The sequence below is a fragment of the Trachurus trachurus genome, assembly GCF_905171665.1.
Source record: "Trachurus trachurus genome assembly, chromosome: 19".
NCBI lineage: Eukaryota > Metazoa > Chordata > Actinopteri > Carangiformes > Carangidae > Trachurus > Trachurus trachurus.
This window is the reverse complement of record NC_139913.1, coordinates 3,559,719-3,682,500: the sequence shown is the minus strand read 5'-3', so window position 1 is coordinate 3,682,500 and position 122,782 is coordinate 3,559,719. Positions and strand designations below refer to the sequence as shown.

Sequence of the window (122,782 nt, the reverse complement as noted above, 5' to 3'; positions counted from 1 at the left end):
GAGCTGCTCAGAGCTACGCTACGGAGGCTAATAGGATTTCTTGGTTTTTCCCTCATCAAACTCATCAAATACACAATCCAACAACTCCACAACGCTCTGGTGGACAAGTTGTGACCTGCACATTCACCACGCTATGAGATAATAACACAACGTTACCACACAGAGTTGTTTTAGAGGTAAATACAGAGACTGCTTGATGAAAAACTGTCCCTGAAGGCAACGTGCATCAGTGGTTTTGCATGAATTTACCTCTAAAACAACTCTGTCTGGTAACTTTGTGTTATTATCTCATAGCGTGGTGAATGTGCAGGTCACAACTTGTCCACCAGAGCGTTGTGGAGTTGTTGGATTGTGTATTTGATGAGTTTGATGATCTAAAAATAGCTTACACTGACAATTAAAGGTAACGAACCTACTGCTATGACTATAGGGATTATGGCAATGGGCCAATTTGCCAAAATGTTGAACTATCCCTTTAATCACCCTCTCACCTGCAGCACATGCAGACGTCACATGACACCAAACATATTTTACGTTTTACATCATCAACTTCTCCTTCTCATTCAGATGAAGTTTGACTTTTCTACGGTGGCCCTGAAGGCTCAATTCACTGCAGCTTAATGAAACAAAAAAAGAGTTTCAGGAAACATGATTCACATGTTATTTATTTATTGATCGTATGGATATGGTTAGCTTAGCATTAGCCTTCAGCTCGGTCCGTCACTTTACTGTGTCCCCTCAGAAACACTTCCTGTTGTGTTTTTGTCAAAGTGATGAAGTTGTTTTCTTTCTTTTCCTTCATATAGTTTTCTATCCTCTATTTTTTACCTCCTTTTCCCTTGTTGTATTCCTCTTTCTTTCTTTTCTTCTCCTTCTAATTTCTGTTTATCTTTATCCTTTCTTTCCTTTCATTTTCATTGTTTGTTTTCTTTCTTTTTTCTCTTTTTCTTCTTTTCTATCCTTTCTTACTCTTATTTTATCTCTTTTTCTTCTTTTCTATCCTTTCTCACTCTTTTTTCCTTTCCAACATTTTTATTCCCTTTCTTTCCAATCCTCTGTCCTTCCATTTTCTTTTCTGTTTTTTTTCCTTTTGTCTTCTCTCTCCTTTGTTTCCCTTCCATCCCATTGTTTTATTGTTTTTCCTCTTTTTCCTCCCTTTTCTTTCCTTTCTTCCTTTCTTCCTCTCCTCTCCTCTCCTCCTTCTCCTCTCTTCTCCTCCTCTCATCATTGTCGATAATATTTCTCCATTTGAGAAAGACGAGCTTTGTCTCTTTTTCTCCCCCCTCTCCCTCTCTCCCTCTCTCTCCCTTCCTCCCTCCATCCTCCCCCCTCTCTCTCCATCTCCTCTCCACTTTGTGTCTGTGTAGAGAGGGATGCAGGCAGGACGGCTGTTACCAGGCAACAGGCTCTGTGCTCATTGGCTCAGTCTCCCCCATCTCTTTCTCTCCCTCCCTCCCTCCCTCTCTCTCTCTGCTGTATGGGGTTAACTGCTGTTATGTTCTGTTGGTTACTCACAGCTCGGTCTCGGGGGTTCGGCATCGAGCCATCTTTCTATTTTCGGGCTGAACTTTTGCGCGGAGCGGAGCCGCCTGGTGAGGTAACAAGTGGAATCGCTGCTGCTGCGCCGCTGTTGTTACCTCGGCGACGTTTGTAATGTAGCTGTAGCTGTCGTAGCCCGAAGCATCGATCATCTGCTAATGTGACAAATCCCTTTAAAAAACACTAAGAGAATAAGATCCAGCGCTTTGTGTGGGATTATTCAGAGGAGAATGGGATTATCACTGCTGCTGCTGCTGCTACGTGAGCTGTAAATATTGTCTGTCGTTCACACACAAACCCGATCCCCACTTATCTGGTCAGGTAGTGTTTAATACATAATAATAATAATAATAAAAAAAGTAGCCTAAGTGCTGCGTCATTGATAACAGAAGTTTAGAATATAATGAAACACGTGAAATGAAATAACAGCTAGGCCTATAAGGTAAAACGTTAGGAATAAAAAGTATATAAATGTAATAAATAGTCAATAAAAACAATATCAGACAATACAACTGCAATAAAATGAATAGAAACAGACAAGAATATGAAGTAAGATAGAAAGAAAAACGACACTGTTATATAATAAAACATTTAAAGTGAGTAAATCAATACAAATGGATGATACTGTGAAGTAAGATTAATCAAAAAAGCAAAATTACAGGTGGGAAAAAAACTAATAAAATAGATTAAAGACATTAAAATATGAACAGAAGCCTCATGCAGTCAAAATGAAAGATGTAAAACGGCAATAAAATGAATAAAAACCGACAAAGATATGAAACAAGTCGAGTGAAAATAATAAAATTACACAATAAAACATTTAAAAATTGTGATAAAACTCTAATGAAATCAATAAAACTCACACAGCCAAGAACACACAGGATGATAAAAAAGAAAATTAGATGATAAAATATGTAAAACTACAATAAAATGAATAAATACGACCCCTTTAAAACTTAATACACACACACACACACAGTCTGGTCACTTTGCTGCTGATCTGAGAGCAGCCGGTCTTAAAACATCAGTGACCTGGATTCACAGCGACTCGTCCTCCATCTTTAAGTTTCATAACCGAGGTTTAATTTGATTTAGACAACGATAACCTTCCTGCTCCGTCCTCCTCTCCTCTCCTCGGCTCTGACGGAGTTCATCCAGCGGTTTTAACTACGTTCACGACACAGACATGAGACAACGTATATGTAAGAAGACAACAGTACATCTGAATAGAAACAAAAACAGATCATTTATTCCACTTGTTACAAACTAAACCTGTGTTTTATTGTGATATTTTATGAATGAAATGTCCCTATATCAAGAGTGATGGTGGCATATATGTCATTTATATGAAAATATAACACACAGAGCACGTGCATCTTCTAAAATCTGTATGTATGAACATATTTTCAAGTCTTTATGATGATTTTTAAGATTAATTCAATGTATATATGTGCAAGTTTATTGAAAAAAACATCCATATAACGTTTGTTTAACATTCAGTGAGAGTGGCTTCTATAATATTATACATATTAACAGGCTTTAAGATGAATTTACAGTTTTCATGTTAATAATTTTTTACATTTTCATATAAAATAAAAGCACAAATCATCTGAATAGAAACAAAAACAGATCATTCATTCCTCTTGTTACAAACTAAACCTGTGTTTTATTGTGATATTTTATGAATGAAATATATACTATGTCCCTATATCAAGAGCGATGGTGGCAAATATGTCATTTACTGTATATAAAAAAAAATAACACACAGAGTACGTGCATCTTCTGTATGAACATATTTTCAAGTCTTTATGATGATTTTTAAAATTAATTTAATGTATATGTGTGCAAGTGTATTGAAAAATATGTTAAATATGTTTTTCCTATTAAAGCAGAAGTAAGTGATATATTTGTGTTAATATAAGTCTTAAATAGTTATATCTTCCGACAGCAATCACTTACATAGAGTGTTTGGTCTGAAACACGGGTCTGTCAGTCCCTCTGCTCTGCTCTGAGCCGAGGAGAAAACATTTATCGTATCCTACAGTTTTTATCCAATGAGGAGAGAGAACGGCATGCAGGGCTGTGTGTGCAGCCAAGGAACGCCGTGAATGTGGTGACGTAGCGACGAGGACTGTTATGGTGCGTTCAAGGAAACTCGTATTTTTCCGACCGTGAAGTGGTACCAGTTCGATCTGGTACGAGTTCACCGGTCGGAAGTTACGAGTGGCCGTTATAGTGACTTTCACCGGTAAAACAGGTCGGAAAAACACGAGTGGGTTGCCTGGAACGCTACAAAGTCCTAAGTTGTGACTTGAAGCTGTAATTTACGATTTCAAAAGCCTGCCTGGAACGCAGCATTAGCGAAAACGACCGGACCACTCACTTCTGCTTTAATTTCAAACATGTTTATCTTCACATTCAGGGAGAGTGGCCTCTATAATATTTTACATATATATTAACAGGCTTTAAGATGAATTTACAAGTTTCATGTATAATTTTTTTTTACATTTGCATATAAATTAAAAGCACAAATCATTATCATTGCATCCATATATGTACATGTATATTCCATGTGTGTGTGTGGTTGTCGTGGTGCAGCAGCAGCAGCAGTGAGTTGAGCCCTCTGGGCCTCCGTACTTTTAACCAACAACAAACACACAAACTTGTCACGTTGACGTGTCGTTTCTGGGTCGTCGTCGTCTCTCTCTGATGGAGGAGGAGGAGGAGGAGGAGGAGGAGGAGGAGGAGGAGGAGGAGGAGGAGGAGAAGGAGTAAAGAGGAGACGAGCTGCCTCCTCCTCCTCCTCCTCCTCCTCCTCCTCCTCCTCCTCTTCCCCCCATGGGTAAAGATGCCCCTGTTTTTCACCTCACTGAGCTGCAACAAAAAAAAAAAAAGATGGTGTCACTCTTTTGGCTGTGGTGCGTTTGTGATCAAGGCGAGAGGAGGAAAACACAGACTCGACTCGAGGCTTTAAGGAAGTCGCTCTCGTTCAACCAATCCTTTTCCCCCTTGCTTCTTTCCTTCCTTCCTTCCTTCCCTTCGTTCCTTACTTCTTCTTCCTTCCTCTTTTGATCCAGTTGACCTGGTCTGTTCCCTCCCTCCATCTTTCTTTCCTTCCCTTTTCCTCTTCCTTCTTTCCACAATCCTTTTTACCTCCCTTGCTCCCTTCCTTCCTTCCTTGCTTCCTTCTTTCTTTCCCTTCTCCCTTCCTTCCTTCCTCCCTCCCTTCCTTCCTTCCTTCCTTCTTTCCCTTTGTCCTTCCTTCCTTCCTTCCTTCCTTCCTTCCTTCCTTCCTTCTATCCCTTTATCCTTCCTTCTTTCCCTTTGTCCTTCCTACCTTCCTAACTTCCTTCCTTCCTTCCTTCCTTCCTTCCTTCCTTCCTTCCTTCTATCCCTAGTTCCTTCCTTCCTTCCTTCCTTCCTTCCTTCTATCCCTAGTTCCTTCCTTCCTTCCTTCCTTCCTTCCTTCCTTCCTTCTATCCCTAGTTCCTTCCTTCCTTCCTTCCTTCCTTCCTTCCTTCCTTCCTTCCTTCCTTCCTTCCTTCCTTCCTTCCTCCCTTCCTTCCTTCCTTCCTTCTATCCCTAGTTCCTTCCTTCCTTCCTTCCTTCCTTCCTTCCTTCCTTCTATCCCTAGTTCCTTCCTTCCTTCCTTCCTTCCTTCCTTCCTTCCTTCCTTCCTTCCTTCCTTCCTTCCTTCCTTCCTTCCTTCCTTCCTTCCTTCCTTCTATCCCTAGTTCCTTCCTTCCTTCCTTCCTTCCTTCCTTCCTTCCTTCCTTCCTTCCTTCTATCCCTAGTTCCTTCCTTCCTTCCTTCCTTCCTTCCTTCCTTCCTTCCTTCTATCCCTAGTTCCTTCCTTCCTTCCTTCCTTCCTTCCTTCCTTCCTTCCTTCCTTCTACCACTCAGCTCGCTCTCTCTCTGTTGGACGTGTTGTTGTGCAGCTGAAGCTCTGTGTGTTGTGTTGTGTTGTGTTGTGTTGTGTTGTGTTGTGTTGTGTTGTGTTGTGTTACTGTGTGAAATCTCTGGACCTCTTGTTCCTCATGTAGCCGCCACAGACCGGACCAGACCGGACCGGACAGGACTGATGATGATGATGATGAGGTGTTAATAATGACACATAGGTGTTGATCAGTTTATTTATTTATTTGTTTGTTTGTTTCTGTCGTCTCCATAGCGACGAGGAGGAGCTGAGGAAGTCGTTCTCGGAGTTGGGCGACAGCCTGTGCGAGTCCAACGCCTCCAAGTCCATGAAGCGGGTCGGCAGCAGCGGGAAGCCGCTGTCCGATGACGAGTCGCAGTCACAGTCGCATTCGCAGTCGCAGTCGCAGTCGCATCAGCTGACGGGATCGCTGCTCTACAAGAACGGATTCCTTGTTCGGAAAGTCCACGCGGACTCGGACGGAAAGAGAAGTACGACTCAGAAACTCAGAAACTCTGTCTGTGAACGCTCCATGTTTCTTCTTCCTCCTCTGTCTTTTATTTTGAAGGGTCAATCCATGAGAAGGTATAAAAACCATCTCACTGGAGGTTTTTTTTTCTTTTCCATCTCCTCTCTCTCTATCAGCTTCTCTCTGGAGCTCTAGAAACAACAGGTCAGTGTCAGCCAATCAGAAGAGAGGAGGAAGCTCTGATCCTCTCTTCTGATTGGCTGACTGTTTTCTGAGTAATCCAATCCAATACAAAACAGAGCAGATTTCAGAATAAAACACTCAGAGAAACAAGTTGTTGTTGTTGGATGGATCGTGGGTCCAGGTGGTGAGGGGGCGGGGCTTAGTTGTGACATCACAAAGTGACAGGAAGTCCTGACGGCTGGTTTTAAGGCTCAGTTTCTGAATACAGGCTGTGTGCATTTCTCTGTGGACTGAGGCTTTGATACTTTCACAGTATTAATATAGAACCTAGAGCTGCTTTATAATCACACTACACATGGACATCTACCTTTATACTGTATGGAGCTTTAACACAAACATCTACCTTTATACTGTATGGAGCTTTAACACAAACATCTACCTTTATACTGTATGGAGCTTTAATACAAACATCTACCTTTATACTGTATGGAGCTTTAACACAAACATCTACCTTTATACTGTATGGAGCTTTAACACAAACATCTACCTTTATACTGTATGGAGCTTTAATACAAACATCTACCTTTATACTGTATGGAGCTTTAATACAAACATCTACCTTTATACTGTATGGAGCTTTAACACAAACATCTACCTTTATACTGTATGGAGCTTTAATACAAACATCTACCTTTATACTGTATGGAGCTTTAATACAAACATCTACCTTTATACTGGATGGAGCTTTAACACAAACATCTACCTTTATACTGTATGGAGCTTTAATACAAACATCTACCTTTATACTGTATGGAGCTTTAATACAAACATCTACCTTTATACTGGATGGAGCTTTAACACAAACATCTACCTTTATACTGTATGGAGCTTTAAAGGGACAACGAGGAGTTTTGGAAAAGCGAAGCGTTTTCACACTACATTTATGAGCCTCCGCGCACACCGTAAAATGATTTTGACCGGCGCAAGACGGACTCATGTTTTCATTCATCAAGAATTAAAGTCAGAGGTTCAAAGAGGTTCACATACCGTCGTAGTTCCGACCATAAACGGCGATTCAGCTGCGTTATTCTCATGACTCGTTGCGAAACCGAAAGTAAAAAACGCTGGTCGGCTCAACCAGCATCTCCGCCACCACTAATAATAACAAAATAACAATAGAGACAGAACGATATATTTATCGAAAATGGGCCCATTAACAAGTGTGGGTAGCGGAGATTCATCCACATTAACGTGAGACTTTTTTATAACCGAATAGAAACTCCTCGTTGTCCCTTTAATACAAACATCTACCTTTATACTGTATGGAGCTTTAACACAAACATCTACCTTTATTTTGAAGGAGCTTTAATACAAACATCTACCTTTATACTGGATGGAGCTTTAACACAAACATCTACCTTTATTTTGAAGGAGCTTTAATACAAACATCTACCTTTATACTGGATGGAGCTTTAACACAAACATCTACCTTTATTTTGAAGGAGCTTTAATACAAACATCTACCTTTATACTGGATGGAGCTTTAACACAAACATCTACCTTTATTTTGAAGGAGCTTTAATACAAACATCTACCTTTATACTGGATGGAGCTTTAACACAAACATCTACCTTTATACTGTATGGAGCTTTAACACAAACATCTACCTTTATTTTGAAGGAGCTTTAATACAAACATCTACCTTTATACTGGATGGAGCTTTAACACAAACATCTACCTTTATACTGTATGGAGCTTTAACACAAACATCTACCTTTATACTGTATGGAGCTTTAACACAAACATCTACCTTTATACTGTATGGAGCTTTAACACAAACATCTACCTTTATACTGTATGGAGCTTTAACACAAACATCTACCTTTATACTGTATGGAGCTTTAACACAAACATCTACCTTTATACCGTATGGAGCTTTAACACAAACATCTACCTTTATACCGTATGGAGCTTTAACACAAACATCTACCTTTATACCGTATGGAGCTTTAACACAAACATCTACCTTTATACTGTATGGAGCTTTAACACAAACATCTACCTTTATACTGTATGGAGCTTTAACACAAACATCTACCTTTATTTTGAAGGAGCTTTAATACAAACATCTACCTTTATTTTGAAGGAGCTTTAATACAAACATCTACCTTTATACTGTATGGAGCTTTATTCAGCAGCAGGAATAAAGTTTGAAATTAAAGTTTAGTCCAGTTTTGAACACGTCTATCACTGCTTTTCTGCTCTGACAATAACGTTTAACTCTGTAACAAAACAAAAGAGACAAAAAAAAAGAAATCCCACAATCCTCGGCTCCACCGTGAAATTCCTTCAGATTTTTATTCATCTCCATCAAATCCTCCTCTTTGCCTTTTGACCAATCAGAGCGCAGTTTTTTTTCCAAAGTCTTTGTGTCACGTCCAGTTTCACACTCGTACTTCCACATTCACATCGACGTCTCTAAAGGAATCCGCTCTGATCCAATCAAACGTCTTCCTCGGTGCGAATACGTGACTTACGTAACCCCATAAACCAGCAGCTGGATTAGTCCGTGTGGACATAAAGAGACGAAACCGTCAGTTAAATACACATTCGTCAGGACAATGTTTTATATTTTCTGACATCGATGAAGGTCAAACTGTGGGTTTTAAACTTTTCACTGGTTCGTGTGGGTTTTTTTTGCTGCGAAGCTGCAGATTGAGACTGAAACGAGCTCCTGACTGAGCGACGGCACGTTAGTATTAATAGAAATAGAGCATCGAGTCGATAATGGAGCAGCGTCAGATGAAGAAACCGTGACAGGACTCAAATAAACCACCGGCCTTGAACACAGCGCAGGTTTAATCCACTAATTTAACCCTCCTGTTGTCCTCCATCCTTCCTTTCTCCCTTGCTTCTTTCCTTAGATTAGATTAGATTAGATTAGATTAGATTAGAAAACTTTATTGATCCCCAAGGGGAAACTGCTTTGCCACCCAATAAAAACACATACATCCACTTAACAAACATCCTTCCCTTCGTTCCCTTCGTTCCCTACTTCTTCTTCCTTCCTCTTTTGATCCAGTTGACCTGGTCTGTTCCCTCCCTCCATCTTTCTTTCCTTCCCTTTTCCCTTCCTTCTTTCCACAATCCTTTTTACCTTCCTTCCTTCCTTCCTTCCTTCCTTCCTTCCTTCCTTCCTTCCTTCCTTCCTTCCTTCCTTCCTTCCTTCCTTCCTTCCTTCCTTCCTTCATCCTTAATTCTTCCCTCTTTTTTGACCCAATCTGTTCCCTCCCTACATCTGTCTTTCCTTCCTTTTCCCCTTTCCTTCTTTCTTCCCATCATTCCCTTTGTCCTTCCTTCCTTCGTTCCTTCCTTCCTTCCTTCTATCCCTTTATCCTTCCTTCCTTCTATCCCTTTATCCTTCCTGCCTTCCTTCCTTCTTTCTTTCCCTTCTTCCTTCCTTCCTTCCTTCCTTCCTTCCTTCCTTCCTTCCTTCCTTCCTTCCTTCCTTCCTTCCTTCCTTCCTTCCTTCCTTCCTTCCTTCCTTCTATCCCTTTATCCTTCCTTCCTTCTGTCTTTCCCTTCTCCCTTCCTTCCTTCCTTCCTTGACCCAGGAGGACAACAGGAGGGTTAAGCTGAAATAACATTATATCTATATCACGTATACTCATATTTTAATGTGTTTTTATTGTTTTATTTTTTCGCAGCACCAAGAGGGAAAAGAGGGTGGAAGACGTTTTACGTGATCCTGAAAGGTGTAATCCTCTACCTGCAGAAAGTGAGTGCTTCACTTATCACTTTTATTTAATTTTTTTATTGTTTTTTTTATGGTTTTCATTTATCTTTATATTATATTTATTTTTCCCCCCTGGCTGTTGTACATCCTTACAGATGTTTCCTTTTATCACTTTTTATTTCACATCATTGTTTTATTTAACCGTCTCTTCCTGCTTTTACTTTCTTATTATTATTTCATTCTGTCTTATTTCATTCTTATTCCTCCTCTTTATTCATTCTCCTATGTTATTGTTGTAGTGGGTTCTTTTGTTATTCAGGTTGTTATGGGTTTATTTGTGGCTGTTGGCTTTGTTTTTAAAGGTGCTATATAAAGAAACAGGATTATTATTAATAGCAGTTTTATATTTTAGCTGTATAGTCCGTGAGCTGGATATTATTGAGAACAGGCGACTGTGTCTCTATATAAACACCGTGTGAATCTCCAACACGTTCTTCTTCCCGTCATGTGACCGGCCCACTCTCCCACTGTGAGCTTTTTATTTTAATCAGCTGAAAACAACACGTTCACACCGACTGTGGCTCCTCTGAAGACATTTTTATTATTTTTTTTATTTTGGTGCCTGCTTCCTGTTTACATGTCTGAGTTGTGAGTGTTGTTATGTAACGTCGTCGGGCGGCCGTGGGCTTGGCGGCGTCGTTGTTGTCGAGGGGAAACCTCTGCCAGCGTCACAGGACACTGAAGCTGCCACTTCCTGCTGGACGGACGGAGGGAGGGCGACACCATCTGCTCCGACGGCGCCGAAGAGACGCAACCAAACACAAAACACAGAAAGACAAAATATTAAGCTCAATGTTGGGTCAAACTCAGTTTAGACAGTTTTTATTTTTTTATTTTTTTGTGTCTTAACGCTCACTTATTCAGCTTAAGGCAAGGCAAGGCATCTTTATTTATATAGCGCATTTCATACCAAGGCAACTCAATGTGCTTTACATAAAGACAAAACATTTGAAAAAAAGAGAAGCATAAAACAGAATAAAAACAAACACTAAAACAGAGTTAAAAGCAAGAGCAAATAAAAGTAAAATAAAAGAAAATAGATAAAGTTAAAAGTTCTTAAAAAGAGCTCAGCTATAAGCACGTGAAAAGAGAAATGTTTTTAACGTAGGCTAATACAAAATAAAAGTTGCGACGCTTTTATTTTGAAGGTCAGATATTTCCCTAATGATGTATTTAACATTTCCATGGAAAGAAAGACTTAGAAGAAGATTTAATTGGTCTTGTACCCTGAATTATTTATATGTTTAGTTGATGTTGATGTATTAGCTTTAGCTTAGCTTAGCCAACGGATCACTTCCTGTTTTACCGAATCAACTGGTTCTGTCCTGGATATCTATGAAACCAGTGACACTTACTAACAATTACACATTAGTTCAACATTATTTAACACTAATGAGCTTCAGCTTATTAATCCAAAGTTAAACATTTATAAATGTTATATATTGCAGACTAATAAGTGTCGATATAGGAACATTGATGTATAAATCATTGATTACTGACTATTGCTAACTAAAGCTTAATAGTTTAGTTATTATAACATGTTACATAATAAATCTCTATCTAAAACATTCATATGTACATTATAGTTAACAAAGGAGGGTTTTTATGTTGTTTATATTTTAGAAAAACTCTAAACATGAAACAAAAAATCAAATAATTATGCATTTTCGGTCTTTAGTTTGTGCTATGTTTCTAGACATGAGCAGCATCACAATATTATGAATTAGTTTTTTTTTTTTTTTTTTTTAATGGAGACGACCTGGTTGTTGTTTTTTATTTTCTATTTTAACCACTAAACAGGAGTCAGGTGAAACCACTGACTCCTGTATCGCTGGTTCGATTCCCGGTTCCTGTCAAACCGTCAAACTCAAACCAGATGAATGACACATGAACAGTTAGTTTGACCTGCTGCGACATCAGCTGCCATCTCTGACCCCTAACGCCCTCTAACCAGCTTTAATCACCACGGTAACCCCCCCCCCCCTCTGCTCTGTGGTCACCATAGTAACCGTCTCTCTCCTCTCCTCTCCTCTCCTCTCCTCTCCGTCCCGTCAGGGCGAGTACCGGCCCGACAAGCAGCTGTCGGACGAGGACCTGAAGAACGCCGTGTCCATCCACCACGCGCTGGCCATGAAGGCCTCCGACTACAGCAAGAGACCCAACGTCTTCTACCTGAGGACGGCCGACTGGAGGGTCTACCTGTTCCAGGCCCCGTGAGTCACACACACACACACACACACACATATATATACACACATTATACACATATACACACTCCTCCACAGCAAACAGAAACGTGTGTCGTCATGGTCACAGCTGGTTGGTCGTTAGTCAGAAACGAATTAAGGTCAAAGTTAATGTGACATCATCACATCACATGGTCACATGGACCGGTCAGTGAGTGTGAAGCTGCAGGTGTGTGTGTGTGTGTGTCAGTCATATACACTACCACCATTAGTACTAATACTACCATCTATCTATCTATCTATCTATCTATCTATCTATCTACAGTATCTATCTATCTATCTATCTATCTATCTATCTATCTATCTATCTATCTATCTATCTATCTATCTATCTATCTATCTATCTATCTATCTATCTATCTATCTATCTACAGTATCTATCTATCTATCTATCTATCTATCTATCTATCTATCTATCTATCTATCTATCTATCTATCTATCTATCTATCTATCTATCTATCTATCTATCTATCTATCTATCTACAGTATCTATCTATCTATCTATCTATCTATCTATCTATCTATCTATCTATCTATCTATCTATCTATCTATCTATCTATCTATCTATCCATCTATCGTTCTATCTATCTATCTATCTATCTATCTATCTATCTATCTATCTATCTATCTATCTATCTATCTATCTATCTATCTATCTATCTATCTATCTATCTATCACTCTATCTATCTATCTATCTATCTATCTATCTATCTATCTATCTATCTATCTATCTATCTATCTATCTATCTATCCATCTATCGTTCTATCTATCTTTCTATCTATCTATCTATCTATCTATCTATCTATCTATCTATCACTCTATCTATCTATCTATCTATCTATCTATCTATCTATCTATCTATCTATCTATCTATCTATCTATCTATCTATCTATCTATCTATCACTCTATCTATCTATCTATCTATCTATCTATCTATCTATCTATCTATCTATCCATCTATCGTTCTATCTATCTTTCTATCTATCTATCTATCTATCTATCTATCTATCTATCTATCTATCTATCTATCTATCTATCTATCTATCTATCACTCTATCTATCTATCTATCTATCTATCTATCTATCTATCTATCTATCTATCTATCTATCTATCTATCTATCTATCTATCCATCTATCCATCCATCCATCCATCCATCCATCCATCCATCCATCCATCCATCCATCCATCCATCCATCCATCCATCCATCCATCCATCCATCCATCCATCCATCCATCCATAATGTTATATCTGTTAATGTTTATTTAACAGGGACGATTCATACAACATTGCCACAAAAAAATGACGTCTAGCTTCAGCTAAGTCTTTGTCCCTGGTCAGGCTTTAGGATAAAATATACTGAATAAATCAAATGATATAAATACAGTGGAGAATACAGTGAATAGGTAACATGAATAAATAAACAGCTGCAAATTTCAGATTAAAACACAAGTTAGATTTAGCATTAAACATTAGTAAAGTGCTGTATTGGCAGTGACTTGAGAGAAGTTAATGTTCAAAATATAACCTGTATATTAATGAATAAAATACACATGAAAAGTATTGACAAGGTATTGACAGTGAATCATGAACAGATTAAATCAAAACAGTTTAAAACTCACAGACGACGAGACTTTAGGTTTGAATCCAGATTCTCATCATCTAAGTTTCACTGTTTAAAATGTAAATGTGTGTTAGCGTGTGTGTGTTAGTGTGTGTGTGTGTGTGTGTGTGTGTGTGTGTGTGTGTTAGTGTGTATGTTGGTGTGTGTCTCTGATCACAGCTGAGTCCAGCCTCAGTTCTCAGCATGTGGATCATCCAGCTGTGCACATGTGGACACACGCTGAGAGCACACGGATCAATGACACACACATGTTGAACTGGACGTTACAGCACTACAGTGTGTGTGTCCGTGTTGTGTGTGTCCATGTGTGTGTGTGTGTGTGTGTGTGTGTGTGTGTGTGTGTGTGTGTGTGTGTGTGTGTGTGTGTGTGTGTGTGTGTGTGTGTAGCAGTAGCATCCAGGAAGTGGCACATGAGTGGCCACATGTTTGAGCCCCAGGAGGACGAGCTCTGTGCTCCAGTTGCAGCGAGCGTTTGTCCCAGATACTCAACCTCTCTCTCTCTCTCTCTCCCTCTCTCTCTCTCTCTCTCTCTCTCTCTCTCTCTCTCTCTCTCTCTCTCTCTCTCTCTCTCTCTCTCTCTCTCTCTCTCTCTCCCTCTCTCTCTCTCCTGTGGGAATCGAACCGCGGCTCTGATTCAATCTGATCCTCCTCCCCGGGCCTCTAATGGCTCCGTTAGTGTAAAACCGGCCTTTTTCCTCCTCGCGCATTAATTGGCTCCAGAATCGTTTCTTTGTTGTCAACAGCGCGGCTGCGTTTCCTGATAATTATTCCTTTGATGTTGTTGTGCGCTCGCTGATAAGTGTGTTTGTTCCCGCTCTGTGTGTGTGTCTCTGTGTGTGTGTGTGTGTGTGTGTGTGTGTGCGTGTTGCAGGAACGCCGAGCAGATGCAGTCCTGGATCACTCGGATCAACACGGTGGCGGCCATGTTCTCCGCTCCTCCGTTCCCGGCCGCCATCGGCTCGCAGAAGAAGTTCAGCCGCCCGCTGTTGCCGGGGACGATGTCCAAGCTGTCGGAGGTAATGTCACCTCAACAAGACGACGCAGTGTGGTGTAGATAAGTCACGACGGGTTTATTTGTGCAGACACACAGAGCAGCTGCAGACACAGAAACAGAGTCAGGAGGAAGAACAAGGATCTTCTAATCTAATAAACTTCATAACAGAATAAATCTAATTACACTGATGATGATGATTGACAGGATGCAGCTGCACATCTGGAACAAGGTCATTATAGGTTTAAAATGTTCATTAGTTTTTCAGTTTAATTTCAGTTTAGTTTTAGTGAGTTCAACAAGTGATGAAGCAGTTTTAGTTTAGTTTTTATTTAGTTTTAGTTTTAGTTTTTCAGGTTTTAGCAGAAAGCTTCTGTCAGGCCTCTGAAGGTGAACTTACACATTTGTGGGATTTTTCCCTTTTAGGGCGCTTTCACACCACTAGTTTGATTATTTGCTCCGCACCAGACAGTAAAATTGTTCCATTGTAGCTACAGACTGCGGAGTGGTTCCGCATTCACACATGCAAACGAACCAAAATTGGTCTGAATAACGTTTCGTCATCTTTCGGTAGAAATAAGCGCCAATTTGGACTTTCACAATGGAGACAACACTGTAGAACACTGTACAATTAGCGCGATACAGCTCATAGATGTACCGTTTATTACCCGAGTGCGATTGATGCTTTCACACCAACGAAAACAAACCGAACTAAGAGCTTTTGGTTCGAATGGACCGTTTAGTGAGCACCAACTGCTGTTGGTGTGAAAGCGCCCTTAGTTGCATCCCATAATGTTCCCATCAGTCCTTATTACGTTAACATTCACTCTTATCTACCTGTGGGTCGTACTCCAAGTCGTCCCATATTGAGTTGTGGCGTTTTCTTCCTGCAGCTTTAGACATCGACAAGAAAAGTTTTTATGTAGTTCTCTTTTCTTTTGGAAAAAATGACATTTTTTGTTATTTTTTCACTGCTAGTTTTAGTTTCAGTCTTAGTTTTAGTGAACTATAATAACCCTGATCTGAACTCAAGAGAAACAAGAGAAAGGAACAAAAAGAAGAAGAATGATCTGAAATGTAACGTGAGGTCAAAGTCATTACAGTTGCAACTTGGAGCTCATGAATAACTCATGTGGACCTTGTGCCTGCAGGAGGAGCAGGTCCGCTCCCATGAAGCTCGGTTCAGAAACATTTCCACCGAACTGGCCGAGCTGCGCTCCTACCCTCCTGACCGCAAGGTCAAAGGTCGCGAGCTGGAGGAATACCGCCAGCGAGACGAGTACCTGGAGTTCGAGGTGAGACTGACTGAATGCTTTATTTATTTTAAAGGGTCTGGTCTCTTCTCCTCCATGTGCATTAGCCGGTGAGAAATCAATATAGCGGTGGATTGAACAGAGTTGTTTTAGAGGTAAATACAGAGACTGCTTGATGAAAAACTGTCCCTGAAGGCAACGTGCATCAGCGGTTTTGCATGAATTTCCCTCTAAAACAACTCTGTGTGGTAACGTTGTGTTATTATCTCATAGCGTGGTGAATGTGCAGGTCACAACTTGTCCACCAGAGCGTTGTGGAGTTGTTGGATTGTGTATTTGATGAGTTTGATGAGGGAAACCAAGAAATCCCATGAGCCTCCGTAGCGTAGCTCTGAGCAGCTCACGGCTCTGCTCCGCCGTTCTAAAAATAGCTTGCACCGACAATTAAAGGTAACAAACCTACTGCTATGACTATAGAGATTATGGCAATGGGCCAATTTGCCAAAATGTTGAACTATCCCTTTAACAACCAATCAGATTGCCGGATTTCACCTTTCCGTTTTGTAATTTCTTATTTTGTTACTTTTCGTTGTCGGCCCATATGACCTTCAGTAATCCACTTAGTACTATATCACTTTGAATATCAAGTGTAAATCGACCCCAGGCTGCACTTTAGCTTCATTTCAGATTAAAGGTTGGGTCTGGAGTTTTGTGCCCAAAAATAAACATTAGACTTGTACAAATGAAATCTGTCTCATCACCTATGGGCTTCTAGTCCTGTGTGGTGGGGGCTGTGTCTGCAGCCCCCTCCCCCTGCCTGTATTTTGGTCTTTTGCTTTGTTTTGTTGTGCACGTGGACGTTTCTGGGTGGAGAGCGAGAGAGTCTGTGTTTTTCTCTCCAGTCAATGATGGAGCTCAGGTGAAGCTACGTGCAGCAGAGTAGGAGGCTCAGGGCTGCTAGCTGCACTAGCTGTCTCTGATGCTAACGAGTGCTAGCACGTCTCTCTCTGTCAGCAGCAGCATCAGGACCGCAAAGAAAAATAAATACAGTCTGAGTGAAGCGCTGGAGCCGCGGACCGATTCCCGACCGTCACCGACAACTAAAGCCTCGACTGGTAACAAGTAGGAGGACCGTTGTAGTGAGCTAGCTCAATGCTAACTTCGGCTAGTGGTAGCGGTTAGCATCCGCCGCTAACACCGTCTTCCCAGCTCACCACAGCGGCACAACAACCTAACACCGGAGGCTCCCGGTGTCGGTGACGGTCGAGTATCGGCCCACGGCTCCAGCGCTTCACTCGGACTGTATTTCCTTTCCTTTGTTGTCATGACAACTGCAGCTGTCTGAGGCAGGAGGCTACACAGCTTAGCCACCACTTTATTTTCCCATGATCCATTGCGTCACACCACAACGGAAGTCGGTTTTCAACCCCATAGTAGCATTCTAGCGAGCGGCTAACTGGTAGCGTTAGCCACCGGTGTAGGCACCAAATGTGGAGGCTCAGGGCTGCCAAAACCACCCTGACTAATCTGATGTTTGTTAAGTCTATAAAACGAATGACTGAACAAACACCACCGCTTCTGTGTGCACGCCTCTGCAACTAGTCATGGCCATCGTAGCCGTTAGCTTCGCTGCTGCTGACAGCTAACAGCAGCAGCAAGCTAACATCAGGACGTCAGCTGTTAAAACCCTTCCGTTGTCGGACACGACATGAAACTACTCCAGTTAGTTAGCTCAGTCATGTTGTAACTAGGATATCCGCTGGAAAAAAAAAAAATTTTCATGGGCCGTTTATTGAGTTATTTAAGACACTGCTAACGGCTAATGGTTAGCCCGGCTAACGTTAATCTAAAATGTAATGAATGGAGTGTCATGGCGACACCCAGCGTCGTTCTCCGGAAAGTGGTGGATAGCCGCAGAGGAGGGGCCCAGTTTCAATGTTTTGTTTACAAACTGCAACAAACAAAACTCCAGACCCTACCTTTAAAACCAGTTTTCATAGAGTCTTGAGTCTGCAGCTCTGATCTCTTTCTCTTCTTTTTGTTCTTTAGAAAACGCGCTACGGGACCTACGTCATGCTGCTGCGCGCCAAGATCCGCAGCGGCGAGGAGGACCTGTCGCTGTTCGAGTCCCAGCTGCTGGAGGACAACGGGCTGCAGCGCGCCCACTCCAGCCCCACGCTGCAGGACAGCAGCGTGGCCAGCGCCGCCAGCAGCAGCGCCCGCGACGCCGCCAACAGCAGCCGGGCCAGCGGCTGCAGCAGCAAGACGGCCGCGGCGAATGCGGCGGCGGCGGCGAACGCGGCGGCGAACGCGGCGGCGAACGCGGCAGCGAACGCGGCGGCGAATGCGGCGGCGTCACAACCGCCACGGCAGCAGGAAGGCCAGAGACACAGCTACCGCCAGGCCGTCAAGAAGTGAGGCGGCGGCGGTGGCGGCGGCCGGGAGCGGCGCGGCGCGGCGTTGCGTTTCGTTGCTCTGCCAGCAGCGTTGCGTTGCTCGTTGCGTTGCGTTGCAGCGTTGCGTTGCTCGTTGCCGTCTCGCCGTCTCCCTGCAACAGGTTTTTATTGAGATCCAGGAGCTCTGCTTGATGACGGGGGGCGGGGGAAACGGGGGAAACCGGCCCTCCCCTCCCTTCCCACCGCTACAACTGACGACCACGACGCCCCCCCACACACCCCAACACGCCGGCGCCGTGACAACACCACAACCGTCTTCTCATCCGGCGCTGATGCTGCTGATGCTGCTGATGCTGCTGTTGCATCCTGGGAGCAGCAGCGGTCTGGGTCTGGGTCTGCAGAGCCCGGGGCGCCGGCGGCAGACTGACTGACCGGACCGCGGCGGCGTTGAGACACGTTGAGAGAGACAAACTAAACTAACGCATCTAACGGAGCGTAGAGGAGGAGGAGAGGGGGGGACGGAGATGGAGGAGGGGCAGCGACATCCAGCATCCGTTTCCTTTTCTCTCCTTTTACTTTCTCTCTTTATTATTCTTCTCTTCTCTCTCCGTTCTGGGACCAAACTTGTTTACACATTTTAAATAATTATTATTATAAAAAACATCACATTTTAGACGACTGACGATCTCTGATCTGACTCTGCAGCTGTTTGATGTTGTCAGCAGCATCGTCGTCGTCGTTGTTGCCTCGGTAACAGTCGCTGGAGCGTTTTTTTTGTTTTGTTTTGTAACATTCCAGCTCCTCTGTTCTTCTCGCCACATCTTCTCCACGGTGCGTTCACATTCCACGACGGGAGCGGGACGTTTCGGCTCTAAGCTCCTACTGCGGTGTTGGATACAGAGACAGAGACAGCGATGAGATGAATGCACAACACGTGATGATGATGAAGAAGCGACATGATGATGATAAAGTGGCGACGTAACTGCATCTCATCAGATTGAGTCTTTTTATCTGTTTTTGTTCCGTTTCTCTCTTTCTCTTTCTCTCCAGTTGTTTTCTGCTTCTGTCCCGTGACGTTGATTCTCTTCTTTCTTCTTTCTTCTTGGCCGAACGTCGTCGTCGTCGTTTCTTCTCTCCAGTGATCCGCATGCCTGCATCCAGCAGCTTCTTTTAGGCCTCTTCTGTTCTGTTCTGTTCTGTTCTGTTCTGTTCTGTTCTGTTCTGTTCTGTTTTATTTTGTTTAGTTTGAAGGAGGCAGCAGTGAAGAGGCGTGTCCCTCCTCCTCCTCCTCCTCCTCCTCCTCCTCCTCCCCCTCTCCTCCTCCAACACGTGTCTGTATTTACAGCCTCGCTCATTTCTATATAAACCCAGTTTTAACACTCACCGGGCAGACCCTGAATGTTCATGTTTTTCAATATTTTTACAGTATTTTACAGTCGTTTGTTGTTGATGTTGAACCTACTCCTCCTGTGTATGACGTCAAGTGTATGAAGAAATATGATATTGACAATGTAAAAGGATAAAAAAAAAAAAGATAATGTAACCCATTCTGTTTGTAAAACATCCAGGATATGTTTTGTGTGTATATATATACATATATATATATATATAAAAATGCAACATCTGCTTATATTGTAGGATATATGACAGTATATTTACAATATATAGGCTACAAAGCACTGTAGGTAGGCTACACACACACACACACACACACACACATACACACACAGTCCCAAAAGAGCTACACGATAATCACATTTTTTGTTTTGGTTTATTTTTTATTTTTTTTATACGGTGGAAGATAATTCAGCACAATATGAGTATTATAGTGAAGCCTAATGTACCGATCAAAGATTAGTAAGTGGTCAAAGGTGTTTGTGAGCTGCAGATGAATCGGCCTGAAGCATGATGTTAATGAGTTTAATGGGATCAGTTGTTGTTGTGCATGAAAAAAGGTGAAAGTACGTTTTAAAAAAAGAAAAAGAAAGAGCATAAAGAAAGAAAAACAGGTGTGAGAACAAGAACATGCAGCGTTAGAGGATTTGGGATGGTTTTTTCGGTAGCCATATTTGATTACACCTCATAGCATTATAGTGATATATCGACCTATAGCCATTTTCTACTCAGGCTTATTATTAGTATTATTGTTATGATGATGATGATGATGATGGGATGGGACAAACCTTTGAGCAGCTGCAGCGTCAGCGTCCGACCAGCAGGGGGAGCTGTTCAGAGTTCACCTCAGCCATAAACCACACTGCTGCACCTGCAGTTAATATGCATGACATCACCACTCACCTGAGGACTGAGGGCTAAACCGCAGTGACAGGACCTGTTTGTATGTGTGTATGGATGTAAGAGAGTGTGTGTGCATGTGTGTGTGTGTGTGTCAGAGATGGATGGAAGGGACATTCAGGCGTAATCAGAGCTCAGTGTTTTGCCTCTGCTACAAAAAACAAGTATTTTGATGATCGATTTGACGTTTGAGTCGTTTTTAAAGCAAAAAGAAAGAAAGAAAAAAGCCAAATATTCCCCAGTTTTTTGCTTCTTGTTTATGAGGATTTACTTCTGTGATGTGAAGGTCTTTGCATTGTCGAGCTGCAACCTGTGATTATTTCACTTATTGATAATCTGTTACTTTATTAATTAGTTATTGTGTCATGAAATAGTGAGAAATTCTGTTTATTTATTGAAAAAAACAAGAAACAATGCTGCAAAATTGCTTTGTTTGTTTTCACCTTAAATGATCAATTACCATATTTGAATATTTGCCAATTCATGTTTCCTGTGGATAAAAAAAACAATCAATAATGAAAATAATCAATACTTGTGGCTCTGCTGCAGTTTTTTATTTATTTCCCTCCATCTCATCCTCTGCTTCTTCTCCTGTTTGAACTTTTCCTTCAGCTCCATTTTCTTTTCTCAGTCTGGTGGTTTGAACAAAAAAAAAGAAAAGAAAAAAGAAGTTATAATGTTCATATTTGTTGCTATGACGACTGTGATCCTGCAATTTGTGTCATTAGAGCCGTGGGTTGTTTTTTTTTGTAATTGATTGTGGTTTTATTTTTCTATTTCTTTAATGATGGCGGACAATGATTTAGAAAAAACTCCAGAAAACTTTTAATTTCTTTTTTTTTCTTTAAATTTCACAGAGAAACAGCAAAAAAACCAACAAAACAAACTTCAACATTTGGCAGCGTCAGTTTAGCACAAGTTTAGCACAAACACATTTTCTGCTGTTTCCACTCGTTTTGCCCAGATTCCTTTTTAAAACGTCTTATTGATTGATTATTGATTATTATCCCACCTATACTATTCTGACAGTCGATTAATCCTCACTGTCGTTTCTATATCGAAACCAATCGATTTAATGATGTCACGACAACTTCCGAGGTTAGAAAATTCTTCTATTTTTAAAAGAGTATGAAGCTTCAACCTGTGCTAAATCCGTCTTTTAAAATCTGTCTGTTCAAACTGAGCTGGTCGACTTTAATGTTTCCAGGCCTTAAAAATCGTATTTGTTCGACCAAATAAAGAAAATAAAAAAATATATGAGGCAAAAAAAAGAAAGAAAGATAGATAGAAAGAAAGAAGAGCTTAAACTTGTACCATTGTTGTGCCTCTGTAACTTTGGGCTATTGTGACTATTATAGGTTGTAAAATGAAGCGTTGCCTTTGAGAGGAGACCAGGGTCGTGATGCCGTGATGATGATGATGATGTGAAGTTATTTTATTTTATTTGGCGGCTGATCGGGAAAAAAAAATGTATTGGGGGGAAATGTGTTTAGTTATTTTATTTGATAAAATAGAGAGATGATGATGAAGACGACGGCTGCTGCTGCTGCACTGAAATACACTGCAAAAACTCAAAATGTTACCAAGAATATTTGTCTTATTTCTAGTCAAAATACCATTTCTAGTCAAAACAAATCTCATTCTACTTAAAATAAGACTCATCACATTAAAAAGTAGTTTGTTTTTAGACACTTTTTACTTATTTCAAGCAGATTTTCACTTGAAATAAGTAGAGAAATCTGATAGTGGAGCAAGTTTTTCTTTCTTATTACAAGCACAAAAAACTTGCTTTGACTGGGAGATTTTTTTTACTTATTTCAAGTGAAAATTTGTTTGAAACAAGTGGAAATGATCTAAAAACAAGTTAATTTTTAGGTGATGAATCTTATTTTAAGTGGAAAGAGATTAGTTTTGACTAGAAATGAGACATTTTGACAAGAAATAAGACAAATATTCTTGGAAAGATTTTGAGCTTTTGCAGCGTAAGAAAGAAATCCACTGCAACTATATATCGTGCAATAACTCCATCCTGCTGTGTCACACTCACTCACTCACTCACTCATTCACTCACTCACTCACTGTGGGTGGATGAAGTGGTGTAAAATATTAAAAGGAAGACGTTTCTTCAGAGCTTCCACCTTGGTGACGTCCCGTCCCCCCCTCCCTCCCCTGTGTTGTCACCACCACACTCACTTATTATACATCAAAGAGCAGCTGCAGGATCTCCATGGCACTGGTTAGCATGGAGACAGGCGGCCCAGTTTCCCCTGGCGACGGCTCTGTGATGATGCTCCAGTCCGAGTCAAATCCTCCCTACACCACCAACTACACCAACCACCAACACCACGATGATGATGATGATGATGATGATGATGCTGAACGTGCACCTCCATCATCACAGCCTCGTCTCTGAATGTGACGTGTAAATAAAGCATGATGAGATATTATGGCCTGCTCTCATTTATATTATGGTTAGAGTATTAAACGAAGGGTTAATATATAAGGTAGGTCAGTGTTTTTATTTTTTATTTTCATTTTTTTTTCCTGTCCTTGAGCTCATGGCCATGTTTTTTTATTTTATTTTATTTTTTAATCAATGTGAATGAAGGAAATGGCTGTATTTAATGCTGTCGTATGCTGTTTGCTGTGTTTTAGAGGCTCATACAGAATCTTTTTACATGTGAAGGTCTCATCTCAGTGTTTTTTAGACTGGTGCAGGTAAGGCGATGTTCATTTGATGCTATACATACAGTGAGCTACGTGTGTCACTGCCTTGTTATAACTCACCAAGGAACTGTTGTTTGTGAGCTTCTCACTTTGGGAGGCGTAGAAGATAAAAATAAAAGTGTTTTGAAAGGTTTGTGTCTGTGTGGATTGTAGCTGGCATTTAATCAGATACATGCTTCTACTTCATTACACTTCCAAAGAAAATACCATTAAAATGACTTTTAAAGTCTGTTATAAAGATTTAAATGTACAAATTAGATTATTCAAATGTCACTAATATGTTATTGTTTTGTAATAATGGTTCAGAGATTTCACTGACAAGAGTAATCTGGCTGCTTAATGAATATGTTTTATGAATATTTGGCTAACTTCCTGTCAGCAGATGGAGTTAGCAGTCCCTGCCCTCGTCCCTACGTCACCACATTCACACGTATCCCTTGGCTGCACACACAGAGAGGACCGCCCCTTTATGCCGTTCTCTCTCCTCATTGGATAAAGGTTGTAGGATACAAGGAAAGTTTTCTCCTCGGCTCAGAGCAGAGCAGGGTGACTGACAGACTTGTGTTTCAGAAACACACTATATAAGTGATTGCTGTTGGAAGATATAACGTATATTAACACAAACATTCCAATTACTTCTGCTTTAATTCAAGTTTATTGAGAAAAGTTCATTTTCATCAAATATGATAATTAAGGAAATGTGAATATTCAATTTAGAGTGTGGGCAGCTAAAGTTTCCAAGTTTCTGCTCCTCTTAAAATTTTAAGTCAGGGGGCCACTGTGCTCCAATAAAAAAAAGTTAGTCTGGAGCCCTGCTCCTATAGGCTATCTCAATATTGTGGAGCTATAATAATCAATATGTTATGTTTTAGAATCATAGTCATATCATAGTGTCAGAAAATAATGAAAAAATGTCTTATATATATATGACAGATATTTGCTGGATAATTATTTATCAAAATAGCTGCCAATTAATCTCTTAAATAGCATCTTCTAGATCAGGATACAGTATTATAGATCCATGGGATCAACCTACGAACTGTTTTCATTATTTTTGTTCATAGTGACGTCACAAAAGTCCATCAAATATATTTATATAAATAAAGATAATAGACAATAGATAGATATTGATAATATCTGGTTTAAATCACAGTAAATCACTAGTCAAACATTTAGTTTAATTTAGTTGTTTTGATAAACACTTGTAGCGTCCTTGAACACACCACCGCATCTTGTGACGCGTTGTGCTCCTGAACGCACCGCGGCGCGTTTCGAAGAAGCACAGCCGGGGTTTCTGGTGACGTCACGGAGGAAAGTACACACACATTTATACACAACACACACACACCGTCGCAGCAGGCTGCACTGACCTGAAAACAACACAACGACACACACACTCACACAGACACACACATTTCTCTACCGACAGCGGCTCATGACACCGTCGCACAGTCCGGTAAGTTTCCCCGGGACTCGGTCCACCAGCGGCGGCGGCCTGAGGCGGAAGCAGCGGCCGGGAAACAGCGCTCTGTCCCCGGCCGCCGCAGCCAGAGAGCTCCGCTGGCTGCGGGGCTGCGGCTATTTCCTGTAGCGTAGCAGCTCGGCAGTTAGCCAAAGCCCAAAAAGGAGCTAATATTTAGAAAACACTTTGCGATTTTGTGTTTGTGTCGCCGTAACGTGACACTTTTATTATGATTTAACGTGTTATTTGCCACATTTAACTTCATGTTTTTGCCCAATCGGTTGAGATTATTATGGTTTTGACAGCGTTGTTGTGCTAACATCGAAAGTAAACTGAGATTAGCCATTAGCAGCAGCTCCAGGATGTAGCCGCGTCCCCTGTGAGCTTGACAGGTTTATTTAGGTGGACGACATTTAAGGAAGCGCATCAGATTTATCAATATAAACACAATAAATCAAATATCTGATACATTTCTTTGTTTCTGTCATGTAAACGTTATTATTTCTACGTTATGTCCCAGTTTGCGTTCAACTAAATCTGCACATTAGTGATCTGTTTATGATTTGATCATTGTTATTTTTGGATTAATCGATTCTTGTGTCTGTTGCAATGTAAGTTACCCCAGACCAATACTATATCCAATGTCTTGTCTAAGATCCATAGATAATCAATAAATTGTCAAGAATGACGATGTAAAACATCAAAAACTGAGATTTGAGCAGCTAAAAACAGCAAATACATATTCTAAATGTAGCTTAAACCACAATATAAATCGATTATTCATAATAATAAAATAAACAGGTGATTCATTATCAGATTTGAGCAGCTAAAAACAGCAAATATATTCAGTTTATTGCAGTAAATGTAGCATAAATCACAATATAAACAGATTATTCATTATAATAAAAATAAAAGCAGGTCATTCATTATCAGATTTGAGAAGCTAAAAACAGCAAATATATTAAGATGCTGCAGTAAATGAAGCATAAATCACAAAATAAATCAAGTAGGCTAATAATAATAATAGTGATAATAAAAGCAGATCTTTCTTATGTAACTGAGTGTTTTCTGGTTGCAGGTCCAGTAGCAACGATGGAGAAACCTCCCTTCAGGCAGAACCAGAACTGTGGAGACTGGGAGCTGAAAGAGAGGCTGGGGATGGGCGGCTTCGCCCACGTTTACCTCTACCAGCACCATGTGAGTGTCCCTGCACACACACACACGCACACCTGACACCCAGGAAGTAACCAGCACAATGTCTGCATTACAACAACATACCTGCAGTGTTTTGTTTTTTTACCATGAGGAGAAACACACCTGTCTGGAGGATTTCTGCTGCGAAGAGGAATAATGAGGAATGTGATTAATTCACAATGTTGGTTTCAGGGAGCACACTAATGGGTTATTTGCCAAGTCGTGGCTGAGTTGGGGGAATTGGAGGCACTGTTGGTTAAACACAGAGCAAAAAGTTGAGTTTTACCTGCATAAGTTATTTGTATCAGTCACACAGGACGACAATCACAGAAGAAAATTTAATTTCAAACAGAGCAGATTGCAAAGACTACGTTAAAACAAAAGTGTATTTCTGTGGTGGGTGTTAAAATATGAGTTTCTTAACAGTCGAGGAAAAAAGCTGTACAGATGTTTTTCAATTTAAGAGGATGTATAAAAAAAGTAGGAAAAAAACATGTCATAAAAAAGACTAGTTATGGGTTTTGATTTGTATATTGTTTAGCTGTAAACCGATTCATTATTATGGCATTTAATCTGATGAAGCGTGTTTGTGTGTTAAGAAAGGAGCAGGTGTTATTAGTTCTCTTCACCCTGCTCTTTTCCAATCACAGGATTAGAATGAACACATAAAATGAAATTGAAATGATGAACTTAGATAATAGAGAAATGGTCAAACACATGTGCGTTAATCTGAGTCTGTGCAGCGACTCTTCTATCAGCTGATGTTGTGTTTGGTGGGCGGAGCGGAGCTGCAGGAAACGCTGCTGCTCTAATGGAGCGAGGATTAATTCCTGTCGCTATCAGCAAATTCTGGAGGGAACCGTCACAACACGACGGTGATCCAGAGCAAACCTCCAAAAGCCGGCATCAACCAGTTCAGAGGGTTAGACAGAGACTGGGGGGTTGAACCTTTACACATCCACATTTTCAATATTTTAAGTTCATCTAAATGGAAAAAGTATCAGAGGAAAGGCTAACTTCTTTTCATTTCTGTCAAAACCCCCCAAAACTACATACAAACTGCTGTTTTTACAGTTTTTTTTTATTTCTTTATTAAATAATCATGTGTTTATGTGCTGATGAACTGAATATTCGTTTTTATTTCAGTTCTGTACAGACATTACAGCTTCAGCAGATCTGAGATCTTTTTTACACCAGCTATAGAAACTGACATAAAGTGAGAGAGTATAAGAGACAAAAAAAGACAGAAAAAATCACATTTTAGGGGAGGGAGGAGCGGTCCCTGATTAAATCTATTATTACTTTATAATCAATCATAGGATAATGCTGTGGAGCATGAATCTTATTCTAAGGACAGTGTGTTGTTTGTCTTGACATATTCAAGAAAAGGTTTTATTGTAAGTACATCTTTGACCCAATTTGTAAATGTTTGAGGTTTGCTCCTGTGAAGAAAGCAATTATTTTTGATTGTGCTCTAGTTGGACCTAGTGAACAGGTGTAACCCCAAATAACCCACTGAAGGAGCATTGTGCGAAAAATCTGTCAATAAATCAATCAGTTTTTATTTGTAAAGCGCATTTCATGCACAAGGCAAACTCAATGTGCTTTACAATAGTTAAAACAATTATAATACAATGCAATAATAGTGCAAACAACAAAGAAGTGCAGAGCTTTTAAAATTTAAAACACGACAAAACAAAAGATGGACGACCATGATGAACTTTGTTTTGTAGGAAACGAATGAGAAGCTGGCGGTGAAGATGTGTCGTCTGGAGCTCACGGCCCGAAACAAGGACAGATGGAGCAGAGAAATCCAGATCATGAAAAAGTTTGTAACTTTATTTTGGAGTCGGTTTGATTTCACTCTGACTTTAATAATCAGTGATGTTGATGATTAAACACACAACTCTGGTTAAAACCTCTTTCTCTTTCTCTCTCAGATTAAACCACATAAACGTTGTGACGGCTCGGGACGTCCCGGAGGAGATGAAGCACATCGCCTTGAACGATCTTCCTCTGCTCGCCATGGAGTACTGCTCCAGAGGAGACCTGAGGAAGGTGAGCACACACACACACACACACACACACACACACGCGCGCGCACACACACACACACACACACACACACACACACACACACACACACACACACACACACACACACACACAGCTGAACGTCCTCGTGTTTGTTCTCGTCGGTCAACAGACCATAAACGTGTCACCATGTGGACCGAGTTTTTGATGACAAACACAGTAGTCCCGCTTTTTCTGACCAAATCTACATAAACACATCTTAAAGGGATAGTTCAACATTTTGGCAAATTGGCCCATTGCCATAACCCCTATAGTCATAGCAGTAGGTTCGTTACCTTTAATTGTCGGTGCAAGCTATTTTTTAGAAAGGCGGAGCAGAGCCGTGAGCTGCTCAGAGCTACGCTACGGAGGCTCATTATGGGATTTTTTGGTTTCCCTCATCAAACTCATCAAATACACAATCCAACAACTCCACAACGCTCTGGTGGACAAGTTGTGACCTGCACATTCACCACGCTATGAGATAATAACACAACGTTACCAGACAGAGTTGTTTTAGAGGGAAATACAGAGACTGATGATGAAAAACTGTCCCTGAAGGCAACGCACATCAGAGGTTTTGCATGAATTTCACTCTAAAACTTGTGTAGATCTGCAGCTGCAGGTGAGACTGAGTTGTGTTTGTTTTCCAGATGCTGAGTAAACCAGAGAACTGCTGCGGTCTGAAGGAGAGCGAGGTGCTGTCGCTACTCAACGACGTCGGTACGTCCACCGTGTCCTCTCCTCTGTGTGTGTGTGTCTGTGTGTCTGTGTGTTTGTGTGTGTGTGTGTGTGTGTGTGTGTGTGTGTGTGTGTGTGTGTGTGTGTGTGTGTGTGTGTGTGTGTGTGTGTGTGTGTGTGTGTGTGTGTGTGTGTGTGTGTGTGTGTGTGTGTGTGTGTGTGTGTGTGTGTGTGTGTGTGTGTGTGTGTGTGTGTGTGTGTGTGTGTGTGTGTGTGTTAACCTCCCTGTCTCCTGCTCCAGGCTCTGGGATCCAGTATCTGCACGAGAACAAGATCATCCACCGAGACCTGAAACCTGAAAACATCGTTCTGCAGAACATCAACGGGAAGGTGAAACATCTGTCGCTCCGCTTCCCTCCTTCTCTTCCTCCTTCTTCCTCCTCCTCTTCTTCTTCCTCCTCTTCCTCTTCCTCCTTCTGATCTTCTCCTCCCTCCTTTTTCTTCCTCCTCCTCCTCCTCCTCCTCCTCTTCCTCTTCCTCCCCCTCCTACTCCTCTTCTCCTTCCTCCCCCTCTTCCTTCCTCTTTCTCCTCCTTCTCCCTCTTCCTCCTCTTCTTCCTCCTTCTTCTCCACTTCCTCCTTCTTCTCCCTCCTCCTCCTCTTCCTCCCTCTTCCTCTTACTCCTCCTCCTCTTCCTCCCTCCTCCTCTCCCTCCTCCTCTTCCTCCTCTTCTTCTTACTCCTCTTCCTCCCTCTTCCTCCTCTTCTTCTTCCTCCTCCTCCTCTTCCTCCTTCTTCTCCTTCCTCCCTCCTCCTCTTCTTCTTCCACCTCTTCTCTTTCCTCCTCCTCTTCCTCCTCCTCCTTCTTCTCCCTCCCTCTTCCTCTTCTTCCTCTCCCTCCTCCTCTTCTCCTCCTCCTCCTCTTCTTCCTCCCTCCTCTTCCTCCTCCTCTTCCTCCTTCTTCTCCACTTCCTCCTTCTTCTTCCTCCTCCTCCTCTTCCTCCTTCTTCTCCACTTCCTCCTTCTTCTTCCTCCTCCTCCTCTTCCTCCTTCTTCTTCCTCCTCCTCCTCTTCCTTCCTCTTCTTCCTCCCTCTTCCTCCCTCCTCTCCCTCCTCCTCCTCTTTCTCCCTCTTCCTCCTCTTCTTCTTCATCCTCTTTCTCCCTCCTCCTCCTCCTCCTCCTCTTCCTCCTTCCTCCTCTTCTTCCTCCTTCTCCTTCCTCCTCCTCTTCTTCCTCCCTCCACCTCCTCTTCTTCTCCTTCCTCTTCCTCCTCCTCCTCTTCCTCTTCCTCTTCTCCTTCCTCCTCCTCTTCTTCCTTCTTCCTCCTCTTCCTCCTTCTCCCTCCTCTTCCTCCCTCTTCTTCCTTCTTCTCCCTCTTCTTCTCCTCCCTCCTCCTCGTCTTCCCTCCTCTTCCTCCTTCTTCTCCCTCCTCCTCCTCTTCCTCTTCTTCCTCCCCCCTCCTCCTCCTCCTCCTCTTCTCCTTCCTCTTCTTCTTCCTCCTCCTCCTCTTCCTCCTCCTTCTCCCTCCTTCTTCCCTCCACCTCCTCCTCCTCTTCCTCCTCTTCCTCCTCTTCTCCCTCCTTCTTCCCTCCACCTCTTCCTCCTCTTCCTCCTCTTCCTCCTCTTCTCCCTCCTTCTTCCCTCCACCTCCTCCTCCTTCTTCCTCCTCCTCCTCCTCCTCTTCAACTTCATCATCATCTTCACGTTTATGTCTTGTTTTCTTCATCTTCCTCTTCCTCTTCCTCTGCAGCTGGTCCATAAGATCATCGACCTGGGCTACGCCAAAGACCTGGACCAGGGGAGTCTCTGCACCTCCTTCGTCGGCACGCTGCAGTACCTGGTGAGATCTTCACCTCTAATTCACTTCATTCTGCTCTTGTTCCTCACATGCAGCCGGATTCACGTCATCGAGCTTCTTCTATACCAGGGGTTCTCAACTAGTCTCACTCTGGGCTCCACATCTTCCCATGGTCATTAAGTCGCGACCCACTTTTATAGAATTCAAACCAAATCTTTTTTTTTAAAACCTTTAAAAACTCATTTTGCTCTTAATTGAGCAAAGTGCATTTCAGAGCACATGAATGAAACTGAGGAGGACCATGACAACTGCATGTACGGAAGTGAATTAAAAAATATCAAACTGCACAAAATGGAGACCAACAAAATGATATATTTGACTTCTAATGCATCTCTGCATTCAGAGCATATTCACAAAAGTGAATAAGTATCAAATTGCACAAAATAAAGACCCACAAAACAAGGTATTTTCACTGCATTCAGGCCACATTAATAAGAAACTGATATCTTTGCATTCAGAGCAAATAACAAGAAACTGAGGAGGAGAATTACAACTGCATGTGTTCACGTGTCTCGTGCCTTTCAATATAAGTTATTTTTCAAAATAAAAGACATGTCCAACATCAGATGTGCATTAAATATTATTTACTTTTACTAAATCCTTTAATCTTCTGGCTGCCTTTGTAGAAACGTTAATGAAGCTTCTCCCAGCAGGAAATGATGTCATCGCTTGACAGGTCTGAATGTGAAGTGAATAATATTAATAAATGCAGCACAGTGTGTTGACTCCTCCTCCTCCTCCTCCTCCTCCTCCTCCTCCCTGCAGGCTCCCGAGCTCTTTGAGAACAAGCCGTACACGGTCACCGTCGACTACTGGAGCTTCGGCACCATGATCTTCGAATGCAGCTGCGGCTTTCGTCCGTTCCTGCACAACCTGCAGCCGGTGCAGTGGTGAGTTCCTCTGGTTTCACTATTTCTAGGTACAGTATGTGTGTTTGAGTTAAATGAATATTTATATAACACTTTATAATAATATAATAATAAAAGTACACACTATTCAGCATTAGTTAAGCATTAAATACTGAATTCATCATTTGCAACGCATGAATACTCATTAGTATGTCGTTTATAAACTTTTTTCTTGTAATTTTAACACTTTTTCTAGAATTTTTTGAGAAATTTTAACACATTTTTCTAGAAAATATTTAACTTTTTTTTTTCTGAAATTTCTCTACAATATTCAAAAAAATTCACGCCATTGGCCCTAATTTGAACGTGCATTGACTAAAAAAGTAACGTTCTTCAGTCTCAGAACAAATATTTGTCTATTTCTGGTGTTTGCTTCAAAATTTTGTCCAATGGGGGTAGGTGGTCTGATTGATTGATTGATTGATTGATTGATTGATTGATTGATTGATTGATTGATTGATTGATTGATTGATTGATTGATTGATTGATTGATTGATTGATTGATTGATTGATTGATTGACTGACAGCCGTGTGTTTGATCCACAGGGCCAGTAAGGTGAGGAACAAAGGTCCTAAAGACATCATGGCGGTGGAGGATCTGAACGGAGAAGTCCGCTTCTCCACACACCTCCCCTACCCCAACAACCTCAGCAGGTCTGAACCACGTGACTCCTGAAATTCACACTCACACACACTCTCACACACAGATGAGGATGAGGATGAGGATGAGAGACCTCTGTGATGTGTTAAAGTACGGTCGTGTTTTCCACAGGGTATCCGCGGGGTCTTGAAAAGTATTAAAAGGTGATAAATCAATTTTGGGAAAATTAAGACCCTTAAAAAGTCTTAAAAAGTCTTTTCATGACTTTATAAAGTCTTAAATTTTGAAGGTATTTTTTCTGAATTAGCTGTCCAAGAGTTTGAGTCCTAAAAATCATTGTGAAAGTGTGTGAATTTATTCATTTTATTAAAAACCAAAGATGAACCAGTACATGAAAAAGAAAATAAGATTGTTGTTTTGGTTTTTTGAGAGTGGAGCAATGTTTTTTTTTAAATTTTTTTTAATTATAAACTTTGCCTTTTATTTATTATCCTAGCCTATTTTGAATTCTGTTGTATCATAGTGGTCTATAGTCTTTATCATAAACTAGAACTGTTCAGTTAAAAGTGTCACTGATGTAAATGGTTACAGATTGAAGTGGCGGTGAGGTGTTGAAAAATATTGAGAAGGTCTTGAAAAAGTCTTAAAAAGGTATTAAAACTAACTTCAAGATTCCTGTATATACCCTGTTCCAGGACTCTGCTGGAGCCGATGGAGGCGCTGCTGCAGCTGATGCTGAAGTGGGACCCGGTCCAGAGAGGAGGCAAAGTGAACTCCGACTCCAAGAAGCCGCTGTGCTTCGAGGTGCTGGAGCAGATCCTCAGCATGAAGGTGAGACCGAGTCTGAGTCAACACCGCTCTGCTCTGCTGCCAGCACCAGTTTGACACCTACGGCAACCTGTTAGGGCCACTGCAGGGTAACGGGATGAGCTAATAGAGAGGAGAGGAGGGAGGTGACTGAGTTAAAAGCTCAGACATTCAAATTTAGAGTCACAATAAGACAAGAGACAAACTAAACAAATCTGTGTTTTTCTAAGAGCTCAAGCAACAAAATCATTTTTTAATTCTTGGCTAAATTAATTCAGGGTTCCCACACGTCCTGGAAAACCTGGAAGATGGTTGAGTCAGTCATGGAAAACACATAGAACATGAGAAAACAAGTCAAATGTCTTGGAAAATATCTAAAAAATCTAAATATGCTTTTGTTTATTCTTCAAAATGATGCTGTTTGTCATGGACATCATGTTGTTTCCTCTTGTTCCCAGTCTGCAGTAACTTAATAACTTATGATCATTAATTCACCACACACAGCAGGAATAAAGAAACATCAGCTACCAGAGCTCTGTTGGACTTTTTCAGACCGCACCGAGCATTTCCTTTCCAGAGGGATTATTTCAGAGATGAGTTAGAGTCATAGACTGCACAACTTTAAATCAGACTTCTGGAGCTGAGAAGAGAATAAACATAGAAAATAATGTACAAAATAAGGTACAACTGTCAAAAAGAATGGGACAGGGGATGTGTTAGTGCACAGTGTAACAACATGTCTGTCAGACTGTAGCAGCTGAAAATGTCCTGGAAAATGATTAGAAGAAAAGTGTGGGAACCGTGTGATCAGTATTTCCTTCTCCACTGCAGGTGTAAAGCAAAACAAGCCACATGTGTCCAACCTTGCAAAGTGTAGACTAGAAAAAAAAACACACACACATGTTCTACTTTTTTCTTTTGCAAATTTGAGTTTTCATGTCAGAAATCATCTCGTAAATTTGCAACTTTAAACCTTTAAACACATAAATCTTCTACCGTCCACCTCTCGTTGAGCTGTATTACCGTTTCTTCAGTGTCAGTCTGTTTGGAGAATAGTTTTCTTCTTCTTTCTGACTGAAAGCTCTGGGATCATCTCTTTCAAATATTTTTATTAGAGCACACTGTAATATTGTTACATAATACAATCATATACATCCAAGAGTATAATGTACAGTATATCCATATAGAAATGTGTGCAGTTAGGACATAATGCCCTCTTTTTGTTTTTTAGAACAGCAAATGAAAGAACAGATAAACATGTATACAGAGTACAGAAAAAAGCTCTGGGATCATCAAAGGTCAACGCTCTGTGTTTAGTGTTTTTGCTGTTTATCTTGACCTGAGCTCTGAAAAAGAAAGAAAAATGATTTTTATACATAAAACAATCAGTTTTCTGTGTGTGGTTGAAGGAAGAAATTCAGGTTTCCATGTTCTGACTGATCACAGTCTGTTCCAGATGTTCAGCCTAAAACCTTCCTCCTCCTCCTCCTCCTCCTCCTCCTCCTCCTCCTCCTCCTCCTCCTCCTCCTCCTCCCTCCTCCTCCTCTTCCAGGTGGTCCACATCCTGAACATGACCACGGCTCAGGTCCACTCCTTCCAGCTGACCCCGGACGAGAGTCTCCACAGTCTGCAGAAGCGGATCGAGGCGGAGACGCGGATCGAGGTGGTGAACCAGGAGCTGCTGCAGGAGACCGGCGTCTCGCTGGACCCCAGGAAGGCGGCGGCGCAGTGCGTCCTGGACGGAGTGGTACGTAGCTACAGGATGTTGGAGGACCGGGTCGGGGTTCAGTCCAGAACCAGGAGGAGATAGAAACCTGCAACTTACAGTGGTCGTCCAGTAGTTTAAGACTCAGACTGAACACTTTCTTACTTAAAGGGAAACTTCGTTTTTTTTCAACCTGGGCCCTGTTTTCCTATGTTTTTCTGTATATGTGAGTGATGGATAATACTTTTATTGAAGTCGCTGCAGTATTGAGCCGGGCAGGCAGCCTGCAGCCCAGCTAACGCTCTTCCACGGGGCAAGTGGCTCCCGTCAAAGTTCGCCCTATAAACGGGCATTTTTTTCACACCGACAGGCTCAGATAGTTACACTGAGTGTCCGACAACATACTAGAAAGGAGAAATTAACGTATAGTAATAGTCTCTACCTTTAGCTGGAGGTCGCTGTTTGTTGTGATCTGTGTCCAAATCTCACTACGCTAAATCTCGTTCTGGAATCTCGCGATAACTTGCGGCAAAACACCGGTGGGGAATACTGTTACCTGACTGAGGTGAAGAGAGACGACCAGAGAATTTCCAAATTGTGGCAACAAAATGTTGGGCTACTCTTTGCGCAGCTTTCACAAGTTAGGGCTAGCTGCTACAAATGGATGCTAACACTCCTGTCGATGCACTGCGCCGTGCCGACCACAGGGTCTGCAGTGACCACTTTGACCGGGATGACTACTTCTGCCAGTGAGAGGAGCTGACTGATGCGGTGGCAGCGTGATCTCCACCTCGCATTGAACAGGTGGCGCACACAAGCAAAAAAAAAGAAAAAAACAAAACAAGCCGGTAGATGTGTTGACGGGCGATAATAGCGAAAAAAAAGAAAAACTTCAGCAACCGTTGCCATTGTTAGTTCCTGCAACGACAGTATTCAATTTGAGACAACACTAAATAATAATGGTTATAAATTTTACTTGTAAGCACTTTTACAAACGCTCAAAGACACTTTTCACTTAAAAAATCATAAAATAGAGTGAAGTCAGAGTGGAATACAATTTAAAAACAGTAATAAACAATATAAAACACACACAATTATATATTAAAAGCTCATTTAAAAAGGTGAGTTTTGAGCATGGTCTTGATTTGAATGTTGGGAGGTGAGTGCAGATAAGGATGGGTTTGGGAGAGGGAGGGGGCAGCGATGGAAAAGGCTGTCGAACTTCACATTAGGGAAGTAAGTACATAGTGTAGATAGTAAATTACATGACAGTGAAGTCATGGAAGTATTTGAATTGAGTTAAAGTCCCGAGGAGCCTTTTGTTAAGTTGCCTCGTCGTCGCCTCGACAACGTCTCATCTTCTCGTCTCACACGGGAACTTTAACAAACACAGAGACGTTGCAGATAAAAGCTGCGTCTCCAGGTGTTGATGATTCACTCCACAATCACTCACTCACCGTGTGTGTGTGTGTGTCTCAGTGTGTCTCAGTGTGTGTGATGTGTGTTTCCTCCTCCTCTGTGCAGAGAGGCTGGGACAGCTACATCGTCTACCTGTTCGACAAGAGCATCACCAAGTACTCGGGTCCCTTCAGCGCCCGACAGCTGCCCGACAAAGTCAACACCATCGGTGAGTTGGTTTTATCAGCAGCAGGATGTGAACTCTGTTTAGAGCTGGAGCGTCGCCTGCAAACATACAAAACTAATGAATAGTGTTGTTTAATCTCACTCCTCCACATGTTGTCAGGGTCTTTCTTGCTGCTTTTCTTTTCTTTAACTTAATTTTTAGTCATTTTTTTTTCGCAACATGACGTGTACATTTCCTTTCTTTCAATTTTTTTCCCTTTTTGCAGCTGCAAATAATCTCAGTGTTTCCCATACATTCATTTATTCCTGGTGGCCCGCCACTCTCCGTGCAAACCTGTGGGAAACACTGAATCTTTACACTTAAATCAACAATTGTGTTAGAAAACAGTATAAACAATGATGCTTCTTATGTTAAATATTCAATTTTTAATGTTTCTTTAGCTCATTATACTGTATAGCTACACCTGCAGTATACCAGCTCACCAACCAAATCTGTTATATTATGTAACATGTGCAACACACATAAGTTTTACCAACTCAATATAAAACTTCAAGAAGGGAAATCGTTCGGGAAGTTGGTTCTCACAGCCCTGATAAATATGTAACTATAGATTTTAAAATATATGTATGATAAGATAAAATAATAAGAAATAGAAAATGATATTACACAAATTTAGAGAAGGAGAAGAAAATGAAATTAAAATAAATCCACTCTGGACATATTCCCTCAGAAGACGTGTTGTGAATGTGTCCAAGGCCACAGACTCACTGTATTAACAAAGCTATGACAGGTTTTTGAAGCCTGAATGTAAATGTGATTTGCTCCATCTGGTAAACATCCCATATTTCTTGAATCCATACATTATATGTCAGTGGATTTCTTCTTGTTTTTCCTTCTCAGTCCAAGAGGCCAAGACCCAGCTGCCCCTCGTGGCGCTGAAGAAGGTCTGGGGCGAAGCTGTGAGCTACATCTGTGGCCTGAAGGAGGATTACAGCCGGCTGTTCCAGGGACAGAGAGCGGCCATGTGAGTCACACGACCCAGAAATCATGAGGTTTGGTTTAGTTCAGCTGCAGAAGTTCAGGTGACTTAGGAGAGAACAGAAAGAATAATTAATTAAGACACTAGATGTCGCTGTTGGTTCATTTTATTATAAATTCTCAACTAAAAACCGAGCCTCAAACAGACTCCGGTCTCCTGTACTGGACCTGGACCCGAAGTTTAAACTTTGAAATGAATGCTGCTCTCACTTACAGTAAGAATAAAACAAATTGAGAGGATTTTCTATCATTGCTGAGCATAAGATTTGCTCTAAATGAAATATAAGCCGTGTCAGACTTTTATTTGAGAATTTATGGTATTTAAACGTTCAAGATGGTCTTTATTTCTCCTGAGGAGCTGAATAAATAGATTCAAGATGCTTTATTGTCATATTATCTGAATAAAGGTATGTAAAATGTATAAGATAGAAAGTAAAATCTGAGTAAAAACACTTCCAGCAACAATAAAGTGAGTTAAAACATTTAAAAACACAGAAACACACAGAATAAATACAGTAAATGCAACAATCACACACAGAAACGTTTCTAAACTCTTCCTGTACACATTTATTGCACATTTGATTGAACAATGTGATAAATAATGAACATAACTCCTCCCTCCTCCTGCAGGTTGAGCCTCCTGCGCTACAACACCAACCTGACCAGGTGTAAAAACAGCATGTTCGGCTTCTCGCAGCAGCTCAAGGCCAAACTCGACTTCTTCAAGAGCAGCATCCAGTACGACCTGGAGAAGTACAGCGACCAGATGCACTACGGCATCTGTCAGTCTTTATTCTTCTACATCTAATAATAATAATCAGAGAATGTTTTAATATCACTGAGACTGAGCTCAACCAGATGTTTTTGTGTTTATCTGTTGTTGTTTTTTGTTTTTTTTCTCTCCAAAGCCTCAGAGAAGATGCTGAAGGCCTGGCAGGAGAACGAGGAGCGGGCGGCTGCGTTCGCACAGGTAACAAAACAAAACATCAACACACACCTCAACATTTTGGCGAGCTGCATTGTCGGTGCAAGCTATTTTTAGAACGGCGGAGAGCCGTGAGCTGCTCAGAGCTACGCTACGGAGGCTCATGGGATTTCTTGGTTTCCCTCATCAAACTCATCAAATACACAATCCAACAACTCCACAACGCTCTGGTGGACAAGTTGTGACCTGCACATTCACCACGCTATGAGATAATAACACAACGTTACCAGACAGAGTTGTTTTAGAGGGAAATTCATGCAAAACCTCTGATGCGTGTTGCCTTCAGGGACAGTTTTTCTTCAAGCAGTCTCTGTATTTCCCTCTAAAACAACTCTGTGTGGTAACGTTGTGTTATTATCTCATAGCGTGGTGAATGTGCAGCTCACAACTTGTCCACCAGAGCGTTGTGGAGTTGTTGGATTGTTTATTTGATGATTTTGATGAGGGAAACCAAGAAATCCCATGAGCCTCCGTAGCGTAGCTCTGAGCAGCTCACGGCTCTGCTCCACCGTTCTAAAAATAGCTTGCACCGACAATTAAAGGTAACGAACCTACTGCTATGACTATAGGGATTATTATAGCAATGGGCCAATTTGCCAAAATGTTGAACTATCCCTTCAATCGGAGTTGGAGAACTCGTTTACATGCACTCAGTCGTCCAGTTATAGTCGGATTAAGGCAATAATTTAGTTTTCTCATGTGTCATGTCAACGTACTGATTGTTGTTGTCGTGGTTACCTGCTGCGTCCTGCAGGTGGCGGAGGTGAGTCACCTGGACGATGAGATCATGGCGCTGCACTCGGAGATCGTGGAGCTGCAGAGGAGCCCGTACGCCCGGCGCCAAGGAGACAAGATGGAGCAGCTGTGAGTCCATACAACAAGTTTATACAGTATATATAAACAAAAAGACTTAAAAACATCTGTACAACATCTGCTCTTGTGTTGTTTTCATGTCCAGATGTTTGTGTCCAGGACAGAGGACGATGTTGTCTGGTGGTTTAACTCCAAACACTAACGATCAAACTAAAACTAAGTCAGCTTCTTCTGTTGCGAAACAGAAACCAAACATAAACAGACACACAAACAAACCAGCTGAATGTTTGTGCGTTAAAGTAGATTTTTTACATTCTTGCCTGTGGTGCGTTCACTGCCCTCCGTTCGTTTTTTCTCCTTCATCGACACCGTCACAAATTCCCAACGTCTCCAACTTCAAAATGGTGTCTGATGTGAATGTTTTTTTTTTTTTGAACGACCCGACCTGAACGCAACATGACCCGACACCACACCACAGATCGTCGACGCTGGGATCCCCCCCCCCCCTCCACCTCGGCGCTGTGCTCATGAGGTTTTGATTAGAAGCATCTGTCAGTGGGAGGAAGAACATGTTGAATTCAGTTGAATTCAGAGACAGGGCGTTTTCTGCACATGAAGCTTATGGTCTCGTGTTTTCCTGAAACGCCTCGTTTGGGGGTTTCATTTACCATCCAGCCATCGTTTCTGTCACTGATAGGTGTGAGGTCACGGGGGGGAGGAGCCAATCCCACCTGACACCGGACAGTGGTGGTGGTGGTGTCTATCTACGATACGATGCATCTCAATGAAACATGGCCTTTTTCATTAATTAACATAGATAGTCAGATAAATATGGTACGACAGAGTATTAGAGCCACATTGAGAAAAAAAAACAACACAGACTTCGAGAATAAAGTAATAAATTATTAATAAAGTTGTAAATTTACGACTTTATTCTCGTAAATGTATGACTTTATTCTTGAAGTCTGTGTTTTTTTTTTTTTTTTCTCAATGTGGCCCTAATACTCCGTCGTAATATGGTAACTTTTTATTTACATAAAATTAAATAGAAAATATCATTTAAATGCATTTCTATAAAACAGCAGCTTCCCTGGAGTCTGAACACACAAAGAAAAAGAAAAGGCCTACAGGCGACTTAAAGGTGCACTTGTTAATTTCTCAAAAACAAAACATAAATCTTGGCGTTCTGCTTTAAAATAAATCACAGCGTCTCTCTGTCTGTGAACAACATCTTCAAACTTGAATGAATTATTTGAATTTAAAAATCGATTGTGACATAACTGCATTGATTCAGAATCGTCCCTTCAAGAATCTCGATGCGTCTTTGAAAAACGATTATTTATCGGCGCCGCTACTGAACCGGTCACCTGTCAATCACATCGAGACAAACGACCTCGCAGCTGCTACGTTAATGTCTGAGGATGTTTCTGTTTCAGAGTGGGGATTTATAAGTTTGACCTGGTTTATTAGAAGTCAGAGATTAATGTTTGAATCTGATTCTGTTTCAGAGAAGAGAAGGCGATCGAGCTCTACAAGCAGCTGAAGATGAAGTGTAAAAGTGAGTGATCTCCTAAACTGTATTTATTGTAGTTTTTCTCATTTATCCAAGTTATTCTAGATTCTGGTTCTGTTCTTGTTTCCTGTGGGTGTTGAGTTTCATCTATAGAGGATCAATAAACCTTCATCTTTCCCTCTCAGTCCCTGAACCCGACGTGAGCAGCGACAGCTCAGAGATGGTGAAGGCCATCATCCAGACGGTCCAGAACCAGGACAAGGTCCTCAAAGACCTGTACACACACCTCAGGTGAGGCGTTCAGGGTCATTTTATTTCATCATTCTATCTATCATATCTGTATCATATCATAGCTGCAGCTTAAAGGGATAGTTCAACATTTTGGCAAATTTGCTTATTACCATAATCCCTATAGTCATAGCAGTAGGTTCGTTACCTTTATTTGTCGATGCAAGCTATTTTTAGAACGGTGGAGCAGAGCCGTGAGCTGCTCAAAGCTACGTTACGGAGGCTCATGGGATTTCTTGGTTTCCCTCATCAAACTCATCAAATAACTCCACAACGCTCTGGTGGACAAGTTGTGACCTGCACATTCACCACGCTATGAGATAATAACACAACGTTACCACACAGAGTTGTTTTAGAGGGAAATACAGAGACTGCTTGATGAAAAACTGTCCCTGAAGGCAACGTGCATCAGCGGTTTTGCATGAATTTCCCTCTAAAACAACTCTGTGTGGTAACGTTGTGTTATTATCTCATAGTGTGGTGAATGTGCAGGTCACAACTTGTCCACCAGAGCGTTGTGGAGTTGTTGGATTGTGTATTTGATGAGTTTGATGAGGGAAACCAAGAAATCCCACGAGCCTCCGTAGTGTAGCTCTGAGCAGCTCACGGCTCTGCTCCGCCGTTCTAAAAACAGCTTGCACCAACAATAAAAGGTAACGAACCTACTGCTATGACTATAGGGATTATGGCAATGGGCCAATTTGCCAAAATGTTGAACTATCCCTTTAAAGACTCTGATCCGGTCTGATCCGTCTCGTTTCCCCCCGACAGTAAAATCCTGATCAGCAAACAGAAGATCATCGACTTGTTCCCTCGGATTGAGAAAACTCTGGAGAGCATCAAGGACGCAGACAACACAGTGATGCAGATGCAGATCAAGAGACAGAGAGAGTTCTGGCATCTGCTCAAGATCGCATGTGTGAGTTTTTATTTCTCATTTCTTAATTTGACCGTCCACAACCCAGATAAACTCACTTTATTATCATATCAGGAAACATTCAGTTATAAAACAGCTGTTCTCCTCCTCCCTGTCTCTCCCTCCTTCAGGCCCAGAACTCGTCTCGTAGCTCCATCGCAGCGAGTCCAGAGTCGTCCAACCTGCTGCAGGTGTCTCAGTGGTCTCAGTCGGCTCAGCCCGTCAGCTCCCCGCACCCCCTCACCTCCCTACCCGGGCCCAACGACAGGTAACTAACACACGTCTCACAGAACAAAACAGAACAGAACAGAGGCCCTGAAAGGACAGGGGTCGGTTTTATTTTCATTTTTCCAATTTTATTATTTCATTTTTCCAATTTTATATATTATTTACAATGGAGTATTAGGGCCACATTGAGAAAACATTCTTTTTTTTAACAGACTTCGAGAATAAAGTCATAGTTTTGCAAGAATAAAGTGACAAATTTATGTGGGAAAAAAGTTACAATACAATACAATACATATTTATTTATATAGCACATTTAAAAATACAAGCCAAGTTGTCCAAAGTGCTGTACAATAAAAACACACAAGCAACTTTACAGGAAAAAAGTGGCAATTTTATGAGAATGAAGTCATAAAATTTACAAGAAAAAAGTTATTATTGTAGCAGGAAGTGGATATGACTCATGGCTGTTCTACTTAAAACAGAAGTAGTTAGTAGTCTAAACGAAACAAGCGAGAGTGCAACACACAATCGATGCATTTTCTTGCGTTACATCTTTTCAAAGTCCTGATACTGACGACAACGTGTTGCTGATGCGTCAAAAAGATGAAGTATCTCCTTGTTTGTGAAACCTCCTGTACTGAAGAACAACCTCACAAAACGCCTCATTTAACAACTTCCCTCCTGTAAAACAACAGGTTAAAATATAATGACTTCATTCTCAAAGTTTGTGAAAGAAAATTGACTCTTTTTCTTGTATTTATTTATATTTTTTTTATCTCATACTCAGAGGGTAAAAATGTGAAAGAACAACCTCACTTCACATTCAGAGCTTCGATATCTGGGTCATAGATGAAAAAAACACCAGGAGCAAATTTCTCACTTTAATAAATGACTTGAACGTTTCATCAGCAGCTCGAGGCTTCACTGTCACGTGTCGTTTATATTAGTTGGTGTTAATCTTGTTTGTTGTATGTAACATGGAGCTGACGAGCGGCGTGAACGTCCTCTGACCTCGTCGTCACCGTGGCGAACGCTGTGAACGCTGCTCGGCAACCGACGCATCAAACAGTCACATGTGTCACAGTCTAGTAGGTCAGAGCAGCGTCGTCGTCCTCCTCTAGGCTCCATACGTCGTACAGCAGCGTCGTCATGTGATCAGCTGCTGCTCTCTAATGGGCCGTGTGTGTGTGTGTGTGTCTGTGTGTGTGTGTGTGTGTGTGTGTGTGTGTGTGTGTGTGTGTGTGTGTGTGTGCGTGTGTGTGTGTGTGTGTTACAGTGACGCGGCGCCTCGTCTGCTGCAGGAGAACCAGAAGTACCTCAGTCAGCTGACCAGCCTGATGCAGGAGGCGGCCGACGACCAGGCCAAGAGCATCGTGGTGAGTTCACTGACCCTCGGCCGTGTCTGTACAGTACAAGTTGACCAATTATCAGTTTAACTTAAAGGGATAGTTCAACATTTTTGGCAATCTGGCCCATTGCCATAATCCCTATAGTCATAGCAGTAGGTTTGTTACCTTTAATTGTCGGTGCAAGTTGTTTTTAGAACGGTGGAGCAGAGCCGTGAGCTGCTCAGAGCTACGCTACGGAGGCTCATTATGGGATTTCTTGGTTTCCCTCATCAAACTCATCAAATACACAATCCAACAACTCCACAACGCTCTGGTGGACAAGTTGTGAGCTGCACATTCACCACGCTATGAGATAATAACACAACGTTACCACACAGAGTTGTTTTAGAGGGAAATTCATGCAAAACCTCTGTTGCCTTCAGGGACAGTTTTTCGGCAAGCAGTCTCTGCATTTACCTCTAAAACAACTCTGTCTGGTAACATTAACGCATTTTGCAGTTGTGTATTTGATGAGTTTGATGAGGGAAACCAAAAAATCCCATGAGCCTCCGTAGTGTAGCTCTGAACAGCTCACAGCTCTGCTCCGCCATTCTCAAAACAGCTTGCACCGACAATTAAAGGTAACGAACCTACTGCTATGACTATAGGGATTATGGCAATGGGCCAATTTGCCAAAAATGTTGAACTATCCCTTTAATTATTTAGTTTTTTTTATTATTATTATTATAATAAATGAACTAATATCTAATATCTAAAAAGCAAAGAAAGGGACAAAAACACAAATTCACAGCAGGAATTCAGTGTTTTATTATTCAGATCATGAGACAGAAGAAACAAACACAGAGAAAATGTGAAGTGGAGCATCAGCAGTAAAATATTTTTTAACTAAATTTCTGTAAAACATTTGGAAATATGAGTTCCATGTTTTTTCCTTTTTGAGTTAAAAACGTTAAAAGTTTGTTTTCCCAGCGTCACATGACCCAGTGATTTATCACAGTCGTTAACAAACATGTGGATGTTTATCAGAGAGCTGATCAGACAACACATTAATGTTTATAGTGTTTAGAGTCAGAGTTATGTTTCTGCACTTAAGTTTTATCGACTTTTCTGTAAAGATAAGACACACAACTTGTGATTTGTGTCTCTACAAAACTCACTCATGTCTCTGAAGTGTTTATTCTCTCATTCTCACGTCTCGTTTATTTTAGTTATTTAATCTCGCTCTTTATTCTCATCACAACATTAGAGGAAGTTTGTTTAAAACACTCATGCATGATGTGTCACTTCCTGGTGATGACGACGTCATTGTACATTTTGTCGCCTTTCACTTTTCTTTTTAATCCTTTTTTTTGTTTTAACTTTCTGATTTGTCCCCCCCCCTCCTCCTCCTCCTTTTTTTTTTAAAGGACCAAGACTGGAGCTGGACAAAATACGAAACTTTAACGACGAAATTAAAAAAGCGAAATGCGTGAGAGCCGCCGCCACCACCGCGTCCTCCTTCTCCGTCCTCCTCCGTCCTCCTCCGTCCTCTCCATCCCTGCTTGTTCTCCGAGTTAACACTACAGGACTGAGAGCTGAAAGGAACCAGACCTTGTATAGTTGAACCTGGACTCACTCGGGTGGATCTTCTCTTTACAAAACAAGCTTCTCTTGACCTTTTTTCAAAAGAAGAAAGAAAAATTTAAAAAAGTAACAAAAAAAAAGCTGGGAGGCGCTCCCGTCCTCTCAGATGGAGGAAAGTCTGATGAATAGTGAATATTCTTGTCTTTTGTATGAGAAAACAAACACACCTTCTTCTCCTGCTGCACAATATTTATCATAACTCATGAAAAAAAAAGAAAAAAAAAGAAAAACCATGACGATGATGATGATTCTCGTTGTTTCTATCATCGTTCTGAGCAAAACTGAGCAAAAAACTGTAGCACCGGATGTTTTCTTTGTTTTTATTTTAACTTTTTTTGGTCAGAGGTGAATTCATTGATCACATGGGGAGGAATATATTTGGGCGGGAACAAGGGAACGGGGAAATCGACCTCGTGACACACGGACAAGACAGGAAGTGGTGGAGGGAGGAGGAGAGGGAGGAGAGGGAGGAGGGGAGGGTGAGGAGGAAATCACAATCAAGCAAGCAGCACTTTGATACTCCCATGTATCCGCTCTGTGAAGAGATGAAAACGTTCCCGCGGCCGAAAAAAAACTGTCGCAGGATCAACGGAAACTGTCGTCGTCTCGTAACCGATCGGATCTATTTTACTATCTACTAGCATTCTGCCATCGAGATTCTATGGACATGTTTGTATTGTTTTTTATTTTAGATAAAGTGCTACATATATATACATACATACATATATATGTATATATGTTGGGCAGAAGACGTGGCGGGCCATTCTGTTTATACTGTGTAACATACTGTACATCTGTCTTGTTTCCTCATGGGTTTGAGTCTCAACAATGTGCATAAAGGAGGATTCCTGTTTCTGTGTGTGAGGACGGTCGGAGCTGCGTTCAACAGCTGAAACCTTCAGTCGATCAATTGATTAGTGGTTGATTGTTTTTTGCCAGATACTAGAATCTAGATCATCAACTATCTGAGTATCTTACCCTAACAGTATAAGTTTGACACATCATCTCTTGTTTGTTAAAGCGATAGTTCAACATTTTGGCAAATTGGCCCATTGCCATAATCCCTATAGTCATAGCAGTAGGTTCGTTACCTTTAATTGTCGGTGCAAGCTGTTTTTAGAACGGCGGAGCAGAGCCGTGAGCTGCTCAGAGCTACGCTACGGATGCTCATTATGGGATTTCTTGGTTTTTCCTTCATCAAACTCATCAAATACACAATCCAACAACTCCACAACGCTCTGGTGGACAAGTTGTGACCTGCACATTCACCACGCTATGAGATAATAACACAACGTTACCACACAGAGTTGTTTTAGAGGGAAATTCATGCAAAACCGCTGGTGCGTGTTGCCTTCAGGGACAGTTTTTCATCAAGCAGTCTCTGTATTTCCCTCTAAAACAACTCTGTGTGGTAACGTTGTGTTATTATCTCATAGCGTGGTGAATGTGCAGGTCACAACTTGTCCACCAGAGCGTTGTGGAGTTGTTGGATTGTGTATTTGATGAGTTTGATGAGGGAAACCAAGAAATCCCATGAGCCTCCGTAGCGTAGCTCTGAGCAGCTCACGGCTCTGCTCCACCGTTCTAAAAACAGCTTGCACCGACAATTAAAGGTAACAAACCTACTGCTATGACTATAGAAGGGATTATGGCAATGGGCCAATTTGCCAAAATGTTAAACTTATTCCTTTAAAGCGTCTCCAGAGCCAAAGGCGACGTGTTCTGATAATAAACCACCTTAAAACCCAAATATATTGATCTAAAATTGATTTGAAACAGGAAAACAGCATTCAATGAGTCGTATTTGTTCAGTAATTATCCATCACCAAGTCGTTTCCCCGTCACTAATCAATCGATCGACTGATTTCTGGTAGTTGAACGCAGCCTCTGTCGTAGCGGAGCTGCAACGTCTTGGTTTGTGTGGTGACCAGGACGTTAAAGGACTGAATGTAGAGCAGCTGCAGCAGCGGAGACAGACCGGCCTGAACCAGGTGTATTTATGAAGCTGAAGTGCAATGGAGAAATGGAAAATATTGTTTTATATTTAAGTCACTCGATCTGTCGGTTTATTTTCTTTCCATCGGAGTATTTCTTTTTGTTTTGTTTTGTTTTATTTTGTTTTGTTTCCATCTGACGGTTTAACTTTGTCTCTGAATGTTTCATTTCTAGAAATGTTATTGTATAAAGATCAAATGTTTTGCCTGGTAATGAAATAAAAAGACTTTGGCATGACTCCGGTGTTGGTTCTGATGTTTGATGAAGATTTCCAAGAGTTAAAACGGCCGATATAACGACTGAATATTTGTGTTTTTAGCCTCTTATTGACCCTTTATCCTCCATCATCAGGTACTGTAGAATACATAGATTATGACCGATTCTGCTGCTTTTAGGGGCCTTGAATGCATCACTTCAGTTTCAGCTGCTCTTCACTGGTCGCCTGTTTTAAAAATAGAGATTTTAAGATTTTATCGTTGCATTTTTAATGTGCTGCCTGTTGTGGCTCCAGGCTTCTCTGGTTCTGCTCGTACCCGGGTCGAACCAATCTCTATTAAAAATCTGTTTTATTAAGAGACGAGTTGGAGAAACTGTTTAACTTTTTCATATTGGTTCTCTGTTGTTTATTGTTTCTGAACATGATGAGTCAATTTCTTTAGTTTTGTTTTATCTTTTTGTCTTTTATCTGTAGAAGTTTGTCTATTTGTGAGGAGGAGAGGAGTTTATCAGTGGTTTAGATCTTGTCAGCGGTCGTTAGTCATCGCTCCTCAGTCCGCGGCATCAAACAACCCACAAACCTCACGTCCTCTTGTTCTTCGAAGTCCTTCACCAGCGGTTTCCTAGAAAGTCCAACTCTGAGGTCTTTTTCATCAGCCACAAGACCGGAGGCAAAGAAACTGAACGATGAGACTCAGTTCAGTTGTCTGATCCCGGGACTTCCTGTCCTCAGGGCGGATCAGCATCAGGATCAGGATCAGCTCAGATCTCAGGGTGTTTGTGGAGAAACGCTCGACTTGCGCTTCGACTCCTTGAAGATTGTTTAGACGTTGAGACACGAGGACGTCCTGCTGAGATGAGATAGATGCCTGTGGTTGATTGGAACGTCCTCATCCTCCGCTGACGCTATCTGCTCGAGTCAGTGACCGTGTCTTTTATTTGGTTTCATCATTCCTGTCCTGTTACTCACTCACCTGATCCTACAGCGATGTGGACGCTTCCCTGTGGCTTTGGATTCATTCATTCATTCTTCTCTAACACTTTATTTGACGCCTATCTCTAAAACGCATTATTATCATACTTATAATGAGTTATAAAGCCGTTATAGCACCGTATAACTATAGTTACAATCAAATCAAATACGATTTATTTATCCTGCAAGGGAAATTTGTCTTGGGCAAGTGGCACAGGAAGAAATAGCTGCCTTGTACATACAATACATACATACACACCAGAATATACACAGTAGCCTATCAATGGCAAGCATACACAAAACACTCATAAATGATCATAATGCTTTATAACAATAATCATAACACACTATAAAACATTTTATCATGACTTATAAGGTCAGATATTATAATACGTTGTAATTGTGAGTAACTTGCTGACAATTCCCACATCGATAATACAGTTATAATGTCTTATAATTGGCTTATAAACGTGTATAACTATCATTATAAACACTCATAAATGTTCATATGTTCTATGATGTGTTATGCTTATTGTTATAGAGCCTTATGATAATTTATTAGTGTTTATAATGATAGTTATACATGTTTATAAGCCAATTGTATGCAGGATGTAACAGCATTGATTGTCCAAGACAATTTTCCCTCCGGGGACATTAAAGTTTATTTTGATTTGATTTTGATTTGATTGAATTATAACACATTATAACTATATTTATAATGCATTATCAATGTGAGCATTGTCAGCGAGTTACTAACAACTATAACATATTATAATACCTGACCTTATAAGTCATGATGAAATGCTTTATAGTGTGTTATGACTATTGTTATAAAGCATTATGATCATTTATGAGTGTTTATAACTATAGTTGTACAGTGCTATAACTGCATTACAACTCATTATAAGTATGGTTATAATGCGTTAACGCAAATAAAGTGTAACCCATTCTTCTAAAGAAGAAACCCAGACCTTCATCTCTTGGTCTGACGGTCGTTGAAGGTCGTTCAGTTGTCCCATCTGGTTATTTTCCTCCGGTTGCCGCTGACGATCAGTTACTTATTTATGTCACAAACCGAGTGCAGCTGCTTTCTGTCACCAACTTCCTGTACTTTCAGGTCTTTCCTCACGTCTTCATGACAAATCAAGTCAATGCAACTTCTGTGTCATCATGTCACAGTCACACCTGCATGTTGTCACCACCAGGTCACCTAAGTAAATTTCCTCCGGACCGGTGAAGGTTTTTCTTTCTTTCTTTGAGGCGACGTTGCAGCTGCAGCTGGAAAAAAGCAGAAGTTGGAAACAATGGAGATACTTTGACTCAACTATTCAACCACAAGTTGCTCATTTCTTCAAACAAGATGATTAATAGTGAATCACTGAGCTGCTGGTCAGATTATCTCCTTCCTTCTTCCTTCTCTGTTCTCATGACCTAGTTTTTATTTGAAGTGTGGGGGGGGTTAGGCTACTGGGTCAGTCGAGGACTCGTTTGTTTTACCACACGGCAGGAGATGATTTGTCAGACTCAGGATCGCTGAGAAGCTGCGGTTTCCTTTCCTTTGGCATGTCGACACATATAAAACTGCCAAACATGATAATTCTTCTGTTTCCAGACACAATCGCAGCCAGAAAAATCTTGGAACGTGACACAACATGAGTCGTAAATCTTTGCAGATCAGATAAGATCTGACCACACAAAGGAGGAAAAAGCCTCGGCTGTTTGGTTGGAAAGTCTTTCTCTGCTTTCTCTTGTGGATCAGTGTGAAACTGGAAGGTAAACCAGAGAAAATCAACACGTTGACTCAAGGTCTGAGCAGAGTTCCCTCTATTACCATTGCCAATAATACTATTTCATTTTTCTAATCTGTCATTATGAATCATCATATCCTGGCAGGTTGTTACCCATCTATGGTTTTTATGGCACCAAATTCAGCTAAAAGTGCAGCCTGAGGTTGATTTACATTTAGTATTTAAATTGGTATAGTACTGGGATACTGAATGTCACCTAAAGGTCGACTAAAAATAACAAAATAAACCAACAGACAATGCATTTACTGCAAACACATCATCTGCTCTTTAAAATGTTTGGTTTTACAACAGCAAAGTGCAATAACAATTTGAAATGTAACAACAATTAAAGTTTTTTGTAATTACGCAGAGTTTCTCCGAGGGTTGACAGAAGTTATGCACTACAATTTTAAAAATGACTTGCCCTTTGGGGCCCCCCCAATGGTCACGGGGCCCCAAGCAGGTGCTTAGTTCGCTTATGCCTCGGGCCAGCTCTGATTCTCAGAAACAAGAGTTAAAAGCTCCTTAAATTCATTTTGAAAAAATTATAGTAATTCATTGATGTGAAAAATAAGAAATTTACTCTTACTGTTATTTTTACTTAAAGTACATTTAAAAGCATGTACTTTTGGATACTTAAGTACCTTTAAAAGCAAGTACTTTTTTACTCTTACTGGAGTAACATGTCGACTGAGCTACTTTTACTTGTAACAGAGTAAATTTTGACCAGTAGTATTTGTACTTGGGTTATTTCGTCACCACATCTTTGGCGATGAGGCTTCGCTGTAGAACAAGGCCACAATCACTGTAAACTGTTGTTTTACGAGCTGCTCGGTGAGTGAGTCACTGTGAATCAGAGTCAAGGATCCTGGTGAGAAATGATACCCCCCCGCCGAACCCTCCCCCACCCCCTCTTTCTCTCTTTCTCTCTCTCTCTATCCCAGACGACATTCCTTAAATCTCAACGCCCCCGGCTGAGCTCTGACTTCCACCACTGGCTCAGATCTGACTCTGTTTTTTATCCATTTATAGATACTAGATTCACACATGTGACATGAATAAATGTATTTGTGGTTGTTGGGGTTTGTGTGTGTGAAAAGTTCACTGTCTGCTGAAATTCTACAGAAACGTTTAAGGGACAGTCACAGCTCATGATCGTCTCTCTTTCCTGTTTCAACATGACGACGTCCTCCTTGTGCACAAAACTCATAAAAGCAGCACACTACAAAAACTCAAAATCTTTCCAAGAACATTTGTCTTATTTCTTGTCAAAATGTCTCAATTTTAGTCAAAACTAATCTCTTTCCACTTAAAATAAGACTCATCACCTAAAAGTTAACTTGTTTTTAGACAGTTTTCACTTGTTTCAAACAAATTTTCACTTGAAATAAGTAGAAAAATCTGCCAGTCAAAGCAAGTTTTTTGTGCTTGTAATAAGATAGAAAAACTTGCTCCACTATCAGATTTTTCTATTTATTTAAAGTGGAAAATTTGCTTGAAAAAAGAAAAAAGTGTCTAAAAACAAGCTACTTTTTAAATGTGATGAGTCTTATTTTAAGTAGAATTAGATTTATTTTGACTAGAAATGACATTTTGACTAGAAATAAGACAAATATTCTTGGTAAGATTTTGAATTTTTGCAGTGCAGTGAAGGCAAAATCTGGCATGGCTTCACCAACCTACAAGGTGCATTGATAAAACTGAGGAACAAAAAGCTCCAGCAACACTTGTAGCTCAGAGAACGACGTTATAAGACCGATGTGTTTTGGCTTGTAGCCTTCGTCGACCCTGACGGAGGCTACAAGCAGAAACACGTTGGGTTAAAAAATGAAATTCAGTAGTTTTTTATTCCTCAAAGTGCATCTGGAGACCCGGAAGGCCGGTTCGTAGTCCAACGAAATCCTTATATGAGAGTCAATAGGGCCCGACACAAAAACGTCCATAAAACTACACAAAAACCATTTAATCTTCCTCCACACTGCTCGTCTGCTGCAATCCAAGTGTCCTGAAGGGAGATAGTCCAGATTTTACTGGAAACAACATCATTTAGGACATTTTTACAGCCTTAACAGTATTGTAACTGTATTGAATTTGCCTGGGGCGCAACATTCAATATGTTTAAGCTGTAAAAATGTCCTAAATGACGTTGTTTCCAGTAAACTCTGGACTATCTCCCTTCAGGACACTTGGATTGCAGTGGACGAGCAGTGTGGAGGAATATTAAATGGTTTTTGTGTAGTTTTATGGACCTGTTTGTGTCGGGCGCTATTACTCTCATATAAAGTTTTGGTTGGACTACGAACCGGCCTCCCGGGTCTCCAGATGCACTTTGAGGAATAAAAAACTACTAATTTTTTGGTGAACTATTCCTTTTAATAAAGTTATTCTCTTAGCTACAAGTGTTAACATAGCTTTTTGTTCATAAAACCCATTAAAAAAAACAACTTATTTCATTTTCCCCAAATTAATTTTAGCTCAGGGTTTGGTCTTTACCTGCAGGAGAAGAGGCTGATGGGAAATGTGGGAATCTGCAGTGAGTCAGATAAAAACTGTCTGCAGACTCGTCGCTACATGTTTTATATTCAGTGTATTTAAAGATGTTAATTATGGGAATCCTGAGCAGGATGTTTTACAACTCAGCAAGATGAAACTTCTTGTTGCTTCTTGCCAAACGTTGGTGTGAAAATGTAAAAGACTGATGCTTTCACTGCTTTCACAGAAATGTTTTTTATTTTTATTTGGGGCGTTTCATGGTATCTGAGGTCAACGTGTCCTCAACCACGACGATGATGCAAAGAGTTACACAACTGACACGGTTTCAACACAGTTACTAAGAAAAGCAGGTTTAGATGTTTCTATGTAAATGAGTTCGATTAAACCAGAAAACTTCACTAGAAAGAGTCACAGAGGACCGAAAAGGTTTAATGAACTTCTAATACAACATTTGAGTATTTTCCTTGTCAAGAGTTTTAGTGCTACATGCAAACAAGCAGCAACAGAGCGATGAGCCTTGGTAATTAAGATCTGAATATATTGATAATAATGTGAATTCAACAATGATAATCTTATACAATTTTTGGTAACACTTTAAATTAGGGAGCACATATTCACCATTAACTAGGTGCTTATTAATATGCATATAAGTAGCTTACTAGCTCCTTATTAGTAATTATTAAACACGTATTAACACCTTATTCTACCTCTATTACACCATGAATTAAGATTTTTCCTGATATTAACTCCTAATTATGGCTTATTCATTGTAAATTAATGCATTGTTTCTGAATAATGATGTGAATAACCAGTGGGTTTTTGGGGCCTTGAACAGGGGCAGTAGCACTCTGAATTAGTATAGCATTAATACATTCATTTACAATGAATAAGCCATAATTAGGAGTTAATATCAGGAAAAATCTTAATTCATGGTGTAATAGGGGTAGAATAAGGCTATGTATGTAGAATAAGGTGTTAATAGGTGCTTAATAATTACTAATAAGGAGCTAGTAAGCTACTTATATGCATATTAATAAGCACCTAGTTAATGCTGAATATGTTCCCTAATCTACAATGTTACCCAATTTTTTTAAGGTTACATATTTTAGACACCATTCATGTTGAAAATGCGCCAGTTAATTCAATAGTGAGCAGTAAATTCAGTCTGGACATGTTTTTAAAGGTGCATATTCATAAAATGATCATGATAATAATTATTAATGTTGTTATGATCAAAAACAGTCCAGTTTCCCGTCAAACAGCTGTTGGACTCTGTGATTTTGTTTCTCAGTTAATTCACTTTGTTCATTATTTCCCACGAGAACACTTGAGTCTGTGTTTGAGTGGAAACAAAACAAAACCCATTAACCTTTTGTTTCCCGGAGCAGGAAATCCACATGATGCAGCTTCAGCTTCTCACCGGAGGCCAATAAAATACAGATGAACCGATGGAGAACAAGAAGAGACGAAGCAGAAGAGTCCACAGAGTCACTTTTTAATCTTTATTTTCTTTATTTAATCTCTTTATGCATCAGATAAAAATGTTTGGTGGTGAAATCTTCAACGTGATCGTCTCGTCCTACTATAGTTCATCATAAAGTGCACTTGATTTGTTGCAACAAGAGGCAAATTTTTATACATTTTTACATTCAATAACATGAGACAGATTCAAAAGAACAAGTTTGTATTTTAAACCATTAGTTTAAATTAAACTAAAAGCTATAAACCCCACCACTGGTGCCCTTGAAACATTGTCAGTGCAGTAAAAAAAACAATTGCTCCTCGAGGCTCCTCTCACACCGTGTTTGTGTGTGTGTGTGTGTGTGTGTGTACCATTCATAGGTTTTCAAGTACAAAGACATAAAATACAAGGTGCTGACTGGCTTTGGTCTCAGTTCAGGGACTGTATGAAAATTATTGTTTTTTATCTTCGACACTGTGAGATCAACACTTTTGTCAAGTTTTCAGGAAATAATGTAAAAAAAAAAAAACTAAACAAAGAAAAACCCCCTTAACCCTCTTAAAAAAAAAACCTGGACTGTGACTGTTTGTCCTCGGTGAACAGTGAATTTACACAACAAAGCAGAAAACACGACTGACGCCACCGTGAAATAAAACAAAAACCATCCAGATGTTGTGTGTAAAGAGACGAGACAATAAATAAATACGTAAAGCACCTTGAAGCAAAAAAAAGGTAAAACCACAACACCCTCCCACTGATCTCTCAACAAAAAACCCAACAGTGTCAAATATACAATTCACATATACTGATATAATAAATACTAATATTCAATATAATAAGATACATAATTCACCTGCAATGATTATTTAATTAAAATTGAACCTCAGATATTGTTAATCATTATCTTTTGGTAAATATATCGATGGCAGGAATCCATCCATTATTTCAAATCAGTGGAGTTTATGAAAAAATAATAAGAAAAGCCACAAAACTGTTTCAGTCTATTTGTTTTTTTAAATATTTGTTTCCCGCTCTCTCGTGCTTTGCGTCTTTTTAAAATCTATTTACTTTGATATCGTCTCTCAATTCCCTATCTTGAATTGTGTTTTCATTGAATTTGTGTAGCCTATATAAAAAAAAAAAAAAAAAAAAAAAAAAAAAGTGCAGTAACGGCCCCCGGCCACCTGGGGGCAGCACCAACGGATTGCGTTTCACGTGTCCGAACTCAGAACAATCCTCCAGTGGTAATTTTCACACAGTCCCTTTTGTGAACGTTACATAAATATTCAAAAAGTACATTTTCTTATAAAAGTGCAAAGAGAAAACAAAAAAAGAAGGGAAAAAAAAGAAAAATGTCTTTTTTTCTACAACACCAGATGAAGACGATGAAGTAGAAGAAGAAGCCGTTGGTCCGGAGTCATCAAACATCGTCGGTGACTCGACGTCTTTGAAGAGTCGAGTTTTTCCGAACTCTTTGACTCGGACGTCTGATCCCAACGTGGATCATGTCGTACGACGAAAACGACTTCTCTGATTCGGTGAAACTTGAAGATTTAATTTCATGTGAATCTGTGGACGTGAGGCTTCGCCGAGGGAGGAAGAGGAGGAGGAAGAGCAGGACTGGGCTTCACTCTGGCTGCAGGAGAAGGACTGGGTTTGACCGGAGGCACCGGGGGAGGACAGGGTTTGAGCTGAAAAGGAAACACATTTAAAAACATGTGAAGTCAGAAAACTGTTCAGGTATTAAAGGGACAACGAGGAGTTTCTATTTGGTTATAAAAAAAAGTCTCACGTTAATGTGGATGAATCTACGTTACCACTTGTTAATGGTCCATTTTAGATAAATCTATGGTTTTGTCTCTATGGTTATTTTGTTATTATTAGTGGTGGTGGAAATGCTGGGCGAGCCGACCAGCGTTTCTTTACTTTCGGTTTCGTGGCGAGTCATGAGAATAACGCCGCCGAATCGCCGTTTATGGTGGGAACTACGACAGTATGTGATCGTCTTCCAACCTCTGACTTTAATTCTTGATGAATGAAAACATGAGTCTGTCTTGCGCCGGTCGAAGAATTTCACGGTGCGCGGAGGCTCATAAATGTAGTGGGAAAACGCTTCGCTTTTCCAAAACTCCTCGTTGTCCCTTTAAATATTTTATTCTGCTGGAATTTTTATTTGGTCCCAAAAAGAAAAAAGGAAAAAAAAAAGCGTCTACTGAAGAGCCCCATGACTGCAGCTTTAAGATAAGACTTTAATGATCCCTGCAGCGAAGTGGACTCTCACATGTTACAGAAGCACAAGAGGCCAGTTTACAGAGGAGGGAGGCGGATAAAGGAGTTTTTAAAGGGATAGTTCAACATTTTGGCAAATTGGCCCATTGCCATAATCCCTATAGTCATAACAGTAGGTTCGTTACCTTTAATTGTCGGTGCAAGCTATTTTTAGAACGGCAGAGCAGAGCCGTGAGCTGCTCAGAGCTACGCTACGGAGGCTAATGGGATTTCTTGGTTTCCCTCATCAAACTCATCATCAAATACACAATCCAACAACTCCACAACGCTCTGGTGGACAAGTTGTGAGCTGCACATTCACCACGCTATGAGATAATAACACAACGTTACCACACAGAGTTGTTTTAGAGGGAAATACATGCAAAATCGCTGATGCATGGTGCCTTCAGGGACAGTTTTTCATCAAGCAGTCTCTGTATTTCCCTCGAAAACGGCTCGGTTTCGTAACGTTCTGTTATTATCTCATAGCGTGGTGAATGTGCAGGTCACAACTTGTCCACCAGAGCGTTGTGGAGTTGTTGGATTGTGTATTTGTTGAGTTTGATGAAGGAAACCAAGAAATTCCTTTAGCCTCCGTAGCGGAGCTCTGAGCAGCTCACAGCTCTGCTCCGCCGTTCTAAAAATAGCTTGCACCGACAATTAAAGGTAACGAACCTACTGCTATGACTATAGGGATTATGGCAATGGGCCAATTTGCCAAAATGTTGAACTATCCCTTTAAAAATGCATTCAGAAATAGAGCAGAGGGTCCTTCAGGGGTCGGTTACAACCTCCCAAAGGTTCGGACCTTGAAGGCAGCACGAGCGAAGTGACTGAGCAGCGTCATGATGAAACCAACACCTCTTCAAGATATGAAAGAGATTTTTTTTTTCGACTGACGTGAAGGAAAATAAAAGAGAGAAGCTGCTGTGGTTGACTAACCGACCGGGGAGCGGTGACGTCGTCGTGACTCACCTGTGGTTTAGTCAGAGGTGGTAAAGGTTTCACTGGAGGTTGAGGTTTTGTCTGTAGTAGAAGGAGAGGAAGGAGAAACACGTTTTTCATTTTAAACACATCAACATGTTCACATACAGATGTGCATGAGTTACATTTCCCCCTGAATCCAATGTGTTAATACGCAGCTGAAAATAGTCCCCGACTAATAACCATCTCCACAGCCTCTAATATCTGTGTTGGTTGGATTTGATCTTTAAAGTTGATTTCTTTCTTTCTTTAAAACACACATTGTAAACCATTCAGTACAGTGATTAAGTTGGTCTTTTGTCTTTATTAGTACTTTTATTAAGTTAATTTCATCATCTGTTAAACAACAGTTCAGCATCTTTTAATATTCTCATATTTTCATTTACTTGTGTTAGAGAAGAATCTCACTGCTCTACATACAGTAGTTTGTGCAGTTAATGGTCAATCCCTGTGTGTTGTAGTGGAGAGCTATTGTTTGAATCAGAGGACTTTCTGTTAGATTAGAGTTGGAGACAGTTATCTGCTCTACTTTCTCTCTGAGGAACATGTCAAGGCCGTGGTCTCTCTCTGGCGTCTTAACTCTGACTTTCTGGCAGTTTGCAGACACAACTGTAGAGTTAGATGATAACGGTCACTGGATAACACTGTTGTGTGGGGAGAGAGAAACTATTGTTGCTCTCCCATCTCCTAGCTGGTGTAACTCTTTATCTTTAAGGAGAATTCTGGTCATTTTAAGTAAGTTACAGTGACGCTCTACAGCTCTAGGTCCCCGAGTGCGACCGTAGGAAAAAAATCTGAGAAAAATATATGCAGCCCGGACCTACGTAGCTCTCCTCCTGCTAGCTGCACTACACTGCAGTTAAAGCAGATATCAGTGGAATGTTTTTGTTAATATAAGTCCTAAATAGTCCTATTTTCCGTCAGCAATCACTTACATGAAGTATTTCAGCCTAAACACGAGTCTCTCCATCACTCTGCTCTGCTGTAACCCGAGGAGAAAATTTTCCTTGTGGGATACAAGTGTTATCCAATGAGGAGAGAGAACGGCATGAAGGGCTGTGTGTGCAGCCAAGGGATGCGCGTGAATGTGGTGATGTAGCACGAGGACCAATTGATGCCTGACAAGGGCGGGGGCTGCTAACTCATGGTGCGTTCAAAGAAACTCGTACTTTGTGTTTTTCCTTCCTGTGAAGTCATACCAGTTCGATCTGGTACGAGTTCACGGGTCGGAAGTTACGAGTGGCCGTTATAGGGAACTTTCACAGACAACAGGATGGTAAAAACACGAGCTACGGGTTACCTGGAACGCTACCAAGTCGTAGTTGTGACTTGAAGCTGTAACTTACGGTTTCAAAAGCCTGCCTTGAACGCAGCATTAGCCGAAACGGCCGTGAAGCTGATATCTGCTTTAAACAGGGAAGTAATGGGAACAGAACTTTAAAACCGTGCCTTTGGCCTCTATTATGCTCAAAATATCACTACACAAGCTTTGCAACATCCACACAACACTGACTGTGCATAAACACTGTTAATATGAGAGAGCAGTGTTAACGTGTGTTTTTGTCACGTAGCTCTGTTTCCTCTAGCTTCCTGGGTAGACCTTACTAGTCGACTGTCGAGCTCGAGACTGTTTCCATATCAACAAAGACAAAAATGCAAGGAAAACATGGATTTAGGAGGAAAAAAATGATTTTGGATTGGAAAAAAAAGCATTAATATGAATATTACTGCTTTTTTCCCCATCCAAAATCATTTTTTTGGTTGCACTCAGGGACCTAGAGCTGTAGAGCGTTACTTGACCGGAATTCTCCTTTAATGTTTATGCCCAATAGCCAATGGGATGTTAGTGCCTTTGCAGGCGTTGTCCACCTTTCTAGTATAAGAATCTGAGCTTTGCTGTTTGGTCCTCAGAATTGCGGTGGCATCACGCACACACAAATTCCTCCCTATCAACTCGTACTTTTCATATTAAATAAACATTGTTACTATAGTTTTTTTTATGTATATTGTCCTCTTGTTTCTTTCATTCCTGACTCTTTTATATCTTGAATTTGAACTCTTTTATTATAAATCTGCTTCCTTTATTCTCTTCTTTATGTTGTTAATCCTGTATGAGATGTGTTGTCTATATGAAGCTGCTTCTCCTCTGTGAGACGTTTTAAGGTGAATCTGATCCTCAGGCTGTTTTTAGCATCAGCTCAGGTTTTCTTATAAATAGATAATTAAATAAATAATTAAATAAATGAATAAATGAACTCACCGGCTCAGGTTGTGAGGTAGACGCTGATAAAGATGAAGATGTTGACACTTTGTTTGGAGGCTGTGAACAAGAAGCGATTGTGTCATCAGTTGAACTAATCGATGTCTGGAACGAATGTGTGTGTGTGTGTGTGAGTGTGTGTGTGTGTGTGTGTGTGTGTGTGTGTGTGTGACTGATGGACTGTGTGTGACTTCCTGTGTGTACCTGCGGGGCCGGCCGGCTGGGGGCCACCGTCACCATCAGAGGGGCCCGGGGCTGCGTCGCCGTCGAGGCCATGAAAGTGGGATTACTGATCTGAGGCCGGTCCTTCACGCCGGCCTCGTGGAACATCGGGTTCAACTTGCCCGGAGCAGAGTGAACTTTCCTGTTGAGGAAGAAGAAACGAGTTCAGACCAGAGTTCCTACAGCTTAAGCCCAGTTAAGTTTAAAGGGATAGTAGCATTTTTTTTAAAGTGGGGTTGTATGATCTACAAATAGCCCCTAAGGACTTTAATTGCAGTAGAAGACTCTCTGCACTCCTCCCGTTAGCAACGCCAGCCCATAATAGCCCTGCCCAGAGATTTACAACATACAGTGTTGTGAACAGACCCAAAGAAACGGCCTATTTTCACGGCCTAAAAGAGGTTTTACCTGAAAAAAAAAAATACACAGTTCCATTGTTCGCTATAATATAATGTTTTCCAGCCCTTCAAAGTGCAGGAAAAACACAGTTTTTATTTGGACCTAACCAACTGCTGATCGGCGGGTGCTAACCCTGGGCGGAGGGATACGTGAGTTGGTTAGGTCCAAATAAAAACTGTGTTTTTCCTGCACTTTGAAGGGCTGGAAAAAATTATATTATAGCGAACAATGGAACTGTGTATTTTTTTTCACGTAAAATCTCTTTTAGGCCGCGAAAATAGGCCGTTTCTTTGGGTCCATTCACAACACTGTATGTTGTAAATCTCTGGGCAGGGCTATTATGGGCTGGCGTTGCTAACGGGAGGAGTGCAGAGAGTCTTCTACTGCAATTAAAGTACTTAGGGGCTATTTGTAGATCATACAACCCCACTTTAAAAAAAATGCTACTATCCCTTTAAGACTTTTTAAGACGTTTTTAATAGACGTTTAATCTAGTTGTGGAGAGGAGATGATAAACTAAAAAGGACACGTTTGCTCGTCGGTACTGTGCTGTATGTTTCCATCCAAAGTGATTCAAATAACTGGGAAATGCGCATTAAAAGAAATTTGAGTTCTGTGTGTTTCCATTAAGAGTTTTCCGCAGCTGTCCTTTCAAAATAAATGCATAAAAAGTCCAGAAAAAAAAAGAAAACTGACTCGGGAGCTCGTGGCGGTGAGAAATTTAGCGTTGACGGCCGCGACTAACTTCTCTATGTCGGAATGTTACCAATTATTTTGAGATTTGAGACTAATTACAATCATAAAATCCTACTTACCTACTAAGTGTTAACATTTTTAAGACGTTTGAAAAATTGATTTAAGACATTTTAATGCCAATTAAGGCCTTGTTTTTAATTAGATTAATGAATTCAATGCCTTTTAAGACTTTTTAAGGACCCGTAAGAACCCTGTTAGACAGGAAGTGAAAACAGGAAAAAACAGACGATGATGGATGCTATGAAAGAGAAGAGAAGAGAAGAGAAGAGAGAGAGATATCCGACCGTTTGGAGCTGTAGTTGTCCATGTTGTCCCTCTTATAGCACTTCAGGGCGGTGATCACCACGGCAACGACCAGCAGGGCGGAGACGGCGGCACACACTCCGGCTATTATCCCGGTCTGACCTGCAGGCGCAGAGGAGGAGGAGACGCTGTTTAGATTCAGCTTCATGCGCCACAAGACACTTTTACACAGCGCGTCGGATTTATCAACAAGTTGTTTTTGCTTTACAGACACAAACAAAGTGACAGTAACTAGACCAGCTGACTGGCGAGGAGGATGTTAGGGTCCAATACCGATATTAGAGAGGAAAAACTTTAGATAACTGATCAATAACTCAATGTTTACGTTAAAGAGGATAGTTCCAACATTGTGGCAAATTCTCCTCTCACCATAACCCCTATAGTCATACAGTAGGTTCATCACAGTGTATGTTGTTTTTACACAATCCAACAACTCCAAAACGCTCTGGTGGACAAGTTGTGACCTGCACATTCACCACGCTATGAGATGATCATGTATAATTATGTAACACTACGACACATGAAACAAAATTTACTCTGAACTACTTGTACTTTTGAAATCCCTCCGCCCAGCAGCCGTGTCTGGAATGTAGTTCCGGCTGCATTTCCCTCTAAAACAACTCTGTCTCATAATATTACATGATTATCTCATAGCGTGGTGAATGTGCAGGTCACAACTTGTCCACCAGAGCGTTGTGGAGTTGTTGGATTGTGTATTTGATGAGTTTGATGAGGGACAGGGGACCTGTACCATTCACCTCCACTGTGTTCACTGAGCAGCTCACGTCTCTGCCCCGCCGATCTCAAAACAAAATGCACCGATAATTAAAGGTAATGAACCTACTGCTATGACTATAGGGATTATGGTGAGAGGAGGATTTGCCAAAATGTTGAACTATCCCTTTAACACACATTTTCAAATATGGTGCAATAACTTTTACACTTAAACATTAGCTTTTAGCTCTGAGCTAAATGCTAATCTGAAAACAAGTAAACTCCGGTTTTAATTTGCTTTAGTTAAAATACTAAATAATTAGCATTAAGTTCAGTTAGCGCTGAGTGCAAGTAGCTGATCAAATCAATGCTTTCCAGATTAGCATTTAGCTCAAAGCTAAAGAGAGGCTGGTGTTTTTAGTAGACGTGGCTAAAGTAGACGAGTTAAAGGAGTTATCTGCTAATCTGGAAAGTACAGTAGTAAACTCTTAATTTCATTAGCGAAATGTCAATGTTTTAGTAATTACATTACAACTCAGCTAAAGTAGCTAAAGCAAATGAAAACAGGAGTTTACTACTTTCCAGAGCAGCAGTTAGCTGGGAGCTAAATGTTTTATTTTATTTTCCATATCAACATTTAGCTGTGGGCTAAATGCTTATGTTTCAGTATACGTAGCTAAAGCTAATTAAAACAGGAGTTTATTATTTTCCAGTCGTCAGAGAAAACAGCTACAGGCCGACGAGCCGAGGATCAAGAGGCCGTTAGCGACAGCAGCGCTGACACTCTTCACCACAAACACAAACCTCCACTCAGTGTCTTTAAAGGAGGAAACGACTCTGAGACGCGGCGTCGCCTCGGGCAGCGACTTCTCAGAAACTCAAGTCACAACAAGGACTCTTGTTCTTTAATTAGAGATGCTGAGTTTGTGTAAAACTGAGGAGGTTAACAACAGTTACAAAACTGCAACAATCAATTAGCTGATTGACGGATAATCAATGTGTTTCTGGTCTCATGAAGGATTCAGATCAAAAGAGACACAACATTTCAGTTTCATTCTGTTCTGTCATTTGCTGCCTTTCTCCATTTTATATAATTACAAACTAAATATATTTAGGTCGGCCGTACGGTGGCACAGTGGTTTGCACACACACACACATTAGGTTAATTAGTGACTCTAAATTGCCTGAATGAAACTGTGTCACCAGGGATCGGCTCCACTCCCCAGATAAGAAGGATTGTCAATGGATTGATCACAGATAACTAAACTAAAACCCTCTTAGCTGACTGTGTTGACCGTTGGTGTGTCCCAAATCGCGCACTTCTGCACTTACACTTAATATTTTGAGTGCATAAGTGCGTTCACACTGAGCAGTGTGCGAAAATGTAGTGCGCTATGCGCACTCAATTGGCGCACTCAAACGGCCAGAAAATTGAGTGTGGATCGATGCATACTTTCCACACTTAACGGCCGCCATCTTGGTGACGTAGCGGAAACACGTCACTACTTTTCAAACGGCGGCGGTTGCTTTGAGCAGCGACGGAGCTGACACCGGCGTAAATGTCATTAAACTGTCTTTAAACACTCATAACAGCACAACAACAACACTAACACAATAAAACACAACTTAATAGCTCGTTTTGATCGGCAAAAAGCGCTGTCAAGTGTCGGCGATAGGGTTACAACGGCCGGTTGCTATGGTTGCAATCAGAATTTAAAAAATAGAAGAAGCAGCTGTCGAGTCATTTCCGGTCAGTGCGCAGCAGCAGTGTTTGATTTGAGACGGTACTAACCTGTCGAAATTTGAGTGCAGTGCACTGCTTTACAGTGTACTGTAAAGCAGTGCACTAAGAGAAGTGTGCGATTTGAGACACAGCACGTGTCTTAATTTATATTTCACATTATATATTTGGGTCTATAGCTACGTATAAAACAAACCAGTTGAACCTCTGCAGAAAGAAACAGTCTTTCAGCTTCAGTTTTCACCACTCCACTTAAAATTGCAGCTTCATTATTTCTTCATTCGTTCTGGTGCAGAAAATAAAAACAAGTTGCACAAGCTGTTGCACAACGTTCAGTGTTTAACTCTCTTCTTCCCCTTTGTTTGGGTTTAGAGGCGTTTCATTGTGAGTCACTCAGTGAAAAAAAACACACTTTTTTCTCTTGAAGTTAATTAACTTCTGGTGCAAAACGAGACGGTGAAGTGAAGGTTAAAAACCAAAAGGATTTTAAAGGTGGAGAAGTTTCAGGTTTATCATTAACAGATTAAACAGATCAGTCATAATGAATCATCTCTGTTTTTACTGGAACAGTGAATCAATCAGCAGCTTCGACCTGAAGACCAATTAAAAAAGAACTGGTTGGTGCCTGTCGGTCATTTTAGATCTTTAATCTGCAGCTTTTTGACTCGATGACTTCAGTTTATCTGGTGTTTTATCGACCCAGCGTCAGTGTGAATGGTCTCTGAGTTTAAATAAAGAAGAAGCAGAAGATCCAGATACTTGTGTGAAATGTTTGACTGAGAAAGGTACTTTGATTCATTGTGTATGCATGGGAATGTCCTAAACTGGTAACTTTTTTGGAAAATGGTTGTTCACACTAAGAAAAATCACAGGTATTCAGAGAGATGGCAATGTATGTTACATTAGAAAAGCTAACCTATGTAATCAGGGGTAAAGTACAAGGTACAAGACTTTCTCAAGCAACAATAGATTATATCTATCTGTAGGGCTATTGAGTGTGATCATTTTATTTTATTTATTTATTATTCTTATTATTTTACGTGGGTATGTATGTTTGTGTGCGTGTTTATCTTTATTTTCTGTTGTATGTACAGTATGTGTATGCAGCGATGTTTGCTTGCATTTCATTGTGCAACTTGTGTGGTATGTGTCAATGTGTTTTGTATATATTCTTATCGGAAATCAATAAAAAACATTGTTAAAAAAAAAGCAGAAGCAGAAGGGCGTCGGTACCTTGCGGTAGATCAGCGAACTGGATGTCACAGTAGGGCGGGGCCCAGCTGGCGTCACAGTGACACTCGTTCTTGTGGTTACAGACCTGCAGAAGAAGTGAAGTCAGACATGATCAGTCGCACTGATCGATCTGATTGATCTGATTGATCTGATCGATCTGATTGATCTGATTGATCGGCTCTTTGATCCAGATGCGACACAGCTGGTTCACTTCACTCACCCCCCTCTGGTTGCACTTCTTTGAACACTCCTCCCTTTTGCCGTAAACAGACACGTCCACACACCTGTGGTCGAAACACACCTGTGCACACACACATGCACACACACACATTAGGGTTGGGATTCTCATAAGTATTGCAATATTTTTTTTGACGATTAAACATTTTTTTTTTTAGAAATTTTATTTATATTCTGTCCTCAGTGTGTGACTACACAAATTGACAGATAGCGAACAAGCTCCAAGAGAAACTCAGAGGCGTGAATGAAGTTGAAGAGCCTTTACTGAGGTCTTGAAACATATTTTTTGTAAAACTGAAATGATACAGAAAAAATGACAATTACTGTATTGTTACAAAGCCAACATAATGCATTCACATGAATGATAATACAAATAGCTGTAGGCTAATCGTTAGCTTAGCATTAGCGTAGCGTTAGCTCAACATTAGCACAACGTTAGCACAATGTTAGCACAATGTTAGCACAATGTTAGCACAATGTAGCTACATGTGAATAAAACAAACGTTTTTATAATATTTCAATATTTACAGTACACTATTGAAATCTGTGTAAGGTCATAATTAACTAAGAATGGTGGACAATACTTACAAGCGATAATTTCCTAGACACAAGCAGCGGGAGGAAAAAGATACCAGCTGAAGCTGCAAGCAGACCGCGTGTAGTAGCTAGAGGCTATGCATTTTCCCGCTCAAACTCTGAACTGTCATGTGACCAAACTGGCCTATCACAATAAAGCTTAACTTAAATATGAGGTAGTGAGCTATTCTCAAAACACTGATGGGGAGGAAACAACACAAATACAGCAGACAAATTCACATAAACATGACACTCCCCGCCTGGTATTATACAAATGCCACTATCAAAATAATTCAGACATGTCTTAGCAGAGAAACTAAATTCACTCTGTGTCTTCTGCGCTCTTGAGAAGAATTGTCTCAGAGATGGGTCTCAAGAAGGTCTTAGCTGACCCAGATCTTGTGACCTTGAGTTCAATCTTCCTGACCTTTCCATCTTGGTCTGGGAATGTTTTCGTAACCAGAGCCATTGGCCACTCGTTCCTCTTCGCCTGGCTATCCTTAAGAAGAACCAAGTCACCTGTCTTCAGATTCGGACGCACGTCCTGCCACTTACTACGACTTTGAAGTGTAGGTAAGTATTCGCGTCTCCATCTGTTCCAAAAGGTATTGGCCAGATGTTGAACCTGTCTCCACTGCTGGCGGTGGAGATCTTTGCTGTCAAAGGTTCCCGGAGGAGGAGGGTAAGTAGAAACCTTCTGAGTCAGGAGTGAAGCAGGGGTCAAAAGAAAAGGTGAGTCTGGGTCTGAAGAAATAGGCACAAGAGGCCTGGCGTTAATGATCGCAGTGACCTCTGCCATCAAAGTTGACAACACCTCATGAGTGAGACGTGAAGGGCTGGTTTGCATGAGCATGGAGTTCAATATCCGTCTGGAGATGCCAATCATCCGCTCCCAAACTCCCCCCATATGGGAGGAGTGGGGAGGATTGAAAACCCAAGTGCAGCCTTCTTCACCCAAGTACTTCCTGACATTGGGTTCTTCAGGATCCGTGAGGAGTATGTGCAATTCCTTGCAGGCGCCTGTGAAATTGGTTCCACAGTCGGAACGGATTTGCTTAGCGGGTCCCCGCAGAGCAAAGAAGCGACGCAAGGCGTTAATGAAACTTGAAGTGTCCATCGCCTCTATCAACTCTATGTGCACAGCACGTGTGCTCATGCACGTGAAAAGGACAGCCCACCTTTTGCTATTAGCTTGACCTCCTCGGGTGCGTCTTGTGGTAATGACCCAAGGGCCAAACACATCAAGTCCCACGTAGGTGAAAGGTGGCTCTGTATTCAGGCGATCAGGAGGCAGATCTGCCATCTTCTGCTCAGCAGCTCTCCCTCGAAGTTTGTTACACCTGATGCATTTGTGAAGAATACCGTTGATACATTTCCTGGCCCCAACAATCCAGAACCCTGCTGAGCGGATGGATCCTTCGGTAAAAACACGACCTTGGTGTTTAACCTTTTCGTGGTAATGCCTCACAAGCAGCGTTGCAATGTGGCTGCGGCCTGGTATGACGAGAGGCAGCTTTTCTCCTGCGTCGAGTGCCGACTGGTTGAGCCTACCTCCTATTCTTAGAAGGCCATCTTCATCCACGTAGGGGTTCAGTTTTCTCAGAGGGCTGTCTTTCGAGATGTTCCTCCCGGCGGCCAGACAAGAGAACTCTTTGCTGTAGGTCTCTCTTTGTATGCACCTTATGATGAGAGTTTCTGCTTTGCGCAGCTCTTCTGCTGTGCGAGGCCCTTTGCATCGATGCCAGCCATTGCAATCCTCATGCTTGGCCATAACAGCACTCCCTTGGGACTGAGTGATGTGCGTCAGTAATGCTATGGCTCGCACCAAAGATGTCCAAGATGAGAACCGCTCAAACCGATGACATCCCAGGTAAGTGGAAGGAACAGAGAGCGTGGTAGCATGAGAACGCACCTCAGTGTCAAGATCTGGAGTGATGAGGTCGTATGGCTCTTCTTCTGAAGTGGACACTCCTTCCGGTAGAGTCAAGAAAGGGGGCCCAGTGAGCCAAGTTGTGTTAGGAAGCTCAGCTGCCGATACAGATCGAGTGGCGTGATCTGCCGGATTCTGTGTGGTGCACACGTAGTGCCACTGCTCAGGTTTGGTGGACTTCCTGATCCGCTGTACTCTGTTGGAAACATACACATAAAACCGTCTGGTCTGGTTATATATGTATCCTAAGACAACCTTGCTGTCTGTGTAGAATCGCAAGGAGTCTAGGCTGATGTCTAACTCACTTTCTGCTAACTCCGCGATTTCTACTGCCAATACAGCTGCACCCAGCTCCAGCCTTGGGACAGTGTGGGCAGCTGCAGGAGCGAGTTTCGCTTTCCCTAGGACAAAGCCTGTGTGACACTTTCCATCATTGTCGACCACCTTGAGGTAAGCCACAGCAGCGATAGCTTTCACCGAGGCGTCACAGAAGATGTGGAGTTCCTTCCTGCGGGCTGTGGTAAGGGTTGCAGGAGTGTAGGCTCTCGGGATCTTGAAGTCACTCAGACTTTGCAAGGAGCTTTCCCACAATCTCCACTCAGCTTCCTTTTCGTCTGGAAGAGGGCTGTCCCAGTCAAGGATCTCGCCGCTGGTAAGTTCACGCAGTATGAACTTCCCCTGAATGACAACCGGTGCAACGAGTCCAAGAGGGTCAAAGAGACTGTTCACAGTGGCTAGAACCCCTCTGCGTGTGAAAGGTTTCTCTGTAGGAGCCACTCTGAAAGTGAAAAGGTCATGTTTGAGATCCCAACTGAGCCCTAAGCTACGTTGGATGAAGTCTGCGCTGTCATCGAAATCCAGATTCTGGAGACCCTTCGCATGGTCTTCTGGAAGGAAGGCCTCCAAGACTTCAGGGTCGTTTGACGCGATCTTATGGAGCCGCAAGTTCGAGGCAGAAAGCATCTCTTGTGTCCTCGTAAGCAGGTCGATAGCCTCAGCTGCTGATGAAAGGGACTTCAGGCCGTCGTCGACATAGAAGTCGCGCTCAACAAAGTGTCTGGCGTCTGTGCCGTATTCACTTTCTCCATGTTGTGCCGCACGACGAAGACCATAGATGGCAACGGCCGGTGACGGGCTGTTGCCGAATACATGGACCCTCATTCTGTACTCGACGATTTCGTTGTCGGGGTTGTTGTGCTTAAACCAAAGGAACCGGAGAAAGTCTCGATGGTCTTCTCTGACGATAAAGCTGTGAAACATTTGCTCAATGTCCGCTATCACAGCCACCGGCTCTCTTCGAAAACGCAGCAAGACTCCGAGCAAGCTATTGTTCAAATCCGGGCCAGTAAGTAACACGTCGTTCAACGAGACGCCACTATACTGGGCACTGGAGTCAAAGACAACTCTGATTTGAGTTGGCTTACGAGGGTGGTATACACCAAAGATGGGCAGGTACCATCGCTCATCTCCCTCTGACCGTGGTGGAGCTAACTCTGCCTGGTCGTGATCAAAAATCTTCTGCATGAAGCTCAGAAAGTGAGCTTTCATCTGAGGCTTTCTTTCTAGGGTGCGTTGAAGAGAAGTAAGGCGACCAAGAGCCTGCTCTCGATTGTTTGGGAGCCGTTGCCGAGGGGATCGAAATGGAAGAGGTGCCACCCAACTATTCGTGTTGTCCATGACCATCTCTCTATCCATGAGCTCCAGGAATAGCCTGTCTTCAATGGAGGGACCCACCTTATCATCATCCTTGGTTCTTTCAAAGATTGAGCTGCCGAGGCTGCAGTCATCAAGGACTGGGTTGCTGAACTTTTCCTTCACTTTCAGGTGCTTAGGACATGGAGAAAGGATGGACGGGCGCCCATTTTCCAGTACGTTGGTCCGAAAGGAAGTGACAGCCTCTGGCTTGTGGGCTGAACCCAGGCAGACATTGCCAACGACGACCCAGCCAAGGTCTAGTCTCTGAGCGTACGGGGCTTTGGGAGGACCATTACGATGCTCTCTGACCTTATGAACCTGGAGGACGTCGCGTCCTAGGAGAAGCAGTATCTGAGCCTCTGAATCAAGATGTGGAATCTTATGGGCTATGGACTTCAGGTGAGCATGGTGCTGCGCAGCTGCAGGTGTCGGGATCTCCGACCGATCGTCTGGCATGTGATTACACTCAATGAGTGTGGGAAGCACCACTCTTGTCGTTCCGTCCAATGACTCCACCATAAACCCTGTAGCTCTTCTCCCCGATGTTTCAGTGGTACCTGCGCACGTGTGCAGTGTATATGGCGACTCTAACCCTTCAATTTGGAAGTGATCAAAGAATTCGGACCGAGCCAATGACTTGTTACTTTGATCGTCCAAAATAACGTAAACCTTAATGGCTTTGTCTTGGTGTGCATTGGGATAGACTCTCACTAAGCAGATCTTAGAACAAGATCTAGGTTCCTTACCTCTGTCACAAACATCTGTGCACCTGGATGTGACCGCTGACTGAGGTGCCTGTCCTTCACCCTCCCCGCCATGCTCTACGGAGGGGTCTCTTACGTCCCATGGAGCAGGTCCAGGGTGTAGTGCAGCGATGTGGCCGTCGCTCTCACATTCCTTGCACTTCAAGGCCACTTCACAGTTCTTAGCGAAGTGAGCAGTAGAAGAGCAACACCTAAAGCAGATGCCGTTCTCTTTAAGAAAAGCCTTGCGCTCTTCAAGCGGTTTGCTTCGAAACCCTCTGCACTTTCTTAAAGAATGGGGTTTTTTGTGGATGGGGCATTGCCTGTTGATGTCACTTGGCTTGCTGCTGAAACTGTCTGACTGAAACGTTGAGTGTTGCAATGCTACTTCCGTTTTGTGAGCGGACACTTGACTTTTGAAGTATCCTGATCTTCTTTCCATTCGTTCAGGCTTTGACGAATCTGTGGAGAATCTGTGAGGACTGTTCGATGAGACTACAGGGAGAGCTGAGAGTGTGAAGCTAGGGTCGTTTCTTCTGCGTGCTTCGTTACATACGAAGTCTGTGAAGAAGGCAAATGGAGGAAAGGATACATTGTGCTGCTCCTTGTACAAAGAACCGTGAGCCAACCACCTCTCTTGCAGACTGTATGGTAACTTTCCCACGATGGGGTTGACTCCCCTGGCGGTATCCAGGTATGAGAGACCAGGTAGGTAACCCTCAGACTTGGCGGACTCTAACTCCCTTAACAGGTCTCCCAGTTCCCTGAGCTTTAAAGCGTCCTTGGGACCGATTCTAGGGAAGTTCTCAATTCTCTCAAAAAGCGCTCTCTCGATTACTTCGGGGGAGCCGTAACACTCCTCCAAGCGATCCCAAGCCATCCTTAAACCTGTAGCGGGATTAGCCACATGCACAGAACGGATCCTTCTGACATGTTCTGAGGACTGGTTTCCTAACCACTTTGTTAAGAGATCAAGTTCTTCACTTGCGCTTAAGTTAAGTCCTTCTATGGCATTGTGGAACGAGGACTTCCACGCCCAATAACTTTCTGGGCGGTCACTGAACTTGATGAGACCGGAGTTCACAAGCTCGCGACGTACTAAGTACCTTGTAATATCACTCATACCAGTCCTATCGTCCGTATGCGGCTGTAATGAAACCCTGTTGAGAGGGAAAGCAGCTGGCTCTGCAAAGGGAGGGTTAGCAGGGGGTTGGTGATGAACTGCTGGCGTCGGCCTTTTGGGTTGCTGTGCCTTGTGGTTGTCGTTGTCCGTCGTGGTGCGTTGACGAACCACCGGCGTTGCCCTCTCAGGCTGCTTTGCTGCAGGAACGTCACCCCTAGGTAAGGCTTGAGAAGCGCCACTGTCCTCTCCAGGAGTGCACTCTTTTTCATCTGTTTGGACGTCAGGTTTGACAGGTGACATCAGGGTTGGAGTATATGGTTTAAGTTCTGGAGGCTCTGCATCACTAAGATGTAACTTGGAGTGCTGTTCGACATAGTCGCGGGTGCGCTGCATGGCAACCTGAACTGAATCGCGGCGACTCACGCTGCCCTCTTTGTCTCCCGTCTCTGCTGCTGCTTCGAGGACTTCAGCCTCTGCCAAGGCTACAGCTACCTCTTTCTCATGTTTTAAAGTTGCCAATTCAGCGATTATGCGTGCCTCTTTGACTTTCACATCTGCAGCTAGACGGGCTTCTTCCACCTTCGACTCAGCAGCTAGACGAGCCTCTGCTATTTTTAATTCAGCTTCTCGCTGGACGAAAGGAGCCATTGCACGTACAGCTTCGGCTTTAGCACGGGCTTTGGCTGCTTTCTTGCTAGCTGAGGAAAAATAAGATGAGGTGGAGGAGGCAGAACCCTGTGATTTTGCTTTGGCTGCAGCATCCTTTTCTGTAACATCATAATCTTTGTCGGGTGAGTGATCCTGTCTGGCTTCACTAGCATGTGACATCATGGATTGAGCTTCTCCAAGGATGTATGAGAAGAGGTGAATATGGAGACGTTTGGGAGTGAGGCGTTGAGCTTGCACAGTACCTTTCTTTCCTTGAAGCTGTAGTGCCTGCTGTGATGACGCTTTTTTACTATTCTGTCCTCAGTGTGTGACTACACAAATTGACAGATAGCGAACAAGCTCCAAGAGAAACTCAGAGGCGTGAATGAAGTTGAAGAGCCTTTACTGAGGTCTTGAAACATATTTTTTGTAAAACTGAAATGATACAGAAAAAATGACAATTACTGTATTGTTACAAAGCCAACATAATGCATTCACATGAATGATAATACAAATAGCTGTAGGCTAATCGTTAGCTTAGCATTAGCGTAGCGTTAGCTCAACATTAGCACAACGTTAGCACAATGTTAGCACAATGTTAGCACAATGTTAGCACAATGTAGCTACATGTGAATAAAACAAACGTTTTTATAATATTTCAATATTTACAGTACACTATTGAAATCTGTGTAAGGTCATAATTAACTAAGAATGGTGGACAATACTTACAAGCGATAATTTCCTAGACACAAGCAGCGGGAGGAAAAAGATACCAGCTGAAGCTGCAAGCAGACCGCGTATAGTAGCTAGAGGCTATGCATTTTCCCGCTCAAACTCTGAACTGTCATGTGACCAAACTGGCCTATCACAATAAAGCTTAACTTAAATATGAGGTAGTGAGCTATTCTCAAAACACTGATGGGGAGGAAACAACACAAATACAGCAGACAAATTCACATAAACATGACAATTTATTTATCTATTTTTTTAACATTGTGCAATGTACATTTGTTCCTTTTTTACATACATACAGAGAGTCCAGGTTTAAGTTGACTTTATAATGGAGTATGTTAATTTATAGGCTCCTACAGTGTTTGTGTGCAGATAAATGTAGCAGTTTACCTCAGTCTATATCTCATTTTGTCAGAAAGGTTTCAGAAGCCTGTTTTTTCTATACTCTATTATTTTTGCCTCTTTTTTGCAGTCCAGGCTTTTGAAAAGAGAGTAAACATATATATTGCTGCTGACTAAACATGTGATGTGTATTTTTGGGGGGAAATATGGTTCCTGGAATAGTCTGTTGACAATCATAATCATTCAACTGTTTCACTGGTGTTAAAAATGCAGATTAAAAATCAAGAAAATCTGCAATATCGTAGAATCGCAATTTAAATCGAATCGGCAAAGCGTATCGCCCCAGCCCTAACACACATATATACTATACCTGCATGAGTGAGCAGCAGTTCACACACACACACGCAGTGATGGTGAATAAATGTTTGTACCTTGTTGTCGCCACATTTGGTTCCTTTGGGCACCATGTCCATGTTCCGGCTCTTGTCGTCGTCCACGGCGAGTTTACACTCGATGCCGAACACCGGGTAGCTCCCTCCTTTACCTGTGATGGGATAGCCGCCTCCGCCACAAAATATAGATCCACACTTGGAGTTTCTACAAAGAAAAAGAAAGAAAGAAAGAAAGAAAGAAAGAAAGAAAGAAAGAAAGAAAGAAAGAAAGAAATTAAACAGCTGCTGCTTTAATGGCTTTTGAAGGTTTCTGGACAAAATCTGTAATTGTTTTTGGTTCATGTATAATAAAGTTACATTTGATTAAAGCAGCACATTTGTTCATTATTAAACATTGGAGAAGAATCCGACTGAATAAAAAAAAAATGTGATTAATCATAATTAACTTTGGGCTCTGATTAATTACAATTAAATATTTGAACAGCCCCTCCCCCTCCCTCTCTGATACGTACTGCTGTAAACACGGCGTGAAGCCGTTGCCGAACCTGCTCCTCCCACAGTTGGCTCCTTCCAGGCCACGTTCGTTCAGGTTGAAGCACATGTCCGGTCCCACCCGCGCCCCTGAGGAGACGACATCCAGCGTTTACAGAATAGATCTTCACACCTCTGACATATTGTCTCATCATTTTCATTCACTATTTAGTCGCTTGAACATTTTGAAATTCAGGAACTTAGTTGATTACATTACAATACAAACCATGTACAAAGCAAAAAATAAACTTCTTCCTCAATATATCCAGAATCTGTTTAAAATGAAGGATTCCAGTTATAACCTGAGAAGACCGCTATTACTTGAGAAACCAAAGACTCGAACTACTGTAAAAAAAATCACTGTCTGCAAAAATTCAAAATCTTACCAAGAATATTTGTCTTATTTCTAGTCAAAATGTCATTTCTAGTCTAAATAAATCTCATTCTACTTAAAATAAGACTCATCACATTTAAAAAAAAGTAGCTTGTTTTTATACACTTTTTTACTTTTTTCAAGCAAATTTTCCACTTGAAATAAGTAGAAAAATCTGAAGTTTTTCTTTCTTATTACAAGCACAAAAAACTTGCTTTCACTGGCAGATTTTTCTACTTATTTCAATTGAAAATTAGTTTGAAACAAGTGAAAATGATCTAAAAACAAGTTCATTTTTGGGTGATGAGTCTTATTTTAAGTGGAAAGAGATTAGTTTAGACTAGAAATGAGACATTTTGACAAGAAATAAGTTTTTTCAGTGTATATACCGAAATAAATAAATAAATTCAATTCAATTCAATTCAATTCAATTCACTAAATCAAAGTAGCTGTCATGTGTGTAAACCATCACGTTGCTACGGTTACCTGTTCCGAACAGCCTCCAGCAGTGCTGCTCGTGTGTGGGACACTGGCCGTCGTGACAGTACCCGTCCCCCTGGTCGCTGCACGGTTTCCCGTTCATCTCGAAGGCGTCTTCGGGACAGTCCCCCGACAGGCCGGTGCAGAACTCGGGCAGGTCGCAGTCGCTGACCGAGTTCCTGCAGATCCCAGCGCCTCGGAACTGAAGGTTAATGAAAGCACAAGACACATAAAGAATTGATTTTAAAATTTCACTTGTTGTTTTTAAATCTCTTAATGGTGCTGCCCCTCCCTATGTTTCTGACAGATACCTCAGATCTTCATGTAAATCTCTTCTCAATATACCACGTATACATTCAAAATCAGCTCAAGGTGTTTTTAGTTGTTATGGTACAACACTATGGAACTCTTTACCCATTCAACTCCGCTCATCTGCAACAACATCTTCTTTTAAGTGTAATCTTAAAGGGATAGTTCAACACTTTGGCAAATTGGCCCATTGCCATAAACCCTATAGTCATAGCAGTAGGTTTGTTACCTTTATTTGTCGGTGCAAGCTGTTTTTAGAACGGCGGAGCAGAGTCGTGAGCTGCTCAGAGCTACGCTACGGAGGCTCATGGGATTTCTTGGTTTCCCTCATCAAACTCATCAAATACACAATCCAACAACTCCACAACGCTCTGGTGGACAAGTTGTGACCTGCACATTCACCACACTATGAGATAATAATGGGACGTTACGAAACGGAGCCGTTTTCGAGGGAAATACAGGGTAAATACAGACTCTGCTTGCTGATAAAATGCATCAGCAGTTTTGCATGAATTTCCCTCTAAAACAACTCTGTCTGGTAACGTTGTGTTATTATCTCATAGCGTGGTGAATGTGCAGGTCACAACTTGTCCACCAGAGCGTTTTTGAGTTGTTGGATTGTGTATTTGATGAGTTTGATGAGGAAAACTAAGAAATCCCATGAGCCTCCGTAGCGTAGCTCTGAGAAGCCTGCCGCTCCGCTCCTCCGTTCTAAAAATAGCTTACACCGACAATTAAAGGTAACAAACCTACTGCTATGACTATAGCGATTATGGCAATGGGCCAATTTGCCAAAATGTTGAACTATCCCTTTAAAACATACTTGTTCTTGCAAGCTTTTAATTCGTTTATTTTTTGTTTGTTTGTCTGTCTTTAACACATTGGCTTCTGTTTTAATATGTACTCACATGTATTGCATCTTGCTTTTATTCTGAAGCACACTGAGTTTATGCTTGTCATATGAAATGTGCTATATAAATAAATTGACGTTGACATGACGCGGTGAGGAGAGGGAGATGTGGCGCTCGGTGGTGACCTGCACGCCAAACGTCTCATCTGAGGAAGGATGTAGCGAGTCGCTCGGCTCTCTGTTTCCTGTTATTACTGAGCTGCAGTCATTAAACCAGCCACAGTCATTAACCGGCAGCGAGGCGAGGCGAGTCCGAGCGACCTTCACCGTGGTCGGACTCGAACAGCAACACCCACCGGCCTCAGGAAATCTGGCTCCGATTGTTTTTTGTGAATTTTTTGTGACAACTTTATAAAGCTGCAGGTTTAAAGGTCAAACATCTGGACAGTCGTTGTTCAAAGTGTAGAAACGATTCACTGACGTACAGGAATTAAAACAAGACTGAATACTCATGAAATCGTCTGTTTATGCAGCGAGCTCGTTTTACATGACTGGAAATGTAAAAATGAGTTTGTTCAGTCCAGGAATAAATCAACTTTAATCAGTAAAACAAGAAGAAACTCTGGTTTTTAGGTCAAATGACTTCATATCAGTCAACTAAACCCATCCCTGAACCCACTGAACCCAGAACCTTCTTCTTTAAGAGCAAATGACTTTAGATAAGTGAGATATAATGAAGTCGTCTCGTCTTTAAATCGGCCAGAGCTGCTTATTCTTCTCCAAACAAACATCTGGAAACTGTTTGCACATAGAACTGGATAGATAGGATAGAAACATCTGTTCAATCTGTCAGTGAATATCTGAGTCCTGAGAAGCAGGTTGAGCTACATACAAGTGTATTTTTATATTTTAAAGGAACAGAACAACCGTTGAGTTCAGGGGCTGAACCTACCTGACAGTTTTCACAGCACCGTCCGTGAGCGCACTGGGATCCTTCAGTGAGGCGACAGGTCGCGGCGTCACAACAAGAGTTCCTGCATTCCTGGAAAAACATCAGATGTTAAAGGGATAGTTCAACATTTTGGCAAATTGGCCCATTGCCATGATCCCTATAGTCATAGCAGCAGGTTCGTTACCTTTAATTGTCGGTGCAAGCTATTTTTAGAACGGCGGAGCAGAGCCGTGAGCTGCTCAGAGCTACGCTACGGAGGCTCATGGGATTTCTTGGTTTCCCTCATCAAACTCATCAAATACACAATCCAACAACTCCACAACACTCTGGTGGACAAGTTGTGACCTGCACATTCACCACACTATGAGATAATAACACAACGTTACCAGACAGAGTTGTTTTAGAGGCAAATTCATGCAAAACCGCTGATGTACATTCCCGTCGGGGGCAGTTTTCTCTCTGTATTTCCCTCTAAAACAACTCTGTGTGGTAACGTTGTGTTATTATCTCATAGCGTGGTGAATGTGCAGGTCACAACTTGTCCACCAGAGCGTTGTGGAGTTGTTGGATTGTGTATTTGATGAGTTTGATGAGGGAAACCAAGAAATCCCATGAGCCTCCGTAGCGTAGCTCTGAGCAGCTCACGGCTCTGCTCCGCCGTAAAAATAGCTTGCACCAATTACAATTAAAGGTAACAAACCTACTGCTATGACTATAGGGATTATGGTGATAGAAGAATTTGCTAAAATGTTGAACTTTCCCTTTAAAACAAACAGCAGCGATGATGAAACATGAGTCGAGTGTGGAGTCCAGATTGAAATCTCTGCCAACACGCTGAGCGCACAGGAAAACTATGTTGACTCCTTGAGGCCGAGCGCTGCTGCTGCCCCCTCTCCTTTATTATCCGTGACCTCGGGCAGGAAACCAGGCGGCTCTGCTCTCTGAGGTTTATATTTAAACTCTCTATTTAAACGAGCTGCTGCTTCTTAAAAATGACTCATCTGCTGCAGAGTGAAGTGTTTTACCTCCACGGTGCCACAGTCACATTCCTCCCCGGGGTCGAGCATGGCGTTGCCACAGCGCGGCCCCACGGCGACGGTCTTGAGGGGGGTGGGTTTGCTCAGACAGCCGGGCCGAGCTCGCTCCAGGAAGTCGGACAGTTGCTCCACGCTGCAGCTGCTGAAGAGCTCGGGGAACGCCTGGTTTCCTGTCCTGAGGACGAGAGAGAGGGAGAGAAAGAGGGAGAGGGAGAGGGAGAGGAGTCAGTGATGAAACTCAAACACAGTTAAAGGGATAGTTCACCCAAAATTTAAATTGCACTCATTATCTACTCACCGTCATGTGGACTAAGGGCTGGGAGAAGTTTCAGAGTCCTCCGTGGCTTCTCTGAGTTACAGAAAAAAATTAAATAAGTCTATATTTTAAGCTTGTTTGTAGCGGAAGCTAAGTAAGAGGAGTTTCCGCTACAAACAAGCTTGAAATATAGACTTATTTAATTTTTTTCGGAACAATTTCGCATTTCGGGGCTTCAATACAAGACGGACATTACATACGAGCAGCATGGAGGCATTTGGATGTTTTTTGGTGTGTCTTTTTGTTACGAAGACAGTTGGTATCCATTTGCAACCGTTATATGGACATGCACTGCTACGCCGAGACCCCCTGTAACTCAGAGAAGCCACGGAGGACTCTGAAACTTCTCCCAGCCCTTAGTCCACATGAGGGGGAGGAGATAATGAGTGAAATTTCAATTTTGAGTGAACTATCCCGTTCCAACGTTGTCGTCGTCCACATCTGGAACAACCCCTGTCTGGTGTCAGTGTTTCCACCAGATGTTGCAGCAGCTGCAGCAGCATCAGTCTGATTCAGAGCTGAGGTTGACATCATCAACAGAACCACTTCTCTCCATCGTCATCACACAGGAAAATAAAGGCTGGAAAAACACTGTGGTTTAAAATAGTGGTTTTCTATGTGGGGGCCGGGGCTCAGCGGGGGGCCACCAGGGGGTCCTCAGCAGGAAAAACTCAATTTAAAGGGATAGTTCAGTTTTTGAAGGGAAATTGCCGTTTTTTTTTACAATCTGGACCTTATTTCTAGCATAACATACGATCAAGTTACGGTCAGAGGTCAACCTACAGACCCCGGGTGTTGATAACAGCTAACCCCGGACTCAGAGGGGAATAGCACTAGCCTATCAGAACTAAATATTGGTGAAATGAAGGAGTTTCTCTGCAGATAATGTGTTATTTAGAAGCTGCATTGCGCTGCCCCGTAGACTCGCATTATATGGATATACGTGGCTCTCAGCTAGATCTTATTTCGTCGGAAAGACTTGTAATGACACCAAAGTTATCTGGGTGAGTAAATGATCGTATTTTATGCTAGAAATAAGGTCCAGGTTGTAAAAAACAGCAATTCCCCTTTAATGGACTGGGTTTTATCTTATTTCATTCATTCAACAACAAGAGACACAGTTGCGTCTGCAGCAGTAAAAACCGACAGGAAGTGACTGGACTGAATGTGTCAGTGTTGAAGTGTCCACAAACTTTTATCCGCATTATGTTGCATTTTTTTGTGGAACTGAAATTTGATCCTTCCCATCATGCAACACAAGAACAACTAAACTACAATCCAAACATTCCTGCTCCTCAGCTCTGCAGATCTCACGCCGACACAGAGTCTGAGTCTGTCTGTTTAACACACTCAGTAACTCTGTTTTTCAGAGAAGCTGTACTGTACATGTATATATATGCACATGAAGTGTTTATAATTAGGGCCACGGGCAATCACACCGGGCACTGGTCCCAACAGCTATGAAATAGCTGCAGGGACCAGTGCCCGGGCGAAGCGAATTATTTTTCATCTTCCGGACGCTTTTTCGGTCCGCTACTCTTCGAGTTGCAGGACAAATTATATATCAAAACGTGCGTCCTGATCGGGATCGCTGTGCTATTACTTTTCTCAACAGTGTACGAATTTTAGCCCCGTGGGCCTTTCAAAATTTCCCGAGAGGAAATTTTCTAGTTATTATTTTAGTATCATCATCATCTTGTTCCTCACCTGAGTTTTTCCGCCATCACACAGTCGCTGCTGAACGACGGTCCGCACACGCAGCCGGCCGCGTCGTGGGAGAGGCCGAAGTTGTGGCCCATCTCGTGAGCGATGGTGGAGGCGAGGCCGATGGCGTTGTCATGGTGATCCTGGAGTGGAGGAGACATGAAGAAGGAGAAGAGGAAAAAGAAGAAGTTCATACAGACGCTCAGAGACCGGCTCCACCTGCGGATGTTGGAGGGGTCAGAGGTCGGCGTCTCACCTGGTTGACTCCGCCTGAGTTCTCGGTGCACATGGCGAATTTGTTGGCGAGTCCGACCGTGTCCGTGGCGAAGTCGATGCCGCTGGTGGAGAGAAGAGAAGAAACAGACGTCAGGATAAGAGAGAGAGAGAGAGAGAAGCGGCGTCTGCACCGGTTCAACAACAACACACACACACACACACACACAAGCGATGTCACAGATTTTTACTAAGTCAGACAACTGTGGGACAACGACAAGGAGCAGCAGCAGAAATGTGAACATTAACTTCTCTCAAGTCACTGCCAATACAGCATTTTACTAATGTTTAACGTATTTAATCTGTGCAATTTCTTAATCTAAATTTTGTAGCTGTGTTTATTTATTCATGATACCTATTCACTGTATTATTCACTGTATTTGTATTATTGCATTTATTGTAACGGTACTTAGTATCTTTTATCCTTCTTTAGCCTGACCAGGGACAAAGACTGCAAATTAGCTGAAGCTATAGACGTCTTGTATGCATCACATTTTTCATTCTCTGTGGCAATGTTGTATCGTCCCTGTTAAAGGGATATTAGCATTTTTTTAGCACCCTAAGTACTTTAATTGCAGTAGAAGACTCTCTGCACTCCTCCCGTTAGCAACGCCAGCCCATAATAGCCCTGCCCAGAGATTTACAACATACATTGTTGTGAATGGACCCAAAGAAACGGCCTATTTCCGTGGCCTAAAAGAGGTTTTACCTGAAAAAAAATACACAGTTCCATTGTTTGCTATATTATAATTCAGGTAAAACCTATTTTAGGCCGTGAAAATAGGCCGTTTCTTTGGGTCCATTCACAACACTGTATGTTGTAAATCTCTGGGCAGGGCTATTATGGGCTGGCGTTGCTAACGGGAGGAGTGCAGAGAGTCTTCTACTGCAATTAAAGTACTTAGGGGCTATTTGTAGATCATACAACCCCACTTAAAAAAAATTATACTATCCCTTTAAATAAACATTAAAATAAATAACAACAACTACAACACTCGTCCTCACGTCACAAACTGGGCGTTGTCGTGTCTGATGCTCTTCAGCAGGTCGGTCCGGCGCCACAGCAGGAAGCGGTCCAGCGTCGTCTCGGAGTCGACGTCGACGGCGATGATGTCCTTGTGCGTCCAGATCTCCAGGCCGACGAGCAGCACGCGGATGTTCAGAGGCCGGTACAGCTGCAGACAGAGGAGGAGGAGGAGGAGGAGGAGATGAAGGCTCAGCGCCATGGAAACACTCAACAACACGAGCTTCGACTGAGAACAAGACGAAAAAAAAAAGAAAAGAAAAAAAAAAGGAGTTGTACCTTGTCGACGTGATTTATGACTCCGAGGATACGGGACTTAGTTTCACTTCCGTATCGTTTATACTGGAGGAAGAAAAGAGACAAACACAGTCAGATTTATGGAGCAGAGCAAAAAGGACTAATGACACTATTTACAGTATGTTTATGTTTGTGTTCATATTTACCTCAGTGTTGTCGACCACCACGTACAGCTCCACAAACATCTGAGGACTCGACTCTGATTTCGTTTTCTGAAACAGAGAAACAACTTTTAAACTCATTAACTATTAAGAAAAAAAGGAAAAAATCCAGAGTGCTCAGAAGGTTCAAAACATATGACGAACGTGGGAACATTGGTCTAAAGAGGAAAATCCAAGGCACTCTTCTTTAATAATATAAAAAGCCTTTATTTATACAATGGCTATATCGAATAAAAACATTTGAGTGGTTACAGCCCATGCGTTTCATTAACTATTAATTTCTTAATTATAGTTCATGACTCATAAAAATAACATGAATACAAAATAACAGACTTTGATTATCACTTTCTAATAACGACACACTATGAAGCATTAGTTCAGCGTAATTAAACAATTCCTCATTCATCCTACTGATTAGTCTGTAATTTATACACATGTTTAACTCTTCTTATCTGATGAAACACATCATATGAGCTCATAATGATGAATAGTGCTTCACTAATGCGTCGCAGTGTGTAATTATGAAGTGTTTTCAGACTGATTAGACATAAAATAAACATGACAATAACAGTAAATACATATTTAAAATGCTCCATTGTGATATTTCAGTTTAAGGGAAAATTAAACGCTGCAGAAAACGAGGACATTAAACACATCAGTGTGTTTCCAACCTCATAGAAACATGACGTTGTTTTGGCTCGGGACGTCTTTGTTAGGAGGAAACAAACTTCAAGAAAACTGTTAAAGGGATAGTTCACCAAAAATTCAAATTTCACTCATTATCTACTCACCCTCATGTCGACTAAGAGCTGTGAGAATTTTCCTCCGTTCCTTCTCTGAGTTACGGGGGGGTAGCGCAGCAGTATTTGTCCATATAATAGTTGTCAATGGATACCAACTTTCTTTGTCCAAAAAGACACACCAAAAAACATCCAAATACCTCCATGCTGCTCGTCTGTAATGTCCCTCTTGTATTGAAGCCCCGACATGAGAAATTGTTCCGAAAAAAATTAAATAAGTCTATATTTTAAGCTTGTTTGTAGCGGAAGCTCCCAGTGTCTCGGTTCAGTGCTCTTCCTGTGTCAGTGCAAATCTTGCGTGATTTGCATTGACCGGCGGAACAATTTCTCATGTCGGGGCTTCAATACAAGAGGGACATTACAGACGAGCACTATGGAGGTATTTGGATGTTTTTTGGTGTGTCTTATTGGACGAAGAAAGTTGAAGAAATTTGAATTTTTGGTGAACTATCCCTTTAACAGTTTTCTTGAAGTTTGTTTCCTCCTAACAAAGACTTCCCGAGCCAAAAAAAATTGAATTTTGGGTGAACTATCCCTTTAATAAACTTGAAAACGGCGTCTTGGTGGTGATGTCACGTACCGACGCTCTGGTCTTGTAGAGTCCAGCGGCACGAGGTTTCCAGTCCTGGTCCTGGTCCTGGTCGTGGTCGTGGTCGTACAGCGTGGTGGTGGTGGCGTTGGAGGTGGAGCCGCAGCCGGGGCGACCTTTGACCTGCAGGTCCTCCTGTCTGTAAACCGCGTGGTCGCCGTCGTCCGTCTGTCCCAGAGGCTCGATCAGGTAAAGCTGCCGCCGCGTTCTCACGAAGCCCCTGCACCAATCAGGACACAGGAACGTTTATTAATGAAAATAACATAAAGAATGTTTATTAAAGGGATAGTTTAACATTTTTGCAAATTTGCCTATTGCCATAATCCCTATAGTCATAGCAGTAGGTTCATCACCTTTAATTATCGGTGCATGTTGTTTTGAGATCAGCGGGGCAGAGACGTGAGCTGCTCAGTGAACACAATGGAGGTGAACGGTACAGGTCCCTCATCAAATACACAATCCAACAACTCCACAACGCTCTGGTGGACAAGTTGTGACCTGCACATTCACCACGCTATGAGATAATAATGTAACATTAGGAGACAGAGTTGTTTTAGAGGTAAATTCATCCAAAACCGTTGATACGCGTTCCCGTCGGAGACAGTTTTTCATCAAGCAGTCTCTTCATTTACCTCTAAAACGCAATGTTACATTAATTATACATGATTATCTCATAGCGTGGTGAATGTGCAGGTCACAACTTGTCCACCAGAGCGTTGTGGAGTTGTTGGATTGTGTGTTTGATGAGGGACAGCGGACCTGTACCGTTCACCTCCATTGTGTTCACTGAGCAGCTCACGTCTCTGCCCCGCTGATCTCAAACTAACTTGCACCAATAATTAAAGGTGATGATGAACCTACTCGTATGACTATGGGGATAATGGCAATAGGTGAATTTGCCAAAATGTTGAACTATCCCTTTAATGAAATATGACTCAGAAAACAGACGGAAATTATCTAAATATTTTGAAAATAAGGTCTAAACATGTCAGTTTGGTATAAAGACGCTTACATCAGTGTTGAACGTTGTCAGTTTCACAAAAAACAGGAAAATGAAACTAGATAATAAAGGCAAATGAGACACAGATAAAGTCTGATAACAAGAAATCAAACAGGAAATTAAGAAAAACAGAAGCTGATTCAGAAACATCATCGTTACTAAACACCATGAAGCAACAGATGAAGAAATGTTTCAGAAATGTTTCATGTGTGTAAGAGAAAGAGAGAGATGAAATGTTTCGTTACCTAATCCCTGAACAGATCCCCACGCTGACCGAGGAGTCGTCGACGCCTTGGACTCGACCGTGGTAATAACAGAGCTCCTGAGAGGAAAACACAGTTCATTCTTCACACTCGTATTATCAATACACACTCAGCTGTCAGAGGTTTATAATGTCCCGGGGTCTTATAATAAAGATCAACACACGCTCACAAGATAATATTACACACACTAATGTTATTTCAATTTTTTTGGGGGGGACTTCTTGTTTTGAAAACTTGGCTTTAACTCAGGAAAACAGCTAAAAGTTAAAAGGTCCTAAAAGCAACAGTGTTGAACTATGAACATGTCAGTAAACACAAACACAATAAAACTGGAATAAAAACAACAATAAAAGCCACAAAAAACATGAAAATAAAATAAAAACCTTTACAATTAATTGAAATATTGAAATAACTGTGAACAGATCAGCTAAAACAGGAACATCTGGAAGTAAATGTGATGTCATTGATTAACAACATCAATATTAATGTTTATTTTCATGAACTTTTAATCTCCTAAATCAGTCAATTTGATTAATATCTTTGAATATTAAACCTCCTCCTCCTCTCTCACCTCATTGGGCGACGTCGTCACTCTTTTCCCGTCCTCTGAATAGTGAGTTTCGGTGTAGTCTCTCCCAAGCAGATCACTATAGAACACAATAATATAATAATAAGACAATATATTCAATTATATTTTACATTTAATCTGACGGAAAAAGAATAAAAAGCAGTTCGTACTTGTTCTTCTCCAGATGAATAGTGTGGTTCTTCCCTTCAATGGTCAGTTCATACTGCACCGTGTCGGGGTAAAGCTGCAGTCACAGGACAACATATCAATCAATATATCATATAGGCCTAATTAAACGTAAACACAGAAGCTGAATAGATGCACTAAAAGTTACTTTCCAGGTTGTTCTATGGATTTTGTTTGACATGTTAAATATTCGACAGGTGATTGACAGGTGAGGCTGCTCTCCACTCACCTGGTTTTCCTCCAGGCTCCTCCTCTGTCTTTGGTTCAGTCTTTGAGGTCTGACCACCTCATAACGCTCCACATGGGACAGCAAACTAGAGCTGAGCACGATACACACTGCACACACACACATACAGAGTTTATACTACACATCTACACAGAGCGTGGAGTCAGATGCATCTTCACAAAATCACATTTTTATCATATAAAACATAATTTTAACACATGTTTACCTTATATAACTACCAGTGAATTGAATCTAGAATTGAGTTCTTTATGTATTTTATATATAAATCCCTTTTTTTGTTGTCAATAATTCCCTATAAACTCGACCTTTTTGCATCACTAATTAATTAACCTCTGAACACGACACGGATGAGCAGCAGAACAGGCATTTTAACACAGTTCATAAAATATTTAATGAAGTTGAGGCTGATTGGTCAGAGACTCTGGAACAAAAGACCTCAAGTTTTACTCAGGTTTTATTCTACTGTAAAAAACAAACAAATAGGTTTAATCTGTTGTTTCCGTCTGCAGCAGGAAACTGACAATATTCATGACTTTTAAAACATTTTGAAGGTTTTAAGACTTTTAAACAGTTTTTTTTTAAATCCTGCGCTGCAAACATCGACACTCCTGATTAATTCATAAATTAATTAGTCATTTTACAGAACAAATGTCAAAAATAAAAAGTCTTTTAATGCAGTTTTTCTGAAAATAGAGTCGTTACAGTATAAATGGAGGCTGGCATGCAGTTTTCATATTTAACCTACTTTTGTTTGTTGTTGTTTTTACCGTTAAAGATATTTGCTCTGCTCAACAACTTCTCCATTATTAATATAAAACACAGCAATAATGTGATTAAAGTGAAGAACTTACTCCATGAGACCCACAGCGACAACATGTTTCTCCCCGGTCGCGATGCGCTCTGCTCGGCCACCGCCTTCACTCTGCCCCGCTCTCCGCCCGGTTCTAATCTCCGCCCGTGAGTCAAGCGGTGCCAGCTCTTCCGTTAAAGCCAAGCCCCGCCCCCCGCAGTGACGCTTATCACCGACTCACACATTTACCGGAACGAACCGTCACCAAGCAACGGGCTGAATAGAAGTCAACCAAAGTCGTAGCCATAGCGACAGACTTCCGGTGTGGTGACATGTTTCAAAGTAAAAGCACGGTCCCGCTGCATTCTACAATCTACAATCTGGGAGATGGAAATAGTTTCTCTAAAACAGGGATGTCAAACTCAATTTAGTTCAGGGGCCACAAACAGCACAATTTAATTTCAAGTGGGCGGGACCAGTAAAATAAAAGCATAATAACCTTTAAATATATTTTAAAAATTGAAATTTTCCTCTGTTTTAGTATGTTTACAGTTACTGAACTATCCTTTTACAAAACATATTATTATATTACATAAACCACCTGAAATTTCTTGATAAAAATATGTGCAATTTCAAATTTTCACACTTGACAAATTCATCCTTAGGGCCGGATTGGACCCTCTGCAGGGCCGGTTCTGGCCCACGGGCCGCATGTTTGACACCCTTGCTGTAAAACAAAACGTACAGCGTTTTAAAAAATAACAGAATGATTTATCGCCACAAACAAATAAAATTAGGATATGGACTTACGTTTAAAGATGTTTAACTTGTTTTCAAAGTGGCACCTGTTTCGTTTATTTCCCAATCTTGATTACACAAGAGGGGAAACAGTTTGACATTTGGGAAAATCAAAAATATTAAATGTTTTAATGAGGTAAAACATTGTTTAAAAAAAAATTACCACTCTTTTCCCTGTCTTTAATATCTGAGTGTAATGTCCCTTTTGTTTATTACTTTTTTATTACTTTTTAATCATGTTTATCACCTTTTTCGTTATCCTATAAGTGTTGTTTTATGTAAGCATTATTGATTTAGTTGATTCTTCTCACCATGTATTTCTAAACATCATTAGGGACACTGAGTGTGTAGACCAATATTGTGTTTTTCTACTTAAAAAAACCTAAAAACATTTACATTATATACAATGGACTCCTCCTGTAGAGAAACAGAAACTTTAACTTGTGTTTAGATTTATTTTCTGTAAAATACTGTAGAAAACACAAACACTTGTAATGACCACTTTAGGAAATGCTTCCATGCTTTTATTTTGAAATTCGAGTGAGTCTGGTTGAGTTCAGTTAACTTGACACAACTTTTTGCATCTGCAAACTATCAAATGAATGATCCAATAACTCATAATGTTCAGCTGAGAAGTGACCAAAGGGATTAAGTGCATCCTGATATAATAAAATACTCACAATAAAAATGGAAATGACGTAACCCATCTCAAAAAGATCGACATCTCTTCCAGTGAAATCAGAGGTCAGGAACCCAAACCCGTTCAGTAAAGTTTAGTTTTAATGAAGTGCGATACAAACATACATTTCCACTGTACAGGTACAATAAGTTACCCATAATAAGGAGTGTCAGAGCAGAATAAACAGTTCTTTAAATTTACACGTGTAGCTTTGAAATGACGCTGAAAAAACAGGGAGGCTTTTAACTCTACATTTCATACAGAACATCATATATAATATACACACTGACTGACGTTATCAGCTCTTGGACTGACAGCTGATGTTTTCTATGGTGATAATCTGGGCGGTCGGCGTAGCGTAGGGACTGATGGGCAGGACGTCTTTATTGCTGGGTGGTTTGTTAAAACAGGACGATGCTGCTACGCTGCTGCTTTCTGACTGCGCTCGATGGCCATCCGCTCCAGGCGCTCCGTGTAGAAGCCGTTGAAATCCAGCCTGAAATGTCAGAAAATAGTTTAATTTTCAAAGATGTCAACAACATTATCACCTTTAAAGGGATAGTTCAACATTTTGGCAAATTGGCCCATTGCCATATACAGTAATCCCTATAGTCATAGCAGTAGGTTTGTTACTTTTAATTGTCGGTGCAAGCTATTTTTAGAACGGCGGAGCAGAGCCGTGAGCTGCTCAGAGCTACGCTATACGGAGGCTCATGGGATTTCTTGGTTTCCCTCATCAAACTCATCAAATACACAATCCAACAACTCCACAACGCAAATACAGAGACTGCTTGATGAAAAACTGTCCCTGAAGGCAACGTGCATCAGCGGTTTTGCATGAATTTCCCTCTAAAACAACTCTGTCTGGTAACGTTGTGTTATTATCTCATAGCGTGGTGAATGTGCAGGTCACAACTTGTCCACCAGAGCGTTGTGGAGTTGTTGGATTGTGTGTATTGATGAGTTTGATGAGGGAAACCAAGAAATCCCATGATATGAGCCTCCGTAGTGTAGCTCTGAGCAGCTCACGGCTCTGCTCCGCCGTTCTAAAAACAGCTTGCACCGACAATTAAAGGTAACAAACCTACTGCTATATGACTATAGGGATTGCGGCAATGGGCCATTTTGCCAAAATGTTGAACTATCCCTTTAAAAGTGATTTTTTTTTGGCCACATTTTTACCACCTTATAAGATCAAAAACAGCTGCTTGTTTGACATCCAGCTCACACGATGTTAAACTCCCACTCTTTGCTTTTGAGTCTCCATTAACTTTTTAGCAGCAGCAGCAGCAGGAAACGAGTCTGATGAGAGCAGTTTGTTTTCAGGCCGAACTGATGTAATGAGCTAAAAGACGGATACTAAGCTCCAGAGAGTCAGTGCAGCTTTAAAGGATTATTACATCATGCACAGTGATTAATATGAATAATTTATAATATTACAAATAGCACATCATGGTGTGTTTGAATTAGAGGTGGACACTAGATAGAGGTTTTTTTTTTTACAGGGCTGATACAATCACAGTAGTTTGGAGCAGGAGGAAGCTGATTAATCAGGTGACTGAGTCAACGGTCCAGTCAGCTCAGTCACAGCAGCAACACATTTTCATCACAATAACCTCTCTTGTCCCTCGCCATATCCTGTTGTTGAAAACGACGACAACAACACAGAGAGCAGAGAACCTCCTCAGCTCGGCTTCGACGCAGGACGCAGTTTATTTTAGTGTTTAGTTTTCGCAGCAGCAGCTTTAATGTGGAGCTGCCTGTGTTTAAATATAAATGATCTCAGGTTCACTGCGGTGTTACCTTCACTGTCTCTGTGTGGAGATCTGGTGACGTAGCCTGGATATACAACCGGTGGAGGGTGAACGATCGACCTCTAGTTTAAAGGGATAGTTCACCCAAAATTCAAATTTCACTCATTATCTACTCACCCTCATGTGGACTAAGGGCTGGGAGAAGTTTCAGAGTCCTCCGTGCCTTCTCTGAGTTACAGCGGGGCTCAGCGCAGCACTGCATGTCCATATGACGGTAGCGAACGGAGCTCACTTTACTTCCTTACTGTCCAAAAAGACACACCAAAAAACATCCAAATACCTCCATAGTGCTCGTCTGTAATGTCCCTCTTGTATTGAAGCCCCAACATGAGAAATTGTTCCAAAAAAAATTAAATCCTCCCAGTGTCTCAGTCTCAAATCACGTGAGATTTGCACTGACACAGGCAGAGCAGTGAAATGAGACACTGGGAGCTTCCGCTACAAACAAGCTTAAAATATAGACTTATTAATTTTTTTTCGGAACAATTTCTCATGTTGGGGCTTCAATACAAGAGGGACATTACAGACGAGCAGCATGGAGGTATTTGGATGTTTTTTGGTGTGTCTTTTTGGACAAAGAAAAGTGGTATCCATTCGCAACCATTATATGGACATGCACTGCTACGCCGAGACCCCCTGTAACTCAGAGAAGCCACGGAGGACTCTGAAACTTCTCCCAGCCCTTAGTCCACATGAGGGGGAGGAGATAATGAGTGAAATTTGAATTTTGGCTGAACTATCCCTTTAAATGCATTGTTCAGTTTCACAGGTTTATGTGAAATGTTGTGGAGTCCAGATTCCAGTTTGAGTCTTTCTTATTTAGTTTTATTTTGATTTAAGTGCAGCATTTGACACCATTGTTCACCACATCCTTCTGAACAGTCTTCATAACTGGATGGGATCATCTGGTCCTGTTTTCAGCTGACTATCCTCATATCTATTGGACACTAGAGAATTGTTTTGTATCCATTGACCATTTCTCATCCGACAGATTCCCTCTGACCCGTGGCGTTCCACAAGGCTCAATTCTCGGTCCACTCCTATTCAATCTATAGCTGCTTATCCTTGGTCATATTTTAAAAAACACAAAATACAAAACTCCCCCGATGATCTGAGCCCCATAGCTTCATTAACTGGTTGCATCAAGGGACATCAACAATTGGATGAATCACGACTTCCTTTGACTTAACGATAAAACTTATTAAAAAATTATTATACTAGGCCCAAAACCAAAAAGAAATAATAAAAAAAAAAAATCACAGCTGACCTTGAATCCCTCTCTCTCAATAACACAGAATATGCCAGAAATCTTGATGCTGACCTTAACTTCCACCATCACAATAATATCACGAGATCTTCCTTTTTTCCATCTTAAAAATATCTAAAAAATCCGTAGTTCCCTGTCAAATAAATTCAGAAACTTATTCATGCATTTGTCACAGCCAGACTCGACTACTGCAGTCGCTTGTTTACTGGAATTTCCCAAAAATCATTTATAGGTCCAGTGTGTAATACGGGAGGAAAACCGTGATATCTAACGTTCAGTTTCTAGTTTGCAGCGCTCACTCGCTCCCGTCGGCAAAGTGACGGTGACCTCCAAGGACAAAAAAAAACGCCCCCAAAAAGTGGAATTCCCTCCCTCACAATATTAGAAGCAGCCAAACCATCAGTATTTAAAAAAAAACAGACTCAAGACATTTCTTTTCGCACTCTCTTACCCATAGACCAGTCTCCAGTCACCAACATACTTATCTCGGTTTATATCTGTGCAATATATTTGTATTTTTATATTTCTGTATACTGCTTTGCTTATTTGTGTATGAAACACATTGAGTTGTCTCTGACTGGAAATGTGCTATATAAATAAAGTGTCTTCTTCTTTTTCTTCTTCCTCTATTTACCAGAATGATGATTAAATATGTAGCTGACACATTAAATAACAGATGGAGCATAGTGCACTTTCTATGGATGTGAGTATGGGTTATTACTGTTGTTGTAACTTAATTTGTTTCATTGTTATTTTATTTTTGTTTATTTATTCATCTTTTCCTCATCTTTATTGTTTTTTTTTTAATTACCGTATTATTATTGTCGTTGTTATTGTTATCATTTTTATTATTATAATTATTACTAGGGTTAGGGTTAGGGCTAGGGTATTACTATTATCTTTTTTATCCACACTCTAGTCCATGGGGGGGATTTAATACCTAATGTTAATGGTATTGACTCTGAAATATTGTACTTTGTTTGAAAATTTTAAATAAATAAATTGTAAGAAAAAAAGACATGGAGCATATCTTAGTTTTCACGAGCTGCTTGATCTAAACTCTGACGACTAAAACTGTCAAGTAGATCGCGTTAAATCAATCATGTAAATTGTAAATAAGAACATGTTCTTAATTGATTTCGCCTGGTTAAATAAAGGTTAAATAAAATGTGATCAGCTGGAGACTCACAGATTTACCTTTAATTTGTGAAAACAGTGAAAATGACATAATCCATATCAGTTCATAATCAATAACACCTGGATCGGCCCTGACATTGACCCCTGACAGTGACTCGTCTCCGTGGAGCTTCGGTCGTACCTGTAGATGATGCTGATCATGCTGTGTTCACAGTCGTTGGTGCTGTAGATGCTCAGCTTGTCCAGCAGGTCCAGCAGCAACGTGCTGAAGTTACTGTCGAACTTAATGATGGTGGCTTCCAAGCCGGCGTCCGACTGCAGCGTGTCGGCGTGCTCGCCTAAAAACTGCAACCACAGAGAGAAGAGATGAGTTAAACAGCAGAAAAACTGCAGCTGGGGAGCAGTTTTCAACATTTTCTCTGGATTCAGTTTCATAACGTGTTTGTGAAACTCTACTCAGCGCTTTCTTGTTCAGATATCGGTTCATTCAAGGGGGCAGAAGGTCACAGCAGCGGCGGCGGCGGCGGGAGATTGTTGTGAAATACCTTTGTGGTTAACCTCTTCTTCTCCGCTTCCTCGGCGAGTTCGCCCTGAGTGGGAGGACCGTCCATGGTTCCCTGTTCCCGAGAAAGACGCTCCAGCCTCATGCTCTGAGTGAAACGCTGCAACAGGAAGCAAACCAACAAACCTTTTATTCTGAGGAAGAAACTGCTCTGGATCATTCCCATATTTATTCCTATATCTTAAATCTTATACTCCCATATTTGACATACTGTGTTGAGGTCTGGGGAAATGTATATAAAACAAACATAGACCCTATAACTAAACTTCAAAAAAGAGTAATTAGAATAATAAACAAAGTGAAAACAATCTGAAAACACATTTTCAGATATTGTGTTCTTAAACACAATGGAAATCATTTTTAAATCATTTAAATCAAGAGAAGGAAACTATAATTTAAGAGGGTTGTTGATTTTCGAAATGTGCAAAGTGAGAACTAATGTAGAATACAAATGTGTTTCAGTCTTGGGAGTTAAAATGTGGAATAAGCTCAGTGATGAGTTGAAGTTATGTCGTTCTTCGTTGCGTTTTATGAAAGCCTTAAAATGTAAAATAATTAATAACTATAAATTACAGTAATGATTCTTTTCGTCGTATTATTTTGTATTGTTGATATTCTTAGTAATCTAATTTTATGGAGTGTATAGGAGAGGTTAACATGAGCCTCTGGCCTTTTCGGTCACGGTATGATGATTTGTATGGTTGCAGTTATGTATAACATGTGCTGGCTAAACTGTTCATGCAAAACGGTTGATTGATTTTTGATGTTGGTGTTGTGTGACCATTCATTCATTCATTCATTCATTCATTCATTCATTTCCAGGAAGATCTCCGTCTCTAAGACAAACCTGCATGCAGCTGGTGAACATGACGCAGACGGACATGAGCTTGGAGAAGATCCGCAGGAGCTCGGGGTTGGTCAGCATGCAGTCCTTCAGGCAGTTGTCAAGGAAACTGGTGTGATGACAGAGCACGTCATCGATGTTCGACGCCTGGACACAGAGAGGGAGAGAGGGAGAGAGAGGAGCGTGAAGAGCGACTCACATGAGACACAAACATCCAGAGTTTGAGCACCAACTCACCGTCTTCAGGTTGTTCTCCATGACGTGCCACGTCGGCTCCATCACCTCGAACATCATGTAGTACTGGATGTTCTGCACAAAGTTGAGCATCCGCTGTCGAAGGGCGAAGGCGGCGGAGAACCTGCAGAGAGGAGGATGAAGCATGAGCGCAAGGAGGAGGAGGAGGAAGACGACTTGCTCCCGTTAAAGGAGAATTCCGGCCATTTTTGACCCCTAAATCGTTCGGCAATTCTTTCAACCACAACAAACACTCAAAAAACAATCAAATATCTATGGCAGGGGTTCTCAGCTAGTCTCACTCTGGGACCCACATTTTCCCATGGTCATAAGTTGCGACCCACTTTTATAGAATTCAAATCAAGATAAAAAAAAAAAAAAAAAAAAAGCCTTTTAAAAACTAATTTTGCTCTTTATTGAGCAAAGTGCATTTCAGAGCACATGAATGAAACTGAGGGGGACCATGACAACTGCATGTACGGAAGTGAACAAAGATATATCAAACTGCACAAAATGGAGACTAACAAAACGATGTATTTGACTTCTAATGCATCTCTGCATTCAGAGCATGTTCACAAAAGTGAATAAATATCAAATTGCACAAAATAAAGACCCACAAAACAAAACAAGATTCACTGCATTCAGGCCACGTTAATAAGAAACTGATATCTTTGCATTCAGAGCAAATAATAAGAAACTGAGGAGGATCATTACAACTGCATGTGTTCACGTGTCTCGTGTGCCTTTCAAAATAAGTTATATTTCAAAATAAAAGACATGTCCAACATCAGATGTGCATTAAATATTTACTTTTTTTTGCCCAGCTGTCCGCGACCCATCCAGAACAGGTCCGCAACCCAGTTTTGGGTCCCGACCCACCAGTTGAGAACCACTGATCTATGGTACATGACTCGAATCCTTATGACACACCACTGAACTCATAAACTGTACAGTATAAACCGGTATAAACAGTATAAACTTTGTGTTTTTTTCTGCGATCGGATAGTAATGTCTTTCCAGGATGTTTCAGAGTTGGGCTATCTGAGGTGAGTGGCTACATGCAAAAACACAAAGTTTATACTGTTTATACTGTACACTATATGAGTTCAGTGGTGTCTCTAAGGATTCCAGTCATGTACCAGAGATATTTGATTGTTTTCTGAGTGTTTGTTGTGGTTGAAAAAAATTGCCCCCATAGTTTAGCGTTGTGGCTATCCCTAGCGCCGGGTAGCCATGGTGTAACTCCGGTTTGCCTGCATCAATTTTAGTCGCGTTTTTTGCTCGACCCCCAACACTGGGTGACCATCAGGACAACGATTTAGGGGTCAGAAATGACCGGAATTCTCCTTTAAATGGTCGGTTCACACTCACCACTTGGCCGAGTGTAACGAGTACTCCTTGAAGTCCTTGTTGCTGATCCACACGTTGCACAGCAGCCGCTCCACATGTTTACAGAAGAACATGTGTCTGAACAACATCTGGTACCTCGTCAGGGCTTTCCTGCAAAACACAAGAAAACACCAACAAGGTCAGAGATCTAAAGGTCGTTGAGATCAGAACCAACAATGAACTTCATTCACGTTCCTTTGTTTCAAAAATATCTCCAATAGGGATGTCACCATTACTTGTTTTCACAATTAATCTTGGTATTAAACGCCACAATTACTTAAAGCAGAAGTGAGTGGTCCGGTCGTTTTGGCTAATGCTGCGTTCCAGGCAGGCTTTTGAAACCGTAAATTACAGCTTCAAGTCACGACTTACGACTTTGTAGCGTTCCAGGCAACCCACTCGTGTTTTTCCGACCTGTTTTACCTGTGAAAGTCACTATAACGGCCACTCGTAACTTCTGACCCGTGAACTCGTACCAGATCGAACTGGTACGACTTCACAGGACGGAAAAACACGAGTTACGGGTTGCCTTGAACGCACCATAACGTCTTGTCAGCCGATGGAGTTAGCAGCCCCCGCCCTCGTCATGGATCTATTGGTCCTCATCCCTACGTCACCACATTCAGGCGCATCCCTTGGCTGCACACACAGCCCTGCATGCCGTTCTCTCTCCTCATTGGATAAAACTTGTAGGATACGAGAAAAGTTTTCTCCTCAGCTCAGAGCAGAGCAGAGGGACTGAGAGTTTCAGTCCAAACACTCTATGTAAGTGATTGCTGTCGGAAGATATAACTATTTAAGACTTATATTAACACAAAAATACCGCTTACTTCTGCTTTAATTGTAAAGATTCCTAAATACCGTCACTTCCCAAAAAAGATTATGTCAGAATATCGGCAGATGTGGCGCCAAAATAAAGGTAAATGCACAGATACTGGTCCATTTAACTAAGGTAACATTGAATTGGTAGGAATTTAAATGTTAGCATGTCATTTGTATTTAAAAAACAACAACAAAACAAAACAAAAAACGATTAAAATAAACGTATTGATGACAATTTATGCAGTGTTTCCCACAGGATTTCAGGAGACCATGGCGCAACCGACGGGGGGGGGGGGGGGGGGGGGGGGGGGGGTGAGATGGGTCGTTGGTCCGACGGGGGGGCGATATAGCGCTGCAGCTGAGCAATTAGCGCGATATAGCGCATTTAGCGTGCGCCCGTGTCTGTGTATCTATGTGCAGGCAGAGATCAGAGATGGTGTTTTAAATAACCATGCTAGCGTTTCACCAGCTCTCATCTCCGCCAGTCAGCCTCTCAAACTGCCGCCTCGCTCGCGTGCGGGCGCACCGCACGTAGACACACGTGAGAAAAAAAAAAATTTGAAAAAAATATATATATATTTTTTTTTTTTTTTCCAAAAAAATGTTTTTTTCTGTGAGAGACTGTGGCGGGCCCTAAAGAGACTGTGGCGGCCCGCCACAGTCTCTTTAATTAATGGGAAACACTGATTTATGACCCGATTATTCCAAACGATTCCCCTGGGGGGTTGATAATTGGTCATATTAATAGATACTTGAAATATTTTGTGTAAACAATTAGTAATGTAATTATATTTTGACTATATTCGATTTTACACATTCATAGTGTTGTGAACTTAATTAATGCATAATAATTGTGATAATCGTAATACCGTGATTATTTCTCTGACAATAATTGTACCAAGAAAATTTATAATCGTGACATCCCTAATCTCCAACATCAAAAACTTCTTCACCGACTCCCTGTCAGACTGATTTTTAACGGCTCTGCCTAAAGTTACAGCTCTAAAGGAAGTCTGAGGAAGTCTGAGGTCAGAGGTCGGCTGGTGACCTCGGGGTCAACGCTGCTCATGATGATGAGTGACCTCCGACACTCTGGAGCTCTGTGACCAACTCTAACTTCCTTTAAATCTCTATATAGCATCTTTCATTCATAAAATTCAAAACATCACGATCTATCTCCTTGTTTAAACGTCATCTAAAGGAACAATTGCTAAACTCATATATATATATAATGTACATCCCGGGATCACAAACTGTATGTTAAGTGTATGTTGTGTTGTATGTAGTATGTTAAATGTATGTAAGTGTCATGTGCATGTAAATGTGTTTACAATGTGTGTCTAATCTATGTCTAATGTATGTAAATGGCTCCTACCACAAGCTTCAGTTAGCTTCCCTAGGAGACCAGTTCACACACCTTGTGACTATCAAGCCAACTATGATTTTTGTTGTGTGTGTGAATAAAGTGGGTGCATCGTGAAATCGAAAAAATGCAACTCAAAGTCATTTAAATCCAAGAGAACTGAACAGAAGTAGCAGATAAAAACAGTAGTATTAGTTAAAACATAACATAATAATCACAAGACAAGATTAAAAATGAATACAAGCTGCCTCTACAGAGGTAACATCTCAAGTTATTTCTGCATAAAAAGATAATTTATATTGTTTTATCCCTTATTATGCTTTTAAATCACTTTTATTTTCATTTTCTTTTTTGCAAAATGTTGATTTAAGATGTTTCTGTTGTTCAACATGTTTGGATTTTGCTGTTATGTGGTTTAATTTATTTCTATAATGAACTTTGTAAAGAAACCTGTTGATGATGAGCGACAGCGGCCACTTGACGATGTAGTCGAAGGAGAAGGCCTCCAGCCCGCTGAGGGCCGCGTCCGTCGAGTCGGCGTTGATGATCGCCTTCTCCTGTTTGGTTTCGATGGCCAACACCCGCAGCAGCTGAGTGATGACATCATGAGGCATCAGGTCGATCTGTGCAGAGAGAGGGGGGGGGGGGGGGCAGGAAGTCCAGGCATTAATGGATGTGACTAACAGAGCGTGACATAATCTGTGAGTGAAGGATGACGACGGCACTTCACTTCCCTCCACTTCACTCCACTTCACCGGAACATTACAGATTATTTCTTAAGAATTTCAAGGGGATTTACGAACATGAGACACGAACCAGGCTTCATGATGAAACTGGACACTGTAAATTTACTGTGAACTCATCATTTAGTGGATGAAAGTCACGTTTAATCCAGAACAAGAAGCTGAAGGTGAAGGAGCAACGACCTCGACCACAGAACAAACACTTTATTTCCTCCTCCACTCAAACATGTAGTCCTTCTCTTAAGTATTCAAATTTTAACGTTTTATTCATTTTAATATTCGGGTTTCATTGTAAGGCTGCTGCTAGTGCTTCCATAGCCTAAAATAAGAATGAACCTAAAATCATTTGCTGCAATTTCAAATGGGATTGAGAGAGATCTGTTGGTCAGAGTGACTCACTGCATTGTCTTTACCACAGAGTTAGGATTTCTGTTCTTTGAATGCTCTTGTTTACAAATGAGAGAATAAAAGGTATTAACTTGGATGCAGGCCTATTTCTTAATGCACAGGAAATGAAACAAACAAGAGTTTTCACACCTTTTAAACAAAACAAAAAAATAGGAAACCAAAATTTGCAGCCAGGAAACTGAAACACTGAGGTGAAAGATGTTTCCTCTGTCACAGTTTAACAAGTCCATTTATCTATCACTCATCTGCTGCCATGTCATTTTATACATACTATTGTTATAACTTTAGTATTTATCTTTTTTTCACATTTTCTGCAGATTTACTGTGGAGTTAGTTAATAATTATCTGATATGATCTCATCTCTTATTTAATCACAGGTTAATATTAATATAATGTTGATCACAGCAGCTTTAATTCATCTACTGTTCATCATAGAAACAGAACAGGATCAGAACAATAAGTTGCACCAACGCCTCATCGGGTTTTTCGAGTCAAATCCAGCTGCAGCATTGGTTCATATTTACAACAACAACCGGATCAATAATGAATAATAAATCTGATCTGCACTGACCTTGAGGTCGTCTTTGAAGGGGTCGGTGTTGGCCGTGCTCATCCTCAGCGCCAGCTCCAGCAGCGCCTCCAGTCTGGGAGGAACGATGTCGTCCACCGGCTTCTTCAGCTCCTCCTCCGTCAGGTCCATGAAGTGCACGAAGAAATCGCCCTTGTCCATCAGGAAGTAGTGTTTAATGGACCTGGTGGAAACAACACAACAGGGGCGATAATGAGCCTGAAATTAATCTGGTGTTTTTGTTTTTTGTTTTTTCATATCACATATCTATTGATTTTTGAACTTGGTACATCATTCGTCCAAAATAATTTGTTGGATAAGAAAAATGAAAGAAAATAACTTATACACATACATCCCTATAGCTAGAATATGTACGGCATGCCTGCATGTATAGTGGGATGTCACGATTACTTGTTTTCACAATTCATCGTGGTATTAAACGCCACAATTAATTTATCGTAAAGATTCCTAAATACCGTCACTTTCCAAAAAAGATTATGTCGGAAGAACCATATCGGCAGATGTGGCGCCAAAATAAAGGCAAATGCACAGATACTGGTCCATTTAACTTAACGTAACATTGAATTGGTAGGAATTTAAATGTTAGCATGTCATTTGTAATTTAAAAACAAAAACGACTAAAATAAGCGTAAACATTTGGCATATATGACAATTTATAACCTGAATGTTTCAAACACTTCCACTGGGGGATTAATAATTAGTCATATATTAATAGATACTTTACATATTTTGTTTAAACAATGAGTAATTATAAGTTATATTTTGATTATATTTGATTTTACACATTCATAGTGTTGATTCATAGAAATTAATTAATGCATAATAATCATTATAATTGTAGTACCATGATTATTTATCTGACAATAATCGTACCAAGAAAATTTATAATCGTGACATCCCTACCTGCATGTCATCTGGTAAAAATGTATATATATATAAATAATCAACTAAAACAAATAGGAGAAAAAAAGTCAGATATAAGCAGAAGAGAATATTCCTGTATGTTAATTTAAAACAGCAGAATATGGTGTTATTATCACGTGTAACCTTGGTTACCTGAGACGCGACACCAGCTCCTTCTCCTCCATCAGGAAGTCCAGCAGCACCTTGCTGGCGTAGTTGTAGGCTTTTTCTATCTGCTCCACGTAGGCTCGCTCCTTCAGCGTGTACAGCACCTCCTTCGCGTCGGGACACGTCACATCGCGGCCGCACTCCCGCACCACGTTCAGGTATTTACCTACATACAAGGTTGATCAGGGAGATTTAGATCTTCTAACAGACTCTTAAACAGGGTAAATACAGGAATCTGGAAGTTAATTCTAAAACCTTTTTAAGACTTTTTCAAGACCTTCTCAATATTTTTCAACACCTCACCGCCACTTCAAGCTGTAACCATTTACATCGGTGACACTTTTAACTGAACAGTTTTAGTTTGTGATAAAGACTATAGACCACTATGATACAACAGAATTCAAAATAGGCTGGGATAATAAATCAAAGGCAAAGTTTATCAAAAGAAAAAAAAAAAACATTGCTCAACTCTCAAAAAACATTCTTCTTTTCTTTTTTATGTACCGGTTCATCTTTGTTTTTTAATAAAATGAATACATTCATACACTTTTACAATGTTTTTAGGACTCAAACTCTTGGACAGCTAATTCAGAAAAAATACCTTCAAAATGTAAGACTTTATAAAATCGTGAGAAGACTTTTTAATACTTTTTGAGGGTCACGTAGGTCATCTATTTTGGTTTCAAAACGGCGAATTTCGCCGAAAGGTGAGTGATTTTCATGCCTGACACCTGTAACTGTGAAGCACATTGAGTCTGCCTTGTGCATGAAATGCGCTTTATATAAATAAAGTTGAATTGAATTGAATTGAATTGTTCACCTGTGCTTAATATTTTATCTGCCATCTTCTGCAGGAAGGAGGGAATACGATGCTGGACGATGGTGTATCTCTGGTCCCAGTACTTGTCGTTGTAATCCTCCTGGATCTTCTCTTTCTGCAGCTCGTGCTCCTCCACCATGAACTCACTGCCGGGACAGAACTACACGTATTAAACCAAACTTCAACACAGACGACGTACATGTTTCTAATTCTCTGAGACTCTGAGCTGCACCTGTACGGGTCCCTGATGATGCCTCTGTAGATCCACTTCTCCAGGATCTCGAAGTACGGGACGCTGGCGGCTTTAGTGAGGTAGAGACACAGCTCCTGGGCTTGGCTGTCGCCCGTGTAGTTGAAGGTTCGGTCGTGGAGCAGACTGAGCGTCGAGCCGCCCATACACTCGCCTTTGTCCACGGAGGACGCTGTCAAGACAGAAGAGAGAGGTCATTACATTACATTTCATTTTATCAAAGCAGAGACGTTTAATGAAGAGACGTTTAATGAACTGCATCTGTGTTTGAAACATGGAGCTGAAACTGACGGACGTTTTTATTATATATATTATTAAATAAAAGAATCTTATCTACAATAAAACATGTTGTTTTATTGTGTTTTATTAAAGATGATGCTCAGCTGCAGTAAAAATGAACAGCTGAGCTCGTCTCCACCTGGGTCACAGCGCCCTCTGGTGGAGAAACGTAACAACTGCTGTTCATGTGGAGGAAACACATCAACATACTGTATGTTTTCATAACTGCTCATCAGAGATCAGACATTATCAACCTGCATTTGTGTAGCTGTTTATATATACATTTAAGAACAAAACGGGTCAGAAATCTTTTATATTTCAATTTATCGCAATAAATAACAATAAAACAGACAAGAAAAGTTGAATCTGCTCATATTAAATATTTAGCTTCATGAGGAATAAGAAGATGTAACTTCTGTCTTCTTGTTTTACACAACTGAGTTAATATCTGATAAAACAATAGAAGAATAACAGAAGATCCATTTTTAGTGACAGTCAAATTATATCATATTAATGTTATTGATCACATAAAGCTGTAACTATGTTGCTGACTCCAATGTGGAGGAGGAGTTGGTGTCTAACAAACTTCAGTGGTAAGAAAATGGTTGTTAGTCTCGTACCGATGGAGGCCAGGATCTCCATGGTCCTCATGGTGGGCTGGATGTAGAACCAGAGCTTCTGCAGGGAGAGCAGGCCCTGGCGCTGCAGGTGCTCCAGCTGCGTGACCAGGATCAGGTATTCCTTCATCAGCGTCCTCATGGCCGCCGTCAGCGCGTGGTTCACCTGGCCGTACTCGAAGGACGACTTCTCCTCGATGAAACTGAGAAAACAGTCGACAGCCAATCAACACTTCTTCTGTGACAGTCAGATAGTGTATCAGTCGGTACACTGATCCTGATTCTGTCTTTTATTCAGACAGTCAACACTATAAACATTGTCAACAAGGTAGTATAATGTAACGTTTATATTTGTGCCTGTCCTACAAAGCAAATTGAGCAAATGAAGCTACTCTTCAGCATTTTTACAATATAGGAAAAAACAAACATTAAAAGAAGAAACTACACCGGGAAAAAAGACCACAACCAACAAAATTAAACGGTAATTAAAGGGACATTGTGTAGGAATTCCTCCCATCTAGCGTTGCGGTTGTATATCACAAGCAACTCAGTCGTATTTTTCATGCTGCATTCACGTAAAATTGGGCAGACGGCAGACGGACGACAGCCGCTGCACGTAACGGCATAAACAAGCCTCTATGTAAACAAGTGGTCCGTCAGCACGAGGCAAAACAATACACGTGACAATATGTTGTCATGGCGATGTGGTATTGTTTTACCGGCTTTCTCTGGACTTCTGTGACTAAAATGACATCTGGTTTGTTAGCGACGGCCGTCTGCCCGACTGCAGGTGAATGCAGCATCAGTGCAACTGAACGTAAAAACATGGAGACACCACATGGCAGCAGCACCGAGCTTACCCGCTCCATGTAGATATGAATGATATGAACGGCTCATTCAGAGCTGAAAGGAACACTTCACTTTGTTGATGGGGGGGATTACTGATTAATGAAAAACAGACTGAAGAACCAAATAATCGATTTTCGTGAACAGATAACAGGAGAAGTTACACAATGTCCCTTTAAATATAGGAGTAGAAAAGAAATCATTAAAAATAAAACATTTACAACTGACACTGACACACTCACCGTGTTATTGTGGAGTAATACGATGCGACCGGTAAAATCCTGTTGACCAGCTCTTTGATGGACATGTCCAGAGTGGCGTCGACGATGAAGGAGCGGTTCTGTCTCCCCAGCACCGGCTGAGCTGTGATGTCTCGCCCGTCGACCCCGATCAGGACGAACAGCAGATCCTCCACCAGAGCTTGTTCCTGCGTTGCCATGGGCATCGTACCTGACGACGGCCACAGGAGACGACACGGTCACTGACTGGAGCATCGAAGGAACTCTCTGAGATTAAACCTGAGGTGTCGACCAGACTTACTGACCCTGAAGTTTGAGAGTGTGCAAGTAAATGTTTCATCTACTTCAGGGTTCCCACTCTTCTCTTGAAATCATTTTCCCATTCATGCTTTGGAGAAGTGTTCTCGACTGTTGTAGCTTATTTTGTACATTTAACCAGTTTTTGTTTCTATGTTTATTCCCCTCTCTGTTTTATAATGATTCAATGTAGGAGCTGGTAATTTTTATGTTTGGTGTTCGTTTTGGATGTTTTGTTTGCATTAAGTATGTGACTTCTGTATGTGTTCTTTGTTTTCTGTGTATTAAGTATGTGTCGTTTGCGGGTTGGTTTGTATTGTCACTTGAAATTAAAAGAAAAGACCCCAGGAAGAATAGCTGCTGCCTTGCAAAAGCTAACCAAACCAATCTCATTCTCTCTCCCAGAAGTCTGATTTAAAGCTGTGCAGTCTTTGGCTCTTACTTATCAATGAAATAATATCTTACATGCTTAGAAATTAAGACAAATTTATCATAGAACAACGCAAAAACATGTTATTTTTGTTTTAAAACCACACCTAAAACAGCTCTCTGTCCCTATCTATCTGTCCTTCATCAGAGAAGACAACAGGGTCCAATACTGGAAACACTCATCAGCTCAATGTCGCTAGTTTTCTCGCTAGGAACTTCTTTGGGGAAGAAATCCTTGGTGGGGTCTGAAAAGTCAAACAGAGCTCTGGTAGCTGATGTCATGATGTGATAAAATAATAATTTTCCAGGACAACTCAAGCTTTTCCAGGACATTTGACTATTTTTCTCAATTTCCAATTGGTCAACCATTTTCCAGGTTTTCCAGGACACGTGGGAACCCTGAAATAAATTTGCTGTTTTTCTTTTAACACTGGTGAAACGAGGAAGAATCGACTCCCAGGCGTCAGGCTGATGATGTGTGTAAGGATCATGAAAGAAAAGGAAATGTGAATATTTGCTCTGCAAGTTGATTTACAGTGTGTGTGCGTCCCTAAATTTTCTGCTTGCGCTCCTAAAATGTTAAAGGAATAGTTCACCCAAAAATCAAATTTCACTCATTATCTAACTCCCCCTCATGTCGACTAAGGGCTGGGAGAAGTTTCAGAGTCCTCCGTGGCTTCTCTGAGTTACAGGGGGTCTCGGCGTAGCAGTGCATGTCCATATAACGGTTGCAAATGGATACCAACTGTCGTCAGTGCGATTACTGACGCCGGTGCAAATTGCGTGAGATTTGGACGGACCAGGAAGAGGAGCTTCCGCTGCAAACAAGCTTGAAATATAGACTTATTTAATTTTTTTCGGAACAATTTCACATTTCGGGGCTTCAATACAAGACGGACATTACATACGAGCAGCATGGAGGTATTTGGATGTTTTTTGGTGTGTCTTTTTGTTACGAAGACAGTTGGTATCCATTTGCAACCGTTATATGGACATGCACTGCTACGCCGAGACCCCCTGTAACTCAGAGAAGCCACGGAGGACTCTGAAACTTCTCCCAGCCCTTAGTCGACATGAGGGGGAGTTAGATAATGAGTGAAATTTGATTTTTGGGTGAACTATCCCTTTAAGTTGGGGGGGGGGGGGCAGGGGGGCACTGAGCTCCTGGTAAAGAAAGTTAGTCTGGAGCCTGGACTTACCGATGGCCACAGGTGGATCTCCCTGAGGACTGGGGCTGGTGATGAAGTCTCCGACGAGAGCGGGACGGTCGTACACCCAGTTAGGAAACACCGGGTTGGGCTGCGTCGGGTTCTTCTTGTTGTGTTTGTCCCTCAGCATCTTCCTCGTCACCTCGGCGGGCTACAGGAGAGAGATTACAAACTGATTCATTCTACAGTGATCGATGGGGAGAATCGAACCTGGACCCGGTGGATCTGATGTAAGCAGCTGCTCACCAGAGGAGCGTTGGAGCTGGCCGTCACGTTGCCGAGCTTCTTCCGCAGCTCGTCCAGCTCCTGCATGGACATCTTGGTGCTGGTCTGAGGCAGCGTGTAGCTGGTGGTCGTGGTGGACGTCGTGTTGGCCGACGACTCCGACCGCTCTTTGGCGTTCTGCTGCAGAAACTGCAGCGTCTGCAAGAGCATCACAACAAAGAGATTATTATTATTTCATATTTGTGAAACCAGTGAATAAATATGAAATAGACAAATGTGTCTAAATAATAAATAATTCTGAGCTCATTAGGGATTCGTTACCTCTTTGTCCTCACACAGTTTGGAGAGCAGATAGACCAGTGGGTCGAGGTTGCGCACATTTTTGGACTTGAGCTCTTCGTACTTCCTCAAAAAGTCCTCAGGGGTTTTAGAGAACTCGGCTAATTTGACCTGAAAACAATTATTATGAAGTGAAAATCAACAGTAAGAAACACAAGAGGTGTGAGAATGAGAAATCACATTCACAGTTACAGACTGTGACGACGGTCAGAGCCGATTTACAGTCTCTAGCTTTTCTGCTTGTTACACATCACTGGCTGACAGCGTTGTGGTCGAGATAAAAGATGTCACTGCAGCTGTGGACTTGAGAAAAAACCCTGAGTCCAGCTCGATCGAGACTGAGACCTTGAAAACGTGGTCTCTTGAGACTAAGACTGGTCTTGAGAACCACAACACTACTGGCTAATTTATATCTAAATGACATAACGCACATGTCACACACATTGCTGCCGTCTATGTGAGACTTTCTCAGGCTTCTTCTTTCCACAGGTAATTTTCAGGACAAAAAAATATCTGCAGGGCATTTTAACAATCTAAAATTCACATTTTATATGTCACAGAAATGTAATAATAAAAGAAGCTGAAAACAGTCTCACAAAGATAGATAGATAGATAGATAGATAGATAGATAGATAGATAGATAGATAGATAGATAGATAGATAGATAGATAGATGACATTTCAATGACATTTACGTTGCTATCGAATCATGGTACAACATATAATAACATGTAATAGCACAAGAGAAGACAAGAAAATACTAGTAGTGAAAACATAAAAAGATATTGCACATTTAGAGGGGAAGGATTGCAAGACCTGTTATTATTAAAGTGTATTTGTCCTTAAGATTACGGTTCAGCTCCTTAATGGCACAGGAATAAAAACTGTTCTGCTATCTTCCAAATATTGTCTTGATTTCTAACAACCACGCCTTGTTGTCCAGTGGTCCCTACAATTGTTCTCATCAGGAGAATCATCGGGACATTACAGTCAATTTTCTCATGTTACAGGACTTTTATATTCTCATATTCTGTATTAAAGTTTTATATATGTCCCACCTTGGCGCTGTGAGCAGAGACAGTGGTGGTGACGTAGGGAGTCCTGTGTTTCTGCAGCAGGTCTATGTAGCCCTCTGCTCCATCTCCTCCCCGGACGTGGAGCAGGCTCAGCAGCTCGTTCACATCGTGGTGGATCCTGAACTCACTCATGGCTCAGGCAGCTGGAATAACAACATATATTATTAATTATATATATATTATGCTCTATTTTAGTCAATGTGCTTTACATAAAAACAAAACATAGTATATAAAAACTAGACTAAAATAGAACATAAAATATGAGTTTGCAGCATGAAATATTGATTTGTATTAAAAACAATTAAGAGGATTTACAGTGCCAATCCAAGATTAGGATTTAAAGTTCTTTAAAAGAGCTCACATGAAAACATCAATGTTTTTAACCTGGGTTTCAAAATGCTAAATAGAGTTGGGTCTGATTTCAGTTCTGCTGGTAGACCAAATTTGTAGTGGGTATACTGAAATATTAATGCACTTTCAGTGGGTATACTGAGTATACCCGAGTATCACACAGACTACACCACTGAATATACAAGAAAAACAATAACAACATATATTAATTATATATATTATTAAGTAATAAAGTTTTCCATTAAGAGTCTGGAGCTCCTGATGCTTCCTGCAGTGACAGCAGCAGCATTAGAGCACAGCTAGCTAACCACCTAACAGCTAACATTAGCATTGATGGACTGGTTGTTACTGATAGAAATCATCAATATCCTACTCAATAAGTTGATTTAGAAGTTTGTTTTCATGTAAAAACCCTCTCTCAGTGCTGCAAGTGACGTTATGTCATGCTAGCAGCCAGGCTAACTAACTTAGCTCAACAGCCAGCAGCTCCGTTGACAGTGAACGGTCCAAGAAGAGGATGCTAACCTGCTAACAGCCAGCTAGCTCACTCTGAATGACCCGAACCGCCCGTTAAACAGCAACAATAACACAAGACATCAAATAAAAACCTTCATTACAGGTGAAACGGAGCTGTTGGCTCTGACTGTACCTGTCAGCAGCGTCCACAACAACAACACACCAGTGAAACTGTCGCAGCAGCAGCAACAACAACAACGCGCCCAACGCTGCTCAAACTCCACTTCTTCTGTTACTGAAGCCAAGTTAGCCAACACGGTGACGTAGCAACAGCGCCGCCACAGGTCAGATATGATACTACAGCCCCCACACATTAATGCCATTATTATTACATAATAATAATAATAATAATAATAATAATAATAATAATAATAATAATAATAATAATAATAATAATAATAATAATAATTTTTTAATGTATTTTAATGTTTATTTAACAGGGACGATACATACAACATTGCCACAAATAATGAAAAATACGATGCATACAAGACGTCTAGCTTCAGCTAATTTGCAGTCTTTGTCCCTGGTCAGGCTAAAGAAGGATAAAAGATACTGAATACAATAAGTGCAATAATACAAATACAGTGAATAATACAGTGAATAGTTATCATGAATAAACAGTGATGGGAATAACGGCGTTAAAATAAACGGCGTTACTAACGGCGTTATCTTTTTCAGTAACTAGTAATCTAACTAATTACTATTTCCACCGTTACAACGCCGTTACCGTTACCGACAATTAAATGAGGCGCGTTACAAACTACTCAGTGAAGCCGTTGTCCTCCGACTTGGCTCATCTCATCTCAGACACAGAAGCTGCTAAACTGTTGTTGTTTTTTCCTCCTCTCCTTTGGTGAGGGGAGGGGGGAGGAGGGAGGGACGAGACAACCGCATAAGTGATGATGATTGGTTGAGGCAGAGTAAGGTTTCATGCTAAGCCAATCAGAGGCAGTGTTCAGTTTGTACACAAACCACACACGCACGCAGTTTAGCCTCACACACACAAACTAGCAGAGGGAAGCTGCCGAGATCGGAGGGAAAGTGGAAACAGACACTACCTTAATCTCCCTGAGGTAAAAGACAAGAACATGTGAGGTGTAGCTACATTATGTCCCGGAGCGAAGTGTTTGTCCTGAGCTTCTGCTCACCTGACTCTGTGCAGCTTCTTCATTAAATCCAAACAGTCCGACACAGCGACGCACTGCTCCTTTAGACTCTAAAGTCTCTGTAGCTCATCAGCTGGAACTCTTCCAGAGCAGCTACAGCAGCGTTGTGACCTCAACCATGGTTGGTGAGAGCAGAAATGTTGTTGTTGTAGTGAAAATGGGCGGGCTCGTGAAGACGCGAATTTACACAAAGTCAAAACGAGCGATAAATCGCATTTCTCGCGTATCTCGCGTTTGGTCGCGCGTATAAACTCGAGCGAAAAAAAAGCGTTCCTCGTGTTTGGTGGGAAGCCCCTTGCGGGTCTTCCCACCAAACACGATGAAAAGGACGAAGACGCGAAGGTCCCGTCGCCATAAAACAATCGCGTGTAGCGTCGCAAAAAAAAAAAAGTCGCGTCTACCGCGTCTCGCGCCTAATCGCGTCTCGCGCCTAATCGCGTCTTTGCGTCACGGCCTTTTACACCGCGGACGTAACGAATAAACGGTGACGGTGTGAACGAACAACATAGAACAGGACCAGACGTGGCGTTGTTTCCTCTTTTCACCTACAGCTCCACTCTCCCTTACTTACACTAACTACTGTTATTGTTGAGGCCAGATAATTGTGGGATTTGTAGTTTTTGACCAATCGTGTGCTCTTTCTTTTTGTGATTTTTCCGGTTCACACATGTTTGTTTTTTTTAGGGGCAAATGCGAGTGAAATGCTCGCCCATGGTGGGCATAAGAAAATGTAAGACCTGTCTAAAATTATTTAAGACTTGAACACAATTTTTCAACAAATTTAAGACATTTTAAGACCTAAAATTTAGATTTTCACATTTTAGACTTTTTAAGACCCCGCGCGCATACCCTGTTATTTCATATAAAAGTTTAAGTGCATACATATTTTATGATGCTGTGTATTATATATTTAAGACCATCTTAGAATTTTCTAATAAATTTAATACTTTTTAAGGCCTTAATTTTAGATACATGAATTTAAGACTTTTTAAGGATCCGCAGATACCCTGTTGTGCGCTCGCAGCAGGACAGATAATCAGATGGATAATCGGTAAAGTTAATAATTTCACTTAATGTGGCCATGAATAAATTAATTTCGATGTTTCGCCTGTTATTTAACGCAAATCTTGAATAGGTCTCCGCTGTTTTCACATTTAAAAAGGTCTTTGTTGTCTTTGTACAGAGACAATATGAGATTTGCTTGTGGCCACAGCACTTAAAAAACCCACTGTAACCTATTTTCATAGGCACACCAGCCTCGCTTTCAATAAAACACACACTCGCATTCCATAATTGCGATCAGTGAAATATATGAAAACAATAAAATACAATTTAAAAATGAGAGAAAAAAATCCAAATTCTTCGACATATTTAAACTTAAAAAAAGAAAGAAAAAGTAACGCAATAGTTACTTTCCCTGGTAACTAGTTACTATTATAGTGAAGTAGTGGAGTTACTAACTCAGTTACTTTTTGGGAGAAGTAATTAGTAACTATAACTAATTACTTTTTAAAAGTAACGTTCCCAACACTGTGAATAAATAAACACAGCTACAAAATTTAGATTAAGAAACTGCACAAATTAAATACATTAAACATTAGTAAAATGCTGTATTGACAGTGACTTAATGGTCTTTCTCCAGATGTAATCAGATGTGGGTCCACATCTCCTACTCAATCCTTCACAACTTTTTTTTTTTTTTTTTTTAAATTTCACCTTTATTTAACCAGGCAAAAATCATTAAGAACAAGTTCTTTTGGTGTTTTATTCTTACTGTATTGTTATTTGATGCTGCTATAAAGTATTTTCTGTAACCCTTGCCACATACATTAAGTTTTGATATTATTATTATTATTTATAATAATAATACAGCGAATTATTATTATTATTCATAACAATATCCCCTATAATTATTATTATTCATAATAATAATAATAATAATGCAATACATTTACACTGTTATTATAAATAAATCTTAGTTTTTAGCATTTTAACATTTATCGGCTGTAGATTTTTTTTAAACCGGGGATTCAGCCTTTATTTTGAAAAACCATGACACGCCGGAAGTAAACAATAATCACGTTACAACCCGGAAGCATTTACCCCTTTTCTTATGATTAACGTTTTGAATAGACGAAGAATGAGCAATTTATCCTGTGAAGAAACCACCATCAAACGGGAAAATGCTGCTAACGCCGTGCGGCCTCTGAGACCGAGAGCCTCATCACCACCATCATCCGCGTCTTAACTCTCCGGTACCGGAGGAGACGAAGGCGGCTGAACCGTGAAGCGACGGTGGAGCAGAAGCAGCAGAAGCAGCAGCAGCAGCTCGCTGTGTTTACAACCCGAGAGAAAGAGAGGCTGTTTCCCCGCAGTGTGTCGTTAGCTAATCGGTGAGTGTTGTGTTTTACAGGCGAAGGAGGGGGAAGAAGGAGGAAAAGGAAAAGGAAAAAAAAAAAAAAAAAAAAAAAAAACATGGCTGAACTGCACGTCGTGGAGCCGAGCGGCGGTGCAGGAGGTGCAGGAGGAGGTGGTGGAGGAGGAGGAGGAGGTGCAGGGAGGTCGGTGTTCGGGTTCCCGGGGAAGAGCAGCAGCCCCAGCTCCCCGTCCGAGCCGGGGGAGAAGCCCGGGTCCCGCTGGGTCCGGCTCAACGTCGGAGGAACATACTTCATCACGACCAAACAGACGCTGTGCAGGGACCCGAAATCCTTCCTGTTCCGACTGTGTCAGGAAGACCCGGACCTGGACTCAGACAAAGTGAGTGCAATGTGCATGTGTTCATTAATTAACGACCCTCTAATGTTCGTGTTTGTGTAATTAATCTGTATATAGACTCAAATATACAAGAAAAAGGCCACATGACATGCTGCATGTATGTCAGGACTAACACACCTGTGATCAGCTGATCAGTTCATATGTGATCAATTAAGTTCACTGGCAACAGTCTAGAAGCCACTTTTTTTTAGGCAAGGCATCTTTATTTCATACCAAGGCCATACCATACCAATGTGCTTTACATAAAGACAAAACATTAAAAAAAGAAGCATAAAACAGAATAAAAACAAACAAAACACTAAAAACAGAGTTAAAAGCAAGAGCAAATAAAAGTAAAATAAAAGAAAATAGATAAAGTTAGTTCATAAAAGAGTTCTGCTATAAGCACGTGAAAGGAGAAATGTTTTTAACCTGGATTTAAAAGTGCTCACAGTCGGGGCTGATTTCAGTTCTGCTGGTATTTTGTTCCACTTGTGTGCAGCGTAACAGCTAAATGCTGCTTCACCATGTCCCCTTTTAGATAATATGTCATTATCCTACTGACACCAGCTTATTACATAATATTTGTAATTTCTCAGTTTTGATTTTGAGTTTTGATCAAACAAAAACAAAGTTCAGATGTTAGTAACACAGATCATGTTGGACCTCTTTATATCAAACAAGAGATTATTTTTTTTGCATTTTGCATAATTATTATTGTTAACAATGAATTAACGACCCTCTAATGTTCCTGTTTGTGTATTCAACCTTTATATAGACTCAAATAGGCCTATACAGTGGTGTAGTCTAATTTGTTTCAGTGGGTATAGCTACTGCTTTTATGATGGCTACACTGTTCATACCTGTAACACATGGACTATAGATAGTTTTGTTGTAGGCTAGGCAGCTTTATTTATTCAGCGCATTTCATATCAAGGGGCAACTCAATGTGCTTTACATAAAAACAAAACATATGTAAAAACTAGACTCAAATAGAACATAAAATATGAGTTTGCAGCATGAAATATTGATTTGTATTAAAAGGGATTTACAGTGCCAATCCAAGATTAGGATTTAAAGTTCTTTAAAAGAGCCTACATGAAAACATCAATGTTTTTAACCTAGGTTTAAAAATGCTTAAAGTTGGGTCTGATTTCAGTTCTGCTGGTATTTTGTTCCACTTGTGTGCAGCATAACAGCTAAATGCTGCTTCACCATGTCCCCTTTTAGATAATATGTCAAAATCCTACTGACACCAGCTTATTACATAATATTTGTGATTTCTCAGTTTTCTGTGACAGTGAACTCAACATCTTTGATGTTTTGATCAAACAAAAACAAAGTTCAGATGTTAACTGGGATCATAGTGGACCTCTTTATATCAAACAAGAGATTAATTTTAATTTTTGCATTTTGCATAATGAATTAACTAATGCAGGGATTCAAGAAAGTATCTGATAAACATGTAAAGTTATAAAAGATGTGTAACACAGTTGTTATACAGTCCCAGATGAATGTAAACTAGGTTGGAAATATAACGATCATCATGTGAAACATTAACCTTCAGTGTAAAAGGTCAGAGCGTTTCACACATCAAAGACCAGATGATCGATGGTTTGGACTCAGTTCAAGTCGTCACTGATAGATCATTATCAGCAGCAGATGTGAATGAAATGAATTTACAGATGTTTAACTCCTGACGTGCTGAGTAACGGTCAGCTGACAGTGACGTGTCTCAGTAAAATCTGGTCATTTTAAGACCTGAGACTTTTCAACCAACACTGATTATTCGGCGTGTCTTTGAACGCACCGGTGTGTCTCCAGCTGTCAGTGTTTTGGTGAGAAGCTGTGAAACCAGCGAAGTGATGGTGACGAAGACAAGACACTGATCACACTCACAGTGTATTGTTGGAAAAATAAAATAAAACAACTAAAACATCCACCAATCAGAAATTACACAGTCGTTAGTTACGAGCATCCTTATACTTTAATTGCAAAGATTCAACAAAATTGAATTGAAGTTTTTGAAGTTGCTGCGACAAGTTTTTTGGTTTTGTTTTCTACATTTTTATCTTTCCTACAGTTTTTGCACTTTTAGTTTTTCAAATATTCACTTTGAAAAACCTGAAGTTTGTGTGTGAACTGTGAAATCTTTAACTATAACTAGCAATAATAATAGTAATCATTACACATTATTATTATCATTAATAACAACCATGATAAGACTGAATGTGAATAAAAAATGTTGGTAACCCTTTGATTTACAGGCCGTTAATAATGTGATAATGTCAAGAAATAAACAAGACATAATTAGTAATGTTAAGAAATAGCCTAGATATAACAGTCAATGTCATAATAATATCATGTTTTTCATAAAGGAAAAAGATTACACATGCTTTTCATGCTTAGATTTTTTTGGGAAAGGCCAGAATGTTTCTCCACCAAGTCCTTGCAATTGTAAATTACAATCAATTATGTGTCTGGGCTACTTCTACGCAATCAATCGATATTTTTTGGCTAAATTTCTTGACATTACTATGAAATTAACTGTTATTTCTAGGCTAATTATTACATTATGATGCAATTAATGGTTATTTCTAGGCTATTTCTAGACATTACGACACAATTAATTGTTATTTCTGGGCTATTTCTAGACATTATGATGCAATTAACTGTTATTCCTGGGCTATTTCTAGACATTATGACACATTTAATTGTTATTTTTTGGCTATTTCTAGACATTATGATGCAATTAATTGTTATTTCTGGGCTATTTCTAGACATTATGATGCAATTAATTGTTATTTCTTTGCCATTTCTAGATATTATGATGCAATTAATTGTTATTTCTTGGCTATTTCTTGACATTATCTCGTAATTAGCGGCCTGTAAATTAAACCGTTACCAAAGTTTCTTATTCCAGGGTTCATATCGAATTTTCTTGTAACAGCGAGCTCTCTTTAATAATCTTTTTGTTGGTACAGGACGAGACAGGAGCGTACCTGATCGACAGGGACCCCACGTACTTCGGCCCCATCCTGAATTACCTCCGACACGGGAAACTGATCATGGACAAAAACCTGGCGGAGGAAGGTAAAAGTTTCTGACCCGAGTCCTGAAGGAAACATCTCACACAGCGAACACACACACACACACACACACACACACAGGCTGATGATGATGATGATGATGATGATGGGTGCGTTTGATTCGTGTTTCAGGCGTTCTGGAGGAGGCCGAGTTCTACAACATCGCGTCGCTGGTGCGGCTGGTGAAGGAGAGGATACGGGACAACGAGAACAGGACGTCTCAGGTACAGAAAACTAACAAACACACAGATAAATAAATAAATAAATGAATAAAATAAAAACTAGGTCAGAGACTGAGGAGATAAATCTGTAAAAAAAACAAAAAAAACCACTTTGTTGCAGTGAGAATGTTCCCAGAATAGATTTATGTGTGCAGATGATTGACGTTGTTTTTAAGTGACTGTTTGTGTATTCATGTGTGTGTGTGTGTGTGTGTGTGTGTGTGTGTGTGTGTGTGTGTGTGTGTGTGTGTGTGTGTGTGTGTGTGTGTGTGTGTGTGTGTCCCTCAGGGCCCTGTGAAGCATGTGTATCGAGTACTACAGTGCCAAGAGGAGGAACTCACACAGATGGTCTCGACCATGTCCGACGGTTGGAAGTTCGAGCAGGTGCAGAAAAATCTGATTTTTTTTTTTTTTTTCATGTTTCAGCATCAAAAAACAAAACACAGACTTAATTTTATTTCATCAGCTGAAATGTGTCTGAATATTCACAGAATTCACACTGAATTTTATTCGTTTGTGAAATTAGAAATGAATCACAGCGTCTTCGTGTCCATATCATGTGTTTGTTACATGAGCTTCACTTCCTGTCCTGAATTATCCAGAATTTAGAATTGAAGACGTTAAAATCACTGAATTGATTGGACTGTACTTTGCCAGATTTGCATTCATTTTTCAAAGATTCTCAGCAGGGTTAAGATATGAACTCTGTGCTCACATTGGACCGCATTTTTTCCTTGAAGAGGACGGTTCCCCACTCTCCTTCCAGTTTTAATAATGTGTTGGACAGTTCTTAACCCAGTTCTAGTCTCACTAATCCCCTCAGATGTTTTATTTGCTTGATGACAATAATTTGACCCTTCTGAAACAGATTAACATCTTCTCCACGACCACAGGATGGGTCTTCAGATATGGTTGTTGGTTGAAATGAGACTGCATCAGTTAGGGTTAAATAAGTTGCATCCATGCAGTAATTATCCAATGGGAGACTCTTACCATTTCCCTTTTACCTTAATTCAATCCAAGTGGTGACTTTTTTTGTATAAAGCACTGATATATATTTTAGATAGATAGGTCTATTAACTCTGTCTTCCCTCCTCGTCCTCAGCTCATCAGCATCGGCTCCTCGTATAACTACGGCAACGAGGACCAGGCCGAGTTTCTTTGTGTCGTCTCACGGGAACTCAACAACTCGACCAACGGCATCGTCATCGAGCCGACTGAGAAGGCCAAGGTCAGTGACACCACACCTGTCCTCTACACACCTGTCCTCCACACACCTGTCCTCTACACCTGTCCTCCAGGTGTCCTCCTTAAATTTAGGGTGAATTCCAATTCCTATCTTAACCCTCAATCTCAAAGATGTGATATTATGAAAACCATTTACCTCATTGTTGCATAACATTTATTTTTTATTTTACGATCTCTTGTCAACAGCCAGCCGGTGCGGACAAGTCGTGTTGCTATCGTTTAGTTACAAAATGGTCATTTTTCTCAGTGGTAATGTTGTTGTTCAGTTGTTTTATCAAGATACAGCCTATGACTCCCGTAACCTCAGAGTTATTTAACGATGGTTACAGCTGGTGTTTACCTTTCAATAAGCCGTGGAATGCAGTGACTTTCAGCTGAATATGTCCGTGGTTGTGGTATTTATACAGATTATTTGTTTGAATATCAATTTATAAATACCGGATATAAGTAATGGACCCGTCGATGATAGCTGCATTTTTGGCTCATGATTAAACTGGCTGGGTTAACAGTGCAAATATGAAAAATTATAACTAATGGCAAACCCCCCACAGTCTGAAGACGTATCTGCATTTAAGGGGTGTCCCATTTCTAAGTCACAAAATAGCCCTTAACACTTGGTTTTGAGGGCTATTAAGATTAAGGAACTGGAATTCACCCTTAACCTCAGTTTTTAATTCAAGTTAAAAGTTCACGCTCTGTCTCTCTCTGTGTTTTCAGATCCTTCAGGAACGAGGCTCCAGGATGTAAACAGCTCAACATCATCAACATCATCAACAACAACAACATCAACAACATTTCCTCCATGAGTTCACCCCCCCCCCCCCTCCTCCTCCTCCGGTGCTGCTCACAGCAGCTTCTCGATGGTCAGTGTCACGGCGACGGAGGCTGCGGTGCCGATGCAGTGGATGGACGCGGCCGCCCGGCACGGAGCTCCTACTACACATCATCATCTTCCTCTTCATCATCTTCCTCTTCATCATCATCATCATCATCATCTTCATCATGGTGGCTGTCAAACAGACGGGATAACTCGCTGTCTCCCGTCCACCTGGCTCTGTCGACTCAGCAGAAATCTCCTCAGGACTCTCAAAGGACACAAAGGAACGGACACACGCCCACGGACTGAGCCTCTGTCCCTCTTTCTCTTTCTCTCTCCCTCTCTTGGATTTGGATCCTCCCCCCTCCTCCCTCCCTCCCTCCCCCCTGCGCTCCCAGACTCCGAGGCAGGAGGTCCAGAGGAGGAGGAGGAGGAGGAGCAGCAGCGTTTCCTCTTCTCTCCTGAGTCTCTACAGCTCCGTTGTCGTCGTCGCCGGTTCTCCGCGGCGTCCTGCTCCTCCAGGTTTCGATCCGATCTGTTCCCGCAGCGGGGAGGGGAGGGGAAAAAATAATTTGGGATATTTTAGCGCAAAAAACAACGAAAGAAAAAGACTCAAACAGACTTCACCTATGTACAATTTGTCAAGGCATGTGAGGAATCTATATAAATCTATATAGGCTACATGATGAAATTATATGAAAAATTGAATGCAAATGGTGTAATTATTGATTTCTGTATCATAGTTGTCATATATTTACATATTCTGGTGGGTGGGTGAGTCTATTTAAATGATGGAGAGACAATATCACTTTTCATAACCAGTTTTCCTGAAGGTTTCCCGCCCGCCCGCCCGTGCGTCTACTCTGCAGTGCCTCTCTGCTTTCTGTCACATCACTGAGATATCACAGGTTTTTTCAGCTGCACGTTTTCTGTAGTGTTCCTCAAAAAAAACAACAGCAACAGAAGAAAACAGAAAAAAAAACACTTGTCACTTAAGTTTTTCTCTTTAAATATCCGACTTTTGATCTCTTGCATATCTTAAAATTGTAATTAGGGACAAGGAAAAACTACTGTCGATGCCATTTTTCGCCCCGGGGATTGGACTGTGGCCAGTCTGTATGCTGCCTCAAAACCCTGAAACACCCCCCGTCCTCCCCTCCCTCTCTCCCTCCCTCCCTCCCCGGCCTCGTGCTGCCTTCATGCCGACTCTGTATCTTCTGTTTTGGTCTCTCTCATCCTGCAGCGACTGTAGCAACTGTGGCTCGAAGCTGAATCGTGCTCCTCGCGCTTAAAAAAGCCCTCAGACACCTGAGAACTGCATTTTAATCACAGAGATTTACGTACTGTCAGTGAACCTGCCACACGGGAAGCGTCTCCTCAGCTTCCTGAGCTCCACACCGGGAGCCTTTATTATTACTATTATTATTATTATTTCAAATGTTATGTTGCCTTTTTGTTTTTTGCTTTGTTTTTTTCTGTGCCGGCAGACGGGAGCGAACTCGGCTGAAGTTTAAAGGGATAGTAGCATTTTTTTTCTACAAATAGCCCCTAAGTATTTTAATAGCAGTAGAAGACTCTCTGCACTCCTCCCATTAGCAACACCAGCCCATAATAGCCCTGCCCAGAGATTTACAACATACATTGTTGTGAATGGACCCAAAGAAACGGCCTATTTTCGTGGCCTAAAAGAGGTTTTACGTGAAAAAAAAAAAAATACACAGTTCCATTGTTCGCTATAATATAATTTTTTCCAGCCCCTCAAAGTGCAGGAAAAAAAAATGCTACTATCCCTTTAATTTCCAGGTGACGTTGAGCTGCTGTGACGCTGCTGTTTACACCTGTAACAACATCTGGGCAACATGAAAACACAGGAAACAGCAGCTTTGAACCACTGCCCATGTGATAATTAATAAGGCTCAGTCTAAACCAATATTGTTTTCTAATCATTTTGCAGGAGCTTTTAATGGTTTCAGTGCAGGTGAAACTCACTCGGCTTCTTTTTCATGTTCAACCAGAGCTGAAACTTTTATTTATTTCATTTTATTTTATTTTATTTTATCGATTATCGACCAGAAATGTCTCAGATGAGAGGATTTCTCAGCTGAATGAATTCAAACTGTGAGCAGATGTGAGCGTGGTGTTGTCATATCGGCACATCTGGAGCCGTGTTTTTACACATATCAGATGGAAAAAAAAAATCCAAAACATCTCATTTGTCTCAAACTTTCAATCTCAGCTCCTTGAAGCTAAGGAGGCGTCGCCGCCGTCTGTGTGTGTGTGTGTGTGTGTGTGAGACCCTCAGCCAATCACTGGCATTGATCACTTTGATACGCCGCCCTTTGTATAAAGAGCATATTTGATGCAGTTATGTTATATCAAGCATGAACAAAAAGAATGCGTTTAATGGGTAAAAAAAAAAAAATAATATTAATGATACTGTACCTTTTGCTGTTGTCAGAGCTCAGACTTTCTCTGTTGTTTTATTTTTGTTATGTTTCCTTCCTCTCGAGTGTGTGTCGTGCAGTTTTTTTATTCTACTCCGGTGGGAGGCGCCTGAACGTCTCATGGAGGAGGAGCACCTTTCTTTTTCTTGTTTCTTTCTTTTCTTTTCTTTCTCCTTGTTGTTTCTCTGGGCCTTTTTTGCAAAGCACCTTGGGTGTCGTTTCCCTTCGTCTGTGTCCAGTGTTGTGCCTTTGACCTGTGTCGTGCACAGTTGTTCTCCCCCTCTCTGATCATTGGTGCCTCTCGTACCTTAAAAAAAGCCACGAGGCACCGACCTGAGGTAAAAAAGTAAAAAAAAAGAAAAGAAAAAAGTAAAATGCGGTCTTTAGCTTGGTTTCTGTTGTTCAGTGTTTCAGTGAGAGGCAAGCCAAACTAAATCCATGACCCGCCCCTTCCCCCCTTCCTCCTTTGCATTGTTTTATTATAAGTTTTATTATATATATGACTATAAAATGATTAACAGCTGCTTTTCTTTGTGCCATTTTGCATTGAGCTGAATCCGCCCACAGCCTCACTCACACTCACACTGTAAAACACCTGCTTCGTGTTGTGTTTACAGTCTTTTTTAAAATGGATGGGAAGCAGCTAGGGCGGAGCGGTCGAAGCAGGTTTTTCCCTCCTCTGCTTTTATCTTAGTAAAAAAACTCCAGCAGTGCACTTGTCATCAGAAAAAAAAAAATCAATTTGACTATAAACCTGCCATTGTTTGGCTTCTTCTTCCTCTTCTTTTGTTTTTGTTTCTTGAGTTGCATGCGGAAGCCATTCTCCAACGATCCCATTTTTTAAAAAATGTCTATGTAATCAACTTTTAAAGCACTTAACTGTACCTGTCACCTTTGTGGAAAACCCCAGTTTGATCTGACCTTGGTTGCATTTAGAGTCAGTGGTTCCCAGAGGATGTTCTCACATGATTGTTCACAAAATAGGAAATAATAGAAAACACATTTCTACATATCTGTTTTTTGTTTGTTATGTTTATGAATGTTTTTTTTGTTTTTTTGTTTCACCAGCCGTGCTAATGACTGCCTTTCCCTCCACTCTCAACTGCAGTGCCAATTAGCTTGTGTTAGCATACAAAAATGCTGAACTAACATAGTTATTTAATGGGATAAAAATGTTAAACATGAGCATTTAGCTCAAAACACACTATTATTAGCATTGGTCATGGGTTGTAAAAGTTGGATTTATAAAATATTGTTAATGATTACTAGAAGGTTAATCATCATACTGATGTTAAGGGATCAATATTGTGTTTAATGCTAATTTGCAATTTTACCATGCTAAGACAACAGCTCTTTCAATCTCGTCCTGCTAGCATGGCTGTAGATTAAAGCGTTGTTCATTCATTGGTTGTACTAAGTTAGAATTTGAAAACATTGTTCTTGATCTCCAGAAGTTTTATTATACTATTGTTAAGTGATCAATTGTATTTAGCGTTTAATGCTAATTTGCAATGTTAACAACAATTCTTTCAGCCTATGCTTGTTAGCGTAGCTGTTGAATCTTAGCATTGTTATTATTGTTGGGTATAAGAACTAAATGGATTCATCAAATATTATACAGGCATTCATGATCCCCAGTGGGTTAATCCTACTGATGTTTAGTGATCAAATGTATAAGATACTTAATGTTATGCCAATTTGCAACGTTACAATGCAAACACAACAACCTCGGCCTGTTAGCATGGCTGTTGACCCTTAGGATTGTTGTTGCTGTTATTAGCATTGGTCATTACTTGGTTACATGTACTGGAATAATAATTAATTATTGTTTGTACAGACATTTAACTCACTATCCTACAATTTTACTACATATCTAATGGTAACATACAAATATTAGCCTACCATGCTAACACAGCTAACTGGCTCTTTCAACCTCGGCCTGCAGACCTTTAAGCCTTGTTTCCTGAAGATTTTACTTATTAAAAAAATATCTGTAGCTGTAACAAATCTTCTATCTACTGTGTAAGGGGATGACAAGCCAAAAAAAAAAAAAAAAGTTTGGGAACCACTGACTTTGCTGAACTTTGTGTGATCATCGTAACATTTTGACTCAAGCAACCATTGTATTTTTTCAACCAAAAAAAAAAAAAACGTTTTTTTTTTTTTTTTTAACTTTTCACCTGCACTAGCTACAGATGATGTGCAATGTTAACAAATCTGCAAAACAAAAAAACAAAAAACAAAAAAAGAAAGAAAAAAAAAAGATAAAATATCTATCTGTGTTGTTTGGGCACGTGAAAAACACGAGAGCATGCATTGTTCTAGAGATTTTTACGGTGTTGTGTACTGGATTGTGTCTGACCTCTGTGTTAGTGCAAAGTGTATGTGATGCATGGTGGGTGGGTGGGATGGGGGGGTGAGCAGAGGGACGGCATGGCTCTGTGGATCTGTAGGTGTAGATTTTATTGTGTGGAACAGTTGGTCTACAACTCGACATATTCTCTCTACTCACACGTTCCCGTTTCTTTGTCGTTTTTTGTATCTTTGACATGTTAACGGTAGATAAAGAATATAGCTAGCTTTGAAAACAAATTAACCAATCAATCAGAATCGCAGGATATCCCCCCACCCTGACCCCGCCCGCTCCTTTTCCTGTTTCAACTTTGGTTTATAAAGCATTTACGCGACCCCCCACCCACCCACCACACCCCCCTTGCAGGTCAACACACAAAAAGAAAGATTTGTTTTAAATCCATGGGTCATTTTTGCCAGTTTAATCTGTAAACACCTGCATGCGTTTGTGGACATGCACCACACCTGTACACTCATTTAGACGTGCTGAAAAAAAATGTCACCTATTAACAGTTACTTTGTGTTCATTTATCAACAGTATTGATGTCAAATGTGAATATAAATGTCAATGGAGACTGTGGAGAAATGTTCGGAAGCTGACAAAAACATTTTCGTCTTCGATTGTTTCTTTGTTTCACTTTTATTTATTTTGTATTTTTTGAATTTTGTCTACCAATGTCGTTTCTTTACATGTAACAATTTTAACAAAACCCAGTCTGGTTTTTAATCATAAAATGTGTCTGTGTTTTAACAATGTGTCTCACTGGTTGTTTGTTGTCTGTGTGTTTATACTGTGGATTTAGGAACAAACATTGAAAACTTTGTTGTTTTGTTCTTATTGTAAATGAGCTGTGGCATTGACCTGCAGTACCTTCACGGAGCAGCAGGGGGCAGTGAGCCACTGACAGTCAAAGGAGAAACTCATTTATGTAGAAATCTATTTATTTTCAAATCAGACATTTGTACAATCCATCAAATTATTCATACACAGTTATTTCTGCTGAGTCTTTGGTGTAAAACAACATATAAAAAAATAAAATATACAACATACAAAATGTAATAAAAAAAGACAATATGACACAATGATGTAAATCATGATACAGATCAGATTTTTACTTTTTTTTTAAACAAGATTTTATAGTTTGAATTTGGTATATTTACAGCTGTGAAATTATATTTGTTTATGTCTACCATTTTTAGCACCATAAAACTGATAAATCACTGAGGTCCCCAATTAAAAACAATATATCTTTGTAAATTCAGTCTTTACTATACAGAACAAAAACCCATTTCTGAAAATTGAACATTATCACTTCAACATGTAGAAATAAGAAATTAGACATTCAGTGCCAGAAACACCACTTAATAAGTGAAGTATTGAAATACCCTGATGCCCCACAGACAAAGCTACATTATACTGTATGTGTTGCAGGAGGT

General features: G+C 41.0%; 5 protein-coding genes across 5 annotated transcripts in view; 3 read left to right on the top strand and 2 right to left on the bottom strand.

The window, feature by feature from the left end:
- The window catches only part of LOC311003134 (PH and SEC7 domain-containing protein 1), a gene marked incomplete at its 3' end in the record, with an annotated part of 70,890 nt that extends 52,450 nt beyond the window's left edge, over positions 1 to 18,440 (top strand). The window contains exons 12-17 of the mRNA XM_083994819.1: positions 5,711 to 5,946; positions 9,815 to 9,885; positions 11,959 to 12,116; positions 14,650 to 14,794; positions 15,921 to 16,064; positions 18,072 to 18,440. Coding sequence (XP_083850945.1) covers positions 5,711 to 5,946; positions 9,815 to 9,885; positions 11,959 to 12,116; positions 14,650 to 14,794; positions 15,921 to 16,064; positions 18,072 to 18,440 — 1,123 coding nt within the window. The remainder of the gene's footprint in view (positions 1 to 5,710; positions 5,947 to 9,814; positions 9,886 to 11,958; positions 12,117 to 14,649; positions 14,795 to 15,920; positions 16,065 to 18,071) is intronic.
- Positions 18,441 to 24,754: 6,314 nt separating this feature from the next.
- Positions 24,755 to 46,187, top strand: LOC311002839 (inhibitor of nuclear factor kappa-B kinase subunit alpha-like). The gene is made up of 22 exons (XM_083994383.1): positions 24,755 to 24,896; positions 25,981 to 26,099; positions 27,830 to 27,924; positions 28,037 to 28,154; positions 28,823 to 28,892; positions 29,152 to 29,240; positions 30,600 to 30,689; positions 31,473 to 31,597; positions 32,162 to 32,269; positions 32,912 to 33,047; positions 34,576 to 34,770; positions 36,253 to 36,355; positions 37,214 to 37,337; positions 37,982 to 38,133; positions 38,260 to 38,321; positions 39,091 to 39,200; positions 40,658 to 40,707; positions 40,848 to 40,953; positions 41,722 to 41,869; positions 41,998 to 42,134; positions 43,371 to 43,470; positions 44,850 to 46,187. The coding sequence occupies exons 2-22, from the start codon at positions 25,995 to 25,997 to the stop codon at positions 44,913 to 44,915; spliced, it is 2,289 nt and encodes a 762-aa protein (XP_083850509.1). The 5' UTR covers positions 24,755 to 24,896; positions 25,981 to 25,994; the 3' UTR covers positions 44,916 to 46,187.
- Positions 46,188 to 55,551: 9,364 nt separating this feature from the next.
- adam8b (ADAM metallopeptidase domain 8b) lies at positions 55,552 to 86,165 on the bottom strand (the record flags this gene model as incomplete). Its single annotated transcript, XM_083994818.1, has 23 exons — positions 86,102 to 86,165; positions 85,233 to 85,339; positions 84,988 to 85,061; positions 84,821 to 84,896; positions 84,232 to 84,308; positions 82,978 to 83,206; positions 81,583 to 81,648; positions 81,419 to 81,481; positions 81,121 to 81,290; positions 80,099 to 80,180; positions 79,846 to 79,985; positions 77,811 to 77,997; positions 76,786 to 76,875; positions 74,681 to 74,876; positions 73,803 to 73,911; positions 73,330 to 73,495; positions 65,093 to 65,173; positions 64,873 to 64,957; positions 61,166 to 61,286; positions 59,709 to 59,868; positions 59,505 to 59,564; positions 57,236 to 57,286; positions 55,552 to 55,683 (listed from the first exon to the last, which is right to left on the bottom strand). The coding sequence occupies exons 1-23, from the start codon at positions 86,124 to 86,126 to the stop codon at positions 55,552 to 55,554; spliced, it is 2,547 nt and encodes an 848-aa protein (XP_083850944.1). The 5' UTR covers positions 86,127 to 86,165.
- Positions 86,166 to 87,621: 1,456 nt separating this feature from the next.
- On the bottom strand, positions 87,622 to 107,475 carry tubgcp2 (tubulin gamma complex component 2). Its single transcript, XM_083994378.1, has 18 exons — positions 107,385 to 107,475; positions 106,367 to 106,527; positions 105,292 to 105,420; positions 104,992 to 105,168; positions 104,737 to 104,896; positions 102,815 to 103,022; positions 101,730 to 101,929; positions 100,813 to 101,002; positions 100,581 to 100,726; positions 99,746 to 99,926; positions 98,672 to 98,852; positions 97,400 to 97,572; positions 94,747 to 94,875; positions 93,379 to 93,499; positions 93,145 to 93,288; positions 92,281 to 92,397; positions 91,917 to 92,080; positions 87,622 to 88,013 (listed from the first exon to the last, which is right to left on the bottom strand). The coding sequence occupies exons 2-18, from the start codon at positions 106,514 to 106,516 to the stop codon at positions 87,938 to 87,940; spliced, it is 2,646 nt and encodes an 881-aa protein (XP_083850504.1). The 5' UTR covers positions 106,517 to 106,527; positions 107,385 to 107,475; the 3' UTR covers positions 87,622 to 87,937.
- Positions 107,476 to 110,895: 3,420 nt separating this feature from the next.
- On the top strand, positions 110,896 to 116,648 carry kctd2 (potassium channel tetramerization domain containing 2; the record flags this gene model as incomplete). Its single annotated transcript, XM_083994817.1, has 6 exons — positions 110,896 to 111,177; positions 114,159 to 114,267; positions 114,396 to 114,487; positions 114,773 to 114,868; positions 115,590 to 115,715; positions 116,450 to 116,648. 6 exons carry the CDS (start codon positions 110,896 to 110,898, stop codon positions 116,477 to 116,479), a joined length of 735 nt encoding a protein of 244 aa, XP_083850943.1. The 3' UTR covers positions 116,480 to 116,648.
- Between the last annotated feature and the right edge of the window lie 6,134 nt (positions 116,649 to 122,782).

Bases quoted from the DNA above. Each gene is read 5' to 3' on its own strand.
- LOC311002839 (XM_083994383.1), top strand. From the start codon at position 25,995: ATGGAGAAACCTCCCTTCAGGCAGAACCAGAACTGTGGAGACTGGGAG. The intron at 38,322-39,090 runs GTAACAAAACAA...TGCGTCCTGCAG, and splicing joins GGGCGGCTGCGTTCGCACAG to GTGGCGGAGGTGAGTCACCT. The intron at 40,708-40,847 runs GTGAGTGATCTC...TTTCCCTCTCAG, and splicing joins GCTGAAGATGAAGTGTAAAA to TCCCTGAACCCGACGTGAGC.
- tubgcp2 (XM_083994378.1), bottom strand. From the start codon at position 106,516: ATGAGTGAGTTCAGGATCCACCACGATGTGAACGAGCTGCTGAGCCTG. The intron at 101,930-102,814 runs GTGAGTGTGTCA...CTGTTTTCTCAG, and splicing joins TATTACTCCACAATAACACG to TTTCATCGAGGAGAAGTCGT. The intron at 98,853-99,745 runs GTAACCAAGGTT...TGTTTCCACCAG, and splicing joins GAGCTGGTGTCGCGTCTCAG to GTCCATTAAACACTACTTCC.